The sequence below is a fragment of the Sminthopsis crassicaudata genome, chromosome 2 (genome assembly GCF_048593235.1).
Source record: "Sminthopsis crassicaudata isolate SCR6 chromosome 2, ASM4859323v1, whole genome shotgun sequence".
NCBI lineage: Eukaryota > Metazoa > Chordata > Mammalia > Dasyuromorphia > Dasyuridae > Sminthopsis > Sminthopsis crassicaudata.
In genome coordinates, this window is record NC_133618.1 from 94,949,314 (window position 1) to 95,093,492 (window position 144,179).

Consider the following 144,179-nt stretch of genomic DNA (forward strand, 5'->3'; position numbering starts at 1 on the left):
GTATTTTTAAATATTTATACAGGGGGCAGAGCAAAGATGGTGGAAAGGAGACAGTTCTTTTTCTGAGTTATCACCATGTCCCTCAAATTAACAGCAAATCCAGTCTCTGAATTTTTTTGGAGTGACAGAGCCCACAAATATTTGGAGTGTAAAAAATTTTCAGGAGAAGATAATTTGGAAGATCTCCAGAAAAAGTCTGTTTCAATCAGATATGGAGGGAGGTGAGCTGAGCACAGGCAATGTGCAGATACCCCAGCAGAAACCTCAGTGAATGCAAACACAAGGACCCAGGATGGTATGGGCTCCATGGCTCCAGGAGGAATGGATAGTAGCATTGGTTGTTCTGTCCTGGTTGCAAGCAGATAGATCAGCAAATTAGTTGTAATAAAAAAGGCAAATACTGAGCCCCTAAACCCCAGAATATCATGGAACCTGGTCACTACCACTGAGCACCAGAAATTAATCAGCACAGACCCAGTGCAGCTGCTATTGCCTATAGAGGAAGTTTGAATAATCTCCCCTTTGCCCTAAAAAAGTCAAGAAAAAAACAAGAAGAACTCTAATCACAGACAGGTTTTATGGAGAAAGAGAAGAATAGATTTCAAAACAAAATCATCTTCAGATAAAACCAAAAAGGATGGCATGAATTGGTCCTTATCTTACAATGCTCTCTTGGAAAAAAATTCAAAAAGGTTCTTTAAAAGGAGTTGGATGAAAAATGGGAAAAGGAAATGAACATTTACAAGAGGGTTTGGAAAAGGAAACACAAGAATTGTTTGAAGAAAACTCCTTACAAAATATAATTAACAAAATGGAAAAAGAAAACAACTCCATGAAAAACAGAATTTGTGAAATAGAAAAAAAAATTCAATTGGCCAAATACAAAATAATTTTAAAAAGTAACTGAAGAAAATAATTCAAAAATTACAATTGAACAACTAGAAATGAAAGACTTAATGAAACATCAAGAATCAGTCAAACAAAACCAAAAAAAAAAAAAAAAAAAAAAGAAAAAAAAGAAAAGAAAAGAAAAGAAAAAAGAAAAAAAAATAGAAGAAAATATAAAATCCCTCATTAGAAAAATAACTGACCTGGAAAATAGATCTAGGAGACACAATCTAAGAATTATTGGACCCCTTGAAAATGATGAAGAAAAAAGAGCCTAGACATTATCTTTCAGGAAATCATCAAGGAAAACTGCCCTGATGTCTTAGAATCAGAAGGTAAAATAGGGACTGAAATAATTCACTGATTACTTCCTGAAAGAGACCCCAAAATGAAAACTCCAAGGAATATCATAGCTAAATTTCAGAACTATTGGACCAAGGAAAAATATTGGAAGCAACCAGAAAGAAACAATTAAAATACAGAGGAGCCACAATCAGGATTACTAAGGACCTAGCATCTGCCATCTTGAAGAAGCAAAGGGCCTGGAATCTGATATTCTGAAAAGCAAAGGAACTTGGAATGCAGCCAAGAATAGACTCATCTGAGTAAACTGAGCATTATCTTTCAAGGAAAAAAAAAAAGGACATTTAATTAAATAGGTGGATTTCAATTATTTATGATGAAAAGACCAGAGCTGAACAAAAAATTTGATTTCCAAACACAGAACTCAAGAGAATCACAAAAAGGAGGTGTAAAAAGGAAAGAACTCTTGAGAACTATATCTCTGTTTTGGGTATACTTAGAGAGTGCAGGTATAATTGGAAAGGGGATTGTAATGAAAAAAGGAAAATGGAGGTAAAATAAGGGAAATTACATCTCATGAAGGGGCAAATAAGACCTATTTTAATTGAAGGAAAGAAGGGAGGGGATGAACATTGTGTCAATCTTACACTCATGAGATTTGGCTCAAACAGAGAATATTAGAAATAATTGTTTTCACAGAGAAACTTGTCTCACCTTATAAGAAAGTGAGAGCGGAAAGGGGGAAAGGAAAGGAGAAGGCTAATAGAAGGGAAAACAGAAGTAATAGAGGAAAAGGATAAGAAAGGGAGAGGAGTTGTAAAGGGGAAGGACTATTTGAGGGAAGTGGTGGTCAGAAGTGCAAAATATTGGGTAGGAGGGAAGGGGGGAAAGGAAAAAGAAAAGCATATTTTGGAGTAAATAAGATGGCAGGGAATACAGAATTAATCATTGTAACTGTGAATGTGAATGAGATGAACTTTTCCATAAAAAGAAAGTGGGTAGCAGAATGGAATAAATCCAGAATCCTACAATTTGTTGTTTACAAGAAACACATTCAAAACATAGTGATCTATTTAGAATAAAGGTAAAAGGTTGGATCAGAATCTGTTATACTGCAGGTAAAGTAAAAATAAAACCAAAAACAAAAACAAAATAAAACAACAACAACAAAACAAAACAAAACAAAATAAAACAAAAAACAGGAGTAGCAATCCTAATCTCAGATCAAACAAAAACAAAAATAGATCTAATTAAGAGAGATAAGGAACTATATCTTGCTAAAGGGTACCATAGATAATAAAATAATATCAATACTAAACATATATGCACCAAGTGGTGTAGCATCTAAATTCATAGAGAATAATTTAAGAGAGCTGCAAGGAGAAATAGACAGCAAAATGGTTAAATCATACTAGTGGGATACCTCAACCTCACTCTCTCAAAACAAAATAAATTGAATTACAAAATAAATAATAATGAAGTTAAGGAGGTAAATAGAATTTTAGAAAAGTGAGATATGATAGATCTTTGGAGAAATTTGAATGGAGACAGAAAGGAGTACACTTTTTCCTTGGTGGTTCATGGAACCTATATAAAAGTTGACCACATATTAGGGCATAAAGACCTCGAAATCAAATACAGAAAGGCAGAAATAGTAAATGCATGTTTTCAGATTATGATGCAATAAAAATTACCTGCAATAAAAGACCACTGGAAAATAGATGAAAAAATTAATTGGAAGTTAAATAATCTAATCCTAAAGAATGAATGGGTGAAATAACAAATAATAGACACAATAATTTCATCCAAGAGAATGACAATAATGAAACCATTTACCAAAATTTGTGGGATGTAGCCAAAATGGTAATTAGGGAAAATTTTATACCTCAAGATACTCACATAAAATGGAGAAGAGAAGATCAATGAATTAGGTTTGCAATTTAAAAAAAAAAAAAAAAACTAGAAAAAGAATAAATTAAAAACTCCCAATTAAATGCCAAATTTGAAATTCTAAAACTTTAGTTAATTTGATTAGTAAAGGAAAGAAGAAAATCAAATTGTTAGTCTCAAAAGTGAAAAGGGAGAACTTTCCATCAATGAAGAGGAAATTAGAGCAATAATTGGGAGTTATTTTGCCCAAGTATATGCCAATAAATTTGATAAATTAAGTGAAATGGAAGAACACTTACAAAAATATAGATTATCCAGATTAAAAGAATGGGAAATAAATTGTTTAAATAGTCCCATTTTAGAAAAAGAAATAGAATCAATTCCCTAAGAAAAAATCTCCAGGTCAGAGGGATTTATATGTGAATTCTACCAAACATTTAAAAACAATTAATTCTGATATATGTATATATATATATATATATATGTATATATATATATATATATATATATATATATATATGTATATATATATATATATATATATATATATATATATATATGTATGTATGTATGTATATATTTCAAATAGGGAAAGAAAGAGCCCTACCAATTTCCCTAGTGAATATTGATGCAAAAATCTTAAAGAAAATATTAGCAAACAGATTACAAAAAGTCATACTCAGGATAAGAAATCATGACCAAATAGGATTTATATCAGGAATGTAGTACTGGTTCAATGTTAGGAAAACTGTTAGCATAATTGACTAAATCAATAACCAAACTAACACAAATCATATGATTGTCTCAATAGATGCAGAAAAAAAAAACATTTGATAAAATCCAACACCCATTTCTATTGAAAATATTAGCCACTATAGGAGTAAATGGACTTTTCCTTATAATGATCAATAGCATTTACCATTCCCAATAAGATCAGGGGTGAAACAAGATTTCCCACTATCACCATGACTCTTCAATATTGTATTGTAGAGACTTCCGGCCAAGATGGCAACATGGAGGCAGACAGCTGCTTGAGCTCCTTGCTTTCTCTCAGAACTTACTTCATGACAAGCCTTGGAGTTAATGCTTGACCAGAAAAGAAACCCACAAATAATCACCAACAGAAGACATCCTTGAAAGTCTCCAGAGAAGGTCTGTGTTTGCTCGGGGGAGAGTCGAACAGACTGGGTGCAGACTGAGGGCAGGCAGTGAGAGCAGGCAGGCAGCTCACACAACCCGGACCAGAAAGGGGAAGGGGAGATCTCTTCCGTTTCTGAGAAAAGACTTTTACCCCAGTGTGGATGTTCTGTCTTGGCAACAAGCCAGGAGCAGCAGAGAGGGTGTAAACACTGGAGGTGAAGAATAAAACCCCAGAAAGCTAGCATCTCTCCAGACACGGCCACCCCCCCATCCCCACCCCACCTGGAGTGATTCAGTGCGTTCTCAGAGCCTCAGAGCACAGACTCAATGCAGCCATCTCTGTCCTGTTAGTACCTCGCTGCTGTGTCCCGTAGTCTGTAGAGGAAGCCCAGTAAAACCATCCAGCGTCATCCCCCCCAGAAACAGACCAATTGTTTCTCTTGTCAATTTGTTTTCTTTGATTCCTGCTCTGACAAAATGAACAAAAAATTTAAAAAGGCTCTAACCATTGACAGCTTCTGTATGGAGAGAGAGAGCAGACTTCAAATACTGAGGACAAAAACAGCAGACTATCCCCAGAGGAATCCCCTAAGGGGGATATAAGCTGCTCCTCAAATACAAAAGACTCTCACAGAGGAAATCAAAAAGGATCTCACAAAAGACCTAGAAAAGAAATGGGAAAAGGAAATGGAAGCTTGGCAAGAGAGTCTGGAGAAGTTATCCAGAGTGGATAAAGAGATAAAATCATTGGGAAATAAAATTTGTGAATTAGAAAAGGTAAACAACTCCAAGGAAAGCAAGATTAGTGAGCTGGAAAAAGAAAACAACTCTCTAAAAAATAAAATGCATGAAATGGAAAAAATTCCATAGAAGAAAAAAACTCACTTAAAAACTCAATTGGACAATTACAAAAAGATATTTAAAAAAGTGAGTGAAGAAAATACATCACTGAAAATTAGACTCGAACAAGTAGAAATGAATGACTCAAGGAGAAACCAAGAAGTAGTCAAGTAAAACCAGAAAAATGAAACAATTGAAAAGAATGTCAAGTACGTTATTGGAAAGACAACAGACCTGGAAAACAGATCCAGGAGAGATAATTTGAGAATAATTGACTCCCTGAAAAATGTGAGGAAAAAAAGAGCCTGGATACTATTTTCCAGGAAATTATCAAAGAGAACTTCCCAGACATTTTGGAAACAGAGAGTAAAATAGACGTTGAAAAAATTCATCGATCACCTACTGAAAGGGATCCCAAAATCAAAACGCCAAGAAATATATTGGCCAAGTTCAAGAACCATCAGATGAAGGAAAAAAATACTTGAAACTGCTAGAAAAAAGAAATTCAGATATGGAGGAGCCACAATAAGTATAACCCAGGATATAGCAGCATCCACATTACAAGAACAAAGGGCCTGGAACATGATATTCCAAAAGGCTAAGGAACTTGGTATACAGCCAAGAATAACTTACCCAGCAAAAAATGAGCATCATTTTCCAGGGAAGAAGATGGACATTTAATGAAATAAATGAATTCCATCTATTCTTGATGAAAAAACCAGATCTACACCAAATATTTGATCTTCAAATACAGAACTCAAGAGATTTTTAAAAAGGTAAAAAGAAATCTTGAGAACTATATTTCTGCCATAAAGATATGTAAAGAACACATGTATAATTTGTTCTAGAAACTAGAGGTGGAAAGGAAATTATATCATAAAAAAGTATAAAGTGGTGGTACTACATCTCAAGAAGAGGCAAAGCTAACCTATTATATCTGAGAGAAAGAAAGGAGGGAGATGAACATAGTGTATATCAATAGACATATTCAATTTATGGTGAAACTTCTTCCACTTCATTGAAAAGTGAGAGGGAAGGAGTAAGCTAAGGTGAAGGGAATACATAAATTGTGAGGAAAAGGGGTAAAATAAGGGGAGGAACTTTAAGGTGGGGGAGGGATCCTAAAAAGGGAGGGCTATGAAAAGCAAGTGGTGTTCACAAGTTAAATACTGAGTAGGGGGGTAAGAGGAAAGGAAAGGAGAAAATCATAAGCAGGGGTTAACAGGATGGCAAGCAATATAGAATTAGTCATTCTAAACATAAATGTGAATGGGGTAAACTACCTCATAAAGAGGAAGCAGTTAGCAAACTGGATTAAAAGTCAGAATCCTACTATATGTTGTTTACAGGAAACACACCTGAAACAGGGTGATACATTCAACTAAAAGTAAAATGGTGGAGCAGAATCTACTATGCTTCAGATAAAGCCAAAAAAGCAGGGGTAGCCATCCTTATCTCAGATCAAGCAAAAACAAAAATTGATCTAATTAAAAGAGATAAGGAAGGGAATTATATCCTGCTAAAGGGTAGCATCAATAATGAAGCAGTATCAATATTAAACATATACACAACAAGTGGTGCAGCATCTAAATTCTTAAAAGAGAAATTAAGAGAGCTGCAAGAAGAAATAGACAGCAATACTATAATAGTGGGAGATCTCAACCTTGCACTCTCAGAATTAGATAAATCAAGCCACAAAATAAATAAGAAGTCAAAGAGGTAAATGGAATACTAGAAAAGTTTGATATGATAGATCTTTGGCAAAAGCTAAATGGAGACAGAAAGGAGTATACTTTCTTCTCAGCAGTTCATGGAATCTATACAAAAATTGATCATATACTAGGACATAAAAACCTCAAAATCAAATGCAGTAAGGCAGAAATAGTAAATGCATCTTTTTCGACAACAATGCAATTAAAATTACATTTAATAAAAAGCCAGGGGAAAATAGACCAAAAAAAAATTGGAAACTAAATAATCTTATACTAAAGAATGATTGGGTAAAACAGCAAATTATAGACATAATAAAACACTTCACCCAAGAAAATGACAATAATGAGGCATCATACCAAAATGTGTGGGATACAGCCAAAGCAGTAATAAGGGGAAGTTTTGTATCTCTAGAGGCCTACTTGCATAAAATAGAGAAAGAGAAGGTCAATGAATTGGGCTTACAACTAAAATTGCTAGAAAAGGAACAAATTAAAAACCCACAGACAAAGACGAAACTTTAAATTCTAAAAATAAAAGGTGAGATTAATAAAATTGAAAGTAAAAAAAAACAAACTATTGAATTAATTAATAAAACTAAGAGTTGGTTCTATGAAAAAACCAACAAAATAAACAAACCCTTAGTAAACCTGACTAAAAAAAGGAAAGAGAAAAAGCAAATTGTTAGTCTTGAAAATGAAAAGGGAGAACTCACCACTAATGAAGAGGAAATTAGAACAATAGTTAGGAGCTACTTTGCTCAACTTTATGCTAATAAATTCGATAACTTAAATGAAATGGAAGAATACCTTCAAAAATATAGCTTGCTCAGATTAACAGAGGAAGAAGTAAGTAGTCTAAATAGTCCCATCTCAGAAAAAGAAAAAGAAAAAGCTTTTAACCAACTCCCTAAGAAAAAAGCCCCAGGACCAGATGGATTTACATGTGAATTCTACCAGACATTTAAAGAACAAGTAACTCCAATGCTATATAAACTATTTGAAAAAATAAGGATTGAAGGAGTCCTATCAAATTCCTTTTATGACACAGACATGGTACTGATACCTAAACCAGACAGGAAGAAAACTGAGAAAGAAAACTATAGACCAATCTCCTTAATGAATATTGGTGCAAAAATCTTAAATAAGATATTAGCAAAAAGACTTCAGAAAATCATCCCCAGGATAATACACAAGTAGGATTTATACCAGGAATGCAGGGCTGGTTTAATATTAGGAAAACTATTAGTATAATTGACCATATTAATAATCAAATTAATAAGAACCATATGATCATCTCAATAGATGCAGAAAAAGCATTTGATATAATCCAACATCCATTCCTACTAAAAATGCTTGAGAGTATAGGAATAAATGGACTATTCCTTCAAATAATAACGAGCATATATTTAAAACCATCAGTAAACATCATATGTAATGGCAATAAACTGCAACCTTTCCCAGTAAGATCAGGAGTGAAACAAGGTTGCCCACTATCACCATTACTATTCAATATAGTACTAGAAATGCTAGCCTTGGCAATAAGAGCCGAGAAAGAGATTCAAAGAATTAGAGTAGGAAATGAGGAAATCAAACTATCACTTCTTTGCGGATGATATTGTAGTATATAGAACCCCAAAGACTCTGCTAAAAAGCTATTAGAAATAATTCACAACTTTAGCAAAGTTGCAGGATACAAAATAAATCCACATAAATACTCAATATTTTTATACCTCACCAACAAAATGCAACAGCAAGAGATACAAAGAGAAATTCCATTCAAAATAACTGTCGATAGTATAAACTATTTGGGAATATAAGAAAAGTCAGGAATTATATGAGCAAAATTACGAAACACTTGCCACAAAAATAAAGTCAGATTTAAATAATTGGAAAGACATTCAGTGCTCTTGGATAAGCCAAGCGAATATAATTAAGATGACAATACTCCCTAAACTATTCTATTTATTTAGTGCTATACCAATCAGACTCCCAAGAAACTATTTTAATGACCTAGAAAAATAACAACAGAATTAATATGGAACAACAAAAGGTCGAGAATTTCAAGGGAAGTAATGAAAAAAAAATTAAATGAAGGTGGTCTAGCTGTACTTGATCTAGAACTATATTATAAAGCAACAGTCACCAAAACCATTTGGTATTGGCTAAGAAATAGACTAGTTGATCAGTGGAATAGGTTAGGTTCACAGGGCAAGATAGTGAATAAAAATAGCAATATAGTGTTTGACAAACCCAAAGATCCCAACTTTTGAGATAAGAATTCATTATTTGACAAAAACTGCTGGGAAAACTGGAAATTAGTATGGAAGAAAGTAGACATGGACCCATATTTAACACCACACACTAAGATAAGATCAAAATGGGTCCAAGACTTAGGCATAAAGAACGAAATCATAAATAAATTAGAGGAACATAGGATAATTTACCTCTCAGACTTATGGAGGAGGAAGGAATTTGTGTCCAAAGAAGAACTAGAGACCATTATTGATCACAAAATAGAAAATTTTGATTATACCAAATTAAAAACTTTCTACACAAACAAAACTAATGCAAACAAGATTAGAAGGGAAGTAACAAATTGGGAAAACATTTTTACAGTTAAAGGTTCTGATAAAGGCCTCATCTCCAAAATATACAGAGAATTGACTTTACTTTATAAGAAATCAAGCCATTCTCCAATTAATTAATGGTCAAAGGATATGAACAGACAATTTTCAGATGATGAAATTAAAACTGTTTCCACTCATATGAAAGAGTATTCCAAATTACTATTGATCAGAGAAATGCAAATTAAGACAACTCTGAGATTTCATTACACACCTGTCAGATTGGCTAAGATGACAGGAACTAATAATGATGAATGTTGGAGGGGCTGTGGGAAAACTGGGACACTGATGCATTGTTGGTGGAGTTGTGAAAGAATCCAACCATTCTGGAGAGCAATCTAAAATTATGCCCCAAAAGTTATCAAAATGCGCATACCCTTTGATTCAGCAGTGCTACTACTGGGCTTATATCCCAAGGAAATACTAAAGAAGGGAAAGGGACCTGTATGTGCCAAAATGTTTGTGGCAGCCCTTTTAGTATTGGCTAGAAACTGGAAAATGAATGGATGTCCATCAATTGGAGAATGGTTAGGTAAATTATGGTATACGAATGTTATGAAATATTATTGTTCTGTAAGAAATGACCAACAGGAGGAATACAGAGAGGCTTGGAGAGACTTACATCAACTGATGCTGAGTGAAACGAGTAGAACTAGGAGATCATTATACCTTTCAACTGTATTAGGATGTATTCTGATGGAAGTGGATATCTTCAACATAGAGAAGAGCTAATCCAATTCCAATAGATCAATGATGGACAGAATCAGCTACATCCAGCAAAGGAACACGGGGAAATGAGTGTATACTGTGAGCATTTTTTGTTTGTTTGTTTGTTTTTCTTCCCAGATTATTTTTACCTTCTGAATACAATTCTTCCTTTCAACAACAACAACAACAAAATTCGGTTCTGCACATATATATTGTACCTAGGATCTACTATAATATATTTAATATGTATGGGAATGCCTGCCATTTAGGGGAGGGGGTGGAGGGGAGGAGGGGAAAAATTCGGAACAGAAGGGAGTGCAAGGGATAATGTTGTAAAAAAAAAATTACCTATGCATATGTACTGTCAAAAATGTTATAATTATAAAAATTAATTAAAAATAAAATAAAATAAAAATAAAAACAAAAACAAAACAAAAAATATTGTATTATAAATGTTAGGTTTGGCAATAAGAGAAGAAAAAGAGATTTAAAGAAATTAGAATAGGTAATGAAACCAAAGTATCACTCTTTGCAGATGATATGACAGTGTTCTTAGGGAACCCTAGAGAATCAACTAAAAAAACTACTGGAAACAATTCACAATTTTAGCAAAGTTTCAGGATACAAAATAAATCCACATAAATGATCAGCATTTTTATATATTACTAATAAAGTCCAGCAGTAAGCGATACAAAGAGAAATTCCATTTAAAATAACTATTGATAGTATAAAATATTTGGGAGCCTATCTGCCAAGACAAAGTCAGATACTATATGAACACAATTATAAAACACTTTCCACACAAATAAAACCAGACCTAATCAATTGGAAATTGATGGTTTCATGGGTAGGCCAAAAGAATATGATAAAAATGACAATACCACCTAAATTAATCTACTTTAGTGCCATACCGACCAGACTCTCAAGAAATTATTTTAAAGATCTAGAAAAAATAATAAAGTTAATCTGGAAGAAAAAAAGATCAAGAATTTCAAAGGAATTAATGAAAAGAACTGCCAATGAAAGTGGCCTAGCTATGCCAGACCTAAAACTATATTATAAAGCAGTGGTCCTTAAAACTATTTGGTATTGGCTGAGAAATAGAATAGTTGATCAGTAGAATGTGTTAGGTTCACAAGACAAAATAGTCAATGACTATAGTAATCTAGTGTTTGGCAAACCCAAAGACCCCAGTTTTAAGAAAAAGAAGTCACTATTTAACAAAAACTGCTGGGAAAATTGGAAATTAATATGGCAGAAACTAAGCATTGATGGATGCCTAACACCATATATCAAAATAAGGTTGAAATGGGTTCATGATTCAGACATAGAGTGTTATTATAAAAAAAAATTAGAAGAACAAAGAATGGTTTACCTCTCAGATCTGAGGAGAAGGAAGGAATTTGTGATCAAAGAAGAGCTAGAACTTATTATTGAACACCAAACAGATAATTTTGGTTATATTAAGGTAAAAATTTTTTTTGTACAAACAAATTTAATGCAGACAAGATGAAAAGGGAAACAATAAATTGGGAAAACATTTTTATATTCAAGGGTTTTGATAAAGGGCTCATTTCTAAAGTATATAGAGAATTGACTCAACTTTATACGAATTCAAGCCATTCTTCAATTGATCAATGGTCAAAGAACATGAAAAGATAATTTTCTGATAAAGAAATTGAAACCATTTCTAAAAGGTGCTCTAAATTACTATTGATCAGACAAATGCATATTAAAACAATTTTGAGTTACCACTATACACCTCTCAGATTGACCAAGATAATAGGAAAAGATACTGATAAATGTTGGAGGGGATATGGGAAAACTGGAACACTAATACATTGTTGGTGGAATTGTGAACTCATTTAATTATTCTGGAAAGCAACTTAGAACTATGCTCAAAAGATTATCAATATGTGATCCAGCTATGTTTCTACTGGGTTTGTATCTCAAAGAGATTATAAAAAAGGGAAAGGGACCCAAATGTACAAAAATGTTTGTGCCAGCCCTTTTGGTAAGGGCAAGAAACTGAAAACTGAGTGGATGCCCATCAGAGGATGGCTGAATAATTTATGGTATATGAACGTTATGGAATATTATTGTTCCATAAGAAATGATCATCAAGATTATTTTAGAGAAGCCTGGAGAGACTTCCATGAACTGATGTTAAATGAAATAAGCAGAACCAGGAAGTCATTATACATAGCAATAGCAAGATTATACAATGACCAGTTCTGATGGTTGTGGCTCTTCTGGACAGTGAGATGATTTAGGCCAGTTCCAAAGATCTTATGATGATGAGAGCCATCTACACTCAGAGAGAGGTCTGTGAGAACTGAGTGTGGATCACAACATAGCATTTTCACTTCTTTTGCTGTTTTTTTTGAATTTTATTTTCTCATTTTTTCCTATATGATCTGATTTTTCTTGTGTAGGAAGATAATTGCATAAATATGTGTGCCTATATTGTATTTACATATATTTTACCATGTTTAACATATACTTGATTACTTGCTATCTAGGGGAGAGGGTGAAAGGAAGAGGAGGAAATTATACCACAAGATTTTTCAATGATCAATGGTGAAAAATTATTCTTGCATATGTTTTGAAAATAACAAGTTTCAATAAAATATTTAATAAAAAGATTTATATAAAAGATTGACCAAGAAAAAGTAAAAGGGAATAAATTTTAAAAACTTATTATAGTCCTGTAGTAGTATTTGCAGAAGTTCTAAAGTTAGGTATCAAAATAATTTTAGCCTTCTGATGAAAAGTAAGGACACATTAACAATACAATATATGGTTTCAAAGAAGACAGGGTTATAGTCAAGGAAAGAATAAGATCAAAAAAGAAACAGGACCATATTTCACTGGATTTTTTCCATTTCACCAATTCTGTTTTTAAGGGGTTGTTCTTTTTAGTATATTCTCTTCACATTTCACTAAATAAATTTTAATGTTTTTTTTTCTTCTGTCAATGTTTGTTTCCTTTCCCAAACTATCCTGAAAGCCAAATCATTGTCACTGTGTAAATTGTTCGGATTCTGTTTACTTCACTTAACATCAAGTTATCTCCTTTCTTCAATTTTCTTCTCTCTTTTAAGATCATTTTTTTGAATTCTTCCAAAAGAGTCTTTTGAGTTGAATACCAGTTTATGGTACCCTTTTAGAAAGCTTCAACAAGAGGTGTTTTGTCTTTAGTAAACTGAATATTTTTTTTTGCTCATTTTTATAGGTTGTGATCTGCTCCTAGGCTTCCTTTACAGGTCCACAGGGATTTCATGTTGTTCTGGACTGGGTGCTGCAGGCTTCCTATGGTGAGTGGGTATGGCCAAGTCCTATCTGTTTTGCAGAGATTCAGGGGCTTACTATTTGTCTCCTGTAGTTGTATTCTTTTGAACCAGGACAGAGTAGCCAATGCTGCTGTATTTTGGCTAAGAGCCTCTCACTATATTTTCTGCATGGGATCTCTGCCTTGGACTTCTCTAATTATCACCTGTGTTAGGCTGTATCTGCCTTGCCCAATTGAAACAGACGTTTCCTGAAATCTTTCCAAAATATCTTCTGCTGGAAATTTATTATGCTCCAACTATGTGTGGGTTCTGTCACCACAAAGCCATTCAGAGGCTTGATTCTGAGGGAATCCCGGAAGAGCTCAGGCAAAACAGGATCACATTTCAGTAGAATTATTTTTTCCACTATAAAGAACAGAAGAACCCCTTACAAAACAAATGAAGTAGCTGGATAAATGAGGAGGGTGAGAGTTTCTAGAAAAGAAGGAAAGTTATTTCGCAAAGCCTAGAGATGGAGAATGGAGAGTTGTATGTGAGAAGCAGCAGTGAAACTAATTTCCTTACATATCAGTCTGTATGAATAGAATTGAGGAAGATTGGAAAGTCTGCAATGGACTTTTAATGAATTTCTTTAAAAGTAGAACAGGATTTTTTTAAAAAAAATATTTGATCATATAGGGAATAAACAATCACTTTAGTTTATTGTATAGGGGTATGACATAGTCAGACCTACTTTCCCCCATTATTTTAAGAATACATTTTATGTGTTCATAAGCAATGATCTTGATAACCCCCCCAACTTACCCTCCAGTTGAAATTTTTTTAAAAATCATTTTTACAAACATAGTTTAAAAGTCCATATTTGCCTTGTACAAATTTTTACTTGTGTCATTCTGGATTCTAAGTTATTTATTTTGCTATTTTGGATGGGTAAGAATTTTTTGTTGTTGATTCCCAGGAACTGTGGATTGTCATTACAATGATAAGAGGCCTTAATTATTTAAAGTTGTTTGCATTTACCAAATTGTTGTCATTGTGTTTTGATTCTTAACATCAAGTCATACAAGTCCTCCAAGTCTCTAGGAAACTTCATAATTTCTCATTATACAGCAACATTCTATCATTTATATGCCATTAATCCATCTATTCTCCAATTTATATACATATCCACACATTCCAATTATTTTCAAAGGACTATATTTTTTGTTTATCATTATAATTTTATATACTTAAAACAAATTCATATCTTTCCCTCTAAAATAATCCTTCCTGCTTCCCCCTTTTTTCTTTTAAAGTCTGATGAATGAAATTTATTTTGTACCATACTGTTTATGTATGTGTGTGTATTATTGCATACTTTTTTTTGAATTAGTAATTTTTTTATAATATTATCCCTTGTATTCATTTTTCCAAATTATCCCCCTTTCCCCCATTCCCTCCCCCCGATGACAGGCAATCCCATACACTTTACATGTGTTACAATATAACCTAGATAAATATATGTGTGTAAATACCATTTTCTTGTTGCACATTAAGTATTAGATTCCGAAGGTATAAGTAACCTGGGTAGATAGATAGTAGTGCTAAAAATTTACATTCACTTCCCAGTGTTCCTTCTCTAGGTGTAGTTATTTCTGTCCATCATTAATCAACTGGAAGTGAGTTGGATCTTCTTTATGTTGAAGATATCCACTTCCATCAGAATACCTCTTCATACAGCATTGAAGTGTACAGCAATCTTCTGGTTCTATTCATTTCACTCAGCATCAGTTGATGTAAGTCTCTCCAAGCCTCTCTGTATTCCTCCTGCTTGTCATTTCTTACAGAGCAATAATATTCCATAACCTTCATATACCATAATTTACCCAACTATTCTTCAATTGATGGACATCCATTCATCTTCCAGTTTCTAGCTACAACAAAAAGAGCTGCCACAAACATTTTGGCACATACAGGTCCCTTTCCCCTCTTCAGTATTTCTTTGGGATATAAGCCCAATAGCAGCAATGCTGGGTCAAAGGGTATGCACAGTTTGATAACTTTTTGGGCATAGTTCCAAATTGCTCTCCAGAATGGCTGGATTCTTTCACAACTCCACCAACAATGTACCAGTGTCCCAGTTTTCCCACATGCCCTCCAACATTCATCATTATTTGTTCCTGTCATCTTAGCCAATCTGACAGGTGTGTAGTGGAATCTCAGAGTTGTCTTAATTTGCATTTCTCTGATCAATAGTGATTTGGAACACTCTTTCATATGAGTGGATATAGTTTCAATTTCATTATCTGAGAATTGTCTGTTCATATCCTTTGACCATTTATCAATTGGAGAATGGTTTGATTTCTTATAAATTAAAATCAATTCTCTGTATATTTTGGAGATGAGGCCTTTATCAGAACCTTTAACTGTAAAAATATTTTCCCAATTTGTTACTTCCCTTCTAATCTTGTTTGCATTAGTATTGTTTGTACAGAAACTTTTTAGTTTGATGTAATCAAAATCTTCTATTTTGTGATCAATGATGATCTCTAGTTCTCCTCTGGTCATAAATTCCTTCCTCCTCCACAGGTCTGATAGGTAGACTATTCTCTGTTCCTCTAATCTATTTATGATCTCATTCTTTATGCCTAAATCATGGACCCATTTTGATCTTATCTTGGTATATGGTGTTAAGTGTGGATCCATATCTAATTTCTGCCATACTAATTTCCAGTTTTCCCAACAGTTTTTTCCAAATAATAAATTTTTATCCCTAATGTTGGTATCTTTGGGTTTGTCAAAGACTAGATTGCTATAGATGTACCCTTTTTTGTTCTTTGTATCTAATCTGCTCCACTGATCTACTGGTCTATTTCTTAGCCAATACCAAATGGTTTTGGTGACTGTTGCTATATAATATAGCTTTAGATCAGGTACACTTAGACCACCTTCCTCTGACTTTTTTTTTCATTAGTTCCCTTGCAATTCTCGACCTTTTATTCTTCCATATGAATTTTGTTGTTATTTTTTCTAGGTCATTAAAATAGTTTCTTGGGAGTCTGATTGATATAGCATTAAATAAATAGATTAGTTTGAGGAGTATTGTCATCTTTATTATATTCGCTTGGCCTATCCAAGAGCACTGAATGTCTTTCCAATTATTTAAATCTGACTTTATTTTTGTGGCAAGTGTTTTGTAATTTTGTTCATATAATTCCTCACTATTCTTTGGTAGATCGATTCCCAAATACTTTATACTCTCAACATTTGTTTGGAATGGAATTTCTCTTTGTATCTGTTGCTGTTGCATTTTGTTGGTGATATATAAACATGCTGAGGATTTATGTGGACTTATTTTGTATCCTGCAACTTTGCTAAAATTCTGAATTATTTCTAATAGCTTTTTAGCAGAGTCGTTGTGGTTCTCTAAGTATACCATCATGTCATCTGCGAAAAGTGATAATTTGATTTTCTCATTTCCTATTCTAATTCCTTGAATCTCTTTCTCCGCTCTTATTGCCGAGGCTAGCGTTTCTAGTACTATATTGAATAGTAATGGTGATAGTGGGCAACCTTGTTTCACTCCTGATCTTACTGGGAAAGGTTGCAGTTTATTTCTATTGCATATTATGCTTACTGATGATCTTAAATATATGCTCATTATTATTTTAAGGAATAGTCCATTTATTCCTATACTCTCAAGAGTTTTTAGTAGGAATGGATGTTGGATTTTGTCAAATGCTTTTTCTGCATCTATTGAGATGATCATATGGTTCTTATTAATTTGATTATTAATATGGTCGATTATACTAATAGTTTTCCTAATATTAAACCAGCCCTGCATTCCTGGTATAAATCCCACTTGGTCATAGTGTATTATCCTGGCGATGATTTTCTGAAGTCTTTTTGCTAATATCTTATTTAAGATTTTAGCATCAATATTCATTAAGGAATGGTCTATAATTTTCTTTCTCAGTTTTCGATCAACCCAATTTAGGTATCAGTACCATGTCTGTGTCATAAAAGGAGTTTGGTAGGACTCCTTCATCCCCTATTTTTTCAAATAGTTTATATAGCATTGGGGCTAATTGTTCTTTAAATGTTTGGTAGAATTCACATGTGAATCCATCTGGCCCTGGGGATTTTTTCCTGGGGAGTTGATTAATAGCTTGTTCTATTTCTTTTTCTGAAATGCGACTTTTTAAGCAATTTATCTCCTCCTCTGTTAATCCAGGAAGCCTATATTTTTTGAGGAAGTCATTCATTTCACTTAAGTTATCAAATTTATTGGCATAAATTTGGGCAAAGTAACTCATTATTTCTCTAATTTCCTCTTCATTGGTGGAAATATCCCCCTTTTCATTTGTAAGACTAAGAATTTTATTTTCCTCTTTCTTTTTTCTGATCAGATTTACCAAAAGTTTATGTATTTTATTGGCTTTTTCATAAAACCAACTCTTGGTTTTATTTATTAATTCAATAGTTTTTTTTTTTTTACTTTCAGTATTATTGATTTCTCCTTTTAATTTTTGTATTTCAAGTTTAATTTTTGGTTGGGGGTTATTATTGCATACTTTAATCTGATCAGACAAGAGTAATGTTGATTTATCAGAAAAAAAGATATCAAAAACCCCATGAAAAAGAATGAAGCAAAAAAAAATTCTCCCTCCCTTAGCTCTCCCCTCTAGACAGCAAGCAATCTGATATAGTCAATTTATTTATAATCATTTCAAACATAATTCCTTCTTAATCATATTGTAAAATAAAAATCAAAACAAAAGGAAAAGGCAATGAAAGGAAAAAGTTGAAAATAATATAGTATCCAAATTTTTAAATCTTAATGTCTTTTTTATTTTTATAATAGCTTTTTATTTTTCAAAATACATGCAAAAATAGTTTTCAACATTCTTCCTTGCAAAACTTTACCTTTGGAAAAAATATATTCCATATCTGGTCATTGTTATTGTGTTTGTGTATTTTTTAAATTTCCTAACTCTGCTAATTCTTCTGCTTTACTTCTACCTATTAACTTGCTTTGCTGTTACTTTACTACCTTCCCCATCACCTCTGCCATGGATCCCTCCCTTTTCTTTTCACCCCATGTTTTCTCTCCCTCTTTATCCCTTTTCTATTAATCCACACCCCCTTTTAAATGCCACCTTATATTATCTCATCTCTGCTTATTTCTTCACAAATTTTGAAGGGTGTGCACATGCACACAAACACACACACACACACACACACACACACACACACACACACTACTTCTTCCTTGTTGGTTCTTGCTCCTGTACCTCATTTGTATAGAATAATTACTATTTTTGCTTTTTTTTCCAGACAGTTTTGCTTTTTAGAGTCATATAATACTCATTTCTAATGCAGTATTTCTTTTGGAATACCCAGTTATTAATGTCAATCTTGAAGATATGGATTACATTATCACATATAAAACATGAATATTTTGTCCTTCTTGAGTCCCTTGAAATTAGTCTTTGATGTTGCCTTTATGTGTTAAATTTTCTTTTAAATTCAGGTTTATTTGACACTAAATCCTGAAAATCTGGCAGTTCATTGAATTTTTGATTCAATATTATACTTGATTTTGCTGGATGTAATAATTTTAGCCACAATCCTAATACTTTTGATTGTTGATATATAGTACCTTCTGATAAGTTATGTTATTCTAATTGTAGCTCCATAATATTTATATTGATTTTTTATGATTGTAAAATATTCCCTTTCATATGAGGGTTTCAAAATTTATCAAAGATATTTCCTATGCTTTCCTTGTAGATATCTTCAAGATGGTGTTTGGTAAATTTTTTTTTTCTATTTCTCCTTCCCTTCTTGACCTATCACTAGAGGAAATTTTTCATTAATTATTCCTTGAATTCTTGTGCTATAATTTTCAGTTAGTTAAATTATTCATATATTTTTTCTTCTTTCTCTGTTCTCCATACCTGTTTCTTATGTTTCATGTTTTCTTTATTTTTTCATTTTTTTATACTTTGTCTTATTATTTCTTGGGGTCTTACACCTTCACTGGCTTTCCCTTGCCAAATTTTAATTTTCAAAGAGTAATTTTCTTTTTTTGTGCTTTGGATCTCTTTTTTCCTAGTTGATTGACGTTCTTTTCATTATCTTTTCATTTTACTTTGATCATTTTTTTCTTTCTTTTTTTCAGTTTTTTTTTCTCAGTTTTTCATTTGATTTTTGAAGTCTCTTTTGGTCATTTAATCATTTATCATTACTCTCTGAGGTAGGAGATACTTCTACTTACTTCAGTGTACTCCTCTGAAGAACCCCAGTCATTATTATTCCCATAGCAACTTTCTAAGGTTAGGTTCTTCTCCTTTACCTATTCATTAAAACAAACAAACAACTTAGTTTCATCACCTCTTGTATTGGGGTGATGAGTGGTGCCTCTGGTTTCTTTTTAGTTCTCTCTTTTAGTCTAGAACCTCTAAATCAAGAATTCTATCCTTCTGTAAGTGCTCACAGTGATCAGATATCTTGCTCCACCACTTCTGTACTCAATGGATATATGTTTGTTTCTTCTCACACAGAGCTATGTCCCAGCAGAAAAGCTGGGCCTGACATTTCTTATCAGCATTTCATTAATCTTCTTGGAGTCAGACTTCCACCTTCCTATGTTGTAGGAAGTTCCTGTAGTTCCTTCCTATCTGAACCCAGATAGCTTCAGGGTTTCCCACTTGCTATTTCAACAGAGCTAGCCTTAACGGTGTTTACACTTCACACTGATTAAACCTCAGCTCTGAGTCTTTTTTCCAGTCCTTTTTAGTTGTTTCATGAGGACTCCTACATTGTCTTATTGTTTTTACTGTTCTACATTTGCCCTAACAGGGGGGAATTTGGAGCACTTGAAACTTTCTGACCTACTCCACCATCAACAGAGGATCCTTTCTCCATTCTAACTTTTAAATAATTTTTTGTACTTTCTTTTCCATTTAGCCAACTAATTTTCTAGGTGTAATTTTCTTCAGTGGATTTTTATACTTCCTTTTCCATTTGACTAATTCTACTTTTTAAGCAGTTATTTTCTCTTTCTAAGCTGTTTACTCTTCCTCCCCCCATAAATCTCTTGATTTACTCTCATTTCTTTCCCCACTTCTTATTCCATGTCTCTTCTATGATTTTAAATCTTTTTTGAGCTCTTCCATAAGTTCTATCTCAGCTTGAGACCACTTCCCATTTTTCTTTGTGGTTTTGTAGATATGTGTTTGACTTGTCCTTTTCTAAGTTTTGGGTCTCAATCTTCCCTATTACCATAATAACTTTTTTTGTATTATATAAGAGTTTTATTAGCTGATTTGGTTAAAAGGTTAAAGATCATGCTTATTATATTTGAAGATGATGCATAGCCATGAAAGCTAGCCAACATATTGAATGATAGATTCAGGATCTAAAAAAAATTTTTTTTTTGGTGTTGACATTTTTAATTAATTTTATAATTATACATTTTTGACAGTATATATATGCATGAGTAATTTTTTATAACATTATTCCTTGTATTCATTTTTCCAGATTTTCCCCTCTCTCCCTCTACTCCCTCCCCTAGATGATAGGCAATCTCATACATTTTACATGTGTTACAGTATAACCTAGATATATAATATATGTGTGTAAATCCAATTTTCTTGTTGCATGTTAAGTATTGGATTCCGAAGGTATATAGACAGTAGTGCTAATATTTTACATTCAATTCCCAGTGTTCCTTCTCTGGGTGTAGTTGTTTCTGTCGATAATTGATCAGCTGGAAGTGAGTTGGATCTTCTTTATGTTGAAGATATCCACTTCCATCAGAATACGTCCACATAATAACTTTTCATGCTCAGATCCTTTGTTGTTTTACTGTTTTGCTCATCTTTTTGGCCTTTCCTTCTCTTTTAAATTTGAACTTTGTTCCTAGTATGGAAGTCACACTGTCTTAGGCTTCTTGCATCAGGAGCTGTAGGCCATATCTATTTACATGATGCTGCACTTATGTCATAATGAGGCCCACTGGTTACTCTCCTGTCTGGTACTGCAGTGAATGGAGCTGGACATGGCAGGCACGTGCTGAGCTAACAAGAGTGTTTCTGCATTTCCCCAGAGTTATATTGAAGTGTATTCTGGTGTCTGCCCGTTCACATGGCTATAATAAGGCATGGAGGGAGGGGCTGGTGTGGGTTTACTTTCTCTGTCACACTGGTGTTCAGGATGTTACCCTGGTTTTCTAAGGTGGGATTTGCTGTTGGTTTACTGGAATGCTTCTTGTCCTGGATTCTGTTCTCCTTATACTTGAGTGAGTCACATCTTTATTGACAATCTTTCAAGTTGATTAGGCTAAAAGATCATTTCAATCATACGACACATAGAAAAAAATATGGTAAAAGATATGAGTGACACAAGAGATTAATGAAACAAAAGAAAAGCTTAGAAAGAGAAAACAACTGCCTAATTGTTTAATTAAATGATTATTCATTTTGCTGCTGGAGACTTTATTTTGTGATGCTATTTTGTGATTGTTTGGAAGTGGATGGGGGAAAATTATGATGATTTACTACTTATTCCACCTTCTTGTTACTAGAAGCCCTTTGCCTTTATTATTCTGAGTTCTTTGCACTTTTAATGTGATAACTTCAAAATCATTTATGGTTTTGATTAGTCTTTAGTACTTAAATTCTTACTTTCTAGTTAATGCATCATTTTTTTCCCTTTCTGAAAAGCTCTGGATTGTGACTATAATGTTCCTAGGTATTTTCATTTGAGAGTTTCCTTCAGAAAATGATAAGTAGATTCTTTATATTTCTGCTTTACCCTCTTGTTCTAAGAGATCTATATACTTTTAAGACTTCTTGAAACATAATGTATAGATTGTTGGGGTTTTTGGTGGGGATGATTATTGGGGGATAGTACAATAATTCTTAATTTTTTTCTCTACTAAATCCCTTTTCTAGATCAGTTGTTTTTGCTATGAAATATCTTATATTTTCTTCTATCTTTGAAATTACTTTTTATAATTCTTGAACTAAGATTTGAATTCCCTTGCCAATTCTTTCTTCCATAGCTCTCATTTCTTTCCATTTTTATCTAACACTGTAATTTTCATTTCTTAAAACATTTTAATACTTTTAAAAAAATGCCTTCATTCATCTCTTCCAGGAGCTATGCCCAAAATAGGTTTTCCTCTAAAGTATTGCATGTAGAGTTTCTAAAGTCATTCCCTTCTTATATATTTGGATCTTGAGCTATTGACACATATTTGTATATTGAATTACTCCTTGGATTCTCTTTATGTAGTTAGTCTTCATGGACTTTCCTATTTATCATGTTTACTTTCTAATGTCAAAGTTAAGATTGGGCTTAGCCATACTTTTGGAGGGAAAGTTAAAAGTCATCTCGATGCCTTCTTGAAGGTATTGAGTGTTACAGCATTTTAAAATCTCAGGGACATTCTGGGGACCTTCAAAGTTTTAGTTCTTTCCAAGTGGTCTAATCTAGGATAATGGATTCCCATTCTGAACTCTGCAAATTTCAGACAAGAATTTTGGCCAAATCAAATACATTATTCTATTGGACTTTGACCCTAGCATGTTCTGAAGGTTGAGAAAAACAGAACTGCAAGGCTCCTTTTTGGTCTGGGATTACTGCCCTGGCTATTCTTCATTAGTCTAGACTAAATGTTATTGAGATAACTTTCTTTTTGAGCATTCTAAGAAAAACAATGACATGTTCCCTGGCCTACTACCTAATGAGAATTCCTGGATGAGTGACTTGGAACTGGTTACTGGGCAACAAAGTTACCAGCTGGAACCTGTCCTGATTGCTGCGGCCTAGCATAAATTTAGTATTGCTCAACATGTGTCCAATGACTCCTCTTGTTTTGATACACAGCTTCTTACTGGGCATAAGCCAACTCCTGGTGTGTTCTTGCCATTACCTAATCTCTAGTGTCTGTAGAACTCTACATATTTATCTCTATACATACCTGGTATGTACAAAATAATCACGGGGGCCTTTTCTAGAATTATCAATCAGGATTCAGTAGGATACATTTTCTGGTAAATGAGGTTGGTGGATGAAAGCTTAGCTACCACCTTCTCTAGTCTTTTCAGACCTATTCTTAAGGAAGATCAATTTAACATTTGAGTGGAGGATAAATTGGAGTAAAGCAAAATTTAAGGTACATTAATCAACCAAATGGCTTATCAGAAATGAAAAATATGAATGTAACAACCAATAGAGTGAAATTTAAAAAAAAATTAGGCTTTTGATCAATTAGATACTAGTAAACCTGACAATCTAAGGGAAATGGATGCATATTTACAAAACTAGAAACTATTCAGATTAAAAATAGAGGACATGGTAGAGTTGAATAACATTATTTTAGAAGATGCAAAGGGAAGTGAAAAGAACCAGAACATTGTAAACAGCAAAATTATAAGGAAGATCAAAAAGTCTTAGCTATTGTGATCAATACAATGGTCTAATATAATTACAAAGAGTTTATGATGAATATTGCTATTCATCTAAAAAGAGAAATCTGCTGAATTCTAAATGCAGATTGAAGGATTTTTTAAAAATTTCTTTATTTTCCTAAGTTATTGTTTTGTCTGTTTTATTTTGCAAGTTCACTAATTTGGAAATACATTTTGCATAACTTCATATATTTTATTATTTAATTAGTTGTGTCTAACTTTGTGAATCCATTTTAAGGTTTTCTTGGCAAAGATGCTGGAGTGGTTTGCAACTTCCCTGTCCAGCTCATTTTTTATGTGTGGGAACTGAAGCAAACAGGGTTAAATAATTTGTCAAGGACCACATAGATACTAAGTGTTTGAGGCCAGAGTTGAACATAGATCCAACTTAGATCCTTCTGACTGGCTAGTACTCTCTTTATTGTACCATCTTAAAAAGCGCTTTCCTTCTTTAAGGAGAGGTGAGGTAGGTACAGATATGACATTTAAAAAGCTGATGAAATAATTTCTGAATAAATCATTTTATTAAAATTATTAGCATATTACCAATAAAATGGGTGATTGAAAGTCAAAGACAAATCAAAATGGTGAACTCACATCTTGGAGGATTGGGTGTTCCTGAGGGTGGCAACCAACTCTAATTGATTAACAACTAATGAGAAAAAAAAAATGGATATTACAATTTGAGGTGAAACTATGCTAATAAAGAGCTGGGAAATTAACTTGCATTGCCATTTACTTCCAAATTACTCCCAACTTCAGGGAAATCCAGACAAAGGATCTATATCTTTCTCCCAAACACGAGCAGAACACAACAGACTAGAAATTTATCTTAAATTAAATTACTTGTAGAGTTGGATGGGATAGCAATACCTAGATTTAGTAAAATGTTGATCATATCTATTATCAGTCCAAGGCTGAACTTTGGAATAAAGACTTTTAAAAAAAGAGAACTTTGGATTTCCTTTTTATTACTAGTATTTTTCCCCCTCAGAGAAGGAATGTAGAACTTTAAAAATTTGTTAAAAAAATTTACATATGCTTGTGAAATATTTAATAAAATAGATAAAATGTTTTTATAAAGAAAAAAAATGGAAGCAAAAATATAAATATAGTATGGTTTCATTTAAAAAGACTATGACAGACTTAGCCAATATATGTAATTTTTTGGCAGTTAATACATTGGGAGAATAAAATGCGTAGTTTGTAGTTTACATAGATTTTAATAAAATATTATAGTATTTCATCTTATTAATATGGAAAAGATGGTGAGCTGTGTGCTAAAACATAGTACATTTAAAACTGGTCAAAAAAGACTAACGCAGAAATATGTCAAATAGCTTGCCATTTCAAGGAAGAGAGAAAAAGGGTGAGAATTAGGAACTCAATTAAAAAAAAAAAAGAATGTTAAAGTTGTTTTTATATATAATTGAAAAAAATATTAAATAGAGGGGAAAACTAGTTGAAAGGTCATGCTCTATTTATAGCTTATTTTTAATAAATTCAGTATCAGATGGTTTTCAGATCCCCAAAGATCTATCCTTAACTCTGTACTTTGATAGCCTGATGATACAATTTGCTGGAGACAATATTGAGAGGAATAGCTAAGATACTATAAAACAAGTTCAGAATCCAAATATATCTTGACAAAATCAGAGACTCAGCTAAATTTATTAAGATGAAATTATGAGAGATACATATAAAGACTCACCCTTGGATTTAATAATTCAACTTCAGAAGCACAAGATGAGAGAGACATAGATAACATTTTGTATGAAATAACTTGATTTTAATGGACTGAAAGCTCGATAAAAACCAACAATGTAATTTGACTGTCAGAAAAAGTAATGCAGTCTTGGCCTTTAAGAGACATAACTTTCTGGAGTAAAGAATTGGTAGTGCTTCTTTATTCTATCTTAGTCCAGTTCAGTGGAACAATAGCTAGAGTGTCAAGTGTAGAGTCAAGAAGACTTGAGTTCAAATTCAGCCTCATGCACTTACAGCTATATGATCCTGGGCTCATCACTTATTCCTCTCTGCCTCATTGTTGAAATACTTCAGTATCTTTACTAAGAAAACCCCAAATGGAATGACAGTCAGCCATGATTGAAATAACTGAATGACAAATTCTGTTTTACTCAGAACATATTTGAAGTATTGTGTTTTGTTTGGGGTGTCACAATTTAGGAAGAGCATCAATTAGATCTCTACAGTAAGGGAACTAGAATGTTAACATCCCCAAAGTCTAAGACTTGTTAATTGGTTCCAGTTAGAAAAACTGTTTAGAAAGGAAAAGAGATGATTTATAGAGAAAGATTTATATTAATGATTGTTTTCAAATATGTGAGGAGTGTAATGTGGAAAAGGGATTAGAAGAAAGTTGTAGACAAAGGCTTGCTAAAGCAGCTGCCTATTCTAAAATTTAATGATTTGAGGACCCATTAATAAATGCATAAAGCCAGCTCTAAATTTGTTTATTTTGCCTACTAGTCACCATATCTTGTCTAAAAGATTGGATTCAGATATATTGTCAAATGTTTTGCTGAAAACAAAAAACAGTGTATCTAAAACTTTTCCTTGTTCTAATCTAATTTCCTTGCCCTAAAAAAGAAAAATTGAAAAATCAAAAAAATAAAAAAAAATAATCCTTTTAATATGAATTGGATTTATTTTGGAGAAAAAATTATGATTAATAATAATTTTCACAAATCATTTTTAAGAGTCTTTTCTAGAATTTTGAAAGGATTAGAAGTTAAACTCAATTTGTTAAGGGATTATGATGATAACTAGGTGAGTGAAAAAATGGAGATGTTGGGGGGATTTAATAGGAAATAAACAGAACAGAGAGTGTTTTGGCAAGGAACAAACCACCACTCCAAACAGGCAGTGTAATTAATTAAAATCAATAAAATCATTCCTTTTAACTGAAAATGTGATTTTAAGTACTTTTATTTTTGCTCCACAGTCAGTCTTCAATTCTGTCTTTCAAGGAATGCAAATCTAAGTCAAAAAAATAAAATAAGGCATCCAATTTTCCTGTGCTTGTGTATCATGCAGAAAGCAATGTACAACTTGTTTTTTTGTTTGCTTTCAACTAATACTTTAATGCAGAAGGAAAAAATGTTTTTCCCCCTTCACTCATGTTCTGGCTATGATGTAAAATTTGGCTATGACATATGATCCTTTGATTTATATTTCTCACTAGATCTATTGTAAATTGTATTCAATTTGAAATGTGTGCATTATTGAATTCTAATAGATACTTTATTTCTTGGTCCTATAAAACATTCCTATAACGAATAAATTAAATTGAAAACAGTCACATGCAATACAATTTTACAAAATTAACATGAATTTATATTTAGAATTGTTAAAATCATAGCATTTTATGAGCAGAAAAAAGAGAAAATCTCAAACAAATATTTCCATTTATATAAATCAGGTAATTAAGGGCCATAAACTTTTAGTAACTTATAAAGGTTACTCAGGTAATTAATGAGAGAGTTGGATGATGACTCACTTCTTCCTCACTTTTTTCATTATAATTTCTCTTTATTATATCTCTTGAGACTCTAAGCATTTGGCTTTTTCATTTGCATTATATTGTTCAACCATGAGCAGTAAATATTACTCAAATTATTTATCTTCCTTTATTTATGTAAAGAGTCCTGTATAATTTTCTCCTAGATGATACACACTCATACATACATACATACTGAAACACATATATACACACATATACACACATATATGTATTTAGATATATCTAGATATAAATATATGGTCATGATACACACATATATGTATATGTGGTTATATGTGGTGACATAAATGCATATATATATTATACACACACATGGAGATTTTGTGATTTTTTTGTAAATGGCTACTTTATTGAAACTATTAATTCTTTTGATTATTTTCTTGGCTAATGCTTTAAATCAGTTGTAAATAGGGACTATTAAGTCCACATTTCACCATGTTTAGAACTTGATTTTTTTCTGATTGTAAAGCTATCATTTCTAATTCTATTTTAAGTAATATCAATGAGTAAAAAGCATTTATTCAGTTTCACCATATGTAAGGTAGTAACACAGAAAGTATGTGTGTGAGAGAGAGAAAGAGAGTTTAATTTAAATTCTTTTAATAGAACATGATACATGAAATGAAGAAGAGGGTACACAAGAAATTAAGAAAGGTTTCATAACTTTGTACAATGATTAACGATTATAGACTAAACTTTCCTCAACAATTCAATGATCTAAGATAATTCCAAAAGACTTATGATGGAAAATGGAATACACATCTAGACTATGGAATCTGAATGCATATCAAATATATTTCCCTTTTTTATCTTTCTCATGATCTTTCCCTTTATTTAACAACATGATTAATGTGGAAATATGTTGAATATGATTGTTCATGTATAAATATGATTTTTTCCATATCAGTTTTTGTTTTCCATCTTGAGGGGGGTAGAGGAAGGGAAAAAATAACTCAAAAAGCTTATAAAAGCAAATGATCAAAATTATGTTTACATATAATTGGAAAAAATAAAATACTATTAAGTGGGAAAAATAAAAATTTTGCATAGGTGGTGTTTGAATGAAAGTTTGAAGGAAACCAGAGTTTTGAAAAGATACAAAGACTTTAATCAAGCTGAGTAAATCAAATACATTATGAAAAGGAGTAATATATAACAAGAATGGAAATATAGACTGAAGATGGTTTGTTAGTGACTTTAAATGCCAAAAGAAGAGGAAATAAGGACCCACTGTAATTTTTTGAACAGGATAGTAAAGCCAAATTCATACTTTAGGAATATTACTTTGTTAGAATTGATGAGAGGAGGAAGAGACTGCGTGGAGAGTCCAAAAAGAGGCCATTTTAATAGTTTTATAAAAGGTGACCAAAAATAGCAAGGAAAAATGGTATCTTTGGTTTTCTCCTGTACTAACTAGTAAGTTTTTGAATGTTTTTTTCATCACAATAATGCTTTTCAGTATTTTCATTTTAAAATTTCCATTCACTTATTAATATCACTAATAGGCTTCAAACAGAAAATCCAAAAATATTCATATGTATAAAAATGCAAATAACTGGAACCAAGAACACTTGTATAAATGCATAAAAGCTAAATTAGGAGCAGAAAACAATTTATATAGTAACGATAACATTTTAAAGAGTAACTGATGTGATATTCAATCAATCATGACTCTGAAGGCATGATAATAAGGCATGTTGCTACATCATGTGAGAAAGGTGATAATCAACTTAAGTTATGCCCATTATTTTAAACATGAAAAATCTATAGATTTATTTTGCTTAATTATAGTTAATTGTCAAAAGAATTGTTGAGGTTTTTTCTTTGTTTTTCATTTGCAGTGATAAATTGGGAAGAACTAGAGGCACTGATAGTGTTGTAAATAAAAGCAAAAGAAGAAAAAGAAAGGGAAAAAATTATTGAAGTATTTCACCATATAAAGAAGAGAACAAAGTTCGGAAGGAAATAAAAAGAGCAGAATAGCTTTGAAAATATTGTTGAATTTACTACAGAGCATTTTTCAAAAGAAAGCTATATATGATGGAGTTTCAATTTTAAATATGATCTTTTTATGTTATGCCTTATATATAAAATTTTTGGTTTTTTGGTCTTTCTTTAGGACTTAAAAAGGTAAAATGAAAATATTTAGAAAATTCCTACTTTTCATGGCTTTTTTTTTAACATATAAACATATTTTGTCAAAGACCTTTTCTGTAACTATGTAAACGTGGCTAATATTATTTTTATTATATAGAATGCGTGTGTGTGTGTGTGTGTGTGTGTGTGTGTGTGTGTGTAGCCAAGTTTTCCATAATTATAAATTTTGGGGATATCTTTCTATAATCATTTTGTAATATATGTATATGCATATATATATTCATAATTAGTAATGATGTTGATCTGTAGCCACTTTCTGTGATTTTTTTACGCAAAAAGTTAGTATTATGAAACTAGTGTGATCATAATTATCTTATAAAAGGAATGTTATAGAAAGTGTTTTATGTTATTAAGACTATGGATGGATTGAGGAGTCAAGAAGGTGGGTCTCACCTGAGCTCCCCCCCAAAACTCTTTCAAATACATTAAGATAATAATTCTCAACAAATTCTAGAGTGGCAAAACTAAAAAAAAAAGACAATATTAAACAATTTTCTCCCTTTATACAACTTAAGTACACAGCCTAGCTCAGCCTGTGCCATCATAGCCTCATCCCCAAAACAAAAGGAGCCAGCTTCATAGCAACTTAATTAATTGCAATTGTGATGGTTTCTAGGTCTCTCAGCCCACAGACACCAAAGACAATTTAGAATGTCAGCAGGAAAAGTCTGTCACATAGGGGAAAGAGTGGTGTACAGTCTAGCAAAAGCTGTGCCAGCACATTCCTGGCCCCAGAAAAATAAGAGAAAGCCTTGGGAGCCTCTGAATCAGCAGTGACTATAAATGCTTTGGGAGTTCTCAGCTTACCGACAGAAATGGGGTTAAACAACTAGTCAGAGGAAGCTAACACTGAATCAGGACTCTATTACTTTCCCCATAGTTACGGCTGGAATATAGTCCTGGGTGGCAATCTCAGGGAAAGAGAGGAAGCACATCAGAACTTATGACTATAATGGAATAGAGACTTTTCTAACAATTCCAGGGCAGAAAAAGTGCTTCTGGTCACTCAGACCAGGGCATAGGCCAGGAAAGTAGCAAACACCTTTCCTTAGATCAGGGGTCCTCAAACTACAGCCCGTAGACCAGATGCCCACTGAGGATGTTTATGCAGCCCAGCCCGGAAGTGACTTTCAACCTAAAATCGAGTTAGCAACACACACATGCCAGCACTGGGCTGAGGCAGCTGAGACAGAGTGTGAGGTGATACCAAGGTGAGGTGAGTTCCCAGGCTGGGGTGTATGGTGTGGGGAAGGGGGAGAGATGCAGAAGATGGAGAACTGACTGCCTGCAGCCTTGTAAAGTAATGGAAGCCACCACAACATACAGGTGCGAGGGATGTACAGTACATGCTGTGCATGTCACGGCCGCTGCAGAGCTGTGTCTGGTGTGCGGGTATAGTAACAGTTAGTACTACAAGTCCCAGCTTGACTCTATCATTGTCATTATGCTGTAATGACAATGTAACTGCTACCTCTCTAGCACATGTTGCAGGAACTGACTGCTATTGTCGCCCAGAGTGAGGCTCCTGGTACCAGGCCGTGGCCCTGTATCCATAGTGACCTCATGTCTGGCTGTTGTGGTCATCAGTTTTATCATTGTGTGTATGTTCTGTAATTTCATAAAGAGATGGAATATTGTTAACATTTTATAATCACTGAGGGGTCTGACCTTAGTGTCCCCCCTACTTATCCTGAGTATGAGGGGGTGCAGAGGTGGTATACTGCTTCATCACCCTCCAGATTCTTAAGGTCCCCATACACTTGTGCAACTTCAAGTCACATGATGACCTCTCCCGTAAGCCCCAATATATGATTTGTCATTGAAGCTCATTCTGCACATGCAATATAGTGTGCAGTTATATACATATATGCACAGTCTAGCCTGTGATTATGATAAATTACAAGTGCAGCACACATGATCATGCAGCGCTGGATTATGAGAATTGATCCCAGGATTCACAGGAAGCCAGGGCATTTGGGAGGGTCGCCTGAGCAGTCAATTGTGTGCAGTGAAGGTCTGAAGCAGGAGAGTGCGAAAAATGGAGACATCATAGCGCAGAGGCAGCTTGGAGGAAGTTGGGCGTTGCAGTCTGTATGTCTCTGTGTGGGCAAAGTTATTGCTGGTATATTGTTTTTTTAGCAATATATATATATATATATATATATATATATATATATATATATATATGTGTGTGTGTGTGTGTGTGTGTGTGTGTGTGTGTGTGTGTATTTTACTCATAGCAATTTGGAATCATTTAGAAATAATGATATCAAGAAAAAGAAAACTTGACTTGGAGTGTAGGATATTAAAAAAACAGTGGACTTATGATTACTTTTTCATGCAGTACAAGGAAAGAGCTGTATGTCTGATATGCCAGAATATAATATCTGTGTTCAAAGAATATAATTTGCATTGACACTATGAGACTTAACATAAAGATAAATATGATTGCTTGGTTGGAGAAGTGAGAAAGGATAAAATATTAAAACTGAAAAATACATTGACAACTCAGCAAAATGTTTTTGTGAAGCAGAAGCAGCTAAATAATTCATCACTGCGAGCAAGTTTTCAAGTTGCCAAGCTAATAGCATGCACTGGCAGACCATTTGTGGAAGGAGAATTTGTTAAAGAATGCCTTCTTTCTGTTATCAAAGAGATGTGTCCAGAGAAGGCTGATTTATTTAGTACAGTGAGTCTTTCAGGGCCTACAATTACACGGAGGATTGAAGAAATGGAAGACAATCTGCATCAGCATTTGCAAAACTTCCCAAAAAATTTCATATTTTTTCTTGGCACTTGATGAAAGCAATGATGTTCGTGATTCTGTACAACTTTTAATTTTTATTTGTGGGATGAATGATTATTTTGAAGTCATAGAAGAGCTTGCTGCACTGCAAAGCATCAAAGGAACAACTACAGGAGAGGATATCTATGAAAAGGTTTGCCAAACTATGAATGGTTTGGAGCTGGCCTGGGCTAAACTAGCCAGTGTGACAACTGATGGTGCCCCTAGCATGGTGGGATCTAAGAAAGGCATAATTGCTCGCATTAACCAAGAGATGGACAAACATAACCATGCTCATCCAATAGCCATACACTGCCTCATCCACCAACAAGCGCTGTGTAGGAAATCACTGAAGTGGGACTCTGGTATGAAAATTGTGGTATCTTGTGTTAACTTCATTAGAGCTAATGCAATGAATCACAGACAATTTCAGGAATTTCTGTCTGAGCTAAATGTTGAGTATGAAGATGTTCTATATCACACAGAAGTCTGTTGGCTGAGTTGAGGAAGAGTTTTGAAACGTTTCTATGACTTACTTCCACAGATTACAACTTTTCTGCTTTCAAAAAACAAAGAAGTACCAGAGCTCAGTGATGCAGAATGGAAATGGCACCTTGCCTTTCTGACAGATGTAGCAAAGCTACTCAACAATTTCAGTATTCAATTTCAAGGAAGGGGAAGCTCATCTGTGATATGCAATCTCATGTCAAATCATTTGAAGTAAAATTAGGCTTCCCTCCTCATCAAACAAGTGAAGGAGGAAAACTTCTGCCATCTCCCCACAACTCAGAATCTGTTAGCAGAAAAACCGCTGATTGCATTCCCAAACAAAACATATGTGGATTCATTGGGAAAATTGTAAAAGGAGTTCCAATTTAGATTTAAAGAGCTTCATCTCCATGAACAGATCATACAGCTTTTCCGCAACCCATTTTCTATTGACATTGATAATGTGGATACAATTTACCAAATGGAACTGACTGAACTGCAGATTTGTGACTCTCTGAAAGATGCATTCAAGTCAAGCAGCCTTCATAATTTCTATGCATCTCTGCCCTCTGAGACATATCCTCATCTCAGGAACCATGCACTCAAAATGGCAACCATCTTTGGCAGCACTTATGTCTGTGAACAAACTTTTATAGAATGAAACATTTGAAATCTCCAACCAGATCAAGACTTGCATCACTTGTTACGACTAGCAGTGACAAATATGGAACCAGACATTGATCATCTCATCAGCCAAAAGCAGGCCCATAGTTCCCATTGAAATACTGGTAAGTTTGTGGATTTAACTTTACTTCATTTTAAATATTGTATTTGTTCCCATTTTGTTTCTTCACTTCAAAATAAGATATATGAGGCGTGCATAGGAATTTGTTCATAGTTTTTGTTTTTACTATAGTCTGGCCCTCTAACAGTCTGAGGGACAGTAAACTGGCCCCCTATTTTAAAACTTTGAAGACCACTGCCTTAAATTATCTCACCTCGAAAGAACAAAAAAAAAACTCTAGAAGGTCTCCAGAAGTATGTCTGAAAGCAACTGCACAAAACCCCTGAAGCTTGGCATAGTACAGTTCCCATATTAAAAACAGAGCCCTATTTGAAGAAAGAGTTAAAATCAAATAATAGACTGGGGAAATAAACAACATAAAAAGATTTTGATCACAGAAAGTTACTCTGGTGACAAGAAAGCTCAAAACACACATTCAGAAGAACATAACAAATTCAAAGCATCTACATCCAAAGTATCCAAGAAAAATATGAATTGGTTTCAGGCCATGGAAGAGCCTAAACAGAGTTTTGAAGACCAAGTAAAAAGAGAAGATTCTGGGAAAGTGGTGAAGCAGGTCAGAACAATTCTAACCTCTCCCAATTTCTCCCTTAAGCAAGAAAAAAACAGCAACTTAGGGTGAATATAGAGTGATAAAAACAAAAAAAAATTAGTTTGGGAAGAGTTATGGTACTTCTGGGACAATTGGAGAAGATCTGAAGAAAGATCCCAGTATGGATATTTGACTTGTGTGAAGATTAAATATTTATCTCTAGACTAGTTTCACTGAAACAGCAAGCAGCAATTCCTGGAGCTGGCTGGATTGAGAGATATCCTTAGCTCCAGACATAGGAGCTAAGACAATGTGATGAGTTGGGTATCTGAGTCTGGAAAGATTGAGGGAATCTCTGCTGATAAGGGAATCTAGGAACTGCTATGCTGCCTAGATATGACCCTGCTTGAGAAAAAACCAGCTAATGTCCGGTGAGTGCAGAAGCAATGGGACAAGTAAGTGGGTAAAGCTTTTGGTTTCAGGTTCCAAATAAAAGGGGAGAACTGAAGGAGAACTTAAGGCCAGAGGCACTATTCTCTATAGACTAGGAATAGAGTTGACAATCTTCTATATACTAAAATGATGATCAGGCAAAGGAGAAAGGGCAAGAACAAAGAATGTAAGTGTAGTAATAGAAAAGACTGTTGTTTATCTTCTGAGGGAGATACAGAGCGAAAAACATCTGTCCTTCTCTGGAGAGTAATGTTTAATGATAACCTGCCCCAAAAGAATTCATGCAGTATTTTTTTTTTATTTGCAACATTTATTTTATTTTTAGATTATATTTATGAGCATTATCATTCTTTTTTTATTAATTTTTATTATATATTTTTATAATATTATCCCTAGTATTCATTTTTCCAAATTATCTCCCCCCTCCTTCTACTCCCTCCCCCCGATGACAGGCAATCCCATACATTTTACATGTGTTACAATATAACCTAGATACAATACATGTGTGTAAATACCATTTTCTTGTTGCACAATAAGCATTAGATGCCGAAGGTACATGTAACCTGGGCAGACAGATATTAGTGCTAACAATTTACATTCACTTCCCAGTGTTTCTTCTCTGGGTGTAGCTACCTCTGTCCATCATTGATCAACTGGAAGTGAGTTGGCTCTTCTTTATGTTGAAGATTTCCACTACCATCAGAATATATCCTCATACAGTATTGTTGTTGAAGTGTACAGTGATCTTCTGGTTCTGCTCATTTCACTCAGCATCAGTTGATGTAAGTCTCTCCAGGCCTCTCTGTATTCCTCCTGCTGGTCATTTCTTACAGAGCAATAATATTCCATAACCTTCATATACCATAATTTACCCAACCATTCTCCAACTGATGGACATCTATTCATCTTCCAGATTCTAGCTACAACAAAAAGAGCTGCCACAAACATTTTGGCACATATAGGTCTCTTTCCGCTCTTTAGTATTTCTTTGGGATATAAGCCCAGTAGTAGCACTGCTGGGTCAAAGGGTTTGCACAGTTTGATAACTTTTTGGGCATAGTTCCAAATTGCTCTCCAGAATGGCTGGATTCTTTCACAACTCCACCAGCAATGTATTAGTGTCCCAGTTTTCCCACATCCCCTCCAACATTCATCATTATTTGTTCCTGTCATCTTAGCCAATCTGACAGGTGTGTAGTGGTATCTCAGAGTTGACTTAATTTGCATTTCTCTGATCAGTAGTGATTTGGAACACTCTTTCATGTGAGTGGTTATAGTTTCAATTTCTTCATCTGAGAATTGTCTGTTCATATCCTTTGACCATTTATCAATTGGAGAATGGTTCGGTTTCTTATAAATTAGGGTCAGTTCTCTATATATTTTGGAAATGAGACCTTTGTCAGAATCTTTGCTTTTAAAAATATTTTCCCAATTTGTTACTTCCCTTCTAATCTTGTTTGCATTAGTATTGTTTGTACAGAAATTTTTTAGTTTGATGTAATCAAAATCTTCTATTTTGTGATCAATAATGATCTCTAGTTCTCCTCTAGTCATAAATTCCTTCCTCCTCCACAGGTCTGATAGGTAGACTATTCTCTGTTCCTCTAATCTATTATCTCCCTCTTTATGCCTAAATCATGGACCCATTTTGATCTTATCTTGGTATATGGTGTTAAGTATGGATCCATATCTAATTTCTGCCATACTAATTTCCAGTTTTCCCAACAGTTTTTTCCAAATAATGAATTTTTATCCCTAATGTTGGTATCTTTGGGTTTGTCAAAGACTAGATTGCTATAGATGTACCCTTTTTTGTTCTTTGTATCTAATCTGTTCCACTGATCGACTGGCCTATTTCTTAGCCAATACCAAATGGTTTTGGTGATTGCTGCTATATAATATAGCTTTAGATCAGGTACACTTAGACCACCTTCCTCTGAGTTTTTTTTTCATTAGTTCCCTTGCAATTCTCGACCTTTTATTCTTCCATATGAATTTTGTTGTTATTTTTTCTAGGTCATTGAAATAGTTTCTTGGGAGTCTGATTGGTATAGCACTAAATAAATAGATTAGTTTGGGGAGTATTGTCATCTTTATTATATTCGCTCGGCCTATCCAAGAGCACTGAATGTCTTTCCAATTATTTAAATCTGACTTTATTTTTGTGGCAAGTGTTTTGTAATTTTTCTCATATAATTCCTGACTTTTCTTTGGTAGATGGATTCCCAAATACTTTATACTCTCAACATTTGTTTGGAATGGAATTTCTCTTTGTATCTGTTGCTGTTGCATTTTGTTAGTGATATATAAAAATGCTGAGGATTTATGTGGATTTATTTTGTATCCTGCCACTTTGCTGAAATTTTGAATTATTTCTAGTAGCTTTTTAGTAGAGTCTTTGGGGTTCTCTAAGTATACCATCATGTCATCTGCAAAAAGTGATAGTTTGATTTCCTCATTTCATACTCTAATTCCTTGAATCTCTTTCTTGGCTCTTATTGACGAGGCTAGCGTTTCTAGTACTATATTGAATAGTAATGGAGATAGTGGGCAACCTTGTTTCACTCCTGATCTTACTGGGAAAGGTTGTAGTTTATTTCTATTGCATATTATGCTTACTGACAGTCTTAAATATATGCTCCTGATTATTCTAAGGAATAGTCCATTTATTCCTATACTCTCAAGAGTTTTTAGTAGGAATGGATGTTGGATTTTTTCAAATGCTTTTTCTGCATCTATTGAGATGATCATATGATTCTTATTAATTTGATTATTAATATGGTCAATTATATTAATAGTTTTCCTAATATTAAACCAGCCCTGCACTCCTGGAATAAATCCTACTTGATCATAGTGTATTATCCTGGAGATGATTTTCTGAAGTCTTTTTGCTAATATCTTATTTAAGATTTTAGCATCAATATTCATTAAGGAAATTGGTCTATAATTTTCTTTCTCAGTTTTCGATCTACCTGGTTTAGGTATCAGTACCATGTCTGTGTCATAAAAGGAGTTTGGTAGGACTCCTTCATTCCCTATTTTTTCAAATAGTTTATATAGCATTGGGACTAATTGTTCTTTAAATGTTTGGTAGAATTCACATGTGAATCCATCTGGTCCTGGGGATTTTTTCTTAGGGAGTTGCTTAATAGCTTGTTCTATTTCTTTTTCTGAAATGGGACTATCTAAGCAATTTATCTCCTCCTCTGTTAATCTAGGGAGCCTATATTTTTGGAGGGCGCTGTGTTCTAGTGGCTTCCCTGAGGTTTGAGATTGAACAGTAAAGACGGCACAAAGCCCAGCCTATGCGTCCTGATGGGGCGTGGATGTCTGCAGCAGGTGACATGAAAAGCCCCTGTGCTCAAACTGGAAGTGTCTGCCAGAAACCGCAGTCCCTAGTTCAAAGGTTCTGCTTCTCTGGGACTTCCGGAGCTGAGTTCCACACCATCCAGCTGAGCTAGGCAGTGTGTGTTGCCTTGGGCCGTATGTACCCGCTTCTCAATCTCTTAAATAGTCTCAGGTGGGAGCTAGGGGCCACACCCCCTGTGCGGAGATCTGCTGAGTCACCCCAGGATCCCGGGAAAATCTAATCTATCTTTGAAATTTTAAAGTAGTTTAGATTTCTCTTCTGAACTGCTATATTATAAGCAGAGAAGAGCTAACAGCCTGTGCCAGATTCCTTTATCTCAGTGGCTTCTCTGATCCCAGAGCCCTTCCCAGTGCAATCAGCGCAGTATGCTAGCACCCAGCCGCCTGTGCTGGCCTCTCTTCTTCCTCCCCTGGGAACTGACCTTTTCTGTTGAAACTCCAGATTCTCTTCAACTGGTAAGTCGTGCTTCCAGTCCTTGTGGTATCTATCAGTCCAGCACTATTTCTGAGGCTGATTTATCTAATTGGTTGTGAGGGGAGTAAGGACGTTCACAGAGTAGTGTGTTTCTTCTCCGCCATCTTGGCTCTGCCCCACTCATGCAGTATTTTTAAAAATGAAATGCTCTGGAGAGTAATGTTTAATGATAACCTGCTCCAAAAGAATTTATGCAGGATTTTTAAAAATCAAATGAGAGAGACTGAGGAAAAAAAAACCTTTTAAAAATTTGGCAAAACAAGATTATAAAAAGAAAGTAAATGAACTAGATAAGTATATCCAGAATCTTAAGAAAGAAAATGACTCCTTCAAAACTAGAATTAAGCAATAGGAAGGGAGGGAAGTTATAAGACACCAAGATGTAATAAATTAAAATATAAAGAATGAAAATAAATTGGAGAAAATGTGAGAAATGTCATAAGAAAAACCACTAATCAAACAACAGAACAGATAAAGAGAAAACATAAGAATAACTGAACTATAAGAAAGCTATGATAAAAAGAATATTGATAAAATAATAAAAAAATAATTAAAGAAAACATGATTAAAATGTGATAAAGTAATAGAATAAGATAGGGAAATAGAAATAGAAAAAAATCCATTGCTCATCACTGGAAAATAGCCTGTGAGGAAAACCTACTGGAACATTGCAACCAAATTTTGACACTGCCACTTCAAGGAGAAAAGATTAAAAATAACAAGAAAAAAAGAATTTGTATATGTCAAAGACATAGAATCACACGAGATCTAAGTAGCAGCTATATTAAACAGCAGTATGTCTTGGAACACTATATATTAAAGAGCAAAAGAACTGGGATTGTGACTGAGCATGCCATGCCTTGCAAAGTTAAGCAAAATTATGAATCAAATATATATAATTTTGTGACAGAAAAGATCTGGATTTAATAAAAAAAGATTTGACATGTAAGATCCAAGAGAAACATAAGGTAAACATCAAAGATTAATTACAAGGCACTCAACAAGGTTAATTATTTTTATTGATGAAAATTTATACCTTTGTTTAAGATTTTCATTAGTAATTGGGTAGTTCAAAAGAGATTGAGATGGAACTCAGTTTGATGTGATTCTAAAGAGCAAAGCTGTATAGGAAAAAGATAAACCATATAATTATGTTATATGAATTAGATTCAAGAGAAAAAATAAATACAGAGGAATTAGATGGGAGAGGAGGACTGGTAGTTTTGGGACCCAACTCTCATCAGGAATGGGTTAAGTGTAAGGGTGTAGGGTGTAGGATAAACGTCCATATGCACACGTGTGTATACATAAATACATATGTATATATAGTGTGAATACATATATAGAGTTTTATCTCATATAAAAGAGATGCTGAGGAATGGATTTTTTAAGGGAAATGAAAATGGAAGTGCAGATAAAACATGAATCTTACTATGAATTGGTTCTGATTGAAGAATAAATATACACATTCAATTGGATACATAAAGCTATCTTCCCCAAAAGGGAAGTGGGAAGGAAGGGATATGAGAAAGAAGTGGTGAAAAAAATGAGGAGGGATTAAGAGAGGTAGTGGTCAGAAGTAAATTGAATTACAAACAGGGACAAAATAAATAGAAAGGATTGATAAAAGGAGATAGGATAGAAGGAAAATATGGTTATTAATTATAAATGTGAATATAAGAAGGATGAACTCAACCATAAAACAGAAAAACATAGGAGAATGGATTACAAATAAGAATTCAGCAATGTTTTGTTTGTAAGAGACACATTTGAAGTAGAAAGACACACACAGAGGTAAAATAAAAGACTGGAATAGAAGTTAATCTACTTCAATTAAAGTAAAAAAAAAAGTAAGAGTAACAATTATCACCTCAAACCAAGCAAAAGCAAAAATAACTTTAGTTAAAAGATTTTGCTAAATGGTGCCTGAGAAAACACTTAACTTACCTTGCAACTGTTTTCTAATCTGCAAGAGCTGGAGAAAAAAAAGAAATAACTGTATTAGCTTTACCACGAAAATCACAAATAAATAGCCATGAAGGCTCAGGCATGATGGAAAAATGAGTGAACAATCACAAAACCACAAACAATAAAGTGATATTGAAAATTTTAATTCCAGTTTCTTTTTTATTTTTTTTCTTTTTAATGTAGGTTTTTATTTACAAGATATATGCATGGGTAATTTTTTCAGATTGAAAATTGCCAAACCTTTTGTTCCAATTTTTCCCCTCCTTTCCCCCACTCCCTCTCCCAGATGACAGGTAGACCAATACATATTAAATATGTTAAATACAACATATGTATACATATCCATACAATTAGTTTGCTGCACAAGAAGAATTAATGCACAATTAACTTGTGAAGGAAATAAAAAATGCAAGCAGACAAAAACAGAGTGATTGGAAATGCTATGTAGTGGTTCACACTCATTTCCCAGAGATTTTTTGCTGGGTATAGCTGGTTCTTTTCATTATTGAACAAATGGAACTGATTTGGTTTATCTTATGTTGGAAAAAGCCACGTTCATCAGAATTGATCATCATACTTGATCATATTGAAGTGTATAATAATCTCCTGGTCCTGCTCATTTCACTCAGCATCAGTTTATATAAGTCTCTCCAGGCCTTTCTGAAATCCTCCTGATGGTCATTTCTTAGAGAAAAATAATATTACATAACATTCATATACCACAATTTAGCCATTCTCCAATTGATGGTTATCCACTCAGTTTTTAGTTTTTGGCCACTACAAAGAGGGCTGCCACAAATATTTTTGCACAGATAGGTCCCTTTCCCTTCTCTTTGGGATATAAGCCCAGTAGTAACACTGCTGGATCAAAGGGTATACACAGTTTGATAATTTTTTGAGCATTGTTCCAAATTGCTCTCCAGAATGGATGTATTCCACCATTCAATTCCACCAACAATTCATCAGAGTCCCAATTTTCCCACATCCCCTCCAACATCTAGCATTACCTTTTCCTGTCATTTTAGCCAATGTGACAGGTATGTAGTGGTATCTCAGAGTTCTCTTAATTTGCATTTCTGTGATTAATAATGACTTGGAACACCTTTTCATATGGCTAGAAATAGTTTCAATTTCTTCATCTGAGAATTGTCTGTTCATATCCTTTGACTATTTATCAATTGGAGAATGGCTTGATTTCTTATAACTAGAGTCAATTATCTACATATTTTGGAAATTATGCCTTTATCAGAACCTTTGACTGTAAAAATGTTTTCCCAGTTTATTATTTCCCTTCTAATCTTGCCTGCATTAGTTTTATTTGTACAAAAGTTTTTCAATTCGATTTAATCAAAAGTTTCTATTTTGTGAGCAATAATGATCTCTAGATCAACAGGAATACAGTTCTCAAAAGTACTTTTTCCCTTTTTTCTGCTTCTCTTGAGTCCTATATTTGGAGGTCAAATTTTTTGTTTAGTTCTGTTTTTTTCTTTAGAAATAAGTGGAATTTACCTGTTTCATTAAACATCCATCTTCTTCCGTGGAAGAAAATGCTCAGCTTAGCTGGGTAGTTTATTCTTGTCTGAATTCCAAGTTCTTTTGCCTTTCAGAATATCAGATTCCAGGCCCTTCGATCCTTTAATGTGGAAGCAGCTAGATCTTTCTTGCATATTTTTGATCCATAGTTGATATTGAAATATGATTTTATGTTTACAATTGCTATCATATTACTTGTCTTCTCAATGAATGGGGGAAATATTTTAATAAAGGTAGAATGTTCAAATAATTAAATAACAAAATAAATTTAAAAGAATATGGGTAACTAATATTAATTTAAATATTTGACAGAATTTACCTGTGCTAATAACAATGTGATTTTGTAAGAGGGGCCAATTTTGTTTCTTAAAAATATTGTAGGGGCAGCCAGGTAGTGCAGTGGATAAAACACCAGCCCTGAAGTCAGTAGGACCTATCCAAAACCATTTGGTACTGGCTAAGACATAGAGTTGTTGATTAATGATTAGGTTCACAGGACAAAATAGTCAATGTCTACAAAGTAATTTTTGACACACCCAAAAACCCTAGCTTTTGGGATAAGAACTATTACATGACAAAAACTGTTGGGAAAATTTGAAATTAGTATCACAGACACTAAGCATTGATGCACACCTGTAATGTCTGGACTATCTTTCTTGAGGATCTCAGAATCATCCAGAGTCCTTGGTTTTAGTGGAGAAGTGATGAAGTCAGGACAGCCATCACATGGCTAGTCAAAGATGGCATCTGAAGTTTTCTCTGTGGCTATGGCTGTGGTTCATAGGCTTCTGAGTCTGTGCATGAGAGAGAGGCTTCTGTGTCTGAGACTCCCTTAAATACCTCAGTAAATTCCATCACAACAGTACACTGAGCATGTGCAACCATTACATCACAATTAGGGAACCATTATTTCATAGTGAGTAGGTGCTTAGCTATAAGCACCATGCTGCCCTTGATTCAAGTACACCTTTTCAGAGTTATGGCCTTCTAAATCTTCTGCTTTTTTTTTTCCAGAACACAGGTGGTCACACCTTCCCTGACTTATTTGAAAGGGAGGTGAGAACCTCAAAAAGGAGGTGATCAAGCCCTCCCTGACATTTCAGAAAGGGAAATGAAAACACCAAAACAAAATGGGGAGTCAAATCAGATATTGTTAGCAAGCTTCTTCTGGGATGAAATTGAAATATGTATACATAAAGCCATCAGCATGGGAGGTATTACACAAACACATAGTAATATAACTCAAACTAGTAATGATGTAACAAACAACATGAGTCAACATAGTGATGTAACAAAAAATATGAATATACATGTCCATAAGACCTAGAAGAAGGGTATATAAATAACAATGACACATGCTCCTCCTTCAGCAGCTAAGAGACAGTTCAAAACCCATGTTTTGTCCATTACTTCACATGTCAAGAAATCCAATGATTCCTGCAAATTTTTGAAGTCCTGCAACAGTCTCATTATATGTTGGGGAATCCAATGATTCCCACAGGTTTTGAAGTTCTGTATCAATTTCGTTAAAACTTTTTGATGTTTATGAGTCAATTTCCAAAACTGCCATGCTCTTTCAGTGGTGGGCACACTCAGCAATGGAACCACCAGATATTTCTTAGGTCTTCTCCTTCATTTCAAGGGTCTGCTCCATTTCTCTCCAATGGAAAAGGCAAATACAACTTTTTGACACCCATCTGATTCCTTCTTTCTCTGTAGAGATATAAATAAACCCTCTCCAAGCAGTTAACTTATCTGGTCCTTTCACTCACCACATTCTAGATCTCTTCACATTACCTGGTGACTATCTAAAGACAGTGGAACTGCTCGCACTGGACACTGCCCTTCCAGTGGGTTATAAAACCTGTCTGCTGGAGCCAGTGCAGCTTTATCAAAAATTTAAAATTTTATATAGCATAAAGATCTACATTTAGAAGTTCTCTAGGGTTACCTGTGACTCTCCCTTTCTTGTGATTTTGGAGTAGTGTCTTGATGCCTCTGTTTCTCCGCTCTACTATTTCCATTACTTGAGGATTAAAAGGCATGTCAGTGGTGTATAAAATCTTGTATTGTGCAAAAAAGTTTGCAAAATGTTTAGAAATATATGCAGGTCCATTATTTGTTTTTATTTCTTGTGGCACACCAATAATTGCAAAAACTTGTATAAGGAATTCAATGACCACTTCGGCTGTCTCTTTTGCTGCTGGTATTGCGAGAGTAAATCCTGAAAAGGTGTTTATTACAACATGAATAAAATACAGAAGACCAAAAGACTTATAATGGGTCACATCCATTTGCCAAATTTCAGTGGGTCTCAAATCAAAAGGGTTTTTCCATGGAGGGAGCATAGGAGCATGGAATGGAAGGCAAACTTTACAGGCTTTTACTATGTTCCTAGTTACCTCTTTTGTTATCCCAAATTGCAGATGTGTAGCTCAAGCAGCCTAATGATATTCAGAAACAGATTCTTGGATGGCCTGAAATAAAAGAATATTGGCTAACAGAGTTAGAAGGCTATCTTTCTTTGAATCTACATAAAAATAGGATCTGGAAGTCCACTATGAGAGTGGACATGCAAGATATAAATGATACCTGTATGCTTTCTCACTTGCTCCTGAAGTTCCTTAAAGAACTGATATATATTAGAAGCTACGAATTTTATTTGGGCTGTGGCAATTTTTTATACCACACTTACTGTATCAGATATTATATTTAAATCTCCTTTAAAAAAATAAGAGCTAACATGATTGCATTCTGCTCAGTGGACTTACAAGGAGTTCTGACTATTCTTTTAATAGTTAAGTCACAAGATTATACAGCACAAATGTTATGTTTGTATGTATCTGTAAAGATAGTTGGTCCTTTAAGAGGATCTTTAGAAAACTTTTCCTCAAGAATCTATTGCCAACTATATAATAGTCAGATTATTTTTAATGGAGACCTGTGTGTAAAATTTGGAACTGTACCCAATAAAATTTGCTATTCTGGGATGGTTTCACAGTATACATTAATTTGTGCATTGGTATAAAAGGTGTATGTCTTGTCAGGTCTTATCCCAGATAATTGTACTGCTTGCTTAATGGACTTTAATAAAATTCTAGCTACAAGCACTGGATAAGGAGTAACTGGTTGTTCTGGGAGGTTCACACACTCTATCACAGTCTCCTTGATGAAGGACTGCTGTGGTTGCCTCTTTTGTAGCAAAAACTGATATTTCTAAGGGTTTCTAAGTGACTCTTCAACCACTTTGGAAAAAGCCAATTCAACCTTTCTCAAAGCCTCTTGATCTTCTTTTGTAAGTTGTTGTGGTGAGCTTAAATAAGTGTCTCCCCTTAAAAATATCATATAATAGTTGTAATTGATATGTAGTTAAGTCTAACACTGAGCATATTCATTGGATATCTCCTAACAATTTCTGAAAGTCATTTAAGGTGTTCAACTTCTCTGTTCTTAAAGAAAGCTTTTGTACTGTAAGCACCTTAGGATATATTTCCTATCCTAAATAATGAAAAAGAGCATGCCTTTGAATTTTTTCTGCAGCTATATGCAATTTGTAGTTTCTTAATGTTTCTATGGTCTTTTGTAGATATGCTTCTAACATTTGCTCCTCAGGTGTACACCCCAAGATAGCATACATATAATGAAATAACATAACTTTTGGAATTGCTTTTATTACTGAATTCCAAATATATTTGACACATAGTAGGACTATTTTTCATTCCCTTGACAAAACTGCCCATTCATATCTATTATAAAGCTCAGCTAAGTCAACATTGGGCACTGAAAAAACAAATCTTTTCATATCCTCCTTATCCAGAGGCATAGAATAGAAATAATCCTTAATGTCTATAACCCAAAGAGGCCATTCTCTAGGCAATTGAGTAGGAATTCCAGGCTAATGAATTCCCATAGTTTTCATCTGTTCATTTACTTTTCTTAAACCAGTAAACAGCCTCCATTTTCCAGATTTCTTTTTTTATAACAAATACGGGGGAATTCCAAGGACTTTAGAGAAGGTTGTAAGTGTCCTTAGTCAAGTTGCTCCTGTACTATATCTAATAAGGCCTGAATTTTATCACTAGTTAAGGGCCACTGTTCTATTCACACTGGTATATTGATTTTCCATTGAATGGGAATAGGTGAGAGTGCAGGCAGGCCTTCAACAGCATCCCTGACTAAAAAAGCTGAAGTACTCAACTGTAATGCTAACTGTTGTAAGATGTCTCTTCCCCAGAGACTGATGGGGACTTTTCAACTATGAAAGGAGTAAAAACTCCTGTTTCACCTTCAAATGTCCATCTCAAAGGGGTAGCACTAACTTCAGCTGCTATTGATACTCCTACAACAAACATATAGGTGTCTGCCTTAATCTTTGGTCAATGACTGGGCCAGTTGGCATCTCTAATGGCTGTATGATCTGCTCCTGTCTACAACCCTTCCAATGGTATGCCATTTATATAGATTGTGAGCATACAATAGTCAGCTGAAACAGCTAAATCCTAAAGTCAAAATCTGGGTAAATATCACCAAATTGCTTATTAGGAGTCTGTATCAGACTACTTCTTCTAGTTGATGCTACTACTTCTTCTGATTGATAAGTCATACATTGTCTACCTGTAATAGTGACGGGGATATTAGCTGTACATTTCCCAGTTTCCAACATCAGTGTATGGATGAACACTGTTTTTTAAATACTCTCAGGAGGTGAAATATTCAAGCCTCCTGTGCCTGGAAGCAAGGGATCCATAGGCTGGAGAGGGACAGATTTCATTTCTCCAAGGGATATCTCAGTAGTTTCAGCTGCATACATCTCTATTCTCCCCAATTGTAATCTTTTTCTCCCATCAGGTTGCTTCTTTAGTTATTGATCATATTGGAGTACTGAACTTCTAAAGACTCTCTAGATGTAACATCTGTTGCCATCATGCCTAAAGTGTTTGTTTGTTTGTTTGTTTGTTTGGTTTTGTTTTTTGCCCAGGGCCCTGGAACCAAGCTCCACTTCGGATTTCCCTGAATCAATCTAAATTCTGATGCCCAATGGAAGCCTCTGTTGCATTTTGGACATGGGGTTTTGTGTCTTGTTCTCCCACCCTGTTTTTATTTCTTTTTTTAAAATTAAATTTATAATTATAATTTTTTAACCTTACATATGCATGAGTAATTTTTTTTTTACAACTTTTTCCCTTGTATTCATTTTTCCAAATTTTCCCCTCCCTCCCTCCCTCTACTCCCTCCCCCAGATAACAGGCACTCTCATACATATTAAATGTGTTAGAGTATAACCTAGATACAATATATGTGTGTAAATCCAATTTTCTTGTTGCATGGTAAGAATTGGATTCCGAAGGTATAAGTAACCTGGGTAGAAAGACAGTAGTGCAAACAGATTACATTCAATTCCCAGTGTTCCTTCTCTGGGTGTAGTTATTTCTGTCCATCATTGATCAACTGGAAGTGAGTTGGATCTTCTTTATGTTGAAGATATCCACTTCCATCAGAATACCTCTTCATACAGCACTGAAGTGTACAGCGATCTTCTGGTTCTATTCATTTCACTCAGCATCAGTTGATGTAAGTCTCTCCAGGCCTCTCTGTATTCCTCCTGCTGGTCATTCCTTACAGAGCATTAATATTCCATAATCTTCATATACCATAATTTACCCAACGACTCTCCAATTGATGGACATCCATTCATTTTGCAGTTTATAGCCACTACAAAAAATGCTGTCACAAACTTTTTGGCACATACAGGTCCCTTTCCCTTCTTTAGTATTTCTTTGGGATACAAGCCCAGTAGTAGCACTGCTGGATCAAGGGTATGCAGTTTGATAACTTTTTGGGCAAAGTTCCAAATTGCTCTCCAGAATGGTTGAATTCTTTCACAACTCCACCAACAATTCATCAGTGTCCCAGTTTTCCCATATTCCCTCCAACATTCATCATTATTTGTTCCTGTCATCTTAGCCAATCTGACAGGTGTGTAATGAAATCTCAGAGTTGTCTTAATTTGCATTTCTTTGATCAATAGTGATTTGGAACACTCTTTCATATGAGTGGATATAGTTTTAATTTCATCATCTGAAAATTGTCTGTTCATATCCTTTGACCATTTATCAATTGGACAATGGTTTGATTTCTTATAAATTAGAGTTAGTTCTCTATATATTTTGGAAATGAGGCCTTTATCAGAACCTTTAACTGTAAAAATGTTTTCCCAATTTGTTACTTCCCTTCTAATCTTTTTTTACATTAGTTGTGTTTGTACAAAAGCTTTTTAATTTGATGTAACCAAAATCTTCTATTTTGTGATCAATAATAATCTCTAGTTCTCCTTTGGTCATAAATTCCTTCTTCCTCCACAGGACTGAGAGGTAGACTATCCTCTGTTCCTCTAATCTATTCATGATCTTTCTTTCTTTCTTTCTTTCTTTCTTTCTTTCTTTCTTTCTTTCTTTCTTTCTTTCTTTCTTTCTTTTTTTCTTTCTTTCTTTCTTTCTTTCTTTCTTTCTTTCTTTCTTTCTTTCTTTCTTTCTTTCTTTCTTTCTTTCTTTCTTTTTTTTCCCCCCTGAGGCTGGGGTTAAGTGACTTGCCCAGGGTCACACAGCTAGGTAGTGTGAAGTGTCTGAGACCAGATTTGAACTTGGGTCCTCCTGAATTCAGGGCTGGTGCTCTATCCACTGCACCACCTAGCTGCCCCCATGATCTCACTCTTTATGCCTAAATCATGGACCCATTTTGATCTTACCTTGCTATATGGTGTTAAGTGTGGGTCCATATCTAATTTCTGCCATACTAATTTCCAGTTTTCTCAACAGTTTTTTTCAAATAATGAATTTACTGCTAACTTCTTGTTGAATGTAGTTTTTATTGCATTGTGATCTGAGAAGAAAGCATTTACTATTTCTGCCTTCCTGCATTTAATTTTGAGATCTTTATGTCCTAATATATGGTCTGTTTTTGTATAGATTCCATGAATTGCTGAGAAGAAAGTATACTCCTTTCTGTCGCCATTCAGTTTTCTCCAAAGATCTATCATACCTAGTTTTTCTAATGTTCTATTTACCTCTTTAATTTCTTTCTTATTTGTTTTGTGGTTGATTTATCTATTTCTGAGAGTGCATGTTTGAGATCTCCCACTATTATAGTTTTGCTATTTATTTCTTCTTGCAATTCTCTTAACTGCAGTGTGTTAGCACCCAGTCCAACCCTGTGTGTGCTGGCCTCTTTTTTTTTTTTTCCTCCCCTCGGAACCGACCTTTTCTGTTGAAATTCCAGATTCTTTTCAGCTGGTAAGTCGTGCTTCTAATCCTTGTGGTTTTTATCAGTCCAGCTTTATTTTTGAGGCTGATCAAACTAATTGGTAATGAGGGAAGAAGAGACCTTAGAAATTCAAGTGTATCTTCTCTATTAACCTAACTATGGATTCTACATACTTCCCTTGGAGTGTGGGAGGGTCTTTTCTTAGTATTTGCCCCATTTCACCTGAAAAATGAAAGTGACTAATTTAATCCTTACCAAAGTTTCCTACTTGTCTACTTTTATACTAATCCTTTTTCTGGGTCACAGGGACTTCTCCACTGAGCTTATGATCACATCAATCAAACTGCTGAGTATAGGTCCTTACATCCAGAGCCTCAAAATATAGCTTCTTTCAATGTCCCACATTTGGCTGCAAAAATGTAATTTCTGGACTAGCTCTCTGGAGGATTTCGGTATCAGCCCTAGTCCTTGGTCTTAGTGGAGGAGTGAAGGAGGCAGAAGACTCAAGAGGATGGATGATCAAAGATGAAGTCTTAATTATTCTCTGTGTGTCTGGCTATGACTGAGAGCCTTCTGTGTCTGTGGCTGAGAGGCAGTCTTCTATGCCTGAGACTCCCTTAAATACCTCAATAGGATTACTTCACTACAACATACTGAGCATGTGCAGCCATTACATCACCATTTAGAGAACCATTATCTCCCATAAGAACCTCACATAAGACTTCAAGACAGAGACTGTCATGGTGGTCCTCTTGCCTCCCCCATAGAAATCAAGGCACATTCCAGAGGACCTTCAGAAAGCTGGCCTGGGCCTCAGGCAAGGAAACAGAACAGTGAAGGAGATAATAAAGAATTTGGAATTTATCCCTGGCTATTATTGCGGTGATTATTCTGCTGAAATGAAGACTGGTCCAAAACCTCCAGAAAACCAAACAGAACATTATATTTAGATAATTTCCAGGTGACGTGGAGAGATTCAGAGAGTTTTGAATGGAAGGAACAGGACCAGACAGACTAATCACTTAGGGCAGAGGGTTTGTTTCTCTCTCTACAAATGGACAAGGAATCTGATGGATGCTCTCATTCCATATCTGCCTTGTCCATTGGGGAGAGATGGAAAAAAAGAATACCCTCAAAACAAAGGAGAAAACCCAGGAAACATCATATAGTTCCATCCCTGACTACATTTATCACTGAAAGAGCATGACTGTTAGCCCTATGTATATATGGCAATTGACTAACAAATACCATAACCATAAAAATAATTGCTGAAGAGACTGATTGATGCAGGACTTCAAAACCTGCAGGATTCATTGGATTCCCTGACACATGAAGTGATGGCTAATAGATTGGCTTTGGACTATCTCTTGACTGCTGAAAGAAGTATATCTCTGGTTGTGAATTAATAAGTTATTTTCTATACATTTATTCTGGGACTCATGGAAGTTTTTATAGTATCTTGTTTTATGGATTTAACCACTGAGATCTATATCTATATCTATATCTGCTTCAATTAAAAGGAAACAGGAAATATTGCTTTTTAGCCTTTTGGCTAAGATCAAGTATAGAAAGCAGGAGATTTAGAGGATCACAGATAGTGGGGAACCCTGAGCGAGTTATAAATCCAGTAAAAGGAACTCTGCTGACATATCTTGTTTGGCTCCCCATCATCCCTAAGAGCATCTTGGCCTTCCTGAGAAGCTAGCGGATGTGACAACTGGTGATGTATTTAAAGCAGAGTTATCTAAAATGTCAAGGAAACATCTGCACACAGTAGCAAGTTGTTTAATGTGGTCTCACATGCACAATATCTTATAGTTAATGCATGTGTAATGAGATATAGTTTTGTTACATAAGTATATTAGGTGTATAAGTTGAATAAATGAACTGTTTGACCATTTTCAAGAGTTCTGCCCCTTCACTCCTCACCTATGATCAGGATTTGGGCTGGTAAAAATCCTGGAAATCCTCCAATGAGCAGGTCCAGAAAAGAAATTGAAACTATCTCTAGTCATATGAACAGAGACTCTAAATCACTGTGGATCAGAGAAGCGCAAATTAAGACAATTCCAGGGTAAAACTACACACCTCTCAGAATGGCTAAGATGACAGAAAAAGATAATGATGAATGTTGGAGGGGATGTAGTATCACTGGAGAATTATTTTAAATAACAATCTTACCTATTACATTCATACTCATATTGATTTTAGATGGATTTTAACCCTAATGGTGGAACAACTTCCCCTACTACTCTCATTAATGTTTGAGTCATTCATCCATTGAGATAATTTTATTTATCCTTATCTACTGCTTTCTCTTAAAAAGACAATTGTACATGCAACTTCTCAGAAATACATGATACATAAAAATGGACATGTCCACACTATAACTTCCTTTTATGCCTTGTCTTTGGCAAGATCTGCTTCTGTGAAAAAAAAATCTAAATTAATTTGGCGATATATGATGGAAAGTCTAGTGTTGATAAAGTTTTTTTTCCTACCTGTCATATATTTATACTCATCCCAATATTTCTTAACCTTCTTTAAAAGGGTTAATAAGATTGCATACTATGAAATAAAAAAAAATTCTCAAGTAATGTATATGTTTTTAAAGTAATTTTAAATACTCCATTTTAAAGCATGATAGTAAAATGAAGTTTTTATTTTTCTGAATTTACCATTTTTCTAATTTATTATCTGTTATAAAATAGTGGAATGCATGAAAATTTGGTTAACTACTTAGGAAAACCTCTGATAAATTATGTGCTTTAGTTGTATTATTAGAAGTCATTAATTTTGTAGGTCAATCTCCTTTAATACTTTATGCTATTTTATATAGATCCCTTCATTTTGATGAAAAAATCTCATATAACCTTGTCAAAATTGACATAATTAATATTACATTAGAGTGTATAATTCAAATCCTATCCCCTGATGTCACATCATGATATGGGAATGTTTCTGGAGTTATGCCAATGGAACACATACTCATCATTTTAAGGTGGGAAGTCATTTGTGATCATCTTGGCAATTAATGTATTTCATGATCAGCATCCAGGGAGCAGCCCAGTTAAATTTATTCAAAAGTTTGAGTATTGAGAAATGACTTTTTTAAAAAAGCTTTTCATTTCCAAACATATGGACAGATAATTTTTCTTGCATAGCCTTGTGTTTCAGATTTTCCCTTCTTTCCCCCCTATCCACTTCCCTAGATGACAAGCAATCCAATATATGATATACATGTTAAAATATATGTTAAATCCAACATGTGCGAACATATTTATGCAATCCTCTTGCTGCACACGAAAAATTGGATCAAAAAGGAAAGAAAATGAGTAAGAAAGCAAAATGCAAGTGAACGACAACAAAAAGAATGAAATTGCTATGTTGTGGTCCACATTCCATTCCCACAGTCCTCTCTCTGGTTATAGAGGGCTCTCTCCATCACAAGATCATTGGAACTGGCATCAGTCATATCATTGTTGGAAAGAGTCATGTACATCAGAATTGATCATTATATAATCTTGTTGTTGTCTTTTACAATGATCTCTTGGTTCTCCTCATTTCACTTAACTTCATGTAAGTCTCTCCAAGCCTCTCTGAAATCATCCTACTGGTCATTTCTTACAGAGCAATAATATTCCATAACATTCATGTACCATAACTTATTCAACCATTCTCCAGTTGATGGACATCCAATCTGTTTCTGGTTTCTTGCCACTACAAAAAGGGCTGCCACAAACATTTTTTCACATGTGGGTTCCTTTCCCTCCTTTAAGATCTCTTTGCGATACAAGCCCAGTAGAAACACTGCTGGATCAAAGGGTATGCACAGTTCCATAATTTTTTGAGCAAAATTCCAAATTGTTCTCCAGAATGGCTGGATCTGTTCACAAATTCACAAATTCTACCAACAATTTATCAGTGTCCCAGTTTTCCCACATTCCCTCCAATATGCCTCATTATCTTTTCCTGTCATCTTACCCAATCTGAGAAGTTGCATTTCTCTGATCAATAGTGATTTAGAGGACTTTTTAATATGATTAGAAATTAGAAATTTCCTCATCTGAAAATTGTCTATTCATATTCCTTGGCCATTTTTCAATTGGACAATGGCTTGAATTCTTATAAATTTGGTCAATTGAGATGACTTTTTAAAAAATCACAAAAACACATGAAAATTTATAATAAGGTCTGAAAGATTTATGCTCAATGTTGCCATAAATAGCCGCAGTCCTTGAACCACTGAAAAATATTTACAATACAGATTTTTACTGTATATAGTGATCTAGTTCTACTCACTTCACTCTGCATCAGTTCATGTAAGTTTTCCCAGGTTTCTTTGGAATCATCCTCATCATTTATTAAAACCCAATACTCTCATACTCTATCACAAAGTTTCTAAACAGTGCAATAGATAGAGTGCTGGACCTGGAATTAGGAAGACTCATTTTTGTGAATTAAAATCTGGTCTCAGACTCTTTCTAGTTGTATGACTGGGAAAGTGACATCCCTTTTTTCCTCAGTTTTATCATCTATAAAATGAGCTAGAAAAAGGAAAAAAAAATAGCAAATTTCCATCATATTTGCTAAGAAAACCCAAAATGTGGCTATGAAGAGTCAGTCATAAATAACTGAAAATGACTAAACAATATTTCATCACAATAATATTATACAATTTTCTCAACCTTTCCTCCAGTGATGGGCATTCTCTCAGTTTCCACCTATTGTCCTAATGCTTCAATCTTTAGATTTATCAAACAACAACTTACTATGGTCATTCACTATTGTGTTTTTTTATGTGTAATCTATTCCACTCATTCCTTTACTCCATTTCTAACTGCTATATTATTGCTTTGATGATAACTGCTTAACAGACTTTTAACCATCTGGTAAACCCCATGGGTCTTATCTCCATGACTGAATATCCCCACTTTACCAGTTTCTAAACTACTTTTCCTAATATCTTAGGGGCAGAGAACTCCAACAATTTTTTGAAACAGTACTTTGCATTAGACAGATCACTTTAATCTCCAAAAGCAAGGTTGCTACAACTTACCCCTCTATTTAAGAGAACAACCTTACCCCAGTTTCTGAAAGAACTCATGTTCAAACAGAAAATGATTGGCAAACCAACATAAAACATCTAGGTGGCAGATTATATAAAATTCTGAAATCAAGAATCAGGAAGATCTGAGTACAGATCCTAACTCAAACATTCATTCACTAGAGGAGAACCTTTGTAAGTCACTTGATCTTTTGAAACCTCCGCTTCCTCCTTGGCCTCCAAGACTCCTTCCATGTCAGGTTAACTAAATTCTGATTATAGTGCCATTTCTTCTTCATTTTAAGGAATATCTCTTTAACGTGAAAGAATGCAGGTCCACTTCTATGCTAACATCAGAATCCATTTTATCAGATAAGATTGAGAGTTTCAATTTTTATAAAACACAACAAAGCAAAACAAAATATCAATTCATTGTTATGAACCATCTTATTGTATAGCACAATGTCATTCTTATATTCCGTGTATTTTGTCAGATTCTGAAACTTCTCATTAGCAGCAGATCCAATGCTTTTATAGAATTGCATTACATTTTCTATATAATGGGATTAATTCAATTAAACATATCTAATTGATCTTCATCATAATGAAAAGGCAATAATATGTACCAACTATATGTAAGCCATTGTGCTAGGTATGGAGTTTTGAAAAAGGCCATCCCTACCTTAATAGGGCTTAAATTTTCGTTGAAGACATAAGACTAGGAAGATTAGAAAGATTTTATGGAGAAGGTGAATTTCTTATAGAAATATGGATAAGAATTGAAGTTCATATTTACTAATTCAGAAGTTTTTTGGAAGGTCATCATGAATTGCCATTGATTTAAAAAAAATTGTACTTGATGGCTAACCTCTTAATGAAGACCCTCTACAAATTTAAGTAATCCGGTATTCTGATCTCAGGAATGTCTTCCCTGTCTCTGCATGCCACTGGCATAACCTTGAAAACTCAAGGTCACCTCTGTGAGACAAGGATATCTCAGAATAGAATTGTAGTTTAGGCAAACTTACTACATAGAAAATAAAGTTAAAATGAAACCAGGATTTCTGAAACACTTTCAATATGGAATACAATTTTCCAACAAATATCATGAAATTCAATTTCCTCTTTATCCTAGTCATATTTAAAGTGAGAAAAGGAATTTCATCTCAACCAATTCCTGGAACAATTATGATGGTTTTTATAATTATCATCTGAGATAATAGCCAGCATATTTTCAGACAAGATGAAATAAAATACCTTGACATCAGTCGCAAAGGCATCACATAATTCCATTAGGAGCATTTAGAGTGCCATAGCACCATCTGGATACCTCTTTGTTAAAGAGTTCCTTTTCACAAATTAATATACTTCATTATACATTTATTCATGGATGAGGAGTTGGTTGATGAAAGCAGTGCAGGAGTAAGTTACTGCTACTCTCTTTATCTTCAAGCAAACATCAGTGCCTCTTCCCTCATATCCTGGAGAGATTCTTATGCCCAATCTTAAGAATTTAAATTTGCAACTTGAAGACATTGATGCAAAGTCCTATCTCTCTTTTTCTTTTCTTTTCTTTCTTTCTTGCTTTTTTTGATGAATACTTCAGGCCAACTATAGAGGGAAGAAGAATCAGATTTCAAAATGAATAGCTCAGAAACAACGCTTTATCTGCCAATGAAAAGACTGTCTGGGGTGAATAATATTAATCAGAAGAGGAGTCTACAAAGCAGCACTCAATTAAAGTAAACCAAACAGCTTCAGTGAATATAGAGTAATATCCTTTTCAAATCTGGGCTCCGAATCTAGTGCCCTTAAATGTTTATTTGCATTTTAATTGCTTGGAAAACAGTAGGATGTTAGCAAAGCTCCTCAGAAGGCAAATAGTCAAAAAGCTTCATTTAAAGTCTATAGTTAAGAGATTCTCATTGCAGCAAAGTCGACAATGCTGTCTTTTATAGTCTGTGCTTAGAAGTCAGTCTCCCTCCATAATGCTGCACCATATTCAATTTTATTAATAGCAGTGTTTTCCATAGGCGTGCCTGAGAGCTATTGAGATTATCAGTTTCAGAGAGTCATTATTCCAAAGCCAATAATAGCCCATGATTCTAAGGAATTTGTGATCTCATTGAAATGAGGATATTTTCTTCAGTAATAAGATAGCAGCCTGTCCATGCTTAACAATCCTTTAGGGATCTAGCCTATGCCTTCCTGTAAGTCTGGCATGGGGGTGGGTTTTCATAACCACATCCATCTTTCACATGAACAAATGAATAATTAATATCTATTTTAATTTTCTCCATATGCATACACACTTTGAACATTTATTTCATAAAGAATGATAGCATTAGTGCAAGGTGGGGTTTTATCCATGAGTTATTGCCAAGGAATCACTTTGACAATTAGTATGTTGTTATTATAAGATAATGGGCATACATAAATGTGCTTCACCTTCTCTAAGTATTATTGAAAATGTTGATCATTAAACTCATATATACCCAGACATACTTTCTCCTACTTAAGGAAAAACAAAAACAAAAACAAACCTCTGAAATGTCAACCATTGGAACATCTAACAACTGGGAGCTCTTTACTTCCACTACAAAAATCAATATCATACTTGGGAAGGAGCATTGTACAAAACACATACTTTCTGTAGATTAATATCATAAATACTAAATTGGGCAAGAGGGATAATTTTATTTAAAGATGCTTCAGTAGAAAAATAAATTACATGGAAAAGTAAAGTATGAAGTGAAGTACAGTATGCTTGACAAATTTTATTGTTTTAATAATTTTCCTGTGGTGTATCCCATTACCCACCCTCTTATTTGCTGAGTTATCATCAGAATGTCCTAATGAATAATTTAGTGTGTTTTTTCTCTTTCAGTATGAGTGGAAAGGTACAAACACAGCAAAGGGGTTTAGGCAGGAATTGGCATCCCAGGCAACAAAATAGGTTTATGTTATGTTAAGGCAAACAGTTTGAAGGAAATTATATATATATATATATATATATATATATATATATATATATATATATATATATATATATATATATATATATATATATATATATATATATATACATATACACATATATATATATATACATACATACATACATATATATACATATATATATATACACATTTATAAATATATATGAGTAAATGCATCTATTACATGATCATATATATATTATCTACAATCATATGTATGTGTACATATACATACACATATCTATTACATAGTCACAAATATGTAAGTATGTATGTAGCTAGGTATCTCAGGCATGGGAATTCCTAAGTGTAAAACTACTGGAATGAAAACTTTCTCCACTGAGGCAACTAGATGTGCTGTTATGGTCATTTAAAAAAAAACATACAAATCAAATTTTATAGCATAACATCAAATCCTATTTTTGATACATTTTGGGCATATGACCCAAGAAGACAAATTAATATCTCAACATCCCAGGCAAAGCTCCAAGATTGCAAGTTACATTGCAGACAATAATGACGGCATAGGGATTAAACATGGTTATAAAGCTGTAAAGGCCCTCAGAAGCCATCTAGTTTAAAGTTAATTTAAAGTAAGAAAAGTTAAGCCAGTAGGCCAGGTGACACAATTAAGCCTTTCAAATGAACTCTGGTTTTATCACTTAAGGGACACTGAATTTTTAAATGTATAGTACTTATTTTTTCACCTAGAATTTACTTCATTTATGAAAACACAAATTCAAAGATTTTATTATATTTGCATTCAGTCTAAATGTCTATATGAAAGATATATTCTGTCTCTATAATTTTATAATGTGTTTTAAAACCTAGAGTTAAAAGCTATTATCAGGATATAGCTATATATCCTACAGAAATCAGGAAAATGACTAACAATAATAAAACTTTGTGCTACTTCCAATGAAACATGTCATTGATTTCCTATTTGCAAGGGCTGTTATAAATATTTCAGGTACACAAAGTATCTGTGAACTGATAGAATGATAGATGTAAGACAAAGAATGAAATGGCCTGCCAAATGAAAAATTTTCCAACCTTTTTATTCTCTACCCCACTTATCATGTAGTTACTTATCACATTGCCCTTCTCATTAAATGATATCTGGTGTTAGTCCCAAGTTTAAAACAAGAATATAAATTTGTTTAGCACATGACCGTGTCCTTAGGTAATCCAACACATTATAAAGTAAAAAAAAGCAAGCATACAGTAGGTATGGAATAAATACTTGTTGCTTGATTGAAGAAAAGGATGGTCTTTTTTTTTTTTTTTGGGTTGAATTTACAAGTTCTTTGCCTTTTATCTCATTATCTCTGTAACTTTGGGCAAATCACAGCCACTCCCAGCTTCATAAATTCCCCATCAATAAATAAAATAAAAAAGCTGTATCGTCTGGCCTCTAAGACCATTTTCCAGCTTTGAATTCAGGATTATCTGATCCTTGTTTTCTACTAGGCCTATTGTAGAGTATATAACTGGAATGGTGGTAAGATAAATACTAGACAGTTTATAAACGAGATTCTATTTTTTGTAGTTTAGCGGTGAATTTAGAATGGATCCTGAAGCATATTTATACCTATTTTATTCTGTTATTTGTGTAGCATGAGCAAAAAAAAAAAGCTTCTTTATTCAGTAAATAAGTAATGTATGTTTACAAGCAAATAACCTTCTTCTTATATCTTATGTTCACTATGTCATCATTAGAAATGTTATATTCTAAGAAAAAAGAGAAGCTGATAAAGGTAAACAAATCCCTGGCAGTTGTGCAGTTTCTATTTGTTTAGTAGAAATGTCTTTGAAGAAAGGACACAATAGTTATAGGAATTTCAGGGCAGTCACATTTATACAAATTTAACTCAAAAGGTAATTTTATTTTCTTCTTCCTGACAATGCCTTTTCACTCACTGGCAGATCAGGGTCAACCAAAGACCTACATCCATCACTCAAATGGCTCCAGAAAACAGTTCACATACTTTTTTATTTTATTTTTTTTGCTGCCATACTAGATCTTGTCAATAGCTAGAAAGCAGATTCACTCTAAAGAAAAGTACATTGGATTTTGAGTACAAATTTGGTTTCTGTTCCTAGTCCTACAATTAACTATCTGTAATCAGATCACTTCAACTTTTTAAGCTCTGTCTTATTCATTAGGTAGATAAGGTTAGAAAAATCATCTTTGCTTTTAACCAGCTCTAATAGTCTGTTATTCCTTAGTATACTATAAACTTCTTGAATTCAACATGCCTTTTTTGTCTTTGCATTTCTTCAGTTCAGTTCAGGGTTTTTTGAAATTGCAGGTGTTTAGCAAATGCTTGATGAACATTTTGTAACTTATTTGACCTAGATAACTATGTACTCCATACATTGATCATAATGAAATAAAAGTCTTTTGACTCAACTACCATGGCTAAGTTATTGTGAAAGTGGTTTTTCTCAAGTATCCTGCTTTCTAATTCTCTCTGCAAATGGCAAAATACAAATAGTGAGAGAATTCCAGCCATATGGATGAAATGTTGACTTATTGAGGTAGTGAAAGATGATTCAGATAGTATAAAAAAGATTTGGACATTCTAAGCCAAAGATTAGAGAGAAATGAACATTGACTGCTAGGGAAAGGTACTGAAATTCAATTTGGTGCTAGTTCATTGCCCTTAGAATTAAATAAAACAAAGAACTGATCTAGTTAATTCAAATTCACCAATACTACTGTTAATGTTTTAAAGAGAGAGGAAGAAAGAGAAAAAGTAATCATCAGGAAACAAAAAGAAATAATGTACTCATATTTTAACGTACATGTAAAGAATCAGAAAAATTAATTTGGAAGAGATGGGCCAAATTTTATGACTCCTATTAAGTGAAATGATACCATTTAGGTGAAGGAATAATAGATTTGGATAATTTTAAAGATAGGGGGAGAGAAGTTAAGAGACATTAATCAATATACTCTTACTAAATCCACAAGTAAAGAATGAAGATCCAATAAATTCTTTAGCCTCACAAAAGGGAGGAGTGACTATAGTGGATTAGGGTGTAATCCATGGAAAAGAGGGATTGAACAGGAGATAAAAAAGGGTTCATTAAAACCATTTTCTTAAGAGAGATTAATTTTTATAATTAGTTCAAAGATATTTTAATGAAGTTGTTCTTTTGGTCACTAAATGATAAGAAAACCAGTTTCTTGGAAAAGTCATACTTTCTAGAAAACATTCCACCCCCAAGATATCGGATTATGAGTTCTATGCAGATCATTCTGTAACAAGAGTATGGAAGATGGATGGACGATGCTATAAAAGATAACATGGACTTTTTATCATGGCAAAAAGAGGTTTTTGGAGTAAGCTTCAAAATTTGAGATTCAGAGTAACTTCTACTACAAAAAAAAATTAGTTCCCACAATGGACTGGTATTTCTAAGGGCAAGACAAAATAGAAAAAATAGGTGTATAAGCTAGGATCCACCAAAAAAAAATATATATATGTATATATAAACACCATAAGGAATTCATATTTGTTACTTCAAAAACTTTCAGTTCATAAGATACAAAGAGAATACAAAAGAAAGAATGAGGATATATTTCAAGAATCAAAGACTAAAATTTAGAATAATATGAAAAGAAAGGAAAAATCTTTAGAAAGATAAAACAAAGGATAATTTTTTTAGAAAGGATGTAGTAAAAACTACCTGGAATAAAAGCTTGGAATGAAAAATGGGAGGAGAGATTTTTGAAAACCTAAACTTAAGAAGTTAAGTAAAAGGTATATAAGAGGAGGAAGAGAGTAAAACAAAAGAGAAAAAATAATTAAGCAAATTTTTAAAACTTGGGATAGTACAAACAAATGCAAGCAGGAGAAAGAAAGAAAGGAGAATTTGAAAGAACAGAGTAGCATTGAAACAAAGTAAGACAGAAATATTGACAGTAATTGCAGCCTTGATAAAAATCTAACAAAAAGATAAACAAGAAAATGTAGAACTGAGAAAATCATTAAAGAACTCCTAAAAACTGAAATATTTACATATTTTGTAGCAGCTCAAAGATCATAGACTGATTATCAAGAAGATTCCTTATTTCAGAACAATGTACCTGAAAGTAATATTTTTATAATTGCATATTTCAACAACTGCAGACATAAAGGGTGTTGATTAAAGATAAGAAGTAAATAAGTTGCTGTGAAATCAGGAGCATGTCCTGATGAGTAGCTTTCATCATGATTTACAATCTACCAATTGGTGTTTGGAATAAGATTTTGTAATACAGATAAGATGAAGACACCAAAAGATTTTAGGTGGTCAAATGAGTGTGTGTGTGTGTGTGTGTGTGTGTGTGTGTGTGTGTGTGTGTGTGTGAGGAGGTGTCATTTATTTATTTCTAGCTAAGAGGATCTTCAGAACTTGGATAGGCATTGTCTTTGGATGTCTGAGAAAAAAATTCTGCCTAATTTATTTTTAAAGTTTGCACTACCCAATAGATGTCTTTTTAAAATTCAAAAAAGAACCAGGTCAAACAAATCCTTCTGGTTTCTAAAATAGGAAACTTCTTAGTTTATTTAGTTAGAAGTAGTAAAAAGATAATATTGCAATTAAATAAATGGGAAATAAGGAACATTTTAGGTGCAGATAAAGTGTTTTTCTTCACAATACATATTTTTAGCATTACATTATTAATTTTCAAAAAGGGAAGAAATATATATGCATATTTGAAAATAGAAAATAGAAAAACATTGTTTAGGGGAGAGGTGTCAAACTTGAGGCTTGGTAGCAAGACTATAAAACTAACAATTGTATTGAACCAGAATAAAATGCAATTGAGAAATGTTTAACAAAATAAATATAACTATAATATATAATACAACATAACTAATGTGGACTAAAGAAATCTGTTCCTTTTAGAGACTGAAACCACTCCATTGAAGACTCTAATGAAATAAAGAGTAAAAAGAATACTTTCCATAAATGAAATGGTTGCTATGAATGGAAGTTTAATGGGGATAACCTGATTAATGAGTGAGTCTAGTAACACATTTAAAAAATAACTATTAACAAATATAGCAATACAGGCTCATAAGAATGTGATAGTATAATCAAAATATATGGGAAACAACTAAAGCTATTCTGAAAGGAAATAAAATATCTCTCTCAAAATCTGTATTAAAATCATAGGAAAAAAAGACTAAAGAGCTTAATATGGAACTAAGAAAAAATATTTCTCAATGATTGAAAACCACAAAAAAAATATAAAATGATAAATCTTAAAAATTAGCTGAGAGTTTCCAAGATGGAACCAAGATGGCAGAGAAAAGTCAGGAAGCTGCTCAAGCTTTCCAAGTTTCCCTGGAAAACCACATAAAACCAAGCCTCTGAACAGAGTTTGATGAAATGAAACTACTCAACAGGTCAAAAATAGATTGAAAAAACTCTAAGAAAGAGAGTCTCACTGGGGTAGAAAAGGGTTTCTGCCCAGATCATATAGACTCTGGGAAAGTCAGTGAGGGCCTTAATCATAGAAAATCCACAACTAAGACCCTCAGTACTGGCTTAGTAAAAAAAACAAAACAAAAAAACAAAAAAAACAAAAAAAAAACTGTCTCAGTATGAGACAAACTCTCAGGATTCTTTAGTTTTACACATATCACTAATCATTAATCTTGACTCCTCAAATACAGCACAAAAAATTGACCTCTTCTAATATGTTCCCTAAAAGAACTTTGAAAAACATATCTCTGTTTGCAGTTATTTTTATTGTTGATCTATTAGTAATTTACATGACTTTGATACTGTGTACAATATTTTAATTATCATTTAAATCATTTAGAAATATTATTTATTTCAAATTTTCCATTTCTATTTTCATATCAACCATACCTGATATTAGAGAACATAATTTGAGGAATTTGATTATTTGTATTCCACTGGTCAAAAAACTTTTGTTGTATGGTCATCAGTTTATAGCAGTAAAATATTAATATTCTTGATATTTTAGAAAAATCCTTTTTCTCTTAATAATTATATAATCTGTTTGATGTAATCCAAAATAATTTAAAAGTGCTTAAAGCTAATTGGTCTATATATTTGCTATATTATTATCAAAACTACAAAATCTTGAGATGACAAGGGACTTTTAGGATTTATTTAGATTTAAATTTAAATAAATTATTTATTTATTTAGACCTTAGAATTATCTTTCACTTATGAAACAAGAAATTTTCTAAGTCCACCTGACCTTTTCCAATTCTATGTAATTTCCTCTGATGAGGTAATTTTATAAAGAAATGCCATTAGGTATATTTCATTGTGATTTAAAATAATAGGTTCTGAGAAAAAAAATTGATCTTTGATTTTTTTTTACTTATTTAAAAGTAAATGCAAAATAAGAAAAAATAGAAATATAAGACAGAAGAGGGAAAAAAAAACCCAAAACAAAATAAAACAAAAACAAACAAACAAACAAAAAAGCATTGTCATGTGCCCAGAAGAGCATCAGGGAAGATTCAAAATATGTAAGAATAAATTTCCATTTCATGAAAGTATATATAATGATAATAAAGATTTTATATTCATGACTATCCACCTTTCTTGGCTTGCTTGTAGGCTAATCCTTTGTTTTCTGCTGTGTATTTTTTACCTTTATTCTTTTCCCTCCTTCATCCAAACCTCACCTTTCCCAAACAGGTTATAATTAAGTATTAAGTATTTTTTTTGTCATAGGCCAAGTTTTTCATTGTCAATATAAATTTTTCAGGACCTTTATGGTTCTTAATTGTGACTGATGCTAAATAATAATATAGCTTCCTTGCTATATACTGTGACTTTATTAATTTAACTTACATGTACATTACCTCATGTGAAATGCCAAGTTAGATGATTCAGAGACTAGAATTAAGGTTGCCAGGAAAAATATCACCAATCTCAAATATGCAAATGATACTTCTCTGATGGCAGAAAATAAAGAAGTAAGAATCCTTTTGATAAGGGTGTAAAAGGAGAATGGAAAAACTGGCTTGAAGCTTATATAAACAAACAAAACAAAAAAAATAAGATAATGGCATTATTATTATTAATTATTTCTTGTTTTTCTTTCATGAGCAATGCATTGTTATGAGAGATGTATTATAAGGAAAGCTGAATGCTGCACACTGACTCTCTTGAATTGTTGTCCTGAAGAATACTTCTTTTGAAAAATCTTTGGGCAGCAAGGAGGTTAAATCAGTTAAGACTTAAATAAATTAATTCATACTAATCATTAGAAAGTCAAATAGTGAATCTGAAATTTCAGTACTTTTATTGAATAATGATAACATGGAATACATTGGAAAAGACACTGTTGGGGAAATATTGAAGGCAAGGGGAAAAGGGGATGGCAGAGGATGAGATGGATAGAAAGTGTCCTGGAAACAACGATAATGGAGGATAGAAAAGCCAGGTATACTAAAGTCTATGAGGTCACGAAGAGTCATGCATGACTGAATGACTGCATAAAAATATAATCTCTTGACTTTACAGTAATAAAGGAATATCTGTTTCTTCTAATAACCCAGATGAATGATTTAACTGTTCTTTTATGAGACAGCTTCACTCCATTTGCACATTGTGAAGGAACAAACAATTCTTACTAGTTATATTTCTTTATAACATTTGGATGTTATTAATTACTAAACATATAATATATCAAAGAAATTGAAAATATCATACTTTCCCAAGATGTAATATGAAAGTGATAAAATTACATCATTTTTTATTTAATCAACTTTTCTGTAAAATCTTTTTCTAGCTCTTCATGTGTAGGTGGATTCTGTGTTATGTACAAAGGTGAATGCATGTTATGGGTTGTATTTAAATCCTAGTAAATGCAATCATAAATACATAAAAGGCAATTAAATGACATGATTTTGATTACATATATTGTCAAATTATATTAATGCCTGGCAGGAAGAAAAGAAGAAACCCCACCACCAACAACAACAACTAATCTTGGTTCAACTTAACTGTATAACATTATTGCCATTCTCTGTCCGTGACATATCATGTTGAGTAAAGCATTGTATTTCATCATTAAAACCTCTTTTCTTTTTTCTTTTCTTTTCTTTTTTCTCTTCTTTATATACAAATAGTTTCAAATAACATTGTATTTATGAGATGTAGCTAGCATTTATATCTTAATTTTTATAATTATTCAGATTATTTTAAAAATATTCACAAGTACACAAATACATGCATTTATCAGGCTTTATTGGTAGTCTTTCCTCTTCTTTCCATAGAATCCTGAACTTTTTAGTTACCGTTAATGCTTTTCAGCAATCAGTCTAAGCTTATGACTTAGGATCTGTTCTTTTCTCTGATTTTGTGGTAAAACTTTTGTTATTCTCTCAGACCTCCTGGTCTTTGCAACCTATCTGCTTTGCTCTGTGAAACTTATTTACTTGTCTGTACACTTGTTGACTTCTCTACATTCAATTTCTTGCTTTTCAAACAGAGGCATAGGAGAGAAGGAGAAGACAGGGAGAAAAAAAGAAATAATGAGTTTATGAAGGAAAAGGAGAAGAAGACAGATTCAGAATAAGATATTTAGTAGGGTGGTTTTAAGTATAGAGCATGTCTTATAGAAATATCTTGGATATTCAAATGATACTCAGGTTCTATTAAGAGTTGCTTTAGGATTTGGATTTGAAAAAGCTACTACATTTTTAGGCCACAGTTCCACCATCTCTATGGAATATACTATATTCCCTGCTTAGTCATTGCTTCACAGAGCTGGTGTGGAATGAGATCATTTGTCATGTCTAGAATCTTTAGGAAGGCAAGTTTAGAAGGAGAAGGAAAAAGAGAGACTCATTCTTCTCCATAGAGGACTTCATTATTTAATTCTTTAGACTATAACTCATTGGAATTTTTCTTTGTGAAATAAATTAATTCTATGTAAAAAAGGAAAAAATGGAGACACTATATAATCAATTCAGGAGACAAAATATGGCCTTAAATAGATATAGAATATCCATCTATGTAATTGCAATATGTTTTCTGGAAAGCCTTACTCTGACTACTTTGCAAGCAGTCTTAAGTTTTTAAGAAGTTATTCTTTTCTAGTATAGAAATAGAGGAGGTTAAAGCAAAACAAGACTAAAGAATGATTTTGTGTTTTTGAAGTTTGTCCCTCCTCTTCACATGTTTTTCTCCTCCTTCTCCACATATCCTTAAAACTCCTGCTGTAGTGAGAAGTCTCTACCCTGTAGTATTGCTCTCACCATAATTTCTTCTCAAAGAGAAATTAAAGGAATTAGAGTAGATAATGAAGAAGTCAAATTATCACTCCTTGCAGATGATAAAATGGCAAAGTTAGAGAATCCTACAGAATAAACTAAAAAAGTACTAGAAATAATCACAACTTTAGCAAAATTGACACATACAGAACAGATCCGCATAAATTATCAGCTTTTCTATATGTTACCAGTAAATGCCAGCAGCAAGAGATACAAAGAAATATTCCATTTAAAGTAACTAGATAATATAAAATATTTGTGAGTTTACCTGCGAAGACAAAGTCAGGAACTATATAACTGGAAATACAAAACACTTACCACATAAATAAAATCAGATCTAATCAATTGGATGAATTTCAATTGCTCATGGTTAGGTAGAGCTAATATAAACAAAATCTGTCTAAATATACTTATTCAGTGCCATGCTAATCAAACTCTCAAAAATTATTTTAGAGAGATTAAAAAAAATAAAAAAAAATTCTTCTGGAAGAACAAAAGGTCAAGAATTTCAAGGGAATTAATAAAAAATGGAAATAAAGGTGGCTTAGCTGCACCAGGCCTAAAACTATGTTATAAAGCAGCAGTCATCAAAACCACCTAGTACTTGCTAAGAAATAGTGTAGTTGATCAGTGGGATAGATTAGGTTCACAAAACACATTAGTCAATGACTATAGTAATCTAGTGTTTGAGCAACCCAGATATCTCAACTTCTGGGAAAATTACTCACCATTTGACAAAAATTTCTGAAAAAATTGGAATTTAGTGTGACAGAAAGTGGGCTTTCACAAAAATCTAACACCCTATGTCTAGTTAAGGTTGAAGTAGGTTCATGATGTAAAGTGATACTATAAATTAGGAGAATAAAGGATAGCCTCCCTCTCAGATCTATGGAAAGGAAGGGATTTGTGTTAAAAAAAAAAAAAAGAACTAGAATATATTATGGAATACAAAATGGTATAAAAATTATTATATTAAATTTAATAAAGTTTTGAACAAACAAAAACAAAACAATAAGATTAGAAGGGAAGCAATAAACTGGAAAAAATTTGCATTCAAGGATTCTGGTAAAGGCCTCATTTCTAAAATATATAGCAAATTAACTCAAATTTATAAGAATATAAGTTATTCTCCAGCTGATAAATGGTCAGAGGATATGAACAGAAAATTTTCAGCCAAAGAAATTGAAATCATTTCTAATCATTTGAAAAAAATGCTATAAATAACTATTGATCAAAGAAATCCAAATTAAGACTACTCTGAGGTATCACTTAGATTGGCTAAAATGACAGGAAAAGATAATGATGAATGTTGAAATGTGGGAAAACTGGGACATTGATACATTGTTGATGGAGTTGTGAACTGATCCAACCATTCTGGAGAGTAATCTGGAACTATGCCCAAAGGATTATTAAACTGCATATTCTTTGATCCATGAGTGTCTCTACTGGGCCCATATCCCAAAGAGATCATAAAAAAGGAAAAGGACCTACATGTGCAAAAATGTTTGTAGCAGCCCTTTTTGTAGTGGCAAGAAACTGAAAACTGAGTGGAACTCTCAGTTGGAGAATGGATGAATGACTTATAGTTTATTAATGTATGAAATATTATTGTTCCATAAGATGAGATGATTTCAGAGAGGCTGAGAGATTTATACGAACTGATACAAAGTGAAGTAGAACCAAGAATAAATTAATTGTTCACAGGAAGAGCAAGATAGTATGGTGATTAATTCTAAGGGATGTGGCTCTTTTCACAACTAAGTAATTCAGGCCAGTTCCAATGGTCTTGTGATGAAGAAAGCCATTTGAACCCAAAGAGAGGTCTGTGGGGACTGAGTGTGGATCATGACATAGTATTTTCATTTTTTTGTTGCTGTTTGCTTGCATTTTTTCTTTCTTTTTTTCTTTTTTGATCTGATTTTTCGTGTGCATCATGATAATTGTGGCAATATGTATAGAAGAATTATACATGTTTAGCATATATTGGATTATTTACTGTCTAGAGGAGGGAGTGAGAAAAAGGAGAGAGAAGAAAATTTGAAATACAAGGTTTCAGAAGGGTGAATGCTGAAAATCATTTATGCATATGTTTTGAAAATTAAAGGCTTTTTAAAGTTATTTCTTCTCTTCCCATACTTGTAAGAGATACCTTCCAGAGTTTTTAGTGATTTCGATCCCTTTGTAAGGCAGCCACACAACATCTTGACAGAAGGACTGTTAACAGTCAAGAAAAACACCAACCTCAGCAGGACTCCTCCAGCTGTGGGCTGATAATTGAGCTTCAAGCCTGTAGATTAATTCACTGATTGCTCTTAACATTCGTTACTCTTGAATACTAAACTATCAGCAACTATTTATAACTTTCATATACCTTCCTGACATCAAATTTTGATAGAAGGAAGAAGATGACTAAACTATCAAAGATGTTACCAAACTTGAATGCAGGAGGTTTATGGAGAAAGATAGCTACTGGATGGTGGGAAGGGGAACATAAAACAGGGAGTATTAGTTCAGTCAGGGAAACTTCTTTGACAATAGTTTTGTTCAGAGATGAACCTGGATAGCTTGATTATGGTTGCATGGCACATGAGATTGTGTATAAAATGTCTTCATATGCTGGTCTCTCCAACTGTTGCAGTATAGAGGATGGAAAGAGTCCCATTAAGAAAAGTAGGAAAATAGTATGGTTCACTGGGACTCATCTCAACACCTGATGTTCAGGTGAAATGTAATTGAGGTTTACTCATAAGTCAGGGGAATACATCAGAAGCCATTACCATTACATCTGTATAACAAAATGTATTATGAATGTCTAATAAGAATGTAAACAGCTCTGCATCAAAAAAGTGTAGAATTCATATGATATCAAGGGCTTAGAAAAGATATAACTGCAGAGAACTAATTATCTACATGGTACCCTAAAGGTATAAATGAATTAATTCTTATTCCATTATGTTGTAGTTCTGACTCAATAAGAACTCAAAAACACTCAAGCATTCTTTATTAATATGGTGATTTGGAAAGCATATGATTCTTGGTCAAAAGACATCATTTTGACTTCTATTTCTATACTTAATCTGGTTCAAGTCATTTAGGTTTTTGGCCCCTCATTGCCATTTTCATCATCTATAAAATGGAGATAAACATTTATACTACTCACCTTACAATATTGCTTAGAAAATGCTTTGTAAAACACAAAGCTCAATATAGTATAATGTGACCTATCTATACTACTCTAAGGATTCCTAATGCAGTAGACAGAAGCTGGCCTGGAATCACAAAGACTTGTGTTCAAATCCTATATTTGAGATATACTGGTAGTATAATTGTGGATAAGTCTAAAGTCTAAATTACCAACCAGCTAAGAATAGAAGTTGCAGATAAATGCCCTTCTGTATTGTTAGAAAGAGTTCAGTACAACTAAAAGTTCTGGTAAAAAATATTATTGACACATAAGTGTGGCAATATTTATTTTGTATAATAAAATAATAATATACATTATTATTTTGCCTTCCGTAGAGCAAGAATAAGTGAAAACATGTTAATTCCAAAGGGGGCATGAAAACTGATGTACAGTCCTTTCCCCCCGAACAAAATTATGACAAAACAGCACATCTTCTATATTTGCTCACTGTTGTTAAAGCCTTTCTTCTGTAATTTGACAGAATGTTTAAAATGCAACTTCCAGCTGGAGAGGGATGCAATTTAAATTTTTATGAAGTGTTAGAATTAAGATCACATTTTTTCTTAAGAGATAGTTCTGATAGAGGAAAAGGAAAACATCATAAATACATTGGAAACCAGAATAAGGCAAGAAGTTTCAAGTAATAGTAAAGTTGGAAGGAACTGATAAAATTTTGAAGCTTCAAAATTGGTTTCAAAGCTGGTATTGCTTTTTTTTAAATGTTAGTCGACCTATTTCTTATTACATTGCTCTGATCTGAAAGGTTGGGAGGAGTAAAACATTACTTTGATATCATCTATATGGTGCTATACAACTTTCATAATTTAGTTTTCACCTTGTGCTAAAGAAATCCTGTGCCAAAGTGAAGCCTCAGTTCTCAATCTTTTGTTTTCTTCCTGTTAGCATGTCACAAAGCAAAAGTTTTGTGAAAAGTCTGTCAGTGCTTTAGGAAGACAGGAGTTCTCCCCTTTTACATAATTGGACACAGAGTTTGCCAAAAAGGTAACACAATTATTCAAAAATGATTTATTTAGCAAGAATTATTCCCATAGTGCTAGTGACAGGGCATGCCCAGAGATATGGAGAAAAGGAAAATAAATTATTCCACAATTTTAATAAGAGCCTTAAAGATAAAGAGGTGAAAAAAAGTTTGAGAACCACTGGCTTGAACAAAATAGAAAAGAAAAACGCTACAGCATTTAATTTCCTAAGTGATATTAAAAAACCCCTAGTTGTGGCTAGATACGAGGAGGAATAATGAATTTAGTTGCCTCACTAATTATTATATATGATATTAAATGATTTAATTGCAATAGAACTTGCATATACTCAATTCACTGAAAAGTAACATCTCATTTTATCAATAGGGATATAACTATCTGCTAAAGTAAGTCTTTCTTATGAAGAATTTTCTTGGGGTTAGGAAAAAATTCTCTAGAAAGAATCATGTATAGACTCACTTTATGTATAACCAAGAACTACTGAGATATCCAATAGGATCGGAAAGAAAATCTCTAACTCAGTTACTCAGATTTTTATGAATATATGCAATATAAATAGTAATTACTTTAGAAAACTAAACTAGAATTTATAATATTGACAATTCTGAATTGAACTAATCCTTCCAAAGCACTTTATAATATATATTATAGATGTGAAGAATTTGGTATGTCTTTAGCAATTTAGGAAAGACCTCCTTTAAAACAACAACAACTATTTATACTACTTGCATTTCTTCTTTTTTTATTAATTTTATAATCATAATTTTTGACACTACATATGCATGAGTAATTTTTTTACAACATTATCCCTTGTATACATTTTTCCAAATTTCCAAATTTCCAAATTTTCCCCTCCCTCCCTCCACTTCCTCTCCTAGATGACAGGCGATCTCATACATATTAAATGTGTTGCAGTATAACCTAGATACAAAATATGTGTGTAAATCCAATTTTCTTGTTGCACAGTAAGAATTGGATTCTGAAGGTATAAGTAACCTGGGTAGAAAGACAGTAGTGCAAACAGATTACATTCAATTCCCAGTGTTCCTTCTCTGGGTAAAGTTGTCTCTGTCCATCATTGATCAACTGGAAGTGAACTGGATCTTCTTTACATTGAAGATATCCACTTCAATCAGAATATGTCGTCATACAGTATTGTTGTGGAAGTGTATAGTGATCTCCTGGTTCTGCTCATTTCACTCAGCATCAGTTCATGCAAGTCTCTCCAAACCTCTCTGTATTCATCCTGGTATTCATTTCTTACAGAGCAATAATATTCCATAACATTCATATCCCATAATTTACCCAACCATTCTCCAATTGATGGGCATCTGTTCATTTTCCAGTTTTTAGCCACTACAAAAAGAGCTACCACAAACATATTGGCACATACAGGTCCCTTTCCCTTCTTTAGTATTTCCTTGGGATATAAGCCCAGTAGTAACACTTCTGGATCAAAGGGTATGCACAGTTTGATAGCTTTTTGGGGCATAATTCCAGATTGCTCTCCAGAATGGTAGGATTTTTTCACAACTCCACCAACTATGCATCAGTGTCCCAGTTTTCCCATATCCCCTCCAACATTCATCAGTATTTATTCCTGTCATCTTAGACAATCTGACAGGTTTGTAGTGGTATCTCAGAGTTGTCTTAATTTGCATTTCGCTGATCAATAGTGATTTGGAACACTTTCATATGAGTGGAAATAGTTTCAATTTCATCATCTGAAAATTGTCTGTTAATATCCTTTGACCATTTATAAATTGGAAAATGGCTTGATTTCTTATAAATTAGAGTCAATTCTCTGTATATTTTGGAGATGAGGCCTTTATCAGAACCTTTAACTGTAAAAATGTTTTCCCAATTTGTTACTTCCCTTCTAATCTTGTTTGCATTAGTTTTGTTTGTACAGAAGCTTTTTAATTTGATGTAATCAAAATCTTCAATTTTGTGATCAATAATGATCTCTAGTTCTCCTTTGGTCACAAATTCCTTCCTCCTCTACAAGTCTGAGAGGTAAACACTCCTACGTTCCTCTAATCTATTTATGATCTCATTCTTTATGCCTAAATCATGGACCCATTTTGATCTCTTTGCATATGGTGTTAAGTGTGGGCCCATATTTAATTTCTGCCATACTAATTTCCAGTTTTCCCAACATCTTTTTTTTCAAATAATGAATTCTTATCCCAAATGTTGGTATCTTTGGGTTTGTCAAATACTAGATTGTACCCTATTTTTTCCTGTGTACCCAATCTGTTCCACTGATCGACCCTGAAATTCTCGATCTCTTATTCTTACATATGAATTGTGTGTTATTTTTTCCAGATCATTAAAATAGTTTCTTGGGAGTCTGATTGGTATAGTACTAAATAAATAGATTAGTTTGGGGAGTATTGTCATCTTTATTATATTCGCTCAGCCTATCCACAAACACTGAATGTATTTCCAATTATTTAAATTTGACTTTATTTTTGTGGCAAGTATTTTGTAATTTTGCTCATATAATTCCTGACTTTTCTTTGGTAGATATATTCCCAAATATTTTATACTCTCGACAGTTGTTTTGAATGGAATTTCTCTTTGTGTCTCTTGCTGTTACATTTTGTTGGTGATGTATAAAAATGCTGAGAATTTATGTGGATTTATGTTGTATCCAGCAACTTTGCTAAAATTGTGAATTATTTCTAATAACTTTTTATTAGAATCTCTGGGGTTCTCTAAGTATACCATCATATCATCTGCAAAGAGTGATAGTTTGATTTCCTCATTACTTACTCTTATTCCTTTAATCTCTTTCTCAACTCTTATTGCCAAGGCTAGCATTTCTAATACAATATTGAATAGTAAAGGTGAGAGTGGGCAACCTTGTCTCACTCCTGATCTTACTGGGAAAGGTTCCAGTTTATCTCCATTATATATTATGCTTACTGATGGTCTTAAATATATGCTCCTGACTATTTTAAGGAATAGTCCATTTATTCCTATACTCTCAAGTGTTTTTTTAGTAGGAATAGATGTTGTATTTTATCAAATGCTTTTTCTGCATCTATTGAGATGATCATATATTTTTTAAAATTTGATTATTGATATGGTCAATTATACTAATAGTTTTCCTAATATTGAACCACCTCTGCATTATTCCTGGTACAAATCCTACTTGATCATAGTGTATTACCCTGGGATGATTTTCTGAAGTCTTTTTGCTAATATCTTACTTAAGATTTTAGCATCAATTTTCATTAAGGAGATTGCTCTATAGTTTTCTTTCTCCATTTTCAACCTGTCTGGTTTAGGTATCAGTACCATGTCTGGGTCATAAAAGGAGTTTGGTAGGAATCCTTCATCCCCTATTTTTTTCAAATAGTTTATATAATATTGAGGCTAATTGTTCTTTAAATATTTGGTAGAATTCACGTGTAAATCCATCTGGTGCTGGGGATTTTTTCCTGGGGAGTTGATTAATAGCTTGTTCTATTTCTTTTTCTGAAATGGGACTATTTAAGCAGTTTACCTCCTCCTCTGTTAATCTAGGAAGCCTATATTTTTGGAGGAAGTCATCGATTTCACTTAAGTTATCAAATTTCTTGGCATAAAGTTGGGCAAAGTAACTCATTATTTCTCTAATTTCCTGTTCATTGTTGGAAAGATCCCCCTTTTCATTTTTAAGACTAACGATTTGATTTTCCTGTTTCCTTTTTCTGATCAGATTTACCAAAGGCTTATCTATTTTATTGGCTTTTTCATAAAACCAATTCTTAGTTTTATTTATTAATTCAATAGTTTTTTTTTTGTTTTACTTTCAATATTATTGATTTCTCCTTTTAATTTTAGAATTTCAAGTTTAGTTTTTGGTTGGAGGTTTTTAATTTGGTCTTTTTCTAGCTTTTTAAGTTGCAGGCCCAATTCATTGATCTTCTCTTTCTCTATTTTATTCAAGTAATCCTATAAAGATATAAAATTTCCCCTAATTACTGCTTTAGCTGCATTCCACAAATTTTGGTATGATGTCTCATCATTGTCATTATCTTGGGTGAAATTATTAATTGTTTCTATAATTTGCTGTTTCACCCAGTCATTCTTTAAGATGAGATTATTTAGTTTCCAGTTACTTTTTGGTCTACTTATTCCCTAATTTCTTGTTGAATGTAGTTTTTATTGCATTGTGATCTGAGAAGAAGGAATTTACTATTTCTGCCTTCCTACATTTAATTTTGACATCTTTATGTCCCAATATATGGTCAATTTTTGTATAGGTTCCATGAACTGCTGAGAAAAATGTATACTCCTTTCTATTACCATTTAGTTTTCTCCAAAGAGCTATCATACCTAGTTTTTCTAATGTTCTATTTACCTCTTTAATTTCTTTCTTATTTGTTTTGTGGTTGATTTATCTAATTCTGAGAGTGCAAGGTTGAGATCTACCACTATTATAGTTTTGCTGTCTATTTCTTCTTGTAACTCTCTTAACTTCTCTTTTAGAAAGTTAGATGCTATATCACTTGGTGCATATATGTTTAGTATTGATATGGCTTTATTGTCTATTCTACCTTTTAGCAGGATATAGTTTCCTTCCTTATCTCTTTTAATTAGATCAATTTCTGCTTTTGCTTGATCTGGGATAAGGATGGCAACCCCTGCTTTTTTGGCTTCACCTGAGGCATAATAGATTCTGCTCCAACCTTTTACCTTTACTCTGTATGTAGCTCCCTGCTTTAAATGTATTTCATTTAAACAACATATTGTAGGGTTCTGACATTTGGTCCAGTCTGCTATCTGCCTCCGTTTCATGGGAGAGTTCATCCCATTCACATTTACAGTTAAAATTACTAATTCTGTATTTCCTGCCATCATAGTATCCCCTGATTATGCTTTTTTCCCTCCCTTGTCCCCTGAATCCCTTCCCCACTATTGAATTTATGGACCCCACTTGTGACACACAGCCCTCCCTTTTTAGTATTCCTCCCCCCTCCTTTTAAGTCCCTTCCACTTTCTTGTACCCTTCCCTTATTCTTCTTTTCCTTTTCCTTTTTCCTCCCCCCCCTTATAATGAGGTGAGAGAGAATTCTCTGAAAAACAAATATATCAATTATATACTCTTTGGGCCTACTCTGATAAAAGTAAGATTCAAACAATGTTTCTTCCCCTCTCTAAATTCCCTCAGATGTGGTAAATTTTCTATGCCTCTTCCTTGGATGTAGTTTCCCTCTTTTTATCTCTCCTTTCCCTTTTTCTGATACTATCCCCTTCCCTTTACTAGTTCCTTTTTTATGTTATATAAGTAAAATCAAATTCTCCATGTGGACTTTTTGTATATCCACAACAGAGATACAGTTCTCAAGAGTTCTTTTACCTTTTTTTTTTTTTGCTTCTCTTCAGTCTTGTGCATGTAGATCAAATTTTTTGTTTGTCTGGTTTTTTTCTTAGAAACAAATGGAATTTCTCTGTTTCATTAAATGTCCATCTTCTTCCAGTGATGAAAATGCTAAAATTAGCTGGGTAGTTTATTCTTGGTTTCAATCCTGCTTTTTTTGCCTTTTGGAATATCAGGTTCCTGTCCCTTCGATCCTTTAATGTGGAGGCAGCCAGATCTTGAGTGACCCTTATTGTGGCACCTTGATAATTGAATTGTTTTTTCCTAGCTGCTTGAAATATTTTTTTCCTTTGTTTGATAGTTCTGCAGCTTAGCCACAATGTTCCGTGGAGTTCTTTTTTAGGGTCTTTTTTAGAAGGTGTTTGATGAATTCTTTCAATGCCTATTTTCCCTTCTGTTTCTATTATCTCTGGACAGTTCTCTTTGATGATTTCCTGTAAAATAGAATCTAGGATCTCTTTTTCATCATAATTTTTGGGAAGTACAATAATCCTCAGAATATCTCTCCTATATCTATTTTATAGGTCTATAGATTTTCCCAGTAAATATTTGATGTTATTCTCCAGCTTTTCATATTTTTTGTTTTGTTTGATTGATTCTTGGATTCTCAATGAATCATTCATTTTTATTTGTTCAGTCCTGATTTTTAATGAGTTACTTTCTTCATTCACATTTTTAGTTCTTTTTTATATATCCAATTGAGTTTTTAAATTAATTATTTTGCTCTGTTGAATTTTTTTCCATTTCACTATTTTTTTTAGTGAGTTATTTTCTTTTTCCAAATCACAAATCCTACTTTCTTGGGAATTTTTTATCTTTTCCAATTCAGAAATCCTATTTTCCTGTGATTTTTTTAACCTTTTCTAATTTCCAAATTTTGTTTCCCTGTACCTCCTGTGAATTCTTTATTTTTTCCAACTCAGATTTCAGCACATTGTTATTTTTTATCATAGCTTCTCTTTCCTTTCCCCATTTTTCTTCTAACTCTCTTAACTTTTTAGTAGTCTCTTCTAGGAGAGAGTTATGTGATGGGGTGGAGGTATCATTACCCTTTAGAGTGTTATCTGGAGACTCTTTGCTGTAAGCCTCCTTGGGGTTGGATACCCGCTCTTTCTCTGTATAGAAGGTGTCAATTGTTCTCTTCAGTTTCTTACTCATTGTTAACCCTCTGTTGGGGGGTCTGCCCTTGGGTAGGAAATTTATCAGCTTCCTCACAGACGAGGATATAATGCAACAATCCTGTGACTGGTCTAAGAGAGAGCTCTGGGTCCACTCCCCACCCCAGAAATGACTTAGAGGTGGTTTGCAGGGCTGCATTGGGAAGAGTGCCCAGTGAAGGACCCCACTGTGTGGCCTAGCAACTGCCCTGAGGTTTAAGGCTGAACATTGAAAGCGTCACAAACCCCAGACAAAATCTCCCGTGGGGCCATGTATATTAGCAGCTGACTCAAAAAGCCCCTGCACTCAAACCGGTAGTGTCTGCCCTGAAAACACAGTCCGTGCTGCAAAGTTTCTGCTGCTGCTGGAGTTTTGCTACTGCAAGAATTCCACTGCCTCAGGCTGAGCCCCGCACTATGTCGATTAGAGGCTGCCCCAGACTGTGTCCCCAGCTGTTCAGATTCTTAACTGCCCCAAGGAAAAGCCCCGGACAGCAGCAGGCAGTTGCACAGCCATGCCAAGGTCTGTGTTAAGTCATTTCCGGTTTGGGGTGATTATATTTTCTGGATTTTGCTTTAAAGTGGCTTTGATTTCTCTTCTTATCTGCTGTTTTATAAGCAGAGTAGAGCTATCAGCCTATGCCAGATTCTTCTATCTCAGTGGCTTCTCTGATCCCAGAGTTCTCCCCAGCCCAGCACAGTATGCTAGCCCCCAGTCCAATCCTGTCTGTGCTGATCTTTTTTTTCCTCCCCTCCAAACTGACCTTTTCTGTAGAAATTCCAGAATCTGTTCAGCTGGTAAGTTGTGCTTCTAATCCTTTTGGTTTTATCAGTCCAGCATCCAGCATTATTTTTGAGGCTGATTTAACTAGTTGGCATTGAGGGAAGAAGGGACCTTAGAAATTCGCATGTATCTTCTCTGCCATCACTTCCATTTCTTCTTAGACCTAATTTAGCATCCCTCTAGTTTCTGTTTCCTTTGATTTTCTTTTCCTTTTCTTTTTTGCATGTAATAGTGGTTTATCTTTTCTAATCACATGTAAATATAGTTTTCAACATTCATGTTTTGTAAGGTTTTGAGTTCCAAATTTTCATCCCTTCTTCTATTTCCTCCTCCCTGCCCACAGCAACAAGAAATATGATATAGACTATACATGTACAATTATGTCAGACATATTTGCACAATGAACATGTTGTAAAATAAAAATCAGAACAAAAAGGAAAAAATGGGAGAACTAAGAAACAAAAAAGTAAAAATAACATGCTTTGATATTCATTTAGAATCCACACTTCTTTCTCAGGATGCAGATAGTATTTTCCTTCAGAAGTCTTTTGGAAATGCTTTGGATAATTGTATTTATTATTGCACAGTTTTGTTCTTACTGTATACAATATTCTGGTTCTGTTCACTTTTCAGCATCAGTTCATGTAATTTCAGATTATTTTGAAATCTGCATGTTCAGCATTTCTTTTAGTGTAATATTATTCCATGCCATTCATAAACTACAATTTGTTTAGCCATTGCCCAATTGATGGACAATCCGAAAATTTCCAATTTTTTGCCACCATAAATGCTGCAATAAATGTGTTTCATATATATATATATATATATATATATATATATATATATATATATATATATCGGTCCTTTTCTCTTTGTTATGTTCTCTTGAGGATACTGACCTAGTAGGAATCTTGTTGGATCAAAGAGTATGCAATTTTAAGACCTTTGGGCAAAGTTCCAAATTGCTCCCTAAAATGATTGGATCAGTTCACAACACTACCCATAATGCTTAGTGTTCCAATTTTTTAGATCTTTGCCAACATTTATTATATCTCATTTCTGTCATATTAGCCATGAAGTACAGGCTTAGCATTGTTTTGACATTTCTCTAATCAATAATGATTTAGAGTATTTTTTCATATGAATATGTATGTGTGTGTATATATATACATATATATATATATATATACACACACACATATATATGCATACATATTTATATATCTTTAATTTCTTCATTTGAAAATTGTTCATATTCTTTGAATTTGGGAATGACTTGTATTCTTATTAGTTTGATTTGATTCTTTTAGAAAAAAAAAGATTACCAGGAACATTAGTTGTACAATTTTTTTCTCAGCTTTCTGCTTTCCTTCTAGTCTTTTTTTCTTCATTAGCTTTATGTGTTTCTATTTTCACTACTCTCTCAATTCTTTTCCTAATTTTTCCTTTATTTCTATTGATTTTCAAAATTTCTTTTGAGCTCTTTCAATGGCCTGACCCCAAATCCCAATTTTCTTGGAAACTTTGGATATAGGGGTTTTGATGTTACCATCTTTTGAGTGTGTGTTTCCATCTTCCTTATTATCATAATAACTCTCAATGGTTAGAAATTTTTCCTGCACTCTACTCATTTTTTCTAGCCTATTACTTGGCTTTAAACTCTTTGTTAAAATAGGGCTGTGTTTCCATGGTGAAGGAATTTTTGCAGCTATTTTCAAAGATCCTTCTAGCAACCTGGACACAATCCATCTTTTTTACCCTGGGGCAGTCAGGAGTCCCCACCTCACTGTAGCTAGAAGATCTAAAGTGCACAAAGTAATAGATCCCTGTTTTGCAGATATTGGGGCCATCAGGGTTGGTGCTGGGGCTGTGTTGCTGTGGCCTACACTGGACTGGCACACTGGAACACCCACCTGGTTATCCCAGACCCTTTCCACTAATCTTCTGTGTCCTCCCTAGTATTCCTGGGCTAAGAAGTCCAGAAGCCTCTAGCAGCTGATTCAGAGGTCTTGCCTTGCTGATGCTGTGCTCTGTGGGCTGGTCTGGGTGTGGGGCTTCATTGGAGCATCCTGCTCTGGGATTGTCCACTGGGCTTCCATTCTGGTTCCACAGACCTTTTCTGCTAAACTTCCAAATCCTCTTTGATGTTTCTGGAAGCCAGCAATACTTCATTTTAATTCAGAGATCTGACTGGGGCTGATCTCTGTCTGGGGTTTTGTTAGTGCAGCCTGCAGTGGGACTGCACACTGGACTCATCCTAGTGTCACAGACCTTTTCTGTGCAGCTTCTAAGTTGCCTTTAGTTGAAAATGTTTCTCTCCTTTGTTTTGGGTGTTCTGATGCGCTAAAATTTGTTTAGTCATTATTTAAAGAAATTTAGAATTGTTTGAGTGCATTCCTGTCTTTACTTCACCATTTTGTTCTCCATCTTTATTTTTTTTTAATTCTTTAATCTAATGTTCCATGAAAAGTGTTTTATAATTGTGTTCATATAGTTCAGATTATATGAGTTTGTCTTGGTAAATATAATCCCAAATAGTTTATGTCTTCAATTATTTTAAATGGAATACTTCTTTCTATCTCTTACTGGTGGGCTTTATTGGTAATATATAGAACTATTTATGATTTATGTGGATTTATCTTACATCCTGTAACATTGCTAAGATTTTTAATTATTTATTTTTTTGCTTAAAATTGATTTATTTGAAAAATAAAGCAAAACAAAACATTGTCATGTGCCTGCAGAATATCAGAGAGGATTCAAAATATATAATAATATATTTCCATTTCAAAAAAGCATATATAATAGTAGAAGAAATAATATTCATGGGTCCATCTTTTTTTTTTTTTTGCTTCCTTGTAGGTTATTCTTTTGTTCTCTGCTGAGTGCATTTTACTTTATTCCTTTTTCCCATTGATCACCTCACACACATCTCCCCCAAGCGGGCTACAATTAAGCACAGATAAATGTTAGTATGTGTATGTATGTGTGTTATGTTATCTATCTATACAAAGACACACACACATTCACACACACCTAAAAATCTATACACATATACATATATCTATATAAACACATACTCAGTCCTACATGTATGCATGCCCCCATATACTCATATATGCATATGCATTAACTTGTATGGAAATATGAATCTAAAACAATAGTAATATGGCTGACATAATGTAGATTTCCTTTTTGATTGAATTTTTAAGTTTAACTTTATATAAGATCAATGATTAATAGAATTACTTTTTATTTTTCTATTAAATTCTACTCGTAATCCTTGTGGTAATATTTCTGTATATGTCTTATTTTCTATACCTAATAATTATTCCACTTTAATTTTGTTCCTTAACTTGAGTTGCTGTTACTTAACCTTCTCCCACTCATGGATAAGTCTATTATCTTCCCTCCCACCCTTTCCTTCCTTCTTTATCCCATTCCTATCAATCTATACTCCTTATCCTATTCCTATTAATCTAAACATCTATTTGTACTTCCACCTTATCATATCCTTTCCCCCCATCCCTTTCCCATTAAGCAACATACCTTATCCCCCAACCATATTTCTATAGTCCTTCTGTACCCCACCTTATTCTTTATCCCTTGCCCATTAATCTATATTAATCCATAATGTTCTCTAGTTATATGTTGGTCATAAATTACCCCTTTTTCCAAAGATGTCATAAGTAAATTGTTCCTTGTTCTCCTAATTTGATTATAGTATCATCCTTTATGCCCAAATCATGCAGCCAATTTGAACTTATTTTGGTTTTGGGTGTTAGATCTAGATCTATGCCAATTTTCTCATATAATATTTTCCAGTTTTTTCAGCAATTTTTGTCAAAAAGGGAGTTCGTATTCCAGAAGCTAGAGTTTGGGGATTTATTAAATACTAGATTGCTATAGGGCTCAATCATTGTACCATGTGTATCTAATCTGTTCCACTGATCTACCATTCTATTTCTTAGCCCATAACAAATGATTTTAATGACTGTTGCTTTATAATGTAATTTTAGATTTGGTACAGCTAAGTAACTATCATTTGTATTTTTTTTCATTAATTCCCTTGATATTCTTGACCTTTTATTCTTCCAAATGGATTTTGTTATTATTTTTTCTAGTCCTATAAAATAAGATTTTGGCACTTTGATATGGCACTGAACAAGCAGACTAATTAAGGCAGAATTATTGTTTTTATTATATTAGCTCAGCTTAATCATAAACAATTGATACTTCTGCAGTTGTTTATAGCTGACTTTATTTGTGTGAGTATTCTGTAATTATGTTCATATAGTGTCTTACCAGGTAGGCCCTCAAGTATTTTATTTTGTTTGCATTAATTTTTAATAGAATTTCTCTATCTCTTGTTGATGGGCTTTGTCAGTAACATATAGACATGTTGATGATTTGTGTGGGTTTATTTTATATCATACAACTTTACTAAAGCTATGAATTTTTTCCAGTAGGTTTTTGGATGATTTTCTAGGATTCTATAAGTATATCATCATATGATCTGAAAAGAATGATAGTTTTATTTCCTCATTGCCTATTCTAATTTCATTAATTTCTTTTTTTTCTTATTGCTAAAGTCAACATTTCTAGTATAATGTTGAATAATGGTGATAATGGATATCCTTGTTTCACCCCTAATGTTATTGGGGATGCATCCAGCTTCTCTCTATTAGAAATAATGCTTGCTATAGATTTTAGATAGATCCTGCTTATTATTTTAAGGACAGCACACTTTATCCTTATGCTCTCTAGTATTTTCAATAGGAATGGGTGTTGTATCTTGTCAAAATCATTTTTTGCATCTATTGAGATTATCACATGATTTATGTTGGGTTGGTTATTTATATTGTCTATTAAGGTAATAGTTTTCCAGACATTGAACCAGCCCTGAATTCCTGGTATAAATTATACTTAGTCATAGTGTATAAGTTGTAATTTCTTTGGTAATATTCTATTTTAAAAATTTGCATCAATATTCATTAGGCAGATTAGTTTGTAATTTTCTCTCTGTGTTTTGGCTCTTCCTGGTCTAGGTTTCAGTGCAATAGAAAGAATTTGGCAATGCTCCTTTTTTACCTGTTTTTTCAAATGGTTTACATAGTATTGGAATTATATGTTCCTTATATGTTAGATAGAATTCATCTGTGAATCCATCTAACTCTGGAGATTTTTTGTTAGGGAGCTCATAAAGGACTTGTTCCATTTCTTTTTTTTTCTGAAATGTGACTATTTAAATATTTTATTAAGTATAGGGGCAGCTAGGTGGCGCAGTGGATAGAGCCCCAGCCCTGAATTCAAATATGGTTTCAGACACTTAACAATTCCTAGCTGTGTGATCCTGGGCAAGTCACTTAACCCCAGCCTGGGGGGGGGGGGAAGTATTAAGTATTTATTAAGTATTTTATTTTCTCTGCAGTTACCCTGGGCAATTTATATTTTTATAAATATTCATCCATTTTGGTTAAGCTGTCAGACTTGCTGCCATAAAGTTGGCAATGGATTTATATTTAATATCCAATTGGTTTTTACTCTATCTTTCCCTTCCCCTTTTATTATTGAATATTATTTTTATTGCATTGTAGTCTGAAAAGGAAGCATTTGATATATGCCTTTTTGCATTTGATTGTGAGGCTTTTTTATGCCTTAATACATGGTCACTTTTTGTGTAGGTGCCAAATATTGTTGAGGAGAATGTGTATTCCTTTCTGTCCCTATTTGCTTTTTCTTCAGAGGTCTATCATATCAAGGCTTTATAGGATTCTATTAGCATCCCTGATTTTTTTTTTGTTTATTTTGTGGTTAGATTGGGGGGAAGAATGGGGTTCCCCACTAGAATAGTTTTGCTATCTATTTCTTCCAGTAACTAGCTTAAAATCTTCTTCAGAAGTTTACTTGCTTTATCACTTGGCACATACACATTTAGTATTGTTACTACTTCTTTTTTACAGTACCTCTCATCAAGAGTACTTTCTCTCCTTGTCACTTTAAATAAATCTATTTTTACTTTTGCTTTATCTAAGAAGAGTTCATCCCATTCACATTAATAGTTGTGTTTACTGGCTCTATATTTTCCTCCATCCTATTTTCTCCCCTGAATATACTTTTGTTTTCTCTTTCCATCCTGTGTTTAGTTGTGTAATTTTTTACCCACTCCACCACTGTCTTATCTTCTATCACCCCTCTCACTTCTCTTACTAGTGTTTTAAGCTTTCTCTACACACTATCTTATCTTCTATCTTCCTTTCCCCCTTCTTTCACCTTTTTTTTTCCCAATGTTGCTTCCCCTTGCTTCTATCCTGTCCCTCCCTCTTCTTTTCCTCTTTTTCCTCCTATTTCTTTATAGGATTAAATAAATTTCTATATCCAACTAAATGATTAAATTATTCCCTCTTAAAGTGCAAACTAATGAGAACAAGCTTCAGACAATGTTCACCCCCTCAATTTTTCCTCCCTGGATTGTAATAGGTGGTCTTTTGAGTCTCTTGTTGTGAAATAATTATTCCATTATACCTTTCCTTTCCTCTTTTTTTAGTACAGAGCTTTTCTCACTCTTTAATGTCTTTTTCTTTGATGCTATCATATCAGAGTTCATTCAAAACCACACCCTCAGTCCACGTGATGCCCTTCTTTGTGTGCCTCAGTGTCAGATATGGTTTTCAAGACTTACAGAAATTATTTTTCCATTGAGGGATGTAACCTTTTTAAGCTTTAAATATACACATTTCTTCCTTTTTAGTTTTCTAGGGTTCTCTTGAGTCCTCTGTTTGTAATTTAAATTTTCTGTTTAGTTTTATTTTTTTTTTCAATAGAAATGATTGAAAGTCTCTTACTTCATTGAAGCTTTATCTCCTCCCCTGAAAGATGATGCTGAATCTTGCTGAGTAGTTAATGCTTGGTTGTAACCCCAGATCCTTTGCCTTCAAGAATATGGTATTCCAGGCCTTTTTAATTCTTTATTATAGAAGATACCATATCCCAGGTAATCCTTAGTGTTGCTCCATAATATTTGAATTGTTTTTGTCTGGCAGCTCACAGTATTTTTATCTTGAGATTATAGTTTTGGAGTTTTGCAACAATGCTCCTTGGGGTTTTTCTTGTGGGATCTCTTTCCAGAGTTGATCAATGGATTATTTAAATGAGAATTTCACTTTCTGTTTCTAGACTATTGTTATTTCCTTAATGACCTCTGGTAGAATGCTATCCAGGTTTTTTTTTTTTTTTTTTTTTGCTAATGGCCTTAAGGTAGGCCAATTATTTTTCAAAAGTCTCTTCTGGTTCTATTTTCCAGGTTGGCTGTTTTGCCAATGAGGTGTTTCACATTTCCTTCCATTTTTTGTCTTTTTAGTTTGGTTTTGTGATTCTTACTCTCACAAAGTCATTAGCTTCCATTTGCCCTATTCTAGTTTTTATTGTGTGATATTCTTCAGTTATCTTTTGTATCTCTTTTTCCATTTGGTTTATTCTTCTGATTAAGTAATTGTTTTCTTCAGACTTTTTTTTTTTTCTTCCTTTAACAGTTTACTCTCTCCTACATACCTCTCATTTTTTTTCTTCTACTTCTCTTATTTGCCTTTTGAATCCTTTTTATGAAAATTACCAAGAAGCATCTTTGGTCAGGAGACCAATTTATCTCACTCTTTCTTTGCAATTTCCTCTGTGGGCATTCTGTCCTCCTTTGAGTTTGTGTTTTGGTCTGCCCTCTTACCATAATAGCTTTCTGTGATTAAGATTCTTTTCTATTCCTTGCTTATTTTCTTTCCTTGTTCTTTTGTTATTTCCTTTTTTTTTTTTTAACTTTTAAGATGGTGCTCTGCTGCTGGGGTAAACATGGCACTATTTACAGGAAATAGCCTGGTTTCCCAGAGTTTGTCTTCCGAGATGATTTGCTCCTTTTACCTAGCCAGAACTGAGGGTCTTAGCTGCTGTTTGTCTGTGGTTAAGACCTCCGAATGGTTTTCCCAGAGTCTATCTAACCTGAACACCCTTTTCATCTCAATGAGACTGACCTTTTTTGGAGATTTTTCAATCTATTTTTAATTGGAAAGTAGTTTTATGCCATCAGAGAGGCTTGTTTTCATGTGGTTTTCAAGGGAAACTTGAAGAGATCTAGAAGCTTCCTGACTACTCTGCCATCTTGGCTCCACCCTGGGAACTTAGATAATTTTTATGATTTATTCTTTTATGTTTCTTTTGAAGTTTTTATTCATTGATAAATATTTTTCTTTGTTCCATATTAAGCTCTCTAATCCTTTTTTCTATGATGCTAATATAAATTTTGAGAGATCCATTTCTTTTCAGAAAGCTTTAGTTGCATTCCATATATTTTAGTTATACTATCCCATTTTTATGATCCTTTAGCTATATTTATTAATAGTTATTTTTAATTTTTTCTCTGATGTGTTATTAGACTCATTCATTAATTAGAATATCACCATTAAACTTCCATTCATAGTAACTGTTTCATTCATGGAAACTAATGGTGTTTGCACTGGTTAATCTGTTCCAGGTGCTTTTTGGGTGGTTGCAGAAGGAACACAATTGTGCCCCAAGTCTTCTTTGTGTTTCTATACTTTATGTTCTTGCTGAGGTGAAAAAATTTTCTCTTTGTGAAGGAAATCTGGAGAGCTTGAAATTTGCTGACCTACTCCAACATCTTCCCAGAATTCTTTTCAATTTTTAATTATCTCAAGTAGTATTTTTAGTTGAAGCTCTAGAGTGTCTAAATATATCATCATTTCATCTGCAAATAGGGACATTTTTTGTTTCTTTATTACCTACTGTAATGGTTTCAATTATATTTTCTCCTCATTTTTATAGCTAATATTTCTATAAAATGTTAAATAATAATGGCGATAATATAAATCCTTACTTCACTCATGGTCTTATTGGGAATGCTTCTAGTGTATCCCCAGTATAGATAATGATTATTTTTTTTTTAAGATAGATACTGCTTGATATTTTAAGAAATACTACTTTGTTCCTATGTTTTCTATTTTTTTAAATAGAAATGGGTGCTGTATTTTGTCAAAAACTTTTCAGCCTTTACTAAGATAATCATAAGATTTCTGTTGGTTTTGTTATTGAGATGGCCAATTATATTGATGGTTTTCCTAATATTGAAATAAGTCTGCATTCTTGGTACAAATTCCACTTTGTCATAGTGTATAATTCTTGTGACATATTGTTATAATTCTGTTGCTTTTATTTTGTTCAAAATTTTTGCTTCAATTTTTCATTAGGGAAATTGATCCATAATTTTTTTTTAATGTTTTAGATTGTCTTGATTTGGGTATCTTGGGTATCAGCACAATATTTGTGTTCTAAAAAAGAATACTGTAAAGCTCCTTCTTTACCTATTTTCCAAAATGCTTTATATATTATTGTAATTGTTTTTTTAAACATTTGGTAGATTTCACTTGTAAATCCATCTGCCCCTGGAGATTTTTTGATAGGGAGTTCATTGGTGACTCACTCAATTTCTTTTTCAAAATGGGGCATGAATACCCCAAAAAGAATATGAATTCTTTTCGCCCTCTGTTAATCTGTGAATTTATGTTTTTGTAAACATTCATTTATTTTACTTACTTTGTCAATTTTTTGGGGGAAAATAGCTCTTAATTATTCCTTTAATTTCCTCTTCAATGATAGTGAATTCATCTTTTCATTTTTAGTACTGGTAATTTGGTTTTCTTCTTTCTTTTTCAAAAATCAAATTGATCAAGGGTTTATCTATTTTATTATTTATTTTCCATAAAACTATCTCTTAGCTTTATTTATTAGTTCAACATTTATCTTTACTCTCAACTTTCAATCTCTCCCTGATTTTCAGAATTCCTAATTTGATATTTAATTGGGGATTTTTAACTTGTTCTTTTAAAGCTTATTAAAATTCATTGATCCCCTCTTTCTCCATTTTATTCATATAAACATTTGGAGATAGACAAAATTCCCAAGAACTGCTTTGGCCGCATCCCATAAGTTATGATACATTATCACATTATTATGATTTTCTTGAATTAAATTATTGTTTAATTCCCCATTTTTTTGGATTTGATTATTTAGTTTCACTTATTTTGATCATTTTTTTATGTCTTTGCTATGCTAATTTTTATTACATCATGATCTGGAAAACATGCCTTTAATATTTCTGCCTTCCTGTATTTGATTGTGAGGTTTTTATGCCTTAATTTGTTGCCAAATATTTATGTATGTGCCATGTACCATTGAGCAAAAATGTATATTTCTTTCTATTCCCATTCTATTTTCTTCAGAGGTTTATCATATTTAACATTTCTAAAATTTTATTCACCTCCTGAAATTCTTTCTTATTTATTTTGTTATTGTTTATCCAGTATAGTTTAGTTGTCTATTTCTTCCACTAACTTACTTAACTTCTCTACAAATTTGGATCTATACCTCTTGGTACAAAAATGTATATTACTGATATTACTTTATTATCTATGGTACATTTTAGCAAGATGTAGTTTCATTCCTTATCTCCTTTAATAAGATCTTTTTTGCTTTTGCTTTGCTATGATCAAGATGCTATCTCCATTTTCTTTTTTTTTTACTTCAGCTGGAACATTATTTTTCTCCAACCTTTTATATTTTACTATTTTACTGTTTCAGTTGTGCTTCATGTAACTAAATATTATAAGATCTGACTTTTATTCCACTCAACTATCCAGTCCTATTTTATGGAGAGTTCATCCCATTTATATTCACAATTATGGATTACTATCTGTGTATTTTCTTCCATTTTATTTGTTTATAATTTATACTTTTCTCTTGCTTTACTCTTTCCTTCCTCACCAGTGTTTTGCTTCTGCTCCCTACTTCCCTTAATCTGCCTTACTTTGACCTGACTCCCCTCTCCCCCTTTTTCCCCCTTTTTCTCTCCTATTTTCCTGTAGGATAAGAGAAATTTCTCTTCCAAACTAAGTATATACATATGTGTGTGTATGTGTGTGTGTGTGTGTGTGTGTGTGTGTGTGTGTGTGTGAGAGAGAGAGAGAGAGAGAGAGAGAGAGAGAGAGAGAGAGAGAGATTTTCCCTCTAAGCTGAATCTGAAGAGATTAAAGTTCAAATAATGATGTAATTTGCCCTATTTTAGCTCCCTTTCCCTCTTCTCCCAGTACAATCCTCTTCCCATCCTTTGAATTTTTATTCTTATATCATCACATCAAAGCTAATTTATATACACACTCTTTGTCATATGTACCCCTTTTAACTGTCCTAATAAAAATGAAGTTTTCAAGAGTTACACATATCATCTTCCCATGCAGGGATGTAAACAGTTTGACCTTTTTTTCTTTCTAGTTTACCTTTTTAATGATTCTGTTGAATCTTGTATTTGAAAATTCAATTTTCCCTTTAGTTTTGATCTTTTCATCAGAAATGATTGAAAGTTCCCTATTTTCATTGAATGGCCAACTTTTCCCCTGAAAGGTTATGCTCAATCTTAGTTTTATTACTAGCTGCCTTGCCACCTAGAATATCATTTTCTAGGCCCTTCAGTCCTTTAATATAGTCATTTTTTAAATGCACAATCCTGATCGTGTTTCCTCAATATTTGAATTATTTGTTTCTGGCTCCTTGCAGGTAATTCTTCTTGTCCTGAGGATTGTGAAACTTAAATACAGTATTCCTGAGTTTTCATTTTGGAGTCTCTTTCAGTCTTTCAAGAAGTTATAGGTTGATTCTCTCTTTGAATATTTTACTCTTTGGTTCTAGGATATAAGGACAGTTTTCTTGATTTCTTGAAAAACACTGTCAAATTTTTTGTTTGTTTGGGTTTTTTTTGTTTTTATCATGGTTTTCAGGTAGTCCAATAATTCTTAAGTTATTTCTCCTGGATCTATTTTCCAAGTCAGTTAGTTGTTTTTCCAATAAGATTTTACATTTTCTTCTATTTTTTTTTCCTTTTTAAAATTTTTGTTTGGACGATTCTTGATGTCTCATTGAATCATTTTCTACACTTGTCCAAGTTAAGTCTACCATACATACATATATATATATATATATATATATATATATATAAAAAGAACAAGTTAAAAATCCCCAATTAAATATCAAATTAGGAATTCTGAAAATCAGGGAGAGATTGAAAGTTGAGAGTAAAGATAAATGTTGAACTAATAAATAAAACTAAGAGATAGTTTTATGGAAAATAAATAATAAAATAGATAAACCCTTGATCAATTTGATTTTTGAAAAAGAAAGAAGAAAACCAAATTACCAGTACTAAAAATGAAAAGATGAATTCACTATCATTTAAGAGGAAATTAAAGAAATAATTAGAATTAATAGACTTAACTTATAATGTAATTATGTATAGATAAATATAGATAGATATGCTGAAAAAACTACTTAAAAAGTAAAATTGGTAAAATGCAATATATATATTACATTACCAATTTTACTTTTTAAGTAGTTTTTTTCAGCATATTTACCTATATCCATCTATCTAATTATCTCTATTCATCTCTCTCTCTCTCTCTCTCTCTCTCTCTCTCTCTCTCTATATATATATATATATATATATATATATATATACATGTACATGTAGATTATAGAATACACATACACACACACACACACACACACACCACATAGAGATAATATACAAGAAATAGCAATGACAAGATGGCATGTTCCATTTTGTCATTGCTATTTCTTCAGATGCTATTTTCTTTAGTCATTTTTAAAAATTCCTTTTTCTAGCTGTTGGCTTCCCCACCCACAATTCTCCTGAATAGTTCTCATTTCTTTTTCTAATTTTTCTTCTACCTCTCTTTTTTAAATTTAAATTTATTTATTTCTAATATACATTGCTTTGTGAATCATGTTGAGGAGAAAAAATAACAAGGAAAAAACCATGGGAGAGAATAAAAACAGAAAAAAAAATACATGAACACAGCATGTGTTGATTCACATTGAATCTCCATAGTTCTTTTTCTGAATACAATGGCATTTACTTTCCAAAATTTATTGGGACTGCCTTGGATCACTGAACCATTGAGAAGAACTACATCTTTCATAGTTAATCATCACACATTCTTGCTGTTATTGTGTACAATGTATTCCCGGTTCTGCTTATTTCACTCAGCATTTGTTTGTATAAATAATTTTTAAAGCATTTTTTACCTCTTCCAAAAGAACTTCTAGAACATGAAACAAATTCATATTCCCCTCTAAGGCTTTACATGTAGAAATTTTGCTATTGGTATTCTCTTCTGAGTTTGTGTTCTGATAATCTCTGTTGTCACATGAGCTTTTTATGGCAGGACTCTTTATGCTGTTTTGCTCACTTTATAAAGTTGAGCTTTGTTCCCAGGGCACAGAGGAGATTTCATCAGCTTCTTTTGCAGATCAACAGGGCCTTTCTACAGTAAGGCCTCAGGTATTTACAGTTTGCCTACTGGCATGGGGAGGTTCTGTCTAGTCATTCCTGTTCTGCTTTGGATTCTGGGACTCACAATTTGCCTTCTAGACTGCCATTGCAGACTTCAGTTGATTTGGTGTGATACTAACCAACTAATTCAGGTCCAAGGCCCCTGCAGTGTTGAGTTGTGCTTTGGTTAAGAACCTCTTGCTGCCTTGCCTAGACACTGTCTCCTTCCTTTTAACCCAAATAAGACAGACCTTCCTTAAGTCTTTCTAAATTATTAATCTGGAAAATTGTTTCATTCCATCATTTTGAAGCTTCAGTTACTTCATAATCTATTTAGAAGCTTGATTTCATGTTGTTTCTGAGGGAACTGGGGAAAGCTCATGCAACTTCCTGGCTTCTCTGCCAATTTGGTTCTGTCTTTTCATTTTCTTTTTTCTTTTTTTTTTTTAATCTCTACTCCTGCTTTGTTCTTTTCCTTCTCTTTCTTGATTTGAAGTGATAGTTTATAGGATTGTAGAATTATATTAGAACTGGAAGGGACATTAAAAGTGGTCTAGCCTGAATCCCCTCATCTTACAAATAAGAAAACAGAGACTCACAGATGCTAAATTACCTTTCTCTGATTTTTAGCTTACTTAGTCTCTGGTCATTTGGATGTTCCTCTCACTTTTTTCATCAATTAATTCTTTTTATGATACTGATCAATCTTATGGCTAGTATGAGTGATGAATTTAAGAAAGTAATTAAGACTATAAAATAGCCCCCATGTAATAAAGTGGAAATTAGAAAGTCTCATAAATGTTGGCCTCCAATGAATAGAGTAAATCTAATCCAGTAGAAAATAAGGAAAAAATATAATAGAAAAAAATGTTCTGCTTATTTCCTGAAGCTATTTATCAATGTTAGAAAATATTCAAAAGTTTATATTGATCATTATGTCAAAATGATACCAGCTCTTCTGTCCAAAATATTCAAAAAAAAGGAGATATTTAATTCAACATTCAATTCTTTATTGAGACTGTGAGCAAATTATTTATTTAATTCTAAGAAAATATGAAATTTGCTAATAGGAAAATTCAGCCTGCTCAGGTCATCATTAAGCAAACATCTTCTTAGCTTAATTTGAGGGGCTGAAAGTGAGGCTATAACTCATTTATTCTCAGTGGGACAAGAATGTTGAAAATTTAACATCTGTTCAGTTAATTTTGCTCTCCCTATGTAAGTTTCCCTGCTTGATTGCTTCAAGCAAAACTTAAAATTCTAAGCAAAAGGCATTTAAATTTTCATCCTTGTCTTCTGGGATGAATTTTGTCTTATTTCCTTAGTATGAACTATTTTTTATCTGCCATTTGAGTTTGGTTTCTCAGCATTCCCTATGACCATCTTCACTTAATGCATTTGTAGATTTAGTTAAGGCCATTCTCATACAGTTCCTATGCAACTAGTTTCTACAGTACTGTGATAAAAGCTTTTCTGTCTAGGAAAGAAAACAATAGACATTCTCACATAGGTTCTGTCTCTATTTAAATATGAAACTCTAATGAGTCAGCTATGAGTCTGTATTATATTGGGAACTTTTGTGGACAAATAAAAGATCTTGCTAACTATTTATAACGACTTTCCCCTGTATAATGTAAACTTCATAAAGGCAGAGAGTATTTCTTTGGATAATCTGTGTCTAGCATAGCCATTTGCATGCAATAGAATATAAGAACATTTCTGGATTTCTTTCATGCTTCTTCAATAAGAACAATTTCATCTATATGTCAGGCATTGTGCTAAATCTTTTATAAATATATTATTTGAGTTTTGCAAACAAATTTAAGAGACAGATGCTATTGTTAATTCTATTTTATAGTTGACCAAATTGGTACAACAGTTAAGTGATTTTCCCAAACTCACATACCAATTAAATGAGTAAGACTGAATTTTGATTCAGATCTTCCTGACTCCAGCTCCAGTTCTCTATCTATTGTACGAATTAGCTGACTGCTTAAACAGAACTTCAACATAATACTAGTTTTATTGCAGGATACAGGAAATATGAAATCAAGTAATTAAGGCAAGTGCAATGGTACAAACATTTGTGAAATTTCTCTGAGTTCTTCCACTACTTTGGAAAATGTTTGCAAACATTTATATATTTGGTACTTCTAAGTCTCAGCCTAGGTAACAAAAAGAGTGAGGTCTCCCAAGGTCACATAGCTAGAAAATTCCACAGAAACCAAGGGAAGCAGGATTTCCCTGCTCCTCAAAGGGCTACTGTGTCATAGTATTCAAATCTATACTTTAAATTTGGCCTTTATATGCAGTTAAAACATCATAGACAATGTCTATTAATTGTTTATTAAATAACAATTGTTATTGTTTATTGTTTATGAATAGGTAAAGCCTCTTTTTTAGTATTTCATTTTTCCCAAATTATATTTAAAAACAATTTTCTACAAGTGCAAGAATCTCCTTCTTTCCTTTCTAACCTCCTATTGAAAATGCAAGCAATTTGATATGTTATACATGTACGGTCATGCAAAATATTTCCATAATAAAAATGTAAAAGAAATCATAGACCAAAACAGAAAACTTTCAATAAAAATAAATAAAAGAGGAAAAAGTATGCTTCAGGCTATATTCAGAAACCATCAGTTCTTTCTTTGTGGCTGTATAACTTTTTAACCATAAGTCCTTCAGACTTGTCTTAGATCAGAGCATTGCTGTTAATAGTTATGTCATATACAACTAATCATCTCAAAATATTGCTTTTACTTTGTAGATAGTGCATTTAATTTTGATTCATCCCATGGAAGTCTTTCCAAGTTTTTTTTTTTTTTTCTGAGAGCATCCTATTCATTCTTTTTTATAACACAATAGTATTCCATCATAATCACATAGCAAAATTTATTCAACCATTCCATAGTTGATTGGCATCTTATCAGTTTCCAATTCTTTGCACCCAGAAAAGAGCTATTATAAATATTTGTGTACATATAAGTATATAGATTTTTTCCTTTTAAAAATAAATCTGTGTTGGGAAACAGACTTGCTGATGTTACTACTGGGTCAACTAGTATATATGCATGGTTATATATCTCTTTAAGCATAATTTCAAATTTCTGTACTGGATGATTGAAACAACTGTACCATTAAAGGTTTAATTTCTTATTATTCCCCCATCTTCTACTGAATAAGAAATTAAAATTTCATATTAGAATTGTAAGCTCACTCAAATCTAACAGGCCTGAGCTTCTAAATTATGGGAATTTGACCGTTCCATGAACTCTATATGTCCTTGACAATAGTTACCAGGAACTAGCCATCCCTGGGAATGTCTATGCTTAGGGCTGGGTGGCTTCCTCCCCAAGCATATACAATTGATAAGGAAATACATCAAGGTATAGACAATATGGAATGAGTCAACATGCAGAATTGTCACGTACTCTGCACATGTATACGTGCCAGACTTCTTGGCTGAAAGCCCTCTTTGTCTAAAGAGGGTATATAAGTTTAAGTGTCCTATATTTCCACTGAGTCTCATCCGTGGGGAGGACGCTCCCCCCGGAAAAATCTTTACACAATTCAAGTTGATTGAGGCTGAAATGGGGCTCCCAGCCATTTGAGTTTTTGAGGTTCCCTTGAATTGGTGATGTATTCTCTTCCTCTATCTGCTATAATTGTCATGTTGTTAATTGTTCTTATTTCTATTTGTTTGTTTGTGTAAATCTAAATTGTCTGTACCTTGAATTGTTTGATTAAAACTTTTTTATTTTTACTTTTTAATTGAGCTTGAGAGCGTCATTTATAGGAGTGAATCTGAACTTTTCTTTAAAATCATAATACACCTACATTTTTTTCTTTTCTTCCTTATTAGCTAATTAAATAAATATGTGGTAATACTTCCAAAATATTTTAATCTAATGTTTTATCTAATCAATGATGAGCTATTACTTCATCTGAAAACTGTTCATATTTTTTAGTCATTTATCAATTGGGGAAGGACTATATGTTTGAAAAATGAGGCCTTTATTAGAGAAATTTGCTTCATTTTTTTCCCAAAATTACTTTTGCTAACTCTATTTCCCCTCTATTTATTCTATTCTCTCTCTGTCCTTTGACCCTGTCCCTCCTCAAAAGTGATTTACTTCTGAGTACACTTCCCTGAATCTGCCCTTACTTTTATTATACTTCACACACATTCTCTTATATCTTTCCCTTGCTACTCTCCTGTAGGATAAGAAAGATTTCTATACTCATTTGAATGTTTTTATTATTCTCTCTTTGACCCAATTCTCTTGAGAATAAGGTTCACTCACTCCCTCTTACCTCCTGCCTCTTCCCATCCATTGTAAAAGCTTTTTTCTTATTTTTTTATGTGTGATACTTTGCCCCATTCTACCTTGTCCTTTCCCTTTCTCCCAGTATATTCCTCTCTCACCCATTAATTTAATTAAATCTTTTTAGATATCTCTTCACATTCAACTTACATCTCTGCTCTGTGTGTGTGTGTGTGTATGTGTGTGTGTGTGTGTGTGTGTGTATAGTTTTTCTAATTACTCCAGTAAAGAGAAAGTTATTTTTTCCATTCTTTTGGGTTTGTTTTATTGTTTTATTGTTTCTTGATTTCATACATTCATTACCTTACCTTTTCATACATTCATAACTCAATTCTAGTTTTTAAGAAATTATTTTATTCAGTGACCTTTTCCCCTCTTCTTCCAATTTTATATTTAAAGACATTGTTTTCTTCAGTTTTCCCTCAACTTGGCCAATTCTACTCTTTATGGATATTTTTATTTCCTTCAGTGAATTTTTGTACTTCACTTTCCATTTGGTCAATTCTGCTTTGTAAGACGTCCTTCTCCTCACCGGCTTTTTGTATTTTCTTTACTATTTGGCTTAGTCTCTTTGTTAAATTGTTATTTTCTTCATCATATTTCTGTGTCTATTTTACCAAGCTGTTAATTACTTTTTTTCATCATTTTCTTGCATCACTCTCATTTCTATTTTCAAATTTTCCTCTACTTCTTTTCCTTGATTTTACAAATTCTTTCTGAACCCTTCCATGATCTGAGCCAAATTCTGATTTTTTTGCAGAGGCTTTAGATGTAGGTCCTTTCATTTTGTTATCTTTTCCTGAGTATGTTTTTTAAGCTGCCTTATCAGCATAGTGGTTTTCTATGTTCAGAATCTTTTTTTTTCCCTGTTGTTTGCTCATTTTTTCTACTTTTTAACTTTGTTAAAATAGGACTTTGATTCCATTGTGGAGGGTGCATTGTCCCAAGAATCATGATTTATGCAGAAGTTTTCAAAGGTACTTATAAAGATCTGTAAATTCTCAATTCTTCCAAGATAGAACTTGACTTGACTATAAAGGAGAGCTGTGTAAACTATTCTCTTGGCCTGTGCTCTGGTTTGTGAGTCATGGGAAGCACTCTTTTCTTCCCTGAGAATTTAAGGAGAGTTCTTGCTTCACTGTGACTAAAAGTTCTGATGTGCTAGTGTTCTTCCTTACCCTTGAACTGCCAGCCAGGACTGTGACCAAGATATGAGCATGGGTAAAGTATCAGAAAGTATGCTGGTGTGGCCTGCACGGACTGGGCTCCACTCTTACTGTAGTGTAAGGGACCTATCCTGCAGAACTTCTAAGTTTTCTTGGGCTGTAAAATCATCTTATTTCATTATTTTTTGTGGTTTTTGATGCTCTAGAATTTGTTGAGAGTTATTATTCAAAGTTATTTGGAGAGATTTGGGGAACAGATTAAATAAGTCACTGCCTTTATTCAACAATCTTCTCTCCATTTAATGTCGCTGGTTTTTAAGTAACTTTTAAGGAATAACTTGGTTAAAGTTTAACATTAGAAAGCAACACTAAATAACTGCTAGCTATTTCAAGTAGATTTTGAGGAGAAAGATATCTATAAAGAGCATTAGAATGAAGTTAGTAATTTCAAACTTTGAATGATAGTTTTTAATTAGAAAGAAAGGGCATATTCCTCTATATTCAAAGAAGAAAATCCTAATGGATGGTTCTCTAAGGAGAACTTTAGATTTAAGGAATGTTTGGCTATTTTTTTAAAAAGTGAATATTACTGTATCCTTAAAAATCATAAAGGAGGGAAAAGGACCCACACGTGCAAAAATGTTTGTAGCAGCCCTTTTGAAGTAACAAAGAATTGGAAAATGAGTAGATGCCCATTAATTATAGAATAGCTGAATAAGCTATAGTATATAAAGATAATGTAATATTGTTTTATAAAAAGCTGAAGAACAAGATGATTTTAGAAAGGTCTGAAAAGATTTACATGAACTGATGCTGAGCAAAACAAGCAGAACCAGGAATATTTTATACAATAACAGCAAGAATATGTGATGATCATGGTGAGACACATTACACAATTCTGAGATTGGCTAAGATGACAGGAAAAGATAATGAAGAATGTTGGTGGGGATGTGGGAAAACTGGGACACTTGATACATTGTTAGTTCTGGAGAATAATTTGAAACTATCACCAAAAGGTTATCAAACTGTGCATACCCTTTGATTCAGCAGTGTTTCTACTGGGCTTATATCCCAAAGAGATCTTAAAGAAGGGAAAGGGACCTGTATGTGCAAAAATGTTTATGACAGCCCTTGACTCTGTGCAACAAAGACTGATGCCAGTTCCAATGATCGTGATGAAGAGAGCCATCTACACCCAGAGAGAGGACTGTGGGAACTGAATGTGGGTCACCACATAATATTTTCATTCTTTTTGATGTTGTTTGCTTGCATTTTGTTTTCTTACTCATTTCCTTTCCTTTTTGATCTGATTTTTCTTGTGCAATGTAACATCCCACCAAGACAACTAATTGCCAGGGCTATCCATATCAATTTTCTCCAGATACACATAAAATGAGATGATGTTAAGGTGACAAACAGCCTTTCTTTATTGGTAATATCAACAGGATTTAGCAGGAAGCAAGAGCAAATGTATGTATGTCTCTGTGTCTCTCTCTCTGCATCCCTGAATCTCTCTACATCTCTGCCTCTCTCTACTTCTCTTCACATCCTTCTCTTTCGCCTATGGCAAAGCTGGCCATTTATATTTACTCTACTCTGAGATTATCCTGTGTCTAGCATTGCATAGGAGGATCTGCTAATTGGAGTGAGTACTGCATCCCAAGAAAAGATCTCCCAAGAGGACACACTCCTCTCCATCTCAAGGAAACACCTGTAGGATGAAACCTCCTGCCTCAGAGGCCACGCCCCTTTTCCCTCCTGGTTCCACCCAACTAGCTGACATAGCATACATGGCAATTCTCAGAAGGAAAGTCCCTAACAGTGCAATAAGAGAATTGTATCAATATGTTTACACAAATTGGATTTAATGTATTTTAATATATGTAACATATATTGGATTGCTTGCCCATTTAGGGGAAGGGGTAGGGGGAAGAAGGGAAAATCTGAAACTCTGAAACACAAGACAATGCGAGGGTCAAAGTTAAAAAAAAAAATTATCCATGCATATGTTTTGAAAATAAAAAGCTTTTGTTAAAAAAAAAAAAGAATATGTGATGATCAACTATGAAAGACTTGATTCTTTTCAGTGGTTCAGTGATCCAAAGCAATCCCTAAAGACTATGGATAAAAAATACCATCTACATCCAGAAGAAGAACTATGGAGACTGAATGTAAATTAACACGTGCTATATTCACTTTTTTTCTGTTTTTTTATTTTTTTCTCCCATGATTTTTCCCTTTTGTTCTGATTTTTCTCTCCCAATATGATTCATAAAGCAATGTGCATCAAAATTAATAAATAATTTTTAGAAAAATGAATATTAGCTATACATTAATAGGAATATGTTATGGTCCATAACTCTGAATTTGAAACAAGAATTATTACAAGGTACTAACTAAGTGGAATTGATGAGACAATGGTTATCTGGTTTAGTATGGTGCTTAATAGTTCTCTAAGTTCTAAGTAATCTTACAACAAATAATGGTTTCCTAGTGATATAATGATTGGTTTATACTCAGTGTAAAGCATATAAGCTAGAAGCCTCAGCTAGGTAGATTCAGAGATTCAGAGCCAGGGAAGAGAAGTGGACTAGAGGCTGAAACACAAGCCCTTGGACTCAGATTCATTCATCCTATCTCACACCATCTTGGTGGCAGGCTCTCCTCCTTACTTTCTCCAGGGAAATCAAGACTCCAGAAGGCCTCTAAGAAAGCTAACCCAGACCCAGGAAAGAGACAAGACTTTGAAAGAGATAATAAAGGATTTTGGACTTTAACCCCTGGCTATTATTGTTGTGATTACTGAATTGAAAAGAAAGCTGCATCCAGAGACCCCAAGAAAAACTGAACCAGAAAACATTACAGGAATAGATATATTCAATGTGCAGAGAAATTACTTCCCAGAATAGTACAACACTTGAAACTGATGTCTTAAACCAAGCCCACCTATTATGCTTTATTGCTTGACAGAATGTCAAAATTGCTAACAAAAAATGAATTCATATGAATAGACATAAAAATAGCTGGTCAACATCTGGAAAAAAACAGAAACTTAAAACCCTCCAAAGTAGGAGTTGGAATTACTAGCTTATATAGCAGTACACATCATTGTAAGGTATATTGAATCTTGCTCATTTTGGCTGAGCTTGATAGCAAGGCAAACCCATTGACTAGCTTGGCCTTAATACTGGCTGTAGGAATTTAAATTAGGGAAGCATTTCAGATATTGCTGTTATCTATATTCCTAACCTAGCTTATTAACTGCATATTTCTAAGTTCAATGTCTATATTTAGTAGTGCAATATTCTTCATGAAACATTTTTCTAGCAAAGTAAATGAGGATGTCACTGAACAATAGTTTTGCTAGTTTTGTTTGGGTCCATTGTGCTCTATTATTTATGAAATTAAAATTTTCAGTCATTTGAGGAATGGAAAAAATAAACAAAGGCTTGGCTGGGGCAAAAAACAAGTTACGAAAATTCATCTTTTCTGTCTAAAGGAATTTGAAGATGCTTCCTTTATTTTGGTATTCTTGTTAATCTTACTTAGCACTATTTTTTTCATTATGTTCACAATTAAAAAAAAGACAAAAAAAAAACAAAAAAATCAAACAATTATTTACATGTGGAATTTTATAAGGTGTATCAAAGTGCAAAAGTGCAATTTAATTGTTAATTGTTCATTTTTAACCTTTAGAACAAATGTTTTGAAGAAAAGGATAATGGTATCTTCAAATTTATTTCTCGTCTAATGCTTAGAGTAATGCTCTGTATACCTCAGGAAAATTATAAATGAATACACATTATAATGTGAATATTATACTTATATTTTAAATTTAAATAGTTTTTCATGATATTCTGCATTAGAGTAGGAGTGATACTAGATTGAAAGTTAGGATTGGTTTAGTCTAATCTCTATTAGTTTTACAACATTATTAAGCAATTTTTAAAGTTATATGGATCTAAGTTTTTTAATCTCTAAAGCAGGGATGGTTAGATGACCGTTAACATACTATCCTAAACAAATTCTGATGAAAAATTCTATAACTGCTCAATCTTTAAACTCTAGGAAAGTAGGGACATAAAAGAGCTAGGCATCAAGATTAAGTAGACACATTTTATTTCCTTATAATAAATTAAAAATTAATAATAAAATAAAATGAACAATAACAAAATAAAAATATAAAAAATGACAGAAATGTCAACAAGAGCAAACTTGCTGAAATTAGGTTAACACCTTTCATCATTTTCTAATTATCTAACAGGAATATAGATCTTTCATGGAAAAGGACATCAGAGATAAGGCAGATAAAATCAAGACCCTGTTGGAATACATTCCTTATCCAACTTCCCCTCAGTAATAAGGATTACACTTGGTATATGAACTTAAAAACTTTATCTTCAGTTTCATTTGCAAAACTGTCACATGTCTGAGATCACCTTAGAGAACTGGTTTCACAACAAAACTGTTAGAACAGTGGGTCATTAATTTTAAGTCCCATTCATCTTTTTCTCAATTTTTGGGAAACTAGGAAGTATGGCAGAGTTGCACCTGGAGTTGTGAAGACTTGAATTTAAAAACTTCCAAAGAAACTTACTGGGTATTAGACCTTGGGTACCTAGCCTCTCTGCTTCAATTTCTTCATTTACAAAATGAGAATAATAATATTTTCACTATTATAATTATTGTTAAGTAATGCCTAATCTTGAATGAGATTATATACACAGATATTTTCACTATTATAATTATTGTTAAGTAATGCTAATCTTGAATGAGATTATATACACAGATATTATTTTCAATTATGTGTTATTTACATGTGAATCACATATAAATATAAATAATAAAATTACATGTGATACAAATTATTATATATTTTATTGTAATATATATATATATATATATATATACACACACATACACATATACACACACACACCACGCACACATACATATAAATAAAAGTGCTGTACAAATATAAAGCCTGTCCCAATGCCATTGGTATGAGACTATTGATAGAAATATATGACTGTCTGTGTGAGAGTGAGGGACTAGGCAGAATTGGCAAGGTTGCTGCAGCTTTCACCAATTACCCTTTTGGGAACTCATTGTTTAGGTGTTCCTGGCTTCTGGTTTCAAGACTGAAGATGGAAGAGGTAAATCCACTGTATGTTGTTGAAGAAAAAGACTGAGAAGGCATGAGAGGAGAAAGTAATCCTATCATGCTGCTATTACTTATTGCTACATTTGGGATTTCAGGGAGTTTTCCCTTGGTTGCAATGCAGAACATTCTTAGTTAAACTGAGTTACTTTGTTACCAGTGGGAAAACTTTATTCAATATTATTTGGTCTATATTCTTCTATGTATGTCATCTCTGACTTCTGTTTTGCTCTAATTTGGATCAAAAGTCTTTTTTTGAGATTCTCCTTGAATGTTCATTTTGCAACTGGTATTAAGGGGGGAAATGGGTTCAAGCCTGGGTTAGAGAGCTTGGGGTTTCCCCACAAAACGACAGGAGTAGATGTTTAAAAAAAATTAAATGAAACCTAATCAGAACCCCTAAAAGAACAATATTTAGAGGAGCAGATAGATATACTTCTTGACCAGTATTATCTCTCAGAGGAGATTAAGTGCTTGTGTCTGTTCCCAATTTGGATAAAAGGAATAAAACTCTCTTTTGGAAAAAAGGTGGGGGATGAAGCTATAAATTCGTACTCTTCCTGACTTTCAGTTACATACAAGTCAGCATCCTCTCCACCCAAATTAGAGTCTTACAACATATTTAATACTTATTCCTACTTCTGACACAACATCAGAATTAGCAATTATTATGGAAGTAGCAGTGAATAAAGTACTGATCATAGAGTCAGAGAGAGATGAAATCAAAGCCTATCTCAGGCACTTATTAATTTTGTGGGCCTGCATAAGTCACTATACGTTTCAGCCTCAGTTTCTTCATCTGTAAAATATAGACGTTGTTCCTAAAGATCTCTAAAAGAGTCCTTTCCAACTCTGAATAAATAATTTTATGATTCTTGGAATACATTTAATAATCATCATTTATTCTAGCCTTTGCCTCTTTCATGGTACCCCCCTGGGCCAAAATTGAAGTAAACTCTTTTGATAATCCATTAAAATTTTAACACAATTATTCTAACATAGTAGATGAATATAGTGTTCTAGATTTAAGAGGCTGCTAGAACTATTTTTGTAGATATAGTTCCTTTTAATTTTTTTTTCTATTGGGATACAAACTTTGTATTTGTATTGCTAGGTCAAAGGGTATGTACAAGCTTTTGTTTTTTTTAGCCCTTTGGTTATAGTTCCAAATGGTAGTGGTGGAATCAGTTTACAGCTCCATCAACAATGCTTTAATTTCTATTATTCTAATATTCCTTCTATCATCTGTAATTTTCCTTTTTGTCCTATTAACCAATCTAATAAGTATGAAATAGTATTAAGAATTGTTTTAATTTGCATTTCTCCAATCAATACTAAATTAGAGTTTTTTTAATAAGGCTATAGCTGGCTAATTTTTTTTATCAGAAAGGTGGTCATATATTTTGATAATTTGTCAATTGGGAAATGGTTCTTGGTTTTTATAAATTTGATTCATTTATCTATTTTTGAAGATTTTCTTGGAGGATTTGGAAATAGGAGCTTTGACTTTGTTATCTCCTTCTGAGTGTTCTCATCTTCCTTGACATCTACATACCTTCCTATGATCAGAATATTTTCTATGTTTGTTCATTCTTCCATCCTATTACTTGACTTTTAACTCTGTTAAAGTAGGGCTTTTCTTCCAGGTTGGAGGGTGCACTGTCCCAAGCTTCAGGGCTTTTGGCATCTGTTTTCAGAGATACTTTTGGGGATCTGTAAGTTTTCTTTCAAGGTGGATGATCTAAGGAGAGGTATGTTTATTACTCTTTGGGACTGTGATCTGGTCTGTGAGTAACCAGAAGCATTCTTTTCTGCCTTGGAATTCTTAAGAGAATGCCCTCTCCATTGACATCATAATCTCTGATTTGTTACTACTCCTTCCTTACCCTGAGATTGCCACCCAGAACTATAGCCTAGCTATGATTATGGAGAAATCAACAGATTAGTGTCTCAGCACAATTAAAGAGTAGTAAAGAGTAGTATTTGTAATATCTTCCTGTTTAATAGTTTGACATCCCTTATTATTTATGGGCTGAGACCTCTGGAAGCAACTGCTGATACTGCTGAGTTACTGATGGGGGTTGAATTCCCTTTAAGATTCCTTTCTGATTTTCAACTCCCCCCACCATGGCTGAAGAAGCTAGGATCTTTTGATTCACAAATTCTGGTCAAAAAGCACCCTTTTTGGATTTTAATGATATCCAGGCTTTCCCCAGCCCCCACAGGATCTAAGCTAACTTGGGTTTTCCCAGCCCCCCACTATCTGTTCAGGTTTCCCAACCCTCACAAACAGTTTCTTCCTTATCTGAAAACCCATTGAATCCTATTCAATACTGACCCTGGATGAAAACCAGCCAGGAGCCTGGGACTCCACTTACCTTCAAGATTATAAAAAGGGAAACCCTTTGAGTTCACTCTTTTCAGGAGCTCCCAAAACATGGTATCCTTCCAGCTATGTAAAGGTTTCTGTCTGCCTGGCGACTACCTCTAGCCCTGGTGTCCACCTCTAGCCCTGGTGTCTTTCTACCTTTTACCCTTACTTCCAAACCCCAAATAAACCTTTTTATCAATCTAGGTTTTCGGTCCTGTAAATTCCTTTACAGGGGACTCTGTAACTAGACTTCATTTAACTATGTATACTTGTGCCAAACCAAAAGGGTTTCTCCCTTTTCCTAACTTTCATCATTTTGCTTCCCTGACTGGGAACCCCAAAAATTTGTACCCCCAAAATTAACCTTAACCTTTTCAGGTCTCTCAGAACCAATCTGGGTTCTCAGCTGTTCACGCAGCTTCTGGAAAGAATATCTGTATTCCTACCCTCGTCTTTATCTCTAAAACGTAGTGGGCACCCACTAGTGCCTATTTTTCTTGATTGGCATTCTATGCCCCCTGTCAACAATTAAAGATTCTTTTTCTATGCGTCAGCCTTGGCCATGTTTTAGCTTAAAAAAGTCCTTTGTAATGTTGGCTGGGGAGCAAAATTCTGAGATCAAGGCAAATTAAATTAATTGTTAAGAGAGTGAGGATAGTTTCTTTTGTGTTTTTTTTTTTTTTCTCTTTTTTTTTCTCATTCCCTCACTGAAGGTGGGAGATGAGTTAAAAGGGAGAGACAGAGACTATTTGAAAACTCCTTAACTACTTTCAATTTGGCATCTCTCTAGACTCTTTCTCTGTTCTGTTGCACTACAGTTCTCCTTTATTGCCTCAGTTGCCCTAAACTGATCTATCTTGCCTCAGCTTCTCTGGCATTTAAGTCCAAGGAGCCTAGGGACTATAGCTTAATTAACACCTGAACTCTGGGTAGAATTCCAATCTCTCTCTCTCTCTCACCCAACCCCCAACTTTCTTTTCAGGAGTCATATATCTCCAATTAGGGTCTGACTTTTCTAAATGCTCCAATGCCCCCATACCCAACCCACTAAAGGATGGGTAGGGTAGGATCTTTTGTCTTCAACTTACCCATTGCTCTCTGCTAGCACCTAGTTATACTGGGGCAAAGGTTAGCTGCCTTCCCTTCCCCCTTGCCTCTTGGAAAATGGAGTGGGGAGAAGGGAGCCATGTGGAATTCTCCCACACTCACTAGTGGGTTCCAGTCGCCAGTTGCAGAGGCTTGGCTTTGGCAAAAGATTTCAAAACAGGCCCACCTTTAAGTTAATTGATCTATTTTTAAGACTTTTTAAAACTGGGATTTGCTAAAACTGTTTAACTATAGCTGTATGAGAAACTGTTTAACTATTGCTGTATGAGAGAAACTGTTTAACTATTTCTGTATGAAACTGTTTAACTGCTGCCTCCTGAAAGAAACACTCAGAGCAGATTAAATCTACTAGATATTAAGGCCTCTTTCCTTTCCTGACTTCTGAGTCCACACCCTTTAAATTAGCAGTGAAAGGGCTAGGCTACAAATAATCTTCTCTCAGTATTTTCTCCTATTTCTCTTTGATAAATAGATGGGCCATCAGCATTTTACAAGCAGCTCATAAAGGGGACCCGGTACATTTCCCCATTCCTGAATGTCATCATCTCCACCCTGGATGATACCCCACTTTTAATCTGTTCCCAAGATCTGTTTTCTCTAGGCTTCAAACTTTGGATTCTCAGCAGCCCTTCAGCCTGGAGAATATTGACTGGACAACTGACTAGGGACAACTTACTGGGACACCCCCTAGATGCCCTGCTGCCATCCCCCACACCTTATGCCTCACCTCCTAGCATGAAATCACAAATCTCTACAACCCTTGTCAGCTCAAAGCAGGTAAGAGGAAATCATTGCCACTTTTCCCATATGCATCTGGAGGTGACTGTTTGAGGGGGAACAAGAAGAGGGGACCCCACGACCCCACTACTCTGAAGATCTCTGGAGAAAATCTTCAACCTTGCCTCAAATGAGGGACACTGCCCCAAATATTTTTTTTTAATGAATTTAAATCTTAACTGTTTGAGGGGGAAATGATGGGGGTTGAGGTCCCTTCAAGATTCCTTTCTGATGTCCAACCCCCCCCACCATGGCTGAAGAAGCTAGGATCTTTTGATTCACAAATTCTGGTCAAAAAACACCCTCTTTGAATTCCAATGATATCCAGGTTTTCCCCAGCCCCCAATGGATCTGAACTAACTTGCGTTTTCCCAGCCTCCCACTATCTGCTCAGGTTTCCCAACTCCCACAAACAGTTTCTTCCTTATCTGAAAACCCATTGAATTCTATACAATGCTGACCCTGGCTGAAAACCAGAAAGGAGCCTGGGACTCCACCCACCTTCAAGATTATAAAAAGGGAAACCCTTCAAGGCCGCCCTTTTCAGGAGCCCCCCCAAACATGGTATCCTTCCAGCCATGTAAAGGTTCCTGTCCGCCTGGTGACCACCTCTGGACCTGGCGTCTTTCTACCTTTTACCCTTACTTCCAAACCCCAAATAAACCTTTTTTATCAATCTAGGTTTTTGGTCCTGTAAATTCCTTTACAGGGGGTTCTGTGCCATCACTAGACTTCATTTAACTATGTATCCTTGTGCCGAATCAAAAGGGGTTCCCCCTTTACCTAACTCTCATCAGTACTGGTTCAGAAGATTCATTCCTGTTTTCCTGGTTCCAGGTCTGAACTTAGCAATCCTGTGTTAAACTGTGTTCTATTCGCATCTTGGTGCAACTGATCTTTCCTGACAACCTTCTAAGTTTTCTTGGTCCAGAAAATTGTTTTACTACATCTTCTTGTGAATTCTGCTGCTCTGACATTTCTTTATTGTCATCATTTAAAGGGATTTAGAGGGATTTGGGGCAGAGCTCAGATAAATACCTATCTTTACTCAGTTATATTGGCTCTGTCTTTTCCCTAGGTGCTTCCTTTACTTACATATTGTGTAGAACTGGCCCAAATACTGGCTACTACCTTATAAGATCCACAAGCAATATCTCCTGAATATTTTAGGATACTCTTCTCTGAGATCCAGGAAGCATCAAATTTAGAATGGTGTTATTTGGAACAGCTAATATCTATCTATCTTATAGTAGTAGAAAACTTTGTCACCTCATTGAGTGGGAGGAACTCAACTGTGAGAATTACATAGTGGTATCCAACATTTATAGATCCTTTCATAATGAAATCTATCAAAGCAATTATCCATTAGCACATCTGTGCTGTTCCTGGGAAAAAAAAAGAAGAGTTCACATTAATGAAATGGTAAGCATTGATTAATCATTCTTTTCCAGAATCATATTTGGTTTCAATAGTAGTAAAGAAAGTCTAGATAAGAAGTGCCTAACATGAAATTTTTTGTAACATCATTCATATTTATAGCCTAAGGATCAGTTGACTGCAGTTTCACTTAAAATGTTCAACTTATTGTGAGAAAAATAAGACACAAAAATTGTTTGCTGATACAAAGGGTCAGAATATACATCACAGTTTTTTTCCAATTAAAACTTATTTATGTTTTATTTTAAATTTCAGCAAAACATTCTGGAACCTTCTATCGTTAATCATTTTCCTTTAAGCAAGATTACTTATAAACAACTCCAAACATATTTAGTAGCTCGCTCTTTTTTCTTTTTTTAATAGGAAGATTTTATGTTTCAAGACCATGTAAAAGGGCTTAACTTTCATATACATATATATATATATATTCAGAATAGTGTATGAGTATGAGAGAGAGAGAGAGAGAGAGAGAGAGAGAGAGAGAGAGAGAGAGAGAATATCAGCTTTAGGAGTAAAAAGGTATTATATTACATATTAGAAGTGGAAGAATTCTTTTACATTATCTTTTCCAACTATTTGTAAGTAAGAAAACTTAGACTCAAATGTACATAATTATAAAGGCACTTAAGAGTACAGTTAAGATTAGAAGCCAGTTGAAGGAAATCCATGGATCTCAGTTTTTCCTTTAGATCTGAATAGATACTTTCATTGGTGGTTGATATTTCTAATACCTATGTTAGGATAATGATGTTAATGAGTTAGAACTTAAAGGGAATATACATATCATTTAGTTCTATCCTTTCCAGTGCTATATTGGTAAATGTTAAAACTATTTCTCAGAATAGATAAATTCACATGCATACACATGTAGGTATATATGCATATATGTAAATACACATATATGCATAAATACATATATAAAGAGAAATATGTGTGCATATATACATGTATATGTAAATATATACATGTGCGAGACATACTGTTAAGTTTAATCTGCCTTATTTATTTTCTCCATTAATATCTTGTGTCTAGACAATCAATACTTTCTCTGCCCCTTTTGTAGCCTTTGTTGATTACCAAGGTGCAAGCATTTACCATGAAGCCAAATCCCTCACCATTGTATTTTATAGATGAGAAAAATGTGGTCCAGGCAGATGGCTGAGACAGGGTTTGAACCCAAATTGTCTGATTTAATATTTAATTCAATTCAGCAAACAGAAAACTTTTTCTCACTTGCTACCTGAAAGTGTGATCCTTTGGAGGCAAGCCTTAGTAATTACAAAATGAGTACTTAAAGGCCATAAAGTGAAAAGGTTTTGCTTATGCCAAGCTATGAATAAAATACCATGACAAAATGACTCTTGATCTTTTGGAAGAATCTCCTTAATAGTGACAATGGTAAGGCAAAGCATGCTAAGAATCACAGTTTTTTATGCAGCATATAAATATTAATCTTAAACTGATAAACTTTTATATCTAAGCATGAAATCTGTCCTTTAAATATAAGAGCTTTAGTCAAGGAATAATAAATCAATATCTTTCTAGAGGAATTACATTTGTTAGGTTGAGGACATGTCATTTTATCAATGGGGAAATTCCAGTCCTGGGAATTGTCTTACTTAATGTAGATTGTGGTCCATTCAGAATATGTAGTGTCAGAGTTGCCTGAGGGTCAGAGAGATTAAATGAGTTACCTATAGTTACATGGCTAGTAAATGAAAGAATTAGGATCTGAACTTGAGCCTTCCTGAGTTCAGCTTTCTAAAGATCATGCCAACTTCTCTATTTCTCAAAAAAATAAAATAAAATAAATAAATCCTACAAATATTTACATTCTGTAAGGGAAATAAAAATACATAAAATATGTATAGCTCATTAAAGAGTGATAAATTTCAGTGTGAATGGCAAATATAGGAGTTAGAAGAGCTTGTTTTGTCACCTATTCCAAAGCAACAATAACCCTCATTTCACTAGATATTAAAAATTTTAAATTAAATTCACTTTAAATACATTTTCAGCTTATGTGTCAACATCTGTCAGACAGTCATTCAACTAGCATTTATTAAGTAAGTACCATGTAGGCCAATTACAGTACTGAGCTCTGGGTATACAAACAAAAGCAAAAGTTGATCCTTGTTTTCAAAGTGCTCACAGTCTAATGAGAAAAACTATATGGAGACAATTATGTATGGAAAGGTTATATCAAAAATAAAATGGCTATAATAAATAGAGGGAAGGAATCATCATTAAGGGGATCAGAATATATCTTGTATAAAGATATTTATATGTGTGTGTATATATATATATATATATATATATAGTAAAATTTTATATATTCTTGGATAAAGTAAAATTTTAACTGAGACTTGAAAGAAGCCAGGGGACCAGGAAGTAGAGATGAGGAGGATAAATATTTCAGGGATGGGGGAAAGAAACTGAGAATACAAAGATGACTTTCTAAACTTCTTGAATCAATTCTCTCTCTCTCTCTCTCTCTCTCTCTCTCTCTCTCTCTCTCTCTCTCTCTCTCTCTCTCTCTCTCTCTCTGTGTTACACATATACTATATATATATATATATACTTGCACTGTCTTACACATACACATACCCACACTCATGCATATATTAAATACTTCAGAAAATATTAAGTAATGATAAATGAAAGAAACTAAAGTTTTATGGGCTATGCAAAATTATATCATCCTTTCAGTTTTTGAATAATATTTTTCAATTACATATTAAAACAAATTTAACATAACTCTTTTTAAAATTTTGAGTTCCAAAATTATTTTTATTCTCTTATTACTACAGTAAGCATTTCTAGTAGAATACTGAATGTAAAGGTCTGGTCTAGCTCCTCTGAAGGGCTCAGAATAAGTCCTTGTCAGGATAAGCAAAAGTCCTTGCCCCATGTTGTGGACACCAATATGTAATGTTCTTGAATCGTGAGGGTCTAGTCGTCTGCTCAATTATAATCCTTCTCTGGGAGATTTGTAAAATCTTTTCCTCTGTGCACAGGTTTCTTGGGAGCTCTGAATTTCCTCCAGGTCTTGTCCTTCCCCAAATCAGACTGGTCTCTTTCAGCCTGCCTGGCATCACAACTCTATCCCAGAGTAGATTCTCTCAGACCCAATGCTGCCCCTCTTTTATCCTCCCAGAGAATAGGCATGTGAGAACTCAGTGGGGCATGGGGAAATACTTCCACCAATGAACTTGCTCCTCTTAGAATTCCTAAGGTGTAAACTCCCTTTAAAGGCCCAAACAAAAGGTCTGAGCCAGAGAACTGTCAAGTCAACCTGAGTTCTCATCTTGTAATTGTCCAGACAACCTGAAGTTCTCACCTTGTCACTGTCCAGACAACCTGAGTTCTCACCTTGTGATCCTAACAACTGAAGAATAGTAGTGATAAGGGGCATTCTTGTTTCACCCCTGATCTTATTGGAAAGCTTCAAAGTTATCTCCATTACAAATAATTTTGATCATTTTTAGATAGATACTACTTATGATTTTTAAAAACTTCATTTATTCCTATATTTTGTTTTTAACATGAACAAGTGTATCATTATTGTCAAAAAAACCTTTTCTGCATCTAGTAAGATAATTTTTGCAAGTTTTTTTTTATTAATATCATCAATTGTGCTGGTATTTTTATTAATATAGAAAATTAGTAAATTCCCTGCATTCCCAGTATAAAGCCTACCTGGTCATAGTATAAAATATATTTATGTGATCTTCTTGTTAGTATTTTAGTTAAAATTTTGAATTAATATTCATTAAATAACTCACTCTATAACTTAATATTCATTAAATAACTCACTCTCTCTGTTTTTGCTCTCCTTGGGTTAGGTCTCAGAATGATATTTGTGTCATAAAAATTTTGAAAGGTCTCTTTTAATTTAATTTTCCAAATACTTTCTATAGTTTTGAAATAATTTTTTTTAATATTGGTAGACTTAATGGGGCTCATTGATGTCTTATTAATTTTTTCCTAAGATAGGGTTAATTAAGTATTGTATTTAATCAGGATAATTTATATTTTTTGTAAATATTCATTGTTTGCACTTAAATTATCAAAAAATAAAAAAAGAAAGCAGTGATTGTGGCAATCATTATCTTGTTAAAGGAGGTTGCTTTCTATTGTCAGGTTCTTTCTTAATGTTTGCTCCTTTTCCAATTTTTTGTCTTGACTTCTAATTTAATGTTAGAGTTGGGATCTGTTCCAGGGATCAAGGGTCACTACCTCAAAATTTAAGGGATTTTTGTGATTGGAAGTTCCCAGTATCAGGAATGGTTTCAGGATTGCCATGAACAGCTGGTCAGCCTGGATCCCTCCTCAAAATTGAGGCCTATATAGAATTTCCCCAATCAAAGTATAAGAGAGACCATGGTAATGCTTAATCCAAAGTGAATCAGTAATAGGGTCAGTTGGATGTTATAGAGAAAGGAATTCTCAGGACTTGAGGGAAATTTCAGGATTGGGAAGCTGAAAGGCATGACTTCCCAGGAAGTTCCAAAAAACTCTAAAAAGTCAGGAATAAGGTGTGTGTGCAGAATTAAATTATAAAAGGTGTTGTGTACTTTCTAGAGCCCCCAATTTGGGATGCCAAAATTTACTGTGCTTTCTAGGGCCTCCATGCTGGGGTGCTAAAATATACTGTCTGGACTAGTTTTCTGGAGGATTTTGGGACCAGCCTGAGTCCTTGGTCTTAATGGAGCAGTAATGAGGCAGAAGCTCACAAAGGATGGTCAAAGATAGAGTCATTTTTCATTTTATTCCATATTCTCTCACCCTTATATACCCTAATACCCTTATATAATCAAAGCAACACTGCACATACACTAAGTAGATACTGTGCATGCTGGACCACATAAACAACTTGCTATTGTATGTAAATTAATCTTTGTCATTTGATATCACTCTGCTTCAATTACAACACAGGTTGTCACATCTCCTGACTTCTCAGGAAGCCTGAAAGCCCTTAGGGGAGATGGAGAGCCAACCAGACATTGTTAGCAGGTTCTCTTTGGGATGAAGGGTCTTATACCTCACTCAGAGCTCCCCCACTGTCTGTGGCCCTCTACAAAAAGGAATTCAAGGTGGTGGTAAGTGGGAAACAGGAGCTACAAGGAATAAAAGAGGATGAGAACCTTAAGGCCCATTGGACTTGGTAATGAGATTTCCACTGATAAACTTTGTGAAAATTGAATAATGCAAAAAGAACCTTAATAAGAAGAGAATGAGAAAATATTTAATAATAACAAAATAGAAGAAGGAATATAATAGCAGGGTCGTACTATTTTAAAATAAAGTATTAAAAATAAAAATATAAGCACTAGTATGATAGTGTTTTTTTTTTTTTTTTTTTTTTTTTTTTTTTTTTTTAGAATCATGTAATGTTCTTGGTGGGTTTCTGGGAGCAGCCTTCCTTTTGGTTCAGTAATCACCAATAGAACATCCAGGTGTTAAAAGTCCAGATCCTTTATTCTCCTTGCCTGGGGTTGGGCAGCTTTCTTAAAGGCCTTCGGGAGTCTTGATTTCAGTGGAAAAAGTGCAGGAGTCCAGGCCAGCTACTTCCTGACAGAAGATGAAATAAATTTCTATCTCCTTGGCTCCAAGAGCTTCTAGTGTGCTTGCTTCTGTGGCTCTCAGTCCCTGCTTACATGCTCCACACTGAGTATAAACCAATCATTATATTACTAGGAAACCATTATTTGTTGTACAATTACTTAGAATTTAGATAATTACTAAGCAGCATGCTAAACTAGATAACCATCATCTCATCGATTCCACTTAGTTACTACATTGTAAGAATATGGCCCATAACATCTCCCACTTTCTTTTGTTTTAGTTGTTTTAGAACATAGATGGTCATGCCCTCCCTGACTTCTCAAGGAGGTGAGAACCCCCAAAAGGAGTTGATTACACCTTCCCCGACTCTCAAAAAATAAGTGAAAACACCATAAAAGGAAGTGATAATGCCCTCCCTGACATCTCAGGAAGGGAGATGAAAATACCAAAGGAAATGGAGAATCAAATTAGATTAGCAGATTTCTGAAGGGTCTTATTTGAAAAGGTATACATAAATCCATCAACATGGGAGGTATTACACGTAATTACATAAATTACATACACATAGCAATATAATACAGGCTAGTAGTGAAGTGACAAATAACATGAATCAACATGAGGAATTGTACATGTCCATAAGTCCTGGAAATAGTCTAAAAGGAATCTATTGTCCATTACTTCATGTGTGTGGGGAATCCAATGATTCCTGCAAGTTTTGAAGTCCTGCAATAGTCTCATCATGTGTCAGAGAATACAATGATTCCTGCAGATTTTGAAGTTCTGTAACAGTCTTATCAATAATTTTTCATCTTAGGAAATCCAATGATTCTTGCTGGCTTTGAAGTTCTGTAACAGTCTTATTATCAGCCATGTTCTTTCAGTGTCATGTTTTTTATGTCTTCTCCTTTGTTTTGAGGTTTTTCTCTTTTTTCTGAATCTCTTTGATGGACAAGGTGAATGCAGCTCATTGGCACCCATCTGATTCCTTCTCCATTTGTAGAGATACAAGCAAATCCTCTCTCCCAGGCAGTTAACCTATCTGGTCCCTTCCATTCACCACTTTCTAGATGTCTCCATATCACCTGAAAATTACATTAGAGCTGCTTGCATTGAACACTGCCCTTCTGTTGGGTTAAAACGCCTGTATACTCCCCAATTGTAATCCATTTTTCCCATCTGATTGCTTTTTGTTTGATTGATCATGTAATCCCTTTCTTCTATCAGATTGCTTTTCTGCTGATTTATCATATCAGAGTCCTGAACTTCTAACTACTCTCTGGGTGTAACCTCAGCTGCCATCATGCCCCACCTGTTTTTTGTTTTCTCTTCTCTCTTTCCCTGAATCCATCTACATTCTGAGGCCCAGTGGAAATCTCAGTTGCATTTTGGACATAGGGCTTTAGGTCTTTTCTCACCTTGTCTTCTCACTCTATCTCTAAGACTATATTGGGTTTTCAAATGCCCTCTTTTTCCAAACTGAAAGCATTGACGAGTCTCTCTAGAAGCCTCTTGCCAAGAGGGACCCTCTCTTCCTGTATTTTGAGCATAATCTGGGTATAATAAGCACTTGTGCCCATAGTAGCATGGCATCTTATGATCTCCTCTAAAGGAGCATCTTTGTGTAGTCTCCATATAATTCTGTAAACCCCATTAGCATTTTCCTTAGCCAGTTCTCTGATAATAATTCTTGGAGCTGCATTTTCTCCAATGGTTCTTGTGTGACTGTTGTTTGCAAACATCCCATAAAATCCGCAAAGGGTTCATTGGGACCTTGCTCTATTTTTGTGAAGGTTTCCTCTCAATATTTCCCTGGGAGGGTGACCCAAGCTTTTTATAGCAGCAGCAGCAATTTGTTCATATGCTATCAAAGGGTAATGAATCTGTGCTAACGTGTCTGCATATTGACCTTTACCTTCTAGTTGGTCAAAGATGATTTGTATATTAACTCCAGTTTGCTTATTGCATTGGGCTTGTATTTTATTATGAAAAGAAATTATATTTGGATGGCCAATTTATTTTTCACAATAGCACTTGGAATAACTAGAATCTTTCACTCCCATAGTACATATTAATTTGATGATATAATTCAACACTGACTGGGTTGCCTCATTCCCTATTACTATACCCTAAATAAACATTCAGTCTTCTTTTTGAAGTCTCCTTTGAATGAGTAGTTTAACTCATGATTCTTTTTAAAAATCTACTGTTTGTTGAAACATTTTAATTTTGGAGATAGCACAGAAAAGGAATGGTGGTTTGTATATCATTAATATACAATAGCAGGGAAAGAATTTTCTCAGATTTTACAATCAGATATATCACTCCACTCATTTTTATATAATTCCTCTTTATGATCCAATTTGAAGACTTAAGCAAGATTTGAAGTTTAATAATGAAAGAAAATGAATAAAATATGCATTAAAAAGTAAAATACAAATTTATAAACATTTTGGGCATTGTTCCATTTATGAAAAAGTTGGGAAATCATACTTATTTTGGTGTTTATTTAGCAATATATTGCTCTTATTATAAATGTTGTGAACCCACTATACGTTTATTTGAAATTTTTTACTGGCTTAAATTTTTTTGTATTTTCAACTTTTTAAATAAGCATTCATTTTATTTGCCTTCCAATTTTCTTTTCTTCCTTTCCTTTAAAATAAATTTTTAAAGTTTTGAATGTAAATAGAGGAAAATATTAGATAAATAAATATATTTTGAAAAAAATTAAAAGAAAAGAAAACAGGGATTACTTTTGGGCTTGACTTTTGGGTTAAAAATCTAAATTTAATGAACTAAGATGAAGAAAACATAATTAGGCAACCACTGTTCTGAGGAAAAATGAAAATCTAATAGTCTGAACATGAAGTATAAGACAAGTATAAAGGGCCTTGGATTTAAGACATAATATTGCTGGTATTTGGAGAAAAAAATATACTTTGTTCTGTTTGGTGCTAGCAGTCTTGCCAACTAGTACAATCTAGAAATTCTCTAATTAAATAATAGAAAAAATATTGCCTATTGATGATTTCAGATAACTTCTGAATTATCAGCTCTATTTTTCTATAATAACAATCATCATCATTCTCATTTATATTGCATTTACAGGTTTTCAACCATCAGAACTATTAAATACAAGCTTCTTTATAACATTATAGATTTTGTGACTAAATAATTGAGTACATATTTCTGAGTGTTTTCAATATTTTCCTTGGTTCTTCTAACCACCTTTCCATTGTGCAAGTAATTCAGTGGCTAGAGAGGCCTGAGACACTATGATCCAACTCAAATCAGAGAGAGTGTGGTCCTCTAAACTCTTCTGAAACCTTATTTCATTTATTGGGGGAAATTTTTATATGTAAGGTACAAAAGACTTTCTGTCCTCTCTATATATATATCCAGGTATATCATTAAAACCAGACACTACTGCTAAATGTTGGTATTCCCTCTCACTTGAACCACCAATTCTTCCTTAGCTCATTCTCTATTTCCAGAGGAATGCATATCCTTACCCCAGATCTCTTCTTTTGAGTGGTAGAAGGCTGTAGCCACCAAAAATGAAAGACCACAATCCTCCACACCCATTTCTACATCATTTTCAGGAGTTCATTTTCTTTTTGACCAAAATTGGAATTTTAATTCCCAATCCAAAGCAAGTGATGAAGGACTATAATTTAAGTATTGTCTCCTGGGCCATTGTGTATGTGGTAATGCTCTCAGAAATTTCTGTGTATGCCTTTAAAAAGTAGGTGAGATCTTTCAGAGGACAAAGCAACAACAAAAATACAAACAAACCCTGTTTTGTTTTCTTTAGATTTAGAAAGTTTCTTTTCCCTGGGGAAGTCTGCCTCCAATTGAGGATGTTGCAGAAGTAATCCCTGTTAAGATCTGGATTGGATCAATTGGAGAATGGCTGAATAAATTGTGGTACATGAATATTATAGAATATTATTATTCTGTAAGAAATGACCAACAGGATGATTTTAGAAAAGCCTGGAGAGACGTACATGAACTGATGCTGAGTGAAATGAGCAGGATCGTTGTATAATTCAGCAATAATACTATATGATGATCAATTCTGATGGCTATGGCCATTTTCAACAATGAGATGAACCAAATCAGTTCCAAAAGAGCAGTAATGAACTGAACTAGCTACACCCAGCAAAAGAACTTAGGGAGATGACTATGAACCACTACATAGAATTCCCAATCCCTTTATTTTTGTCTGCCTGAATTTTGGATTTCCTTCACAGGCTAATGTACACTATATAAAAGTTTAATTCTTTTTATATAGCAAAACAAATGTTTGGACATATATACATATATTGTATTTAATTTATACTTTAACATGTTTAACATGTATTGCTCAACCTGCCATGGGGGGGGGGAAGGAGGGGAAAAATTAGAACCAAAGGTTTGGAAATTGTCAAGTGTTGTAAAATTACCCATGCATATATCTAGTAAATAAAAACTATTAAATAATTAAAAAATATCTGGATTGGACACTATGATTTCTAAGCTCCTCCATGATTTTGAGAGTCAATAAGTCTCTTTAACATAGCTCCATTTTGAAAAGAGAACATTTTATTTTTGAGGAAAGGGTAACTATAGTGCTCTAAGAAGTTAAAAGAGTAAAAAAATCAATGAGTTTTCAGGTATTTCCCTCCCCACATACAAACATAAAATAAAGTCCCTTATCACAAGATTTTCAAGCATCCTGCTGTTGCTTCTTTTACCTGTCTCCATAGGAAGGTCATGTGTACAATATCCTTTTTCTCTACTTTTATTCCATTAAAAAAAAAAAAAAACTCATGCTATGTTAACAAAAATAGAATGTGTTCAAGATCTTTTGTTCTTGTTCTCAGTCTGTTGACAACTGACATTAAAAAAATAAAAAGCTTAATAAAAATGTTCGTAATATGTGGTTCACATACACTTCTTAGCACAAATCCCTATGGGAGCTACTGTAATAGAAATGTTTTGTGAAAAATAGTGTAATATAAGTTATTTAACAATAAAGTTTCCTATTTCAACCTGCATTAAATGATGATGAATAGATTAATCCTGAAGGTCACTATTGGTTCTTAGATTTTCAAAGAATCTCCAGTTGAGAGGCAGCTAGGTGGCACAGGGATAGAGCACCAGCCCTGAAGTCAGGAGGACCTGAGTTCAAATTTGGGCTATGAAACTTAATATTTCCTAACTGTATGATCCTGGGCAAGTCATTTAACTCCAATTGCCTCAGGAAAAAAAGAAAGAAAAAAAGAATCTCCAGTTGGAAGGAATGTTTAGCTATCTAATTTTCTAGTCTAAGTGGTTAATGAATGGTAATATTTAGTAAACGTCTCCCACAAGTATTTGTCTAGTCACTTACAAAAGATGTATGGTGATGGGAGATACTAGCTTCTGAATGTGCTCATATAATTTTAGAATGTACCCATAACACTAATTATGAAGATTTTCTTTCTTTCCCCTTCCCCCCTGATTTCCATCAAGCAAAACAAGTCATAATATTATTCCTTCCAAGAGAATCAGTTAAATGACATAATGGAGAGAATGCTGGATTCAGAATCAGGAAGGATAGAATTTTAATTGTAGATCAATCACTTCTTGTCTATGTGACCCTAGGAAAGTAGCTTAACTTATTTTAACTTCTGCAGTTTTCTCCTCCAGAAAATGGGGATGATAATACTACATACCTCATAGGGTTATAAAGAATCAAATGAGATAACACAAAGAGTACTTTGAAAATCTTAGAATACTATTGTAAATGTTATTATTCCACATGATAGATTTTTCAAGACACATAAACGGCTTTCCTATTTCCAAACATTTTTGCTTCCCAGAATAATCCTTTTTATTTCCTTTAACTGGCACAATTCTGCACTACTCATTATTCTGTAGATGTGGTATAAATGCTCAATATCTTTATGAAATTGTGCCCTGCCATCTTTCCATCCAAAATTGAACATAGTTCTCCAGTTTGGCTTGACCAGGGAGGATTATCATGGGACTTTCACACGTTAAAATCTCAATAGTAGGCTTCTAATATTTAAACTTCTAAGTTTATTTTTTGGCTTTGTTGGCTGTGATTAGACACTGTGCACCAAAATTGATTTTTTTCCAAATTATCTGTTTTCTATATGTCATGTATTCATGTGGTCATATTTTAACAAAAGTATGAGATTTTACATTGATCTATATTACATTATATTGTCTAATATTCTAGTTTGTTGAGTTTCTCTTGGAACTTAACTTGTATAACTATTTTCCCAGATGCACTTTGATTGAAAATTTTATAAGAAAATTTACACCAAATCAATACATTCTATGTTCACATCTTTTTGTTCTGATTTTTTTCTCTCTCCCATGTTTTTTTTTCCCTTTTGCTCTTATTTTTCTCTGAAACCTTGATTCATAAAGCAATGTGTATTAAAAATAACTTTACTAGAAAATAAAATAAAATAATTGTACATATGTTTAAAAAAGAATATTTACACAAATTTTTAGCCATTGTTAAAATTATTTAAGCAGCATTGGAACAAATTGGAGATTCCCAAGGACACTACACTAAATATTTCATTCCACTTTAACATGTATATTTAACATGACTTTTGGAGCACAGTTATTTATCCATTCTGAAAAATACTTAACTATACAATGATTTAATCTCAATTGCTCATCTTGTCCAAAAAAGTCTTTTGAGTAAGTTTGTAAAATTTCTTTTTAAAACATGATAGAGTATGACTATTTCATCCCTTTCATTTCAATTAATTATTCTATGCAAAAACGGATAGGGGAAATCAGTCAATTCTGGCATCAACTATTCTTAATGAAGCAATGATGGGGTTTCTAATGAATATGGCTTTCTTTTGGAAATGCCTGTAAAACATGTCTTTTTTAATAATTCATTGTAAAATTTTGTAGAAAAAAATATAGAGTTCTTCAGATAGTGGGTCTGCTGAGTGGGGCCTCAGGTCTAGAGCCTCACATCTAGTGCCCCACATTTAGTGACCCATTATGTAGTGTGCCCCATGTTGGGCGCCAAAATGTAATGTCCTTTTCCTTAATCAGGCACCAAAATGTAGTGTTTGGAATAGCTCTCTGAGCATCCATAGACCAGCCTTGGTCTTAGTGGAGAAGTTAAGAAGGCAAGAGAATTACCAGGATGGTCAAGGATGGAATGTCTCTATTTCCAGTCCTCTTAGCCCTTAAATACCTCAGTGTGATTACATCATTACAGCACATTAAGTATGTGTGAACTAGAGAACCATTTTCTCATCAATCACACTGACTATGTGGTAACCATAAGTACCCTGCTGTAAGTAGCCCTTGATTCAAGTAGAACACAGGTGGTCATGCCCTCCTTGATTTCTCAGGAAGAGAGTTGAGAATACCAAAAGGAAATGGGGAGCCAAACCAGACACTGCCAGCAGGTTTCCTCTGGGCTAAAGCGTCTTATACCTTACCCAGAGTTGCCCCACTATCTGCGGTCCTCTGAAAAAAAACATTCAAAAATAACCTATTAACTGATTAAAAGATCTATTTGTTTTTTTTTAATTATGAAAATTTTAACTTTGTTTAAGAAACAATGGATGCATTGGTAATTAACTTATTGAACATACTAGGCTGTTTATATTTATAAAATGTTTTGAGTACCTTGGAAGAAGGGAAGATGCTTTAAATGACCAATCATTTATCATAAATATTTTGGAAAGATGAATTAAAATCCTATAATAATTGGATGATAAACTCAGGGAATATTCTACTTTCAATTTATAATCATTTGTTTACGCTTACATAAATAGTTTGATGAGAAAATTTTCATAATTAGTTTGGAAAATGAATTTCTCTGAAGTCACAGATTTTCAATGTTAGTTATGAAACAATTGTTGAAGATTTCATTTTTATCTTAATTTCATTAGAAGGCTGCTAAATTTACTTTATTTAAAAGAAATTACCAACAATTCCATATTATGCAGCAATAATCTCAATATCCAATTAATCATTTGTACTATAGTATTGAAAACATGAGTCTAGGGAGACAAAACTATATTGATCTTTAAACAACTAAAATTTTTAGGAAAAATTATTGTGATTCAATGAATCAAATATGTCATTTTAAGAAAAATGATAAATGAATTATCAAATATCTATAAATACTTATGTGCCTAAACATTTATTAGATGGAATAAATAATAAGGAATTTACATAGTTTTTGTACTGGCTTTCAAAGATCATGTAAATAGTACAGAAGACTATAAATCTTATGGGAAATTAAGTAGGAGATCCCTTTTTAAAATTAGGACTCATCCCCCACAAATTCAACTTAATGATATTAGAGCTTGTTTGACCTTTGTTTGCTTTGATCAAACTGAACTAGATATGAGGCTGAGATTCTTGTTGAGATTTCTTTCTTAAATCCTTGTCATTATTTCTCTCTACATTAATTTATACTAGAGTATCACAAAATTGGGGGAGAGGAAGAAATGATATTATATAACATAAATATATGGCTATGAGAGACACTATTGTAGCCTGCGTAACTAGTTAAAGTTCAAATACCTAAACAAAAAAAAATGTCTTTATAATTCTGATCTCTATCCCTAGTCTTTTAATAGAAAAAGGAGATTTCCTACATTGTTCCATATTCAAGAGTCAGTATGTAAAACCTAAGTTCAAATCATTTTTAGCTATTAATCTAACTTCTGAACTCCCAGAAATGGGAGCATTCAACAGAATGCTTCTGGAAGTGAAAAAGGACTACTAAGAAGAGAATTCTATAGGTAAAGAACTGACATCATCCCTAAAGAGTGCAGGTAATATAGAATATGTAATCATTCCATGTCATTATTAATTAACCAGTTGGTATAGGTATAGATAAACGTGTAGTATTTGCTCAGTATAAAGTGTCTTTGCTTTTTAGGAGAGTCAAACTATGGGTATTATATTTTCTACATGTTGTATTTTTTTGTGTATTTATTCATACAATATGTCATTTGTATTTTTATCATTTACATGGGAGAGGAAATAAAGACAATTTCATGTCCTCAACACATAAAGTAGACTGAACATTTTTGTGAGAAGAGATATTCATATTTACCATTTGAAACCTTAGATTCAATACATATCAAAATTTGTTTTAGCAGTTTCTCCAGAATTTTACATTAGGATAGGAAAAGAACTAGAGACTATCTGGCGTTTTAGGGGTCACTTTGTCTCCTGCCCAAATCCATGTTAACATAATGTTCTTGTGGGAGTGCTTAACTACAAAATAGTTGCACATGGTTTTGGCAATCCTAAAGGAACTTTAAATATATTTGAGGTTTAAAATGGAAAAACAAAGGATGAAAAATAGAAAAGAGTTCTCAAGGTTTTGGTTTTTTTCTCTATACAAAGAGAGCTAAAATTAAGGAAAAGAACAACAATGAAGTTGCAATATTTGTTCACTATATGAAAAAGCAGAAATAAAACAATTTTCAAAAAAAATGAGCAATATATAAATACCAAAAATATACAAGTCTTTACTGTAAGCAAAGTGATGTTAAGATTGTTGAAGGGCTGACTTAGGGTTATACAAAAAGGAAATAAATACCAAACAGTTTGAAAAATTCAGATATTATCAAAAAAGTGACCAAGAAAATATAACTTCCTATTCATATATATACCTTTTATAATGTTATACTCAACTATATTCTTAAAAACACCAAGTAGATAAAATATCTTTATCATCTATACTGTTAGCAAACAGCCTAGCACCTTTCTAACTGAAAATGGAGATGACCAATCAAGTCACTTAGGTGTCAATTAGTGTGACGAATCTCCTGAAGGGGTCACATGTATTCAAATTTTTACTATATAAAGTTATAATTACGTAAAAGAGCTAATTTATTCCTATTCAATAGAAATATATAGCACAAATTTGCTTCACAGGATTCATCATTCAAACCAATTAAGATTTAGCTGTACACAGATGTAGTCAACATGGCAGAGTAAAGACAGTGACTCATCTGAGTTCTCCAAACCTCTTAAAATACCTCTAAATAATAACTCTAAACAAATTCTAAAGTCTCCGAAGACATAACAATGGGATGAAGCAATCTTCTAGCTCAAGACAACTTCAGAGATCAGCACGGAGAGTCTGTTTTATCAGGGTAAGAGTGGAGTTTCCCTGCAAGGCCCCCTAATAAAAACTGGGTCCCAGCAAACTAGAAATCCTTGGGACCACTGATTCAGTGGCAACATTAGTGGTTTCCAAATCTCTCAGCTCATAGACAACAAAGAAGACTTGGAAGGTCAGCAGAAAAAGGTTTGTTATAATAGGTGAGAGAGGATTATAGTCTAGGAAAGACTATGTCAGCAGAGTCCAAACCCCAGCAAAGCAGGAGTAGGTAGGCCTTGAGAGCCATCAATTCAGTGGGGTCAGCAGGTGCTTCTAGAGTTCTGAGTTCACAGATGGTAAGAATGTAGAACAGCTGACCAGAATGAGGTTTATTTACAATCACTGATAAAAGATTGTTGTTGTATCAGTACTTGGACCTAGGTCAGATGCTTGGATCACAATCCCAGTACTGAGAGGAACACTAGCACACTAGAACTTGCACACTAGGGAGTGGGTGCCCTCCTCATAATTCCAGGACAGAAAAGACTGTTTGGGGCCACTCATTTATCAAAGCACAGACCAGGGCAGAAGTAAATCCATCTCTCCTTCAATCACACTACCTTGGAAGAACTGAAAATTTACAGATTCCTAGAAGCATCTCAGAAAAGAAATTAATGATGCTTGGAACAGTATATTTTTCACCCTGAAAGCTAAGCCCTACTGTAACAAAGAGTTAAATAGTATGAGCAATAGCTATACCCTGATAAAATTGCCTCAGCAGACAGGCTAAACCAGTTTACCTGACAGACTTCAAACCTGTCAGTGTATTAGAGGGATGAACTCTACCTTATTTAAATCCATTTACATAGAAGTTAAGACATCACCCTGTAATTTCAATGATCTTCTTTGAAAATGAAGGAAAAACAACAGCACATATATTATAGATTTTGAGTGAGCTATATTATTTGACTAGGTATAGTGTTTTCTCTTTTTCTTTTAAAGTGGCATATAGAAGAGAAGAAAAAGAGATTTAATATCTCTATTCATTTAAGAGAGTCTTGAGGAGGGGTTACAGATGTTAAATATTGAACACACTTTCAGATATGGTCACTGCATTATTAGATTTAGTTAACTCTTTGCTTGAAAAACAAAATAATTATAAATCTTCAAAATAAAAAATTTAAAATTTAAATATATAAAACTTTAAAATTAAAACATTCCTTTTACTTGGAAACAATAGATAGATGTCATGCATTACTTAAACTTTACATTGAATACCTTTATTATACAAACCTTGAAGGAGATATCAGATCAGTAAAATCTGAATTTTAATCGATTTTTCTCAGGTCTCTAAGATAGAGATTTAGAGAAGTAGACATAATAATGAAAAGAAGCTGATATCTTTTTTGGAGTCAGGTTCACATATTTTTTAACCTAATCCAAAGGTGCCTTTTAGTAGAAGAATTAAAAGTCTTCTGATACCATCCCCATGAATTGAGTAGTATATTTTTTTTTCATTTTTTTTTGAGTAGTATATTTCTTTAGTTAAATTTGTAACTACATTCAAGGTTCTCTCCTACCTCATTGGAATTCCAGTAAAAAACTTAATGATTCCCGATATGATTGGTGAATAAGAAACAAGAAGTCTAGATGGTGTGGTCATGTCTTTTAAGACCTACTGAGTAGTAGACTATTGATGGCTTAGTATACAATCCTCTCTGAAGTTACTGATTCCCTACACCCCAAATATTTTTCTCCAACACAGATACCTACTAACATGAAGACTTATTATCTATATTATCATATTATCATAACAAATAAGATCCTTGTGCAGGGCTGGCTCAATATTAGGAAAATTATTAGCTTAATTGACTATACCAATAACCAAATTAACAAAAATCATATGATTATGTCAATAGATACAGAAAAAGCATTTGACAAAATCCAATACCTATTTCTATTAAAAACAGTAAAGAGCATAGGAATAAATGCAGTTTTCCTTAAAATGATCAGTAGCATCTATTTAAAATCATTAACAAGTATCATATGTGAGGGGGACAAACTAGTACCATTCCCAATAAGCTAAGGGGTGAAACAAGTTTGCCCACTATCACCAGTATTATTCAATATTTAATTAGAAATGTTAGCTTTGGTAATAAGAGAAGAAAAAGAGATTAAAAGAATTAGAATAGATAATCATAAACCAAATTATCACTCTTTGTAAATGATATAATGGTATAGTTAGAGAAAAATCAACTAGGGAATCAACTGAAAAAAAATGACTAGAAATAATCCACAGCTTTAGCAAAGTTGCAAAATACAAAATAAATCCACAAAAACTGTCAGCATTTTTATATATTAGCAACAAAGTCCAGGAGCAAGAGAGACAAAGAGAAATTTCATTTAAAATAACTGTAAATAATATAAAACATTTGAGAATCTCCCTTCCAAGGCAAAGTCAGGAATTAAATGAACATAATTACAATACACTTTCCACACAAATAAAGTTAGACCTAACCAATTGTACAAATATCAAATGCTCATGAGTTGGCCAAATGAATATGGCAAAAATGACAATACTACCTAAATTAACCTACTTATTCAGCACCAAACTAATTAAACTCTTAATAAATTATTTCACAAATCTAGGAAAAATAATAACAAAGTTCATCTAGAAGAAGAAAAGGTCAAGAATTTAAAGGGAATTAAGGAAAAAAAATGCAAGTAAAGATGTCCTGGCTATGCCAGGCCTAAAATTATATTATAAAGCAGTGGTCATCAAAGCCAATTGGTTCTAGCTAGGAAATAGTTATCAATCTGTAGAACAGGTTAAGTTCACAGGACAAAATAGTCAATGACTATAGTAATCTAGTATTTGACAAACCCAAAGACCCCAGCTTTTGGGATAAGAACTCACTATTTGACAAAAACTGTTGAGAAAACTGGAAATTAGTATGGCAGAAACTAGACATTGATCCATTGATCCTAACACCATAAAGCAAGATAAGGTCAAAATGGGGTCATGATTTAGACATAAAGAGTCATATAAACAAATTAGAAGAACCTAGGATAGTTTATCTCTAAGATCTCTGGAGAAAGGAATTTGTGGCCAAAGACGAACTAGAATACACTATTGAATGGAAATAGATAATTTTGATTATATTAAGTTAAAAAGGTTTTGTACAAACAATAGCAATGCAGACAAGTTTGGAAGGGAAGGAACAAACTGGGAAAAGTTTTTACATTCAAGAGTTCTGATTAAAGGCCTCATTTCTAATACATATACATATATATATATATATATATATATATATATATATATATATATATATATATATATATATATATATATATATTTAAGCCATTCTCCAATTAATAAATGATCAAAGGATATGAATTTTCAAATTTTCAAATGAAATTGAAACCATTCTGGAAAGCAATTTGGAACTATGTTCAAAAATTGTGCATACCCTTTGATCCAGCAGTGTCACTACTGGACTTGTATCCCAAAGAGATCATAAAACAGGGAAAGGGACCCACATGTACAAAATTGTATGTGGCACCCCTTTGTGTAATGGCAAGAAACTTAAAACTAGGTATCTCCCCATCAATTGGAGAATGGCAGAATAAGTTATGGCACATGAATGCTAATTGAAGTGAGCAGAACCAGGCGATCATTGTATACAGCAACAACAATACAGCAAGATTATACAAAGATCAATTCTGATGAACATGTCTCTTTTCAACAATGAGATGATTGAGGCCAGTTCAAATGGTCTTGTGAGTAAGAGAGCCACTTTTACCCAGAGAGAGGTTTCTGGGAACTTAATATGGATCACAACATAGCATTTTCACTTCTTTTGTTGTATTTTGCTTGGATTTCATTTTTTCTCATTTTTTTTTCCTTTTTGATCTGATTTTTCTTGTGCAGCATAATAATTGTATAAATATGTATACATACATTGGATTTAACATACATTTAACATATTTAACATATATTGAATTACTTGCCATCCAAGGGAAGGAGTAAAAGGAAAGGAGGAAAATTTGGAACACATGATTTTGCAAGGGTAACTGTTAAAAAATTATCTAACGTATATGTTTTGAACATAAAAAGCTTTAATCCTTAAAAAAGGATAAGAAAAGAAAAGAAACAAATTCTTCTATCATTATTTGACAAGACAACGAAAATGTGTCAACAGGTTGGACACAGTTTTGAATATGATGCATTGGTTGTACTCTAGACAATGTTGAATAAGGAGAGCAAGAAGATTTGTCTGTGTTTTTTCATTCTTGTAAACTTTAATTCGACATCTGTGTCCAATAGTTCTGATTTGGATTTATTTTATGATTTATTGAAATATGGATCCCAGGGATTTACTGGTAATTGTTGTTTAATTATGCTTTCTAGGGAACTTGATGGTTCTTAAGTAATTTCTTCTAATCCTGACTTAATTGCTTTTGACAGTGAATAATTCAAATATTTTTCCAATTCATTATCCTTAGGACTCTGTTTGGATATCTCTTATAGTTATGGTTGGATTTTATTTTATTTTTTATATTTTTCTCCCTCCCTTTCCCCAAACCCTTCTCACAGATGGCAAGCAATTATGTGTGTGTGTGTGTGTGTTTATGTATATGTGTGTATCTGTGTTTAGATCAAAAAGGAAAAAAAAAAAGGAAAAGGAAATCAAAATTCAAGCAAACAACAAAAAAAATGTGAAATACTATGTTGTTATTCACACTCAGTCTCCACAATCCTCTCTCTGGGTGCAGATGGCTCTTTCCATTACAAAATCATCAGAACTTGCCTGAATCACTTTTCTGTTGAAATGAGCCATACCCACCATCATACAATCTTGCTATTGCTGTTACAATATTCTCTTGGGTCTACTCACTTCACTAAACACTTCATGTAAGTCTCTCCAGGTCTCTCTGAAAATATGCTGCTGCTGATTTCTTATAAAACAATAATATTGTATAGCATTCGTATACCATAACTTATTCAGCCATTCTCCAACTGATAGCTGAAAGATATGGAGAATTGAAGGAACTTAAAGGGCTTGGTGATTCTCACTCTCACAGCCCAGCTTCACCTCCACCTACACCAGAGCAGGCTCTTGACCCTCCCCCATCAATTTCACCTTGGGGGGTGGAGAAAGGAGGAGGAGGGGGAATGACAGTGATACCATCAGCACTCCCCCCAGCCAACCCCCTGGGCCATCACTCCATTACAAAAGGCACTACTTAAAGCCCAAAAGAAGGGCAGAATACAGCTGATTTGAAAATAGAAACTTATCTTGTGATTGAAGAGCTTAACTATTCAAGTCAAGAAAAAAAAGAAGATATACTTCTTTCAATCTAGAAATTATCAAAGATCTGAAAAGGCTTGCACTCTTTAGGGGCTACATCATCTTATGTTAAGATATTATTAGAGAATTTGGCTTATGAAATTTTAACCCCTAGTGACTGGAAATCTATAGCAAGGACATGCTTAGAACCTGACAAAACTTGTTGTGGCTTTCAGAGTAGGAACCTAGAATTAATATACCAGTCACCTATGACAACTAACAGGTTTAAGTTCTTATGCAGACACTTTAGCTCAGATTAATTACTCCATACCAGCATATGAGCAAATTGCCACTGCTGCTATCAAAACATGGAGCAACCTCCCAAGGAAGCAAGATAGAGGGGCAGCCTTCATGATACTATTACAAGATCCAAATGAAACCTTTGCTGATCTTGTGGGACATTTGTAGACAGCTGTTACAAGAACTATTGGTGAAAATGTAGCAACAGAAATTATGATAAGGAAAATTGCTTTTAAAAAATGCTAATGAGATTTGCAGAAGAATTATACTAGGACTACACAAGGATGCTTCTTTGGAGGAGATCATAAGACACTGTGCTACAGTGGGCACAAATACCTTTTATTGCCAGACTATGATGCAGACTTCCCAAGATCCCAATATGGGAAGACAGGGTCCCTTTTAGTAAGGAACTTCCAGAGAGACTCATCAATGTTTTCAATGTGGTAAAGTAGGGCATCTGAACGCTCAATGAGTGAGAAAACAGGGGGGGAGAACAAGACTCAAAACTCCATGTCCAAAATGCAACAGAGGCTTCCACTGGGCATTAGAATGTAGATTGATTGAGGGAAACAGGAAGGGGAGCCCAGCTCCAGGGCCCAAGGCAAAAAATGCTTGGGGCATGATGGCAGCCAATGCTATACCAGGAGAGCCTTTAGAAGTTCTATACTCAGATATGACCAATCAGCAAGAAGCTATCTGATGGGAGAAAGGGATTATATAATAAATCAGCCAGGAAGCAACCTGATGGGATAAAGGGATTACAATTGGGGAGAATAGAGTTTGTAGCTGAGAATACTGAGATACCCCTTGGAAAGGTGAAATCTGTTCCTCTCCAGCCTATGGATCCCTTGCTCCAGTCATAGTAGGCTTGACCATTTCACCTCCTGAGAGTACTTATAAAAAAGTGTCCATCCATATACTAATGTGGGAAACTGGGGAATGTGTAGACAATATCCCAGTCACTAATACAGTTAGACAATGTGTGACATATGAACCAGGAGAAGTAGTAGCATCAGGTTTACTGATACAGACTCCTAATAAGCAATCTGGTAATAATTGCCTAGATTCTGACTACAAGCAGCAGAATCCAGGAATATTCTAGAAAGCAGATGTGACAGCTGACTGTCCTATGCTCACTATCTATATAAAATCTATATAAATGGCATACCATTATAAGGATTTGTAGACACAAATATAGATCGTACAGTCATTAGAGGTGCCAACTGGCCTAATCACTGGCCAAAGATTAAGGCAGACACTTACGTGTCTGGGGTAGGAGGATCACTATCAGCTGAAGTTAGTCTACCCTTTTGAGATGGACATTTGAAGATGACACAGGAGTTTTTACTCCTTTTGTAGTAGAAAAATCCCCATAAATCTGAGGGGAAGATACATCTTACAACAGTTAGGATTACAAATGAGTACTTTGGCTTTTTAGGCAAGGCTACAGTTGAAGGCTTGCCTGCATTCTCACCTGTTCCCATTCAATGGAAAACTGATACACCAGTGCGGATAGAACAGTGGCCCTTAACAAGTGATAGAATTCAGTCATTATTATAGTACAGGAGCAACTTGACCAAGGACACTTAGCTTCTCTAAGTCCTTAGAATTGCCTTGTATTTGTTGTAAGAAAGAAATTTGGAAAATGGAGGATATTGACTAATTTAAGAAAGTAAAAGAACAGATGGAAACTATGGGAATTCTTCAACCTGGACTTCTATCTCCTACTCAGTTGCCTAGAGAATAACCTTTTGAGTTATAGACATTAAGAACTGTTTCTATTCTATCCCTCTAGATAAGGAGGATATGAAAAGATTTGCCCTTTCAGTGCCCAGCATTAATTTAGCTGAGCCTTATAAAAGATATGAATGGATGGTTTTGCCAAAGGAAATGAAAAACAGCCCTACTATGTGTCAAATGTATGTTGCTGCTGCTATTACTCCAGTAAGAGAAGCACTTCCAAAAGTAATGTTATTACATTACATGGATGATATATTGGGATGTGCATTTGAGGAATAATGTTAGAAGAATGTCTACAAAAGATCATAGAAACACTAAGGAGCTACAAATTGCATATAGCTGCAGAAAAAAATTTAAAGATATTTTCCTTTTTAATATTCAAGATAAGATGCTTACAGTACAAAAACTTTCCTTCATAACAGAGAAGCTAAACACCTTAAATAACTTTCAGATATTGATAGGAGATATCCAATGAATATGTCCAATATTAGGCTTAACTACCTGTCAATTACAATCATTATATGACATTTTAAGGGGATGCAGTGCTTTAAACTCACCACGCCAGCTTACAAAGGAAGTTCAAGACGCTTTGAGAGAAATTGGAAAGACATTGAGTGTTCTTGGATAGGCTGAGCAAATATAATTAAGATGACAGTACTCCATAAACTAATCTATTTATTTAGTGCTATACCAATCAGACTCTCAAGAAACTATTTTAATGACCTAGAAAAAATAACAACAAAATTCATATAGAAGAACAAAAGGTCGAGAATTTCAAGGGAACTAATGAAAAAAAAAATCAAATGAAGGTGGCCTAGCTATACCTGATCTAGAACTGTATTATAAAGCAGCAGTCACCAAACCATTTGGTATTGGCTAAGAAATAGAATAGTTGATCAGTGGCATAGGTTAGGTTTATAGGGCAAGTTAGTGAATAAAAATAGCCATATTGTGTTTGACAAACCCAAAGATCCCAACTTTTGGGATAAGAATTTATTATTTGACAAAAACTGTTGGGAAAACTGGAAATTAGTATGGCAGAAACTAGGAATGGACCCACACTTAATACCACATACTAAGATAAGATCAAAATGGGTCCATGATTTAGGCATAAAGAATGAGATCATAAATAAATTAGAGGAACATAGGAGAGTTTACCTCTCAGACTTGTGGAGGAGGAAGGAATTTGTGACCAAAGGAGAACTAGAGATCATTATTGATCACAAAATTGAAAATTTTGATTACATCAAATTAAAAAGCTTTTGTACAAATAAAACTAATGCAAACAAGATTAGAAGGGAAGTAACAAATTGGGAAAACATTTTTACAGTTAAAGGTTCTGATAAAGGCCTCATCTCCAAAATATACAGAGAATTGACTCTAATTTATAAGACATCAAGCCATTTTCCAATTGATAAATGGTCAAAGGATAAGAACAGACAATTTTCAGATGATGAAATTGAAACTATTTCCACTCATATGAAAGAGTGTTCCAAATCACTATTGATCAGCGAAATGCAAATTAAGACAACTCTGAGATACCACTACACACCTGTCAGATTGTCTAAGATGACAGGAACAAATACTGATGAATGTTGGAGGGGATATGGGAAAACTGGGACACTGATACATTGTTGGCGGAGTTGTAAAAGAATCCTACCATTCTGGAGAGCAATCTGGAATTATGCCCCAAAAGTTATCAAACTGTGCATACCCTTTGATCCAGAAGTGTTGCTACTGGGTTTATATCCCAAGGAAATACTAAAGAAGGGAAAGGGACCTGTATGTGCCAAAATGTTTGTGACAGCTCTTTTTGTAGTGGCTAAAAACTGAAAAATGAATGGATGCCCATCAATTGGAGGATGGTTGGGTATATTATGGTTTATGAATGTTATGGAATATTATTGTTCTGTAAGAAATGACCAACAGGATGAATACAGAGAGGTTTGGAGAGACTTACATCAACTGATGATGAGTGAAATGAGCAGAACTAGGAGATCATTATACACTTCAATAGCAATATTGTATGATGATGTATTCTGATGCAAGTGGATATCTTCAACATAGAGAAGAGCTAATCCAATTCCAATTGATCAATGATGGACAGAATCAGCTACACCCAGAGAAGGAACACTGGGAAATGTGTGTAAACTCTTAGCATTTTTTTGTTTTTCTCCCCAGGTTATTTTTACCTTCCAAATCCAATTCTTCCTTTGCAACAACAACAACAACAACAACAACAACAACAACAACAACAACAACAACAACAACAAAATTTGGTTCTGCACATATATATTGTACCTAGGATATACTATAACACATTTAATATATATGGGAATGCCTGCCATCTAGAGAAGAGGGTGGAGGGAAGGAGGGGAAAATTTTGGAACAGAAAAGGGAGTTCAAGGGATAATGTTGTAAAAAATTGTCTATGCATATGTATTGTCAAAAAATGTTATAATTATAAAATTAGTAAAAAAAAAAAAAGATTTGTATCTTGTATGTCCACTCTCATAGTAGATTTCTAGGTCCTATTTTTTTATGTAAATTCAAAGACAGATCACTTTCTAACCATATTAGCCAATACTCCTTTATTTCAGGCAGCCCAAGAATTTCTTTTTAAATATCATCAGACTGCTCAAGCTTTACATTTACAGTTTGGGATAATAAAAGAGGAAGTTAGGAGCAGAGTAAAAGCCTGTACAGCTTGCCTTCTTTTCCATGCTCCTATGCACATTCCAGGGAAGAACTCTCGTGAATTGAGACCCAATGAAATTTGGCAAGTGGATGTGACCCATTATAAATCTTTTGTTCATCTGTCTTTTATCCATGTTGTAGTAAACACCTTTTTCAGGATTCTATTTTGCAATATCAGCAGCAAAAGAAACAGCACAAGTGGTCACTGAATTCCTTATACAAGAATTTGCAATTATGGTTGTGCCACAAACAATAAAAACAGATAATGGACCTGCATATACTTCTAAACATTTTGAACACTTGTGCACAGTATAAGATTATACACACTACTGGCATACTTTTTAATCCTCAAGGACAGGCAGTAGTAGAGAGGAGAAACAGAGACATTAAGATGCTCTTCCAAAAACAAAAGAAAGGTGGAGCCACAAGTAACCCTAGAGAACTTCTAAATCTAGCTCTTTATGCTATTAACTTTTTGATCTTTGACAAAGATGCACTGGCTCCGGCAGACAGGTTTTATAACCCAACAGAAGGGCAGTGTCCAGTATGAGCAGCTCCACTATCTTTAGATAATCACCAAGTGATGTGGAGAGACCCAGAAAGTGGTAAATGGAAGGGACAACTGCTTGGGGGAGAGAGTTTGCTTGTATCTCTACAGATGGAGAAGGAATCAGATGGGTGCCAATGAGCCGAATTCGCCTTGTCCATAAGAGAGAGACAGAGCAGACCCTTGAATCAAAGGAGAAGACCCAAGGAAGCATCAAATGATTCCATTGCTGCCTGTGCCTAACACTGAAAGAGCCTGGCAGTTATGGCATCAAAAATTAATGAGACTGATGCAGGATTTCAAAACCTTCAAGAATCATTGGATTCCCTAACACATAAAAAAACTGTTAGAGGACTTCAAAATGCAGGACTTCAAAATCTACAGGAATCATTGGATTCCCTAACATATAAAAAGACTGTTGCAGGACTTTGAAAACTTCCAGGGATCATTGGATTCCCTGACAGATGAAGTAATGGGCAATAGATTGGTTTTGGACTATCTCTTGGCTGCTGAAGGAAGCTCATGTGTGACTGTTGTTTACATACCCTCCTTCTAGGACTACTGGAAATGTTTTACAGCAACATGTTGATTCATATTGCTATATCACCACTTACATGTACAATTCATGTTTGTTACACCACATTGAGCCTGCACTGGCTGTGGGGAGTCATCACTAATAGCCTGTGTGTTATTGCTATGTGCTTGTGTACCTCCCAGGCTGATGGGTTTGTGCATACCTGTTTCTAGTAAGACCCTTCAGCCCAGAAACCTTCTAACAATATCTGGCTTGACCCCTTACTTCCTTTGATGTTTTTCATCTCTCTTTCTGAGAAGTCCGGGGGGGGGGGTGATCACCTCCTTTTTGGTGTTTTCACCTCCTTTCCTGAGAAGTTAGGGAGGCTGTGATTACCTCCATTTTGGGGTTCTCACCTCCCTGAGAAATCAGGGATGTCATGACCACCTGTGCTCTAAAACAAAAGAAAGGGGGAGATGTAGAGTGCTAAAACTCTGAAAAAGTGCACTGGAATCAGACAACTGTAGCACTTAAGGTTAATTAGCTATTCAGTGTGAGATAATGGTTCTATAAGCTTATTCTTAGATGATATGGTAATGTGATTGGCACTTGCTGAATGTGTGGTGATGAGATAATTTTAGGCAAGGATTGAAGGGCAGAGAGAGAGAGATCAGAGCCTCTCCTACACAACATGCTGAGGAGAGAAGACTTCAGGCTTCAGGCTCCAGACTCCAGAATCCAAGTTCCATCTTTGATGAGCCACGTGGCGGCTTGCCTGCGTCCTTCACTTCTTTTCCTAAAGACTAAGGACTTTGACTGATCCTGAGTACCTCCAAAGAGCTAGGCTGGACTTTATAACTAAACTATTCTCAAAATTTTCATGAACAAGCCATTCTGTTTTTGATATTGCTAATTGTAGTTTTTGATGCTTTTTTCCTTTTCTGTAGGAAAATAACAGAAAATCTATAATATAATAAAGAAATGCTATAGATTTAATGAATCTCTATATAAAACTACAGAAAAGGAAAAAAGCATCAAAAACTACAAGCAGCAATATTGATTAGGTATTGACCCACATCTAACACCATATACCAAGATAAGGCCAAAATGGGATCATGATTTACACATAAAAAGTGATATTATAAGCAAATTAGAAGAACATAGGATAGTTTACCTCTATTTCTGTGTTAGGTGTGGGTCAATGCCTAGTTTCTGCCATACTAATTTCCAATTTTCCCAGCAGTTTTTGTCAAATGGTGAGTTCTTATCCCAAAAGTTGGGGTCTTTGGCTTTGTCAAATGCTAGATTGCTATAGTCATTGACTATTTTGTCCTGTGAACTTAACCTATTCTACATATTGACAATTCTATTTCTTAGTTAGTACCAATTGGTTTTGATGACCACTGCTTTATAATATAGTTTTAGGCCTGGCACAGCTAAGCCATTTTCATTTGCCATAAGCCATAATTTCACTTTCATAGGCCATTCAACTTATTGATCCCAAACAAGTCACTTCAAATCTGTTTCATCACTTTTTTTCATTTGTAAAATGTAACTACCTCTCAGGCTAGTTAAAAGTATAAAATTATAATATTTGGAAAGTGGTTTGTAAACCTTAAGTACTATTTGAATGTTATAATAATGATTTAAATAATATGTATATATTAATATATGTGAACTTCTATATTTAAATATGGAATTATTATCAACCATCTAACTACATGTGGAAAGAAAGAAAAAGAAGTGATAAGTGATCTATTTTCTTTTTCTTTCTTTTTTCCATCTTTTTCTTTTTATAAAAAGTATATTTTATAACATTTATATTTTTTGGAATTTTCTTTAAAGTGTCTTAAAAGAAAAACTTTTAAGCATTTTTAAAACTATTCTGGAACCAGGCTTGATTTTTTCTTTCTTTTTTTTATTTTTGTTAAGTCTAGCTGCTCTTCCTGACGTCATTCTGCTTAAATGCCATTTACACATCTTCTCAGAGCACATTGATTATTGAAGTGTTAAGAGTTTAAATGTGGACGTTTCACTGTCAGTGATGATAAAATAGCTTCATATAGAAATATTTTCAAATCTGTTCCATTTTGGAATCACTTGTTGTTCCCCTTCCAAGTTTAATCTATAAATGCTTTGGAGATGATCAGGATGATTGAAATGCCATGCCAAAATTTCTGTAAGCCTATTTTCCCCTTAACTAGTTTCTGCTGTTCTGTGAGGTGATACTTCTCATAATCTTTCATTTCCCCTCTATATTTAACAAATGTGATACTAATCTACAGGTGTGTTGGCAAGTATTTGTGGAATGAAATGGTTTTCATTCAAGGGACTTCTGGCCAATACATATCTAAATCTAGCTCCATAATATCCACTCAAGCAATAGGAAATTCATCAGCTTAAATAAAAAAGAAATTCAATAGAAAAAGAAAGAATATTCCCAAAGAAAATGCTACAGGAGAAAAAAGAAAACAAATATAATGAAGAAGCTAGGAGTTCAAAAGTGCTCTGAATACCATGAAGAAATTCTTTGCAGTAAATGAATACAAAGAAAAATCTTCCCCCAAAGAAATATTTTTAACAACTATAAGTAAAAATGTCAAAAAAGAGAGTTAAATAAGACTTTTCAGAGTAGCTAAAAGCTAGTCAGGAGAATTAAAGAAGTATAAAGGAATGATAGTAGAGATTTTAAAAGAAAATAAAAGTAAGATAATAGTTAAAAACAAATGTTAGAAAAAATCACTCAAGTAGAGGACATTAAGTTAAAAAATGGAAGAGACAACTTCCCCAATGTCATCAAAACTATAGCAATAGATATTTGGCATATAAGAATGTATCTCGTTTATAAAAACTGAAGAATTGAAGGGGCAGAGACAGAGACAACTGATATTAGAATAAGGCTATAGCCTATTTAAATGATGCATTCCACACTTTGGAGGCAGTTGTTGGAAGCTTATTTTAACCAAACTACATGTGAAAAGGACTGCAGAAATAGTTAATATGTTACACAGAGTATACCTATAACTTTCTTGCCATTCATTTTGCAAAAAACCTAACTGAATCTAAATATATATATCTTATGATCAAAATAAATTTGGGTGAAATCCCTTTAGGGTGAAATGTTAGGATTCTTACAAGATGCTAAGTCACTGGAATGGATAGAGACAATAATTATCTTAGTTAGCATGGTTCAGTATTACTAATCTGATCCTACAAGGAGATGTTATGGGCCAGAACTTGAAACAAGGTACTGAGTCGAATTGAGGAGACAATGGTTAAATCTAATTTAGCATTGATTTAATCCTACAACAAATAATAGTTTCCTAGTGATGAAATGATTGGTGTGTGCTCAGTGGGCAGCATATAAGCAAGAAGCTCTCAGGGCCAAGGAGAACTTCCTGGGAGGACTTTGAAAGGACTTCCGGAGATTCAGGAAGCTCTCAGGACTTCGGGAAGACTTCTGGGAGATTCAGAGTCAAGATTCATTCCAACTTTCACCTTTGTGCTGGCTGGAGACATTGGGAGGACCAGAGGCTGAAGCTGGCTGAAGACATTTGGACAAGAGCTCTCAGAAACCAAGGAGAGAGACAGGCCTCTAAGAAAGCTAACCGGACCCAGGAAAAAGATTCAGGACTTTAAAGGATACAATAAAGGATCTGGACTTCAAGTCCTGGTTGCATTTGGGATTATTGAACTGAACTGAAACTAAGGCTGCCTCCAGAATCTCCCCAAGAAACCTGCTCCCAGAAAATGATTATGATTTATTATTTAGAGAAGAGAACAAAAGACCTAACAATCTAAAAATATCATATATATATATATATATATATACATATATATACATATTTATGTATATATACATATATATGTGTGTATATATATATATATATATATACATATATATATATATATATATATATATATATATATATATTCTATGATCAACATAAATTTGGGTGAAATCACTTTAAGGTGAACATAATTTGAATGAGGACAAATGATCCAATAGGAGAGATTATATTTCTTCCACCCCAAGATGGAGAGGTGACAAAATGCATCTCTGAGGGGCACTGATCTCTGAGGGCAAAAAACTGTCATTGAGCTCATGAAAAATTGAACACAAATGAAATCACTAAACAATGTTTGAGTATGGCACTCTGCCTGTTCTGAAAAGAACAATAATATTGAGTTGAGCCTCAATTGAGTAGAAAAGTTTTTGCTTGTACATTGAACTGCTCCAAAGGGCCCAGTGGACAAAAAACCATCAGAAATGCCATTTCTTGTGAGAAACTTGTCAAGCCCAGCAGTCTAAATAACCTGATCAATATACCCCTTTGATGAATTAGCCTAGAATTCAAGTGACCTGCCCTTTTACACCTAGCAAGTACACCAAATAACCAGCAGTTGAGTCATAATGAAAAGGATAAAAAGGAGGCAATAAATTATAATTAATAGATTCCTGGACTTGGAGTCAGAAATTCCTGATTTGAAATCTCACTTTGGATATTAACTGCATGATTTTGGTTGTCAGTTAACCTTTCTTACCAATTGCCTTATATATAATTAAGGGAGTTGGACTTGATGGCCTCAAAAGTCCTTTGCAATTCTAAACCTGTAATCTTATCATCTCATGAGAAGATATACCAAAATTTATTTTATCAAAAGAGGAAAATTACACATTAACAATACTCACATTACTCAAACAGAGAAATAAAAGTAAGAAATTGAACACATAGTTTTAAAATGTTTAGGTAAATCAAGTTAATCATTTTAAAAGTGTCAGAAAAATAGAAATTCTAAAAATCAAAAAAAGAAATAACATTGAAGATAATATTGAGTTGATTAAAAAAAAACAGCAAACTACTTTGATTTTAAAAAAAGAGAAAAAAGCAGCAAAAGAAGACTCATAATTATTAATTAGGTAGGAGTTGTAGGAGAGAATAATTTTATGAAATAAAGGGAGGACAAAATATAAGAGGGAAAAATATAATAAATTAGTTCATAAACATTTATTTAGGCCTTAATATAAGCCATTATGAGTTTGTAGTGAATATCATAGGGACATGTAAAGTGAAAGTATTTGTGAGTACATTGATATGGGAAATTCAGGATAATGATACCCCTATATCAGAACAGACTGGCAATTTTTCTGCAACTATTAGTCTTAGAATTCTTCTTAGAGCTCTAAAAATTTCAGTGATGTGTCCAGATCACACAATCAAAGTGTCCCTGATAAATGAAGCCCTTCTTGTTTTCAAAAAAAAAAAAAAAAAAACAAAAAAACAAAAAACAACCTCTATTCTATTTTAAACCTCTCTTCTTGAAAGGCAACATATATTTAAATAAATTTATATGAAATCAAAATTTAACTAGATTTATGATTTTATATATTTTGTATGAAAGAGGCAAGGTGCTTTTCCCATATATTTACAGCAAGCTACAGACATTTATCCAGCTTGAAAGGGAAATGCTAATTATTTCAAGGGAACCCATGCCTCTTTATACAGCTTTAAATGTTAAGAAATCCTTAGATATAAAGAAACTATTTGCTCCTTTGAATGTTTTACTATTCTTTAGGGTTCCCCCCACTCTGGGGCCAGATAGAATAATTTTATGACTTGTTTCAATTGACTGGTTTTAAAGCACAGTTCTTGAAATTGGCTATAATACCCATCCTGCAGATTTTTTTCTTTCTATATATCTGGAATTAGCAGGATCTGAGTTCAAAATCCAGTCTTAAACAGTCAGTTTCCTGATAAAAAAAATCAAAACAATTTATAGTCATACAAAAAATTCTTTAAGTCATTACTGAGTAGAGAAATACAAATTTAAGCAACTTTGAAATATTTTTACATCTATCAGATTAGCTAAAATGATAGAAAGGGAAAGTGACAAATGTTGGAGGAGATATAGAAAAATTGGGACATTAATTTATTGTTCATGGAACTTTGAATTTATGCAAACATTTTGAGAACAATATGAAATTATGCTGAGCTATTAAACTACATATACCCTTTGATTTAGCTATATTTAGCCACTAGTTCTGTTGCCCAAAATAAGTAAAAAAAACAAAAACAAAAAAACACTACATCCTAAAATATTTATAGCAGCTCTTCTTATAGTGGCAAAGAACTGGACATTGTGGGTTGCCCATCAATTGAGGTATGGCTAAAGAAGTTTTGGTACATAATTGTGACAGAGCACTACTATACTAAAAGAAATGATGAGGCCTGAAATTTTAGAAAAACATGGATATACTTGCACAAAATAATGAAGGGCCAAATAAGCAGAACCAAAATAATTTTGTATACAATATTAGCAATATTAAGAATAACTTAAAGAATTGGTAAATATACTCTTATATAATATGGTTTGACATATGTGTATATTTAAGAATGATGATATGCTGGAGGCTATCTAGAAGAAGGTGAAGAATAGAGTAAAGGGTTTTAAATTCATATATATGAAGACTGGTTAAAGCATCTGAAGATGGTTTTTATGGAAAAAAAGAAAGGAATAAGTATTTATATAGTACCTACCTACTAAAATTTTTACAAATATTATCTCATTTGTTCCTTACACTAATCCTAGAAGGTGAGTGTTATATAATATTCATTATTGAAGTTAAATAAATTGTTCCAGGTCACATAATCAATATTTTTTAAATCCTGAATCTAAGAAATAAAACAAGCATTTTTATTACATAATAGAAAAAAATAGGACAAAAAAGAATTGACCGTGAATTTGCCAATGATGAACATCTTGTTATTCCTTTTAAATATATAATAAAATTATGATGTAGCTTTCTTTTTCCTTTCTCTCTTTTCTTCCACCTTAATTATGACTATCATTAGACACAAATATGTATCTACACATAGAAACTCACAAAAACCCACAAAATTAATCAGTGCCACCAGTATTAACAGAAACCGATATAGGAATATCAGTCCCAAGCCTTTTATATACCTTTTGATTCCAATAAAGCTACAAAAATAAAATAAAATTATTTAACTTATTCTTAGCTTTGCTAGTCAGCATAAATCCATTCTGGACTTTAGCCCTCTTGATATTATTTTGAAGTGCTATTCCCTACTTTCATATTTTGTGAGTAGATTGCTAAGAACTATGTACTGTATAAGCAGACCACTAAGAACCTGTCAATGTTAAAATTTGTTAAGAACCATCCAGGTTTTTCTAATTACTATTTTCAATTGAAGAATTATAATTGAAAAAGAAAAGGAAGGCTTCCAATACATAAATGACTTTCATACATTAAATATCAAGTACTCCCAAGTGAGAGAGGTATTATCTTCTATTCAGGTGGCATTCTCTTCTGTCCATATTTTTACTTTTTTTTAAAATGTACACTGCAATCCACATACTGATCAAAATGTGCTCTAGTTATCCATGCCTCCAATGTGGAAGGTTCAATCACTATTTGTACTACTTCATAGACAGTACTTCTTACTGTAAGATCATTCTGTTCCTTCTCTCTCCATCAAAACAGGTTCATTTATTTTATTGCAGTCTAAGGTAAAAGCCAATCACTTGACAAACACATTTTTACTGAAGTGAAAATAATGTCAATATATTCTTTTTTGAGATTATGCTTTTATAAAATAGAATTTTCAAATATTTTGGTATACTGGTGAAGAAATATTAAGGTATGTGAGGGAGTAATTAATTATACTATGTAAATGACTAGATAATTCATGGATTACAAGATCAAACATTTCCTTATTGAAATAAACATCTTTTTCATTATTTCTTTGACCTGTTCAAGGTATAAAGCTTTACTGTCATAGAAATCATTTTTATAATTTAATATTCAAATTATTTCAAACCCCTTCTCCCATCAGAACTCACATTATTTTCATCTGCTCTTAACTGTACTAAATGCTTATTCCTCTTTAAATATATATATATATATATATATATAGTATAATTGATGCTAGCATATTATATATATATATATATATATATATATATATATATATATATATATATATATATATATATACATATATATATATATGTAGGAATGTATTCAGTAACCTGATCATTTACAAAATTATCTTAATCTCTACCAGAGTAAGTCAGGAACTCAATGTTTTTTATTAAAGGAATAATTCTCTTTTATGAGTGCAAGTTCAACCTATTGCATGAATAAACTTATTTTATTGTATATATCTTTTTTCCTATAAAAGATGACAAAATTCATATTTCCATCCTCTGTAAAATTTTTTTAAAGCATTGGAGTGTTTATAAAGAAGGTACTTTCAAAATACTTAGTTTAATGACATTTCCCATACCATTTTCAAATTCAGAAACTTGTTTATCAACAAATAATAGGTAATCTTACCTACATCCAGTAGGAAAATATACCAACTATCACTAGCAATGACTTTAGCTTTATACAGCAATCCTTAATGTCACAGCTTTATTCAGTGACAGCTTGATACAGTGATATAATATAACAGTAATATTTAGTGATCAATTTATATGATGAGGCTGCATAGGAGTCAGATGAGCATACTAGAAAGAGTTCTGATCTTGATATTAGAAAAACTAAATAAGTCTTACAGTCTGGTTGTCAGACTTCATTTTCTACATTTTTTTTTTAATTGGGAGATCGATCCTTCTGCAATCTTGAGGTATCTTCCTCACTCTTTTAAAACCTTTGAACACAGCATATGGTAACTCAGTAAACAACCCCAATAATTCTTTCATGATGGAATTCATCTGGATCAGATATCGTGAGTTCATCAAGAACAGCCAGTTGTCTTAATACTTTCTCATTACTTAATCTTGCTATCAGTTTCCTGTTAACCAGGTTTTATTGTCTTATTCAGGACAATGATGATTCATTGTAACAGAAAAAAGTAGGAGTGAAATTGGCTGGAAATTTAAACAAATTTCACAATTTTCTGTACAAATATTTGATCATAATTCTGAGGCAATAAATTTTGTCAATACATACTTATGTAAATAAAAGAATTCTATTGGATTCATACGAGTTAACAAATCTTACAATCTGAAAAAATATTGAGACAATTAAAAAGTATATAACAAATTACTTGGCTTGATTTTAGGAAGTATTTAAATGTTAATGTTAATTTCCAATTTACATTATAATAAAAAAGAAATTATAAGTGGATAAAGGGATAAAACAGTTATGATTTTAAAATTCTTGATGAAAATTAGATGAAAATTCATTCACATACAAAGAAAAAATTTACACGTCAGGATATTTACTTCTTTTGTATTGGAATAATGAAAATATACTTTTATACATCAATTAAGATATGGAAGTCAGGGCAGCAGCTGGCATATAGTAAATATTCAGCAAATGTTTCTGACATTCCTTGACTTGATTATCAACTACTATGCATTTTATTATCTTGAAAAAATTAAGGATTGTTTCTTTAAATATTCCACCTCCATTAGCTTGGAATTTTTAAGTAAAGTAGAATGCTTACATGGGAGTATAATGAATTTTTTTGAGAACTTTGAACACTTTATTTTCATTGTTGTTGAAAAAATATAATAAAAAAGTCAATTGCTTATAATTTCTTCTAATATAACATGTTCAACATTCAAAATAGCACATTTTTGAAAATCCTAG